At 44.7% G+C, this 140,267-nt stretch overlaps 3 protein-coding genes across 3 annotated transcripts in view; all 3 read left to right on the top strand.

Moving 5' to 3' along the window:
• The window catches only part of LOC141070368 (aquaporin-8-like), a 12,947-nt gene extending 11,721 nt beyond the window's left edge, over window positions 1–1,226 (top strand). The window contains exon 6 of the mRNA XM_073559488.1: window positions 435–1,226. Within this exon, the coding sequence (XP_073415589.1) occupies window positions 435–477 (43 nt within the window). The 3' untranslated portion in view covers window positions 478–1,226. The remainder of the gene's footprint in view (window positions 1–434) is intronic.
• Window positions 1,227–20,457: 19,231 nt separating this feature from the next.
• Window positions 20,458–40,574, top strand: LOC141071705 (cytochrome P450 2C20-like). The gene is made up of 9 exons (XM_073559640.1): window positions 20,458–20,706; window positions 31,913–32,075; window positions 33,193–33,342; window positions 34,417–34,577; window positions 35,059–35,235; window positions 36,174–36,315; window positions 36,401–36,588; window positions 37,915–38,056; window positions 39,084–40,574. Exons 1-9 carry the CDS (start codon window positions 20,545–20,547, stop codon window positions 39,260–39,262), a joined length of 1,464 nt encoding a protein of 487 aa, XP_073415741.1. The 5' UTR covers window positions 20,458–20,544; the 3' UTR covers window positions 39,263–40,574.
• A 48,193-nt stretch (window positions 40,575–88,767) lies between these two features.
• Window positions 88,768–137,643, top strand: LOC141071689 (cytochrome P450 2C20-like). Its single transcript, XM_073559639.1, has 9 exons — window positions 88,768–89,062; window positions 113,935–114,097; window positions 115,087–115,236; window positions 124,025–124,185; window positions 125,509–125,685; window positions 126,589–126,730; window positions 126,815–127,002; window positions 133,291–133,432; window positions 134,141–137,643. The coding sequence occupies exons 1-9, from the start codon at window positions 88,901–88,903 to the stop codon at window positions 134,317–134,319; spliced, it is 1,464 nt and encodes a 487-aa protein (XP_073415740.1). The 5' UTR covers window positions 88,768–88,900; the 3' UTR covers window positions 134,320–137,643.
• Window positions 137,644–140,267: the final 2,624 nt, after the last annotated feature.

Here is a 140,267-nt window from a genome sequence, read left to right as displayed (position 1 = left end):
GCTTCCCTCTCTCCCCATTATTGTTTTTGCGAAGGTAGAGTACAACAAGATGGTACATTTATTTTGTCTCCAAGCAATCACATGGACATCTCTACACCATAGCTGGCACTGGCAGGACACTCTTTGCCTATACGCCCTCAATAGAGATCTTGTCTCTCAATTCTTGTCCATAAGCCTTCAGTAGTGATCTCCTCTCTGTTAAAGTGCAAATCTGCAGCTTCCCTCTCTTCCCTCTGGTTTTTGTTAATGTTGATCACAACAATCAGGTTCATTAAATTTGTCTCCAAGCAATTACAAGCTTCCTTCTATGTCACGACTGGCCCTGGTGTGACAACCCCTGTCCGTACAGGACCCCCTCTCTTCTAAATAAAATACAAAGCAGATGCAAACAAAACCACTTTTTAACTAGGGATGTCTCCATTTGTCTATTATAGGCTTCTTCTTGCAGGAAAGTCCCATCGATTACTCTTGAAATGACGGAGAAAAAAAGACTGACAGCAATCATCTCAATCTCCCAGCTGGCAAAAAAATCATTGAACGGAGATGGCCACATGAGCAAATGTGGGGACCACAGGCATTTAGTAAAGCAACCGGTCACATCCTACGACCCAGTATTAAAATATATCAGACGCTCATTTCTATTGTTGTCACATGACAAAATTGCTGATATCTTTTTTTTTACATTTCAATAATATGAAAGTAACATAATAAAATATGGGAATGACAGAAATGATGACTATATAAGAAAAAAATATATGTTTCACTGCATAGAAAGAATACATAAATAGAAACATCATTCCTGTTGGGTCAGTGGGCAAAAAGAAAAAGTCTTGCCACATGCATCATAGCTACAGTACTTTGAGAACATTACCCCTATTTGGCCCTGACCAAATAAAGATTTCACATACAACACTGCCACCTGCTGGCAAACTGTTTTATTACACCAATGGAGAAAACTGGTTGAAGTTTTTGACAAAAAAAAGGAACTTTAAGCAAAAACATGAACTAAGAAACAGAAAATGTTAAAGATATGGGTTTACAGGAAAAAAAATAATGAATCCTCATAATTCTGGATAAAAGTAATTTAACTCATTATAAATAATAAATCTGTATGCAATTAGCTCACCCTAGTGGCAGATTATCTTATTACATCCAGTCCTCAACTGCATGATTTTCACATGTCAAACTTCACTTATAAACTTTTTAATAAACTTTGCCCCTGGTCATTTGCATGTTTTTTTTGTTCTTTGCTAGATTTTTTTTCGCTACTTTTTGTAGTGCAAAAGTAGCATGCTACACTAAGAGTTTCCACGTTCAGGAACACATCCGGATTAGCTGCGGGTTGAACACTGCGTACAGCCGCAGCGCTCAATCCGCAGCGTACAGATGTTACAGCATAGTGGAGGGGATTTTATGAAATCCCGTCTCCACTATGCGTCCTAATACGTGGGTGACACACCCGCGAAACCGGACATGCGGCGCGTCTTTTTAGACCGCAGCATGTCTGTTTACCTTGCGGAGAAGCTCAGTCTCCGCAAGGTAAATAGCCTACTTTATGTATACGCTGCGGCGATTCCGGATATGTTCAATGAGCACATCCGGAATCACCACGCGTACAGATGGGGGCGGTGCTTTGGGCGGAGCGGGGTTTCCGCTCCATTCAAAGCGCCGACAATCCGGACCGTGGAGACTCACCTTTAGGGCGTTTCACACGTCCAGATAATTCCGGTACGAAAATCCGGTACCGGAGCTATCCGTGTCCGTGTGGACACTTTATATCTCCGTGTGGCAACCGTGTGCTGCATCAGGACCACACGGACTCCGCCGGGAAGAAGCAGCTACAGTAAGTGCTGTTCCTGGTGGCTGGTGCTGACCGCGGCTGTAATTCTGCTCTCTTGCTCTGCCGGCAGGAGAGCAGAATAAATGAAAACCCGACGTGGGTTTTCCCTCATTTTACTAACCAACCAGATGAAACTTACAGCTGGGGGCTGCATCCCTCAGCTGTCAGCTCCAGCCAGGTTGGTTGTGAAGAATAGAGGGATCCCCACACTGTTTTAATTATTTAAATAAATAATTTTAAAAAACGGCGTGGGGTCCCCCCTATTTTTGACAACCAACCTGACTAAACCTGACAGCTGAGCGCACTCAGTGATGAGCGGTGACGTCACCGCTAGTTACTGAGCATGCGCCGGCTGCTCCATTCATTCACCAGTCAGTTACAGGCGGCAGATGTTGTATTAGCAGCGCTCCCACTGTAAATATATTCACCCCCCCACCAGATGGATTTACGCCGTGAGACGTGACTGAGCGCCAGACAGGTAATGTATAAAGTTGGTTTATTATGTTCACCTTTTTTTCAGAAGAACGATGGCTTCGCAATGGAAATACCAGTATAATAAAGGTAATAAAAATGTGTGTGTTGTATTTTTTCATTAAAATTTATTCTTATTGTGTGATTGTGTTTCTTTAACCCTTTCTTTACTGTAGGATTAGTAATGGATCGGTGTCTTATTGACACCTCTTCATCTGGGTTTAATGGCACCTTACAATCGAAAGGTGCCATTAACCCCTTATTACCCCACTTGCCACCGCTGCAGGGCAAGTGGGAAGAACCGGGCAAAGATCCAGATTAGGCGCATCTAATAGATGCGCCTTTTCTGGGCAGCTGGGGGCTGCTGTTTTTAGGCTGGGGGGGCAAAGATCAATGGCCCCTTACCAGCCTGAGAATATCAGCCCTCAGCTGTCAGCTTTAGTCAGGTTGGTTGTCAAAAATAGGGGGCACCCCACGCCGTTTTTTAAAATTATTTATTTAATTAAAAAAACAGCGTGGGGACCCCTCTATTCTGCACAATGGCTGAAGCTGACAGCTGAGGGATGCAGCCCCCAGCTGTAAGTTTTGTCTGGTTGGTTATTAAAATGAGGGAAAGCCCACGTCGGGTTTTCATTCATACTTCTCTCCTGCCGGCAGAGTAGGAAAGAAGAATTACAGCCGCGGTCAGCACCAGCTGCCGGGAACAGCGCTTATAGTAGCCGCTTTATCTCGGCGGCCGTCCGTGAGCACGGAGGACTGTGTGAACAGTTCTCCGTGTGCACGTGAGCAGCACGTGTTGAGGGCCGTGTGTCCGTGTTAAAACGGACATGTCTCCGTGTTTTGCACACGGTCCGTGAAACACCGCTGACATCTGCATAGATCAATTCATTAGAATGGGTCTACGTGTGTCAGTGTCTCCGGTACATGAGAAAACTGTCACTACACGTACCGGAGCCACTGACGTGTGAAACTGCCCTTAGGGTATGTGCGCACGTTGAGTATGTACTTGCAGAAATGTCTGCAAGGTTTCTGCATTTCTTGGCAGCAAAAATGTTGCTGAAAAAAATGCATGATTTGCCGCGTTTTTGCAAGCATTTTTCTACAGCAAGGAAGGCATTTTTCAGCTAAATAAAGATAATTTAAAAATAAAAAATCTTGTGATGTAATTTCTTGGTTCAACACCAACCTTTTCATTTTCTGGAACATTATGAATTATTACCTTCTCGGCGGACAGGTGAAAAATATTGTGGTTTACCATTTTATTTTTTGTTGCAGGAGACGTTGGTATCAGTGGATTAGGCGTTCGGTAAGTATGGTTTAATTTAGATTCAGGAGTTCGTGTAATTATTTAAAATAAAGGACTTTATTCTGGATGTCTGTATTTTTATACACTATGACTACGGGGTTACTAATGGATAAGTGTCTTATAGATGCCTCTCCATTACCAACCTGGGGGCTTGATGTCATCTGACAATACAAAGGTGACATCAACCCCACAAATATGAACCCCACTTGCAACTGCTGCAGGGCAAGTGGGAAGAGCGACGTTAAGTGCCAAATTTGGCGCATCTTATAGATGTGCCTTTTCTGGGGCAGTTGTGATCTGATGTTTTTAGTCTGGGAAAGGGCCAATATCTATTGCTCCTTCCAAGGCTATTAATATTAGCCCACAGCTGTTTACCTAGCCTTTGCTGGTTAGTTTTTAGAGGGGGACTGTCAATTTTTTTTTGGGGTCCCCCTATAAACTACCGGTATAGGCTAAGCAAACAGCTGTGAGCCGATATGAAAAGCCTGGAAATCTTTATGGCTAATGGCTCCTTCCCAGATTATTAACATCAGCCCTAAGCTGTTGGCTTTCCCTTTGCTGGTTATTAAAATTATGTGGGAGCTCACGCAATGTTTTTCTTCATTTTTTGGTAAAAATTAACAGTTGCTGTTTGGTTACAGCCTATGTAGGTTAATTCTGTTAACGATCCTACATAGGCTGGTGACAATGTGTGTGTTTGTGTGTTTACTTATCTGCTTAGTAATGAGTGTATCGGTCTGACACCTTTTCATTACTAAACTTAGGGCTTCGTGACAATGACAGCTGTTGACACCAAGCCCTAATCACATTGCTCCTATACTAATTCATCAGATTGAAAAAGAAGGTGTTGAACCAAGAAACTACAATTTTTTTTTTTTAAATATCTTTATTTAGCTCAAAAAAGCCTTCATAGCTGTACAAAAACGCATGCAAAACCGCGGCAAACCACGCGTTTTTGCTGTAGCATTTTTGCTGTAAAGAGATGCAGAAACCTTGCATAAATTTCTGCAAGCAAACACTCAACCTTTCCTTGTAGCCTTGAAGTTTTAGGCTGTGTGCACACGCTGGGGATTAGGTGCGGATTCATCCGCGCGGATTTTGTAAAATCCGCAGGTGAAACCGCAGGTCAAAATACCTGCAGTTTTACCTGCGGATTGCTCTGCGGTTTTTCATCTCCTCAATGGAGGAGATGGCAAACCGCAGGGGAATCCGCAGAAAGAATTGACATGTCAATTCTTTCTGCGGATAGAAAACCGCAGATAATCCGCGCGGAAAATTCCGCACCATCTGCACTGCGGTTTTTGATTCCCATAGGGAATCATGGTACTGTACACCGCAGCAAAAACTGGCTAATAAATTGCTCAGTAACACAGATGAACCATCAGAGCACGCTAGGGTTGTAAATCCAAAAGTTAGGAAAGAAAAATTAAAAGAGGTAGGAAGTAACCGACTTTAACGACCTTCTGACAAAAGATGAAGAACAAAAGCAATATGTCCTGCAAGTTGTAAGCAAATGCCGAGCATTATATTCTGACGTTTGAAAAATTACTTTAACAAAAGCTCTAGAATAGATTAGATAACTATGTAAAATTATCAACTCATGTAGGTTAGCGTGCTCTGATGGTTCATCTGTGCTACTGAGCAATTTATTAGCCATTAACAACTTTTCATTGTCTGTAATGGTGGGATCAAAAAACGATAATCCCACCAACTCTGCATTCAAATACCACAAATGGTTCGAAAATTTGGTCAGGGCTATTTCTGCAATGTTGTTGTCACATTCTTTATAGTCTAACAGACTATGCAAAATACCTAAATCTTAAAATACCTCAATTTGGATTTTTTCAAACTTTGAGCGACGAGCGGCACGGGTTAACGTCGTTTGATCGAGCTCAAATTTTGGCTATCTCAATATCTGGAAAGGGGAATCGTTTTGTGGGGTCCAGACGAACAAGATTCTGACATTTTTTCCCCCCATATGAGATCCGGTCACCCTAGTGTGCACACAGCCTTAGGGTATGTTCACAGTGGGCATTTTTGTGGCTTTTTTTATGCTAATTTTACAGTACCAGCAAAGCCTATGAGATTTCAGAAATCTCATGTACACACATTGTTTTTTTTTGTGTCATCACGTTTTTGTGCTTTGCTGCTTTTTTGGACATAGAGCATGTCAATTCTTTCAGGTTTTTGGCAGCGTTTTTCACCCATTGGCTTAAATGGGTTTTGAAAAAAATGCAGGTATCAGTATTTGCAACGTTTTTTCTGCAGAAAAGTCATGCAAAAGAGACTCAAGTTAGGCCAAAAAATGCACCAAAACCGCACCTAAACCTGCGTTTTTGCCACAGCTTCTTTCCTGCCAAGAAATCAGGTTCTGCTGCAAGAAAAAAAAAAAAAAAAAAATCCGCAAATACGCCTAGTGTGAACTTACCCTTACAGGTGTATGTAAATCCCCTGTAATAGGAGGCAGGGGAAGGAAGGGGGCTGGAGTACATTTGCAAAAAAAAAAAAAAAAAAAAGACCAACTTTTTTCTTAAAAAAGTCGCAATAGATAAATAGGCCAAAAAAAATATCTAAAACTCTCAAATCCTGACCGCAACGGCAAAAGCATATCAAATAGACAAAAAAGGACACAAATGAAAAACATCAAAACCTAGACAAAAAGATGTAAACTCAATAATGAATTGGGCCCTTTGAGTTTCAATTTCTTTCTATTTTCAAGATCTCTGTTTGTGGTCAGTGAATGGTAAATTTCTCATTTACTTAACACTTCTCACAGCTGAGGGTTTGTTACATTTGCAGCCTGTCTAGACAATCTTTTGGGATTTGATCATTCTGGATTTTGGATCTCATGCGGATGGGGGCATGTGTGGAGGTCATCAGTCAGACACCCCATTTTTACACATTGGTTATGTTTCAGCTCTGTTACTTGAAGTGTTCAGGGTGCGGGTTCTGTTCCGCACAGACATCTGCTTGCTCTTATGTTTGTGTGGGAGAAACCACAAACATTCAAAACACACTCAGGTTACCCGACCGCCCAGCAAGCGCTGGTTTGGATCTGAAGATCTCAGTTGTCCAACCTTTGCAGCAAAATGTACTGATGTGCTCAAAACATTAAATGAACAGCAACGCAGAGGATGTCAGCAAAACATACAATAAGTAGTGGGTAAAGAAGCCCAGCTATCTCATGGAATGCTCCTGTCGTGGGTAACCCTGTGTTAGGTTTTCCTCAAGTCACATGCACATCCCTACTTTGGTTCACCCTGCAGCACAGAGTGTTTAAGGAGAGAACGGCGCTGATCTTTGCATAGATGAGGCTGTCAGTTTCAGGTGAGGAGAACCATGGCCGGTCCGCAAATCACATTCTGTGCACCAACAGTGAAAACTGGGCGAGTGGCTTCAGGCTGGGGTCAGACAATCGTATGAAAAATCAGCCATCTCTCATCCGAAAAAAGTGCTGCACGCTGTGATTTTTTACATGCAGACCATCAGGAGGGGTGGAAAAACCTCAAGCTGATTCACACTGGTCCTTGTGCTGTCCGCACGCTATCGGTTTTGTACACGGACGGTTAATATGTTTCCACAGAGTGTATAAAAAGCTGGATCCACCAGCAGCACTGAGTATTTCAGGAAAAATATGTGCTGCCCTAAGGGGGAGGTCACAGATCAAGTGTTACCTAGAGGAAGGAAAAGTGTGGTGTCGATGATCGTGTGGGGCATTCGGACTGAAAGTTGCATGATGGATGTGTCCTCAGCAGCACAGAGCATTTCAGGAGTGGGGCATTCTGGTCTTGTGAGAGGTGACAGACTGAAAGTTACATGGTGGGAGAAGACCCCCACCCCCCTCAGCAGAGCAGGGGTACGGAGACTTAAAAGTCAAGAAGCAGGGTCCTCAGCAGCACACAGGCTCGGACTTAGAATCATAGAGTTGGAAGGGACCTCCTGGGCCATCTGGTCCAACCCCCTGCTCAAAGCAGGATTCGCTAAATCATCCCAGTCAGATGTCTGTCCAGCCTCTGTTTGAAGACTTCCATTGAAGGAGAACTCACCACTTCTCGTGGCAGCCTGTTCCACTCATCGATCACTCTGTCAAAAAGTTTTTTCTAATATCTAATCTGTGTCTCCTCCCATTCAGTTTCATCCAATTGCTTCTAGTCTTTCCTTGTGCAAATGAGAATAAAGTTGATCCTTCTACAATGTGACAGCCCTTTAGATATTTGTAGACAGCTATTAAGTCTTCTCTTTTGCAAACTAAACATTCCCAAATCCTGCAACCTTTCCTCATAAGACAGGGTTTGCAGACCGGTCACCATTCTGGTCGCTCTTTTCTGAACTTGCTCCAGTTTGTTGATGTCTTTTTTAAAATGTGGTGCCCAAAACTGGACACAATATTCCAGATGAGGTCTGACCAAAGAGGAGTAGAGGGAAATAATGACTTCACGTGATCTAGACTGTATGCTTCTGTTAATACATCCTAGAATTGCATTTGCCTTTTTTGCTGCTGCATCACACTATTGACTCATATTCAGTCTGTGATCTATTAGTATACCCAAGTCTTTTTCACATGTGCTGTCACTTAGCCCTATTCCTCCCATTCTGTATATGCTTTTTTCATTTTTATTGCCCAGATGTAGTACTTTGCATTTCTCCCTGTTAAAAACCATTCTGTTAGTTGCTGCCCACTTCTCCAGTTTATTTATATCTTTTTGAATCCTCTCTCTCTTCTCTAGTATTAGCTATCCCTCCTAGCTTTGTGTCATCAGCAAATTTAATCAGTTTACCCTCAATTCCTTCATCTAAATCGTTGATAAAGATGTTGAACAATACAGGGCCCAGGACAGAGCCCTGTGGTACCCCACTTGAGACATTCTTCCAACTGGATGTGCAGCCATTTACGACCAAAGGGGTCCGATCACTAAGCCAGTTATGAATCCACCTAACAGTTGCCTTGTCCATTCCATACTTAGTCATTTTTTCAATAAGGATTGTATGAGAGACTTTGTCAAATGCTTTGCTGAAGTCAAGATATACTATATCTACAGCATTTCCTTGATCCACCCAATCAGTGATACCATCATAGAAGGAAATTAAGTTAGTGTGACATGACTTATTAGTTACAAACTCATGCTGACTCTGTTTAATCACTTCATTCTTATCCAGGTACTGACATACATGTTGTTTAATAATTTGTTCAAAGATCTTTCCTGGTATAGAAGTCAGACTCACCGGCCTATAGTTGCCTGGGTCCACCTTCCTCCCCTTTTTGAAGATAGGAACAACATTTGCTCTTCTCCAGTCTTCTGGCACCGGGTAATCCCCCGGTGGGCCCCTGTGCACTGTGGGCCCCCAACCCCCCTGTATGGGCAGTACTTGGCATTATTCAGTTGATTCTCTCTGTATAAAAATATGCAGCATCTCATCATTCATTAAACAAACTACCCAGTTTATTATTATATATAGTTAAATTTGTGAATGGGGTTAGTGTTTGTATGCAGGTGAAAAGTGGCCCCCCCAGTCAATGTTACTGGTGGGCTCTTGGCATCCCAGTCAGACACTGGCAGCACAGAGTCTTTTAGGAGACAAAGGTACTAATCTTGTGGGAGACCCCAGACTGCTATTGCTGAGAGCCCTGCTTCTTCCACTATACAAGTCAGTCTGTCACCACCCACAAGAGCAAGCACATTCATCTCCTGAAACACTCTGTGCTGCTGAGAGTACCGCTTCTTCTACTATGTCATTTTTAGACTGGGCCTCCCACATAAGCAGCACACTCCTCTCCTGAAACACTCTGTGCTTCTGAGAACCCAGCTACTTGTTTCAAGAGAGAAGTGTCTTATGGGGGGGCCATATGTTACATAATGGAAAAGGCAGGATCCTCAGCAGCACAGAGTATGCTGTTCTTGTGGGAAGTCTTGGACCAAAATTTACATAGTAGAAGAAGCCAGGTCTACAGCAGCACAAAATGTTTCAGGACAGGAACACATGCTGATCATAGAGGAGGTCAAGATGACAGTTAAAAAAAAAAAAAAAAAAAAAGAAGGGGAAAAAATATTTACGGAGAAAAGTAAACTGAACTTAGGCTAGGTTCACATTTGCGGTTGAGTACACAGTGTATGGTCTGCAACCGCATGCGTTTACGGATGATTGGCAAATGCTATTTTCCTGGCGAATTTTTGAATTACACAAGCCACGCCCAATGGGCATGTCTTATGGAAATTCTTGCGTATGCAAATGCAAAGCGTACGCATGCATTCCCATAGACTGTAATGCGTTGTTTAGATGCATTCCGTCCGTATGCGTTTGGAGGCAGCAATTTGCCGCCTCCAAAATTGCAACATGTTGCGTTAGCTGCGCCCCGCCGCACAACTCTAAACGACGGATGCGTAAGCAAACGCGGTCTAACGCATACAAGCGCATGTACCTGCGTCGACAATGTTAGAGATAGGAAAACATGACGCATGCGGATGCATGTAACGCTGCAGACACAACCGCAAATGTGAACCCAGCCTTCTAGAAGATCACAGACAGAATTGCATAACGAGGAAGGAGCAGGTTTCCCAGCAGCACAGAGTATTTCAGGAAACACAAGCTAATCTTGTGGCTGTTAGCAGAGTGATGATGGCACAGGGCCTCTTGCAGCACAGAGTATTTCAGGAGTGAGGATGTGTGAGATTAGAGTTACTGACTTTGCAGTTGATGATCAGTGTATGGTCGGTGTACAAATCATCACCTCGATTAATGCTGGTTATTGTAGTCCCATTTCACACCCTACCTCATGGAATGACCATTTTTATCATTCTCTATCTCCTCTTACTTCAGAGTTGCATCATTTGGTGCAGAGAAGCGTAGGAGCATGGCTGGAGATCCGCTGTCCGTCACACCCAGAGGAGTTACCTCTGCCCTGATAATCAGTAACACACCTCGCTCGCTGACTAGACTGACACCTGTAGGGGAAGGTGTACTTCTGGAGATGGTCACATTGCAGATGTGTTATCCAGCCAGCAGCGACCACAAATGGCTGTGATCAGAGCTAGCTCCGATCTCTGCTGTTTAACCATTTAGATACCACAGCCGAGCGTGGACACTGGCATTTAACCCATTTTGTCAGGACATCACAGGCTGTTGATGGTTTACTAATAGTGCCAGTCGCCAACATCTTTTTACTTTACATTAATTTGGTTAATTTCAGAAAGATGATTTCAACCAAGTACTGCAATTGTATAATAATGCGGTGTACAGTATGGTACAGTGGATCAAACATTCGTTGGTTCAAGTCCCCCTGAAGAAATTAAAAACAATTACAAAAGATAGGTTTTCAAAATATATAAAAGAAATAAAATTAAAACATCCTCGTTTCCCAAATAAAAAAAAAAAGCATTTTGTATCATAGAATTTTCTTTTTATAAAGTTGAGTATTTTTTAACAGCTAAAATATAAATAAATGTGGCTATGCCGTAGTCGTACTGACATGGCAAATCACGTTATCAGGTCAAGGTTACCGCACAAATAAAGATGGAAAAATAAGCCCTCTCCCCAGAAAAACAATGGAGGGAATGAGCTATTTTTTTCAATTTCACTGCACTTGGAATTTTTCCCCAGTTTTTCAGTATTTTATTTGGTAAAATGAATGGCGTCATTCCAAAATGCAAAAAAAAAAAAGCTCTCGTGCTGATGGAAAAATAAAAAAAAATTATGGCCCTAGGTAAAAAAGAAAAAAGGGCTCAGTCATGAATGTAAACCATTGTAGTGCAGTGTGACAGACAGGCAGTGACCCAGGAAAGTTCAAAACAAAGTCTCTTTTAATAGTCAGCGTACTCACAAACAGAAAAGTAAATAGTATCTCCCGGATCGCAGCAAGGAAACATAGCCTCCAGATTGCAGCCAATAAACATGCCAGTCCACCTCCGAGATCGGTTGCCGTGAGTGACTGCACCGCACTGTATGCTGTGGGGTGCCAGACCTTTCAGCTCCCTTGGCTGTTTGGCTCCTCTTGTCTATGTTGCCTCGCACAGGTGGAACTCTGCAAAGCCTTCTGCTCTGCACTCTTGCAAAAACTAAACTGACACTGATCCTGACACACCCAAACAATTTACTGCAGAGTTTTTAACTGAAATCTGTGGCCATGGACCACATGGAAAACATGGGCTGGGGGAGGAAGTGGACTGTCCCACTACCATCCTGTAGTCCGTTTCAAAAGTAAAAGCCCAGCAGGTATTCTTAAATCTGGCTTGTCCAAGACCTATACTCATCTTTATTCTGCACTAAAACACAAGAGAACACAAAATGACAAATTTGCAAAAATACTCTGCAGTAAAAAACATGACAGTAATCAGCAAGTGCTGTATAACAAATACAGGGTATTTAGTCGATATGTTTTTTGCAAAAAATGTATACCAAGCCGCTTCACCACGTCACGGTAACCCTTCACAAAGCAGTCCCTAGCTAATGTATTTAAAACCTGAACTTGTGAACAGTGTCTAAATGAACAGGATACAGACAGGCGTCTCCTAGTATATGGGCTTGTGGTGTAAGACAGCTCATTTATGTGCATGTCACACAGGAGAGGGGTGGGGTCTCCCAAACCATGCTGATCAAGGAAAAACGGATTAAAAACATATGTGACATGCACAAGTGTGAACAAGTCAGTAAGACAATGCTCACACCACCCAATGGCTGAAACACAAGAGAACACAAAATGACAAATTTGCAAAAATACTCTGCAGTAACAACAGTAATCAGCAAGTGCTGGATAACAAATACATTCTGCACTAGCGGAAGAGCCCGGCATTGCTCAGGCATAGTAACTAACTGTGGTTAGTTATAACAAATTATAATGATTATATCTATATATATATAAAGCTGAGTGTATAGCCCCGCCCACTCCGCATAGCCACATTCACTATAATATTCCACATCATCCCGTCAGCCAGAGCCACCGGCAGGGCCGTATTTAGAGTTTATGCTGCTCTAGGCACTTTTAGTGCTGCCTCCCCCATTGGTGAGTATGACTAATGCTGACACTCTGGACTGACCGGAGGGAAAAAAAAAAACATTGCTGAGGTGCCACCCCTCCGCAGAGTCCCGCCCCAGGCACAGGCCTACGAGTGCCTAATGGGAAATACGGCCCTGGCCACCGGACTACCTCTAATATCCCACACCATCCCATCAGCCAGAGCCACCGGAATACTACCACTAATATCCCACATCATCTCGTCAGGGCCTCCACAACCACTACACCTAATATCCCACATCATCCCGTCAGAGCCACCGGACTACTACCCCTAATATCCCATATCATCCCCTCAGCCAAAGCCACCAGACTACTACCCCTAATATTTCACATCATCCCATCAGCCAAAGCCACCGGACTACTACCACTAATATCCCACATCATCCTGTCAGAGCCACCGGACTACTACCACTAATATATCACATCATCCCGTCAGTCAGAGCTACCGGACTACTACCCCTAATTGTCATGATCTCAGTGCGGGTTTGACTCGCACACGTGGGGTTAATGTCTGGAACCAGTGCTGATGACTGGTATTTCTGGGGTTAAAGGTTGTGATTCCAGTGCAGGCTTACATGCACACCTCGGGCTATGATTGTAGCCTCTCCCTGGTTCTGGGAGAGGCTTCTTATAGCCTCAGGACGCTCCCATCCCCGTCAGTTATATTTTCGCCCTTGGCAGTGTGGTGACCCCTGAGTGTGTTTGTGCTGTGTTCTTGGTTATCTGATACTCTGTGTACGACTCGGTCTGTTCTCTGGATACTGCTTGTTGGATTCTGCTTGGTACCTTCTATGTCTGTTTGGCTTTGACCACTGCCTGGCCCCAATTCTCCGTTCTGTCTCATCCCTGGTACTTTACTGTTATCTCTTGTGTATGACCCGGTTTGTCTGACTTTGAGAATTCCTGTATTAGTGTTCTGCCTATCTCTGACAGCAGGACGCTAAGCCCCGCCCCCTTGTGGTCACATGACCGTAGGTCCTTCACTGACTTTAGCTTTTCCAGGTCCTGTTTGCTTGAACTATCCAGCCGTGTCTGACCCCGGGCCCCTCTGCAGTGTGGGTGAGTCCTTGCTCAGCGGTGGCTGCACGCCGACCTTAACAGGACCATAACACTAATATCCCGCATCATCCTGTCAGCCAGAGCTACCGGACTACTACCCCTAATATCTCACATCATCCTGTCAGCCAAAGCCACCGGACTATTACCCCTAATATCCCACATCATCCCATCAGCCAGAGCCACCTGACTACAACCCCTAATATCCCACATCATCCCGTCAGCCAGAGCCACCGGAATACTACCCCTAATATCCCACATCATCCCGTCAGAGCCACCGGACTACTAACCCTAATATCCAACATCATCCCGTCAGCCAGAGCCACCAGACTACTACCCCTAATATCCCACATCAACCCGTCAGCCAGAGCCACCGGACTACTACTCCTAATATCCCACATCATCCTGTCAAAACCACCGGACTACTACCCCTAATATCCCACATCATCCTGTCAAAACCACCGGACTACTACCCCTAATATCTCACATCATCCCGTCAGCCAGAGCCACCGGACTAGTACCACTAATATCCCACATCAATCTGTCAGAGCCACCGTACTACTAGCACTGCCCCGTATCTCCATTCTGCCCCGTGTATCCAATCATGCCCCGCATCTCTATTCTGCCCCGTGTCTCCAATCATGCCCCGCATCTCCATTCTGCCCCGTATCTCCAATCATGCCCCGTGTCTCCATTCTCACCCCGGGTCTCCAATCATGCCCCGTGTCTCTATTCTGCCCCGCATCTCTATTCTGCCCCGTGTCTCCAATCATGCCCCGCATCTCCATTCTGCTCCGTGTCTCCAATCATGCCCTGTGTCTCCATTCTCACCCCGGGTCTCCAATCATGCCCCGTGTCTCCATTCTGCCCCGCATCTCCATTCTGCCCCGTGTCTCTAATTATGCCCCGCATCTCCATTCTGCCCCGTGTCTCTAATTATGCCCCGCATCTCTATTCTGCCCCATGTCTCTAATTATGCCCCGCATCTCCAATCATGCCCCGCATCTCCATTCTGCCCCATGTCTCTAATTATGCCCCGAATCTCCATTCTGCCCCGTGTCTCTAATTATGCCCCGCATCTCCATTCTGCCCCGTGTCTCTAATTATGCCCCGCATCTCTATTCTGCCCCATGTCTCTAATTATGCCCCGCATCTCCAATCATGCCCCGCATCTCCATTCTGCCCCATGTCTCTAATTATGCCCCGAATCTCCATTCTGCCCCGTGTCTCTAATTATGCCCCGCATCTCCAATCATGCCCCGCATCTCCAATCATGCCCCGTGTCTCCATTCTGAACCGTGTCTCCAATCATACCCCGCATCTCCATTCTGCCCCGTGTCTCTAATTATGCCCCGCATCTCCAATCATGCCCCGCATCTCCAATCATACCCCATGTCTCTAATTATGCCCCGCATCTCCATTCTGCCCCGTGTCTCTAATTATGCCCCGCATCTCCAATCATGCCCCACATCTCCATTCTTGCCCCATGTCTCCAATCATGCCCCGCATCTCCTTTCTGTCCCTTGTCTCTAATTATGCCCCGCATCTCCATTCTGAACCGTGTCTCCAATCATACCCCGCATCTCCATTCTGCCCCATGTCTCTAATTATGCCCCGCATCTCCAATCATGCCCCGCATCTCCAATCATGCCCCGCATCTCCATTCTGCCCCGTGTCTCTAATTATGCCCCGCATTTCCATTCTGCCCCGTGTCTCTAATTATGCCCTGCATCTCCAATCATGCCCCGCATCTCCATTCTGCCCCATGTCTCTAATTATGCCCCGAATCTCCATTCTGCCCCGTGTCTCTAATTATGCCCCGCATCTCCAATCATGCCCCGCATCTCCAATCATGCCCCGTATCTCCATTCTGCCCCATGTCTCTAATTATGCCCCGAATCTCCATTCTGCCCCATGTCTCCAATCATGCCCCGCATCTCCATTCTGCCCCGTGTCTCTAATTATGCCCCGAATCTCCATTCTGCCCCATGTCTCCAATCATGCCCCGCATCTCCATTCTGCCGTGTCTCCAATCATGCCCCGCATCTCCATTCTGCCCCGTGTCTCTAATTATGCCCCGCATCTCCATTCTGAACCGTGTCTCCAATCATGCCCCATGTCTCCATTCTGCCCCGTATCTCCATTCTGCCCCGTATCTCCATTCTTCCCTGTGTCTCCAATCATGCCCTGTTTCCATCCTGCCCCCAGTGTCACACTCCAATCTGCCCGTGTGCCTTCAATCTGCCCTGGCAGGATGAAGACACATGGTCCATTTGTATTGGACGCTTTCAATAATTAAATTGAAAAAAAAAAAAAAAACTTCATTCCTGGCCCTCGCTCTCCTGCAGTGAAGATGCAGCTGCTGCTGTGAGCTGAAGGACCTGTGGTGACGTCATCGTCATGTGATCAGGGGGCGGAGCTGATGATGTCACCACAGGTCCTTCACCTCTTCCACTTCTGCGCAGCTCTCATCTGATGTCGGCCACTGTTGCGGCTCTTCTGATGTGTGCGCGGTGCGCCGTAGGCTCGGCAGCAGCGCGCAGCACTTGGGGCCCGATGACTAGAAGCACAGGAGCGGGGCCCCTGACATGCGGGCCCCCCCTTCTGTACTGCTGTTCACCGGGCCCCATACAGCAGTAAGGGCTGTCATGCCCTAATGGCGGCCCTGCTTGATACACACACATATATACAGTGCCTTGCGAAAGTATTCACCCCCTGGAACTTTTCAACCTTTTCCCACATATCATGCTTCAAACATAAAGATACCAAATGTAAATTTTTGGTGAAGAATCAACAACAAGTGGAACACAATTGTGAAGTTGAATGAAATGTATTGGTTATTTTAAATTTTTGTGGAAATGCAAAAACTGAAAAGTGGGGCGTGCAATATTATTCGGCCCCTTTACTTTCAGTGCAGCAAACTCACTCCAGAAGTTCATTGTGGATCTCTGAATGATCCAATGTTGTCCTAAATGACTAATGATGATAAATATAATCCATCTGTGTGTAATCAAGTCTCCGTATAAATGCACCTGCTCTGTGATAGTCTCAGGGTTCTGTTTGATGCACAGAGAGCGTCATGAAGACCAAGAAACACAACAGGCAGGTCCGTAATACTGTTGTGGAGAAGTTTAAAGCCAGATTAGGATACAAAATGATTTCCAAATTCCAAAACTTTAAACATCCCAAGGAGCACTGTGCAAGCGATCATATTGAAATGGAAGGAGTATTATACCACTGCAAATCTACCAAGACCCGGCCGTCCCTCTAAACTTTCATCTCAAACAAGGAGAAGACTGATCAGAGATGCAGCCAAGAGGCCCATGATCACTCTGGATGAACTGCAGAGATCTACAGCTGAGGTGGGACAGTCTGTCCATAGGACAACAATCAGTCGTACACTGCACAAATCTGGCCTTTATGCAAGAAGAAAGCCATTTCTCAAATATCCATAAAAAGTGTTGTTTAAAGTTTGCAACAAGCCACCTGGGAGCCACACCAAACATGTGAAAGAAGGTGCTCTGGTCAGATGAAACCAAAATCGAACTTTTTGGCAACAATGACCAATGCTCATCACCCTGAACCCACCATCCCCACTGTCAAACATGGTGGTGGCAACATCATGGTTTGGGCCTGCTTTTCTTCAGCAGGGACATGGAAGATGGTTAAAATTGATGGGAAGATGGATGGAGCCAAATACAGGACCATTCTTGAAGAAAACCTTTTGGAGTCTGCAAAAGACCTGAGACTTGGATGGAGATTTGCCTTCCAACAAGACAATGATCCCAAACATAAAGCAAAATCTACAATGGAATGGTTCACAAATAAATGTATCCAGGTGTTAAAATGGCCAAGTCAAAGTCCAGACTTGAATCCAATCGAGAATCTGTGGAAGAGCTGAAAACTACTGTTCACAAACGATCTTCATCAAACCACACTGAGCTCGAGCTGTTTCCCAAGGAAGAATGGGCAAGAATTTCAGTGTCTCGATGTACAAAACTGATAGAGACATACCCCAAGCGGCTTGCAGCTGTAATCGCAGCAAAAGGTGGTGCAACAAAGTATTAAGTTAAAGGGGCCGAATAATATTGCACGCCCCACTTTTCAGTTTTTGAATTTCCACAAAAATTTAAATAACCAATAAATGTTGTTCAACTTCACAATTGTGTCCCACTTGTTGTTCACCAAAAATTTACATTTGGTATCTTTATGTTTGAAGCATGATATGTGGGAAAAGGTTGAAAATTTCCAGGGGGCCGAATACTTCTGCAAGGCACTGTGTATATATACACTCACTGGCCACTTTATTAGGTACACCTGTCCAACTGTGTGTTAAGACTTAATTTCTAATCAGCCAATCACATGGCGGCAACTCAGTGCATTTAGGCATGTAGACATGGTCAAGACAATCTCCTGCAGTTCAAACCGAGCATCAGTATGGGGAAGAAAGGTGATTTGAGTGCCTTTGAACGTGGCATGATTGTTGGTGCCAGAAGGGCTGGTCTGAGAATTTCAGAAACTGCTGATCTACTGGGATATTCACGCACAACCATCTCTAGGGTTTACAGAGAATGGTCCGAAAAAGAAAAAAAAACCAGTGAGCGGCAGTTCTGTGGCCGGAAATGCCATGTTGATGCCAGAGGTCAGAGGAGAATGGGCAGACTGGTTCGAGCTGATAGAAAGGCAACAGTGACTCAAATTGCCACCCGTTACAACCAAGGTAGGCAGAAGAGCATCTCTGAACGCACAGTGCGTCGAACTTTGAGGCAGATGGGCTACAGCAGCAGAAGACCACACTGGGTACCACTCCTCTCAGCTAAGAACAGGAAACTGAGGCTACAATTTGCACAAGCTCATCGAAATTGGACAGTAGAAGATTGGAAAAACGTTGCCTGGTCTGATGAGTCTCGATTTCTGCTGCGACATTCGGATGGTAGGGTCAGAATTTGGCATAAACAACATGAAAGCATGGATCCATCCTGCTTTGTATCAACGGTTCAGGCTGGTGGTGGTGGTGTCATGGTGTGGGGAATTTTTTCTGGGCACTCTTTGGGCCCCTTGGTACCAATTGAGCATCGTTGCAACGCCACAGCCTACCTGAGTATTGTTGCTGACCATGTCCATCCCTTTATGACCACAATGTACCCAACATCTGATGGCTACTTTCAGCAGGATAATGCGCCATGTCATAAAGCTCGAATCATCTCAGATTGGTTTCTTGAACATGACAATGAGTTTACTGTACTCAAATGGCCTCCTCAGTCACCAGATCTCAATCCAATAGAGCATCTTTGGGATGTGGTGGAACGGGAGATTCGCATCAGGGATGTGCAGCCGACAAATCTGCGCCAACTGTGTGATGCCATCATGTCAATATGGTCCAAAATCTCTGAGGAATGCTTCCAGCACCTTGTTGAATCTCTGCCACGAAGAATTGAGGCAGTTCTGAAGGCAAAAGGGGGTCCAACCCCTTACTAGCATGGTGTACCTAATAAAGTGGCCAGTGAGTGTATATATGAGTGTATAATATATTTAGCAGCATCCCAAGGGGGCACGTGTGTGGGGTCTGGCACGTGTCTTTGCCACACACTTCAAAAATAAGATCGATCAAACAAGGCAAGTCTTCATTGTTCAACCACCACAACCCCTTTGTATACCAGACCAATGCCCAAATCCCATAACCTCCCTCTCCAACATCACTGAAGGGGAGCTTAATCGACTCTTCTCCGAATCACACCTCAAAACCTGTGCACTTGACCCCATCCCATCTCACCACCTCCCCAACCTCACCACCACTTATCCCATCCCTAATCCACCTCTTCAACCTATCACTAATGTCCGGTACCTCCCCTTCTGCTATCAAACATGCCACAATCACTCCTATCCTTAAAAAGCCAACCCTTGACTCAACCGCTATGTCCAGCTATCGCCCAATATAACTGCTCCCATTCGCTTCCAAACTCCTGGAGCTGCACGTCCACGCTGAACTTTCCTCCCACCTCTCATCTAACTTGCTCTTTGACAATTCGGATCCTTCAGACGGAACCTGAAAACCCACCTCTTCAAGAAAGCCTACAGCCTGCAATGAGCCCGCTACCTCCTCATCACTACCGGAGATATCACCTCAACCAACACTGGAACTGCTGCAACCCCCCATCCTGTAGCATGTAAGCCCACAAGGACAGGGTCCTCTCCCCTCTGTATCAGTCTGTCATTGTAAGTTTGATTACTGTAAGTGATTTCTGTAATTTGTATGTAACCCCTTCTTATGTACAGCACCAGGGAATCAATGGTGGTATATAAATAAATAATAATAATATATATATTGCAATAACTGCTACGCCTGCGACTGCAATGCACTCCCATGACCTCAATACGCCTCCGTGCGCATTCTGGGGGGGAACACACAGCGACCCTTACATGTGACACCGGTCACTGCCTCACACCATTGATAGGCGCCATGACCATCAGGACAGCTCACACCTCGACCGACTGCACTGTGCCCTCCGTGACCGACTCAAGTGCTCGAGATTTCTGATACACTGTAACGAACCATGCACCGATGTCAGTTGAATATATAGGGGTTTTTTCAGTATCTGGTGGTGAATAAGAATGTTTTGACTAACAGCAAGCAGAGATCTTGAAAGTGGTAAATAATATGTTACAAGTGCAAAACTTGAAACCGGAAAGCAGTGAAGCTTTACGAGGAGTCAGTAATGTGTACACAGCACCCGCGCTGCTCGATTGCATTCTCTTACATCAGTAGAGGAAAGTTCAGAGGAGGAGTCACTCGACAGTCAAGTATTAAACACTGAGCCCCAGGGCGGCTGCATGACATAGTGTGACAGACAGGAATAGAGGAACATGCTGTCCGTCCTGCTCATCGGACTCTTCACAGTCCTGATCTATCTCTTCATATCCGCAAGGAGGAAAAGGCAAAATTTACCTCCCGGGCCGACTCCCTGGCCAGTTATCGGTAACCTGCACCAGATAGATAAATCCGCACCCTACAACACTCTCACCGAGGTAAGTCACTTAGAGGGAATTTCTACTGTGCTTGTGTTTGCAGGAGGTTTTTGTTTTCTGCAGCTTGCAGCTTGAGTGATTGGTCATGTCTGTTCTGTATGGACAGACCCATAGCAGGCATTGGCCAATCAATCCCATATACAACAGAGGCAGCCCAAAGCAGCTGCTATGCTGAGATGTCAACCTGGGAGCGACCGGCTTAGGCCATGTGTTGCATGCACAACACTCAATATATGAAGGCGATACAAAGGAAACATGAGTTCTTTTTGGAATCCTGGGGAAATCTTACTACGCGACACCATTAATTATACTTCTTCACAGTGGAGGCAATGTACAGGCACAGAGCTATGACACAGTTCTGAGCTGAAATTGATCACAGGGGTTTTATTGATGCTTCTTTTCATAACACAGAATCACTTCTCTTCATTCAATGCTCCATCAATGTATATGAAAGTCTCTTTACAGTTAACTTTTCTTCACACCCGGTGTCTTAACGTTGGCAGAACTGGACCTTGCTCATGCAGTGAGGTGGGGGGAGGGGATGAGTCCTGTGCTGTAGCCCTCTCACTTCCATCTTGAGGTAATATTCTCCTTGCTGTCCTTACTACTTCTTTGATTACAGCAATCACTTCTGTGGAAGAACTCGTCTATACAGCTTGCCTGACAGGAGACTCTCTAACACACCTTGCTCTTGGATCTCCCGGACACTATCGACTTTCCCAGTATCCCCTGAGGCCGAGCAAACCACTCCCTGTCAACTATAACCATTTTTTACATATATGGAGGGAAGGGGGGAAATGGGATTGTCAGCTCACTGTTTGAAGTCTCTTCAACGAAGTAGAATCCTCGCTCCTAGGCGTGTGCAGAAAGCAATAAGGAAAAGAATTCTCCAGCATGATGAAATAAAACTTCACACTTATTAGAAATGCATTAAAAGTACATGTTGTGGACAGACAAAGGAATCCCAGGGTATTAACCGACGCGTTTCGACTGTGAGGTCTTAATCATGGTCCACGATTAAGAACTCACAGCCGAAATGCTTCAGTGTTGATACTGTGTAAATCTATTTGGCACGTGACTCCAAGTATGGCCATTCAATCAATGTAATGGAAGCCTGACAGTCTGTGTAATGCATGCATTTGGGATTCACCAATCTGTAGTCATGTCACAGAGTGACTACAGAAATGTCTCTGTAGACAATCGTGAGCAGCATGGTGGCTCAGTAGTTAACACTGTTGCTTTGCAGCGCTGGGGTCCTGGGTTCAAATCCCAACAAGGACAACATCTAGAAGGAATTTGTATGTTCTCCTGTTGTTTTCTTGGGTTTCCTCCTGGTTCTCTGGCTTCCTCCCACATTCTAAAGACATACTGATAAGGATTTAAGATTATGAGCCCCAATGGGGACAGTGCCAATAATGTCTGTAGAAAAAGGTAAGAGATCGCTGATTTTGTGACTCCACAGCGATCTCGCCAGCAAGATCACTGTGTGTGAAATAGATCAGCGACCGGCCCCCCTGCCGGGTATCGCTGATCGCGCTCCATCGTCCTGGGCCGTTTTTTGATCGTTGGTCTCCCGCTGGCCGGCACACATCGCTGCGTGTGGCAGCGAAAGACCAGCGATCAGCGACGCTGGTTTCCAATGTAAACAGCGGGTATCTAAGAGCGGATCGTTGGTGATATCGCTGGGACATCGTTATGTGTATGTGTGGCGCCCCTGAGGCTCAGTCACCACAGAGGTACTGCACCTTCTCCTAAGGTGTGGTGCCCCACCATCCAGGTAAGATGGGGGCTCCTGACCATGCTCCAACACTCGTAACCCACACAATAGAGTAGTTCAGCAAAGCCACATTGCGGCTTCTTGCCTAGAGAGAGAGGCAGAGCACCTTTGGTGGCTCCCTGCTTGGAACACGAAATGTGCTGGGAGGTGGGTGGAGTTTAGAACACATAAAGAGCGGGATGGTTTAGGATTACAGGTCAGTCGTGGAGAGAGTAGGAGAGAGGAAGCCACTCGGAGAGGAGTGGGGATCCCTGGAAGAGGGATGGAGGAAGGAGTGCTGCAGCTGCCTCAGTGATCTGAGCCAGCTGGCACGGGAAATGAAAGAAGGAGAAAGACATTGAACTGAAGCCTGAGCTTCCATAGGAGAGAAAGACAAGTACGGAATGTAGGAGTAAAAGGGAACACAGAGGACGTGGGTTAGAGGAAGAACCCTGCCTAGAAGTTCTAAGTGCAAGGCCGGGGCGCGGTCCCCGAAGTTGTATGGACACTAATGGTTCTGCAGCAGACACCGGTGGAGTAGTAGGCTGCAAATGCACGACTCCCATCTAAGACTTGAGGGCACAACAGCAACACGGATAGAGAGCCGGGACTTAGGAGTAGAGAGTCCCCGAAGCAGGCTACAGCTGTCTGCCGTACAAGTAGAGTTCTTGGGAACATCTGTCAGGAGGAACTCCAGTGTAACTCAGTACTAGGAGATCTTCACACTTAAAGGCGCTATAGAGGAGATGTTCAGAAAAGGCACATAAGTTGGCAGAGAGTGGAAGGGAGAATTCCATCTTGCCTGGAGGTTGACTGAGTCCCTGACCCGGAGGACACGGCACAAAAGCGGGCTGTTATGAGCTCATTTTCTGCTCCACCAGCTGGGAGTTTTCCTTCCGTTCTCCCTCTGGTGGTGACAGGAGGTGGTGAGGTTAGTTTAATTGGTAATGGTCTGCCACCTGACGAAGAGGATAATGATTGGATCTCTGGAGTATCAGACTGGATATAAGACAGCCGACGCCCTATCCTGTTGCTGGTGATTCAGTCTGCTTCTCAGGTCTTGGACTTCAGCTCTGCTCCATTCTTCTCAAGTTAAGTTTGTTTTTTGCTAATGTTCACATTTGCTCTTGTTGGTCAGCTCAGTTTTTGTGTGGTCAGCCAGCCCGGCTGGGCTGTGCTGAATCTCCACTCTTATTTATCTGTATTTGCCAATTTGCCTTTTATTAGATTGGCCTCTTTTTTGCTCTGTCTCAGAATATTTCAGAGTGCTGATATAGTGGGAGAAGTCTAGTGACTTCAGGGTTAATTTTGTTATCAGAAGTGTTGGACATTATTTTGGGTAGGGTTTTTTGGCAGATTGCAGACAGTATCTTTCCTTTCCTGTCCTTTCAAGTTAGTTTGGCCCCATCGTTTGCTCAGCCTATTTTTCTGCCTTTGTTTGTGTTTTCATCTTGCTTCACCGTCAATACATGTGGGGGGCTGTTTTTCCTTTGGGGTCTGCTCTGGGGGACTTAGTTTTCCCTTTTCTTACTTTAGGCTTATTTAGTTCTCCGGTTGTGATGAGGTGTCCAGGACCATCTTAGGCACGCTCCACGACTGCTGCTAGTTGTGTGTTAAGATCAGGGGATCTGCAATCTGCATAGTTACCAACCTCTCTGGTTTTCTGAGAGACTTAGCATGTGTTGTTTTTCTCCTCGGTTACCCATTCATAACAGTGGGCACTACAGACTGTGAGTAAAGCTTTGGAACTACATACCCTGGTGTCCTCCATTCCTTCCTGCATCCGTCCGCCTGGCACTGCTACATCCCCTGCGCCGGACACTACATCATCTAAGTGTCTCCACATCTACACTGCCCTGGGACAACAGCCCTGCCTGTGGAGGGCTATAACATCATTGCTGCACCACACCATCTGTCCCAGAGGATCTGTCTGCAGCGTCGACTTAACACCTGCCTTGCCGAACACAACAGGTGGCGTCACAAACTATTCATATAACTACATTCCACCATTCACTCATCTTCCCCTATTACTTGGGTGCCCAGGGCCACGGTCCGAGTCACCGCTGCTGTGACACATCCCACTGATACCGGCCCAGTACAGAGTACCCCACGGCCCTGGGAGGGTGAGCCAACTTGGCGTCACGAACAGGATGACGAGACCCGATGCCCTCGGGTTCTGTGTGCCTAAGATTTGTTGGACTTAAAACTTTTGAGAATGTGCAGAAGACCCAATTTAATAGACTGTAAAATGAACATTAAAAATGGCCGTTGGCGTGGAGAAGAAGGGCGTGACGAGATGGGAGTTCCTAGGAAAAGACCACGAACAGTCTTGGGCCTCCCCTGCCTGAATTACTATGTGACAGCAACATGGCCCACCACCTAAGGGGTTCGTATACTGGCTTGGTATGGAGGCGCTGGAAGAAGACGCCACCCCAAGAAGGAGGCGCAGAAGCCAGTGGCGGGAAAGGGGCCGAGAGAGGAGGGAGAAGAACGCAAGAACGCCATCTTGGAGGGAGACGGGAGGAGGCCTGCGGAGCGCGGGGAAGTGGATCTCCCTGGTGCCATGGCTGAAGGCTCCAACCCAGTAGCTGAGATGAACTGCCAGCAGTTGGAGGACGAAATTGCCCAGCTGACGCACCGCCTGCAACTGAGGCAGGAAGCGCTATGGACATTGAATCTGCAGCGCGCCCAGGAGGGGCCTACACCTGCGGTACACGCGACACCGGTACCCGCCGCTGCTGCACCGGACCTCTACCAGGCAGACACTGTGGAGCCTGAAACCGCTGCCCTGCCATCGGCAGCGTACCTTGTTCCCTCCCTGCCGCTACTACCGGAGGAGTTGTACACAGCCGAGGGAGCTGAAGCGGAGGAAGAGATGCCCCCGTCCGGACCTGACGCGGCTGCGCAGGTCCCTACGGTGACCCCCGCGGACCCGGAGCCGCCGTTAGCTCCACCGCCGTCCCGGTGTCCCACCAGGCAGCGCCCACTGCCACTACGCCTGCACCGGAGCAGAGACCGCACCGCCGGGAGGCACCAGGTATACACCCCGGCCCTCCTAATGGGTTGCCCCCCGAATTCACGCTGTCAGAGGCTGGCTTGCGGGAGCTCGAAATGGGTCAATTGGAAGAGTCAGCTGGGGGCAGTAGACTGTCGGAAATGGGGAGGTGGAAGAGGTCCCTACTGAGAAGGGTACGGCTGGAACAGGCGCGCCCGATTTGGCATCTTCGGGGATTGGAGGAGTCTAGGTCGCTTTGGGATATTGACCTCGGGATCCCTTGGCTGCCGAGTCCCCATGTAGTCGCCTATCAGCGCCTACAAGCTGCGGCATCCCTCGGTGCGAGGCCACGCACCAGAGCACCGGAACTAGCAAGCAACCAGCAACAGGATGCAGACACACAAAGTATTACATCTGGTAGCAGTTCCCAGTCCCCAGCTTCCAGAACCCCAGGAGGGGACCATCACTAGTAACCTGCAGTAAACTAACTCTCGTTACCCAGGAGGGTATTTGCACAGTTGTGCTTTGTTTTTCCATTATGTTTTAGTTTTGTTTTTCCAGTGTTGCCCTGTTTCATTGGCAGCCTTCCCATTGAACTAAGGAGATCATGAACGCTGAATGGTCCATAACTGTGTTTGTAAATAGTTTGCACCTCTTTAGGTGCCCTCTCCTGGTTTTACATAGGACACTTTGCAAAGATAATGTCTACCTCATTTGGAGCATGACTCCAATAAAAGGACACTGCAAGAGATCCCAGCTGGGAGTGGTGTCCAGCACTTACAAGGATTGTTGAAAGTTTTAATGTGAAGTATTTGATAATGATATGTCTTATGAGAGTAAATGGCTTTTATATAGAATTAAGAATGTTTTGATAAAGAGATAAGAGATTTGGTTAGAGAGATTTGAATAAAGATTTGAAAATGTAGATGATGAACCAGGCACTACGGTTGTCATTCAGAGTTAAAAGAAAGTAGAAAATGTGCACTAAAAAGAAAAAAAGAGAAATGTGTTGATGAAGAATACTGAAATGGTAGTGAGTAACAGACAATAGCACTTTGAATTGAGTATTGTATGGAAAATTGCACTTTTGACTTAGGATTTTAGGTAGTAATTAAGCATTGTTTGCAATGTCCAAGAATGAGTGCCTCTCACATTGGGAAGTTTAGTATAAGAAATGTTTATTCAGCATTGCAAAAATGTGTATGTTCCTGTGTTGTCAACTTTGTTTACCTTGCAGCCCGCGGACGTGCTGTGCTTAACGGGGGGTATGTGGCACCCCTGAGGCTCAGTCGCCACAGAGGTACTGCACCTTCTCCTAAGGTGTTGTGCCCCACCATCCAGGTAAGTTTGGGGCTCCTGACCATGCTCCAACACTCGCACCCCACACAATAGTGTAGTTCAGCAAAGCCACATTGCGGCTTCTTGCCTAGAGAGAGAGGCAGAGCACCTTTGGTGGTTCTCTGCTTGGAACACTAAACGTGCTGGGAGGTGGGTGGAGTTTAGAACACATAAAAGAGTGGGATGGTTTAGGATTACAGGTCAGTCGTGGAGAGAGTAGGAGAGAGGAAGCCACTCGGAGAGGAGTGGGGATCCATGGAAGAGGGATGGAGGAAGGAGTGCTGCAGCTGCCTCAGTGATCTGAGCCAGCTGGCACGGGAAAGGAAAGAAGGAGAAAGACATTGAACTGAAGCCTGAGCTTCCATAGGAGAGAAAGACAAGTACGGAACGTAGCAGTAAAAGGGAACACAGAGGACGTGGGTTAGAGGAAGAACCCTGCCTAGAAGTTGTAAGCGCAAGGCCAGGGCCCGGTCCCCGAGGTTGTATGGACATTAATGGTTCTGCAGTAGACACCGGTGAAGTAGTAGGCTGTAAATGCACTACTCCCATCTAAGACTTGAGGGCACAACAGCAACACGGATAGAGAGCCGGGACTTAGGAGTAGAGAGTCCCCGAAGCTTGCTACAGCTGTCTGCCATACAAGTAGAGTTCTTGGGAACATCTGTCAGGAGGAACTCCAGTGAAACTCAGTACTAGGCGATCTTGAAACTCAGTACTAGGCGATCTTCACACTTAAAGGCGCTATAGAGGAGACGTTCAGAAAAGGCACATAAGTTGGCGGAGCGTGGAAGGGAGCATTCCATCTTGCCTGGAGGTTGACTGAGTCCCTGACCCGGAGGACACGGCACAAAAGCGGGCACTACTGTGAGTAAAGCTTTGGAACTACATGTCCTGGTGTCCTCCATTCCTTCCTGCGTCCGTCCACCTGGCACTGCTACATCCCCTGCGCTGGACACTACACCATCTAAGTGTCTCCACATCAACACTGCCCTGGGACAACAGCCCTGCCTGTGGAGGGCTATAAATAACATCATTGCTGCACCACACCATCTGTCCCAGAGGATCTGTCTGCAGCGTTGGCTTAATACCTCCCTTGCCGAACACCATAGGTGGCGTCACAAACTATTCATCTAACTACATTACTCCATTCACTCATCTTCCCCTATTACTTGGGCGCCCAGGGCCACATCCCACTGATACCGGCCCGGTACCGAGTACCCCACGGCCCTGGGAGGGCGACCCATATGAAATCTCGCCTACAACGCTAGTACTGTGATACACACGCAGCAGATTTTCTGACGAGAAAACTCAGACAGAATATCCACAGCATATCTGATCCGATGACATACTGCTCAGCTCAATGGACCGCTGCAACCAATCACAGTCCACAGCGATCATACCGCTGGGTAAAGCCCCTGAAGAACTTTTCTCTTTGTTCATGGCCAAACATGTGAACTTACCCAGAAATCTCAAGAATTTCCTGTTTTTCAGGTTCCCTTACTCAATCACGCTAAGAACAAGGCTTTTCACCGGGCTCCCAGACATCTTTATTTTTATTTTTTCTGGGCGTTTTTTAACTTATCAATGAGGAAGCGTATTGCTTTTGTGCCACCACATTCTGAGAACCACAAGTTTTACTTTTTTTTTTTTTTTGCTCGACAATGTAGTTTTCATTGGTTTCATTTTGGATTAACTACGACTTTTAATCATTTTTTGTTACACCTTTTGGGAGATGAACACAAAAGTGACAAGTCAGTTCTTACACCGGTCATCATTTAGTACTTTGGCTGATTAATTTTATTATGTTGTTCAGTACTATACAGACAATACCAATTTTATATACACTCACTGGCCACTTTATTAGGTACACCATGCTAGTAACGGGTTGGACCCCCTTTTGCCTTCAGAACTGCCTCAATTCTTTGTGGCAGAGATTCAACAAGGTGCTGGAAGCATTCCTCAGAGATTTTGGACCATATTGACATGATGGCATCACACAGTTGGCGCAGATTTGTCGGCTGCACATCCCTGATGCGAATCTCCCGTTCCACCACATCCCAAAGATGCTCTATTGGATTGAGATCTGGTGACTGAGGAGGCCATTTGAGTACAGTGAACTCATTGTCATGTTCAAGAAACCAATCTGAGATGATTCGAGCTTTATGACATGGCGCATTATCCTGCTGAAAGTAGCCATCAGATGCCTGTTCTTAGCTGAGAGGAGTGGTACCCAGTGTGGTCTTCTGCTGCTGTAGCCCATCTGCCTCAAAGTTCGACGCACTGTGCGTTCAGAGATGCTCTTCTGCCTACCTTGGTTGTAACGGGTGGCAATTTGAGTCACTGTTGCCTTTCTATCAGCTCGAACCAGTCTGCCCATTCTCCTCTGACCTCTGGCATCAACAAGGCATTTCCGCCCACAGAACTGCCGCTCACTGGATTTTTTTTCTTTTTCGGACCATTCTCTGTAAACCCTAGAGATGGTTGTGCGTGAAAATCCCAGTAGATCAGCAGTTTCTGAAATACTCAGACCAGCCCTTCTGGCACCAACAATCATGCCACGTTCAAAGGCACTCAAATCACCTTTCTTCCCCATACTGATGCTCGGTTTGAACTGCAGGAGATTGTCTTGACCATGTCTACATGCCTAAATGCACTGAGTTGCCGCCATGTGATTGGCTGATTAGAAATTAAGTCTTAACACACAGTTGGACAGGTGTACCTAATAAAGTGGCCAGTGAGTGTATATATATTTTTTTAAATATTTTGCTATTTTTGCCCTGTGTCCACACCACTGAAAATTAAAATCCCTTTTTTGTCACCATATTCTTACCTTTGACATCTTCAAAGGTTTCATTTCTGCTGATTTTATCTTTTCTAGTGCAGATGCTCAAATCTGCAGTATATCTGCGGAGAAAACTGAAGTGATATTGCCACACCAAATTTGCAGCAGTGTAAATTCCATACCAAATGTGTTCTCCCATGTAAATGTAACCTAGGGGTACGTTCACATGGGTCTAATATGCAGCCAAGCTCCAATATGCAAATGTTCTCTTAAAGGCAAATCTGTGGTTAATTTTGTAGCATTTCTGCACCATCTGGATTTTTACACAGCAGATAAATCATTGAAAATTAATTTTATTGATAAAAAAAAAATCCCACTGCAGAGGAATGCAGGGCCGCAAGACCATGGCCCTACCTGTAATGCAAGAATCCTGTTTGATCTGTAGACAACTTCTAGCTCTGTATACCTATGCATGAATATATGTCTGTCTGCACAGGATCTTACACATATAGTGCAGCTTAAACCCATATGTCCTCTAGGCCCCTCACACCAAGGCAACCTCTGCAAAATGGTCGGGTCCAGTCTTCCTAATCAGTTACTTTTTTTGCAGGGCGGCACACTAATAAATTTGGGTGACTCCATACCAACATACGTGCTGTACCTCTGAATATTCTTGTGCATATCTGAGGATTTGTAGCACAAGACTACGGCTTCTCAAACTTTAGTTTTTTTGTGTGGTGCCATACCATCAAGAATAGGCGATGCCTTTGCCCTACCCTTTGTGGTCAAGGTCTGTGCCAAAAGGAATCCATGACGTTGCTAAATCAGAGCTTGGTGCCAACAGATTCTGCAAGCCCAACCCTGTGATGTGCTGATGCCTCACCCTTGGAGATGGGGACCACCTCATAGTTTGAAAAGTACTACAGACCCCCCAAAATTTAAGCCGCAATGAGGAAAGAAGACGGCATTTTCTAAAGAACGACTCTCACAATTGTGACTTGAGAACACAGACGTGGGCCGGTGCAGCGGGTGGGAACCTGTCAGATAAAGCGAGCTGCACAAGGCGATGAAAGAGACGGATAAAAATGCTGTCATTATCCTTAGTAGGGACAAAAGAGATATAGAACCCCCGTGCAGGGATTTATAGAGTCTATCAGACCAACACTATCGCTGCCATAATTTGTCACAAACACCACTCGATCGCGACACACATGCCTCGGATGCTACTGTAAAGCGAGACTCCGCTTGTCAATCAGTCACCTATCTCTATAGGCTGACAGTGTGCTAGGCTCACCCCACAACCAAAAGGATGAAATATAGATATGTCTTACAAATTGGATCCATGAGAGCTCCTGGTGGAGGAAAACGCCACAAGAAATAGTGACAGATCCTGCTTCTCCTGGGGTCTGACAAAGATATTCAGTAGATGACATAATATAAAGGGTCTTAGCAGACTGTCCTCACTCTTTTCTCCACTGAGAAAAGACTGGGACGACTGATTAGATGTGATTCTAATCCAGTTTAAGCTCTCATTTCTGCTCTGGTTTATATGTTCCCTCAGGAACCTTCTAAAGAAACGCTATGGCCGTCACCTTACCGAACACTCTTCAAGCATTCCATACACAACACACATGAATATGATATATCCAAAATTCAGGGAGATATTGCGATCCTATAGGTTGCCAGCTACCAACACTTTTGCGATTTTACCAACAGATGCCAATATGTTCCCTAATCATTGATATATCCATGGAATGTGTCAATCTCAGATTTTTATACATATGGCATAGAAAATACTGTACTTACATTGCTATACGAGGTTTCTGATATGGAGCTGTTCAGTCTGCCTTAGGGCAGGTATCTTCACCTTGCACTGATTAGCACTTCTTTAGCAATAAGGATGTACACCAGTCATAGTTTGCCCTTCCAACAACTGTCAGTTACTTGTTAATTACTCTGCATACACACTCCATGTCTGCTGTCCATCAGATAGCCTGCTTCAATTGCCTGTTCAAAGTGAGGTGTGCAGACAGTGATCCAATGCCCCCAGCCTATGATCTGTATAACTCATAACTCTATTTGACACCCCCAATTGGGTTCTCAAGTTGTGGCCCCTACTGTGTGATGTCCATATGTCTTAACAGAGGGACAGAGGTCGACCTGTTTCACGTAGATAAAAATTTGTGCAATAAGAAGTTTTTTGAAATATTACCACCTACTACTTCTTATACCCTGTTTACAGAGTCGGGTGTCTCCACTGAGAGTAGTAGTCAATCAGTAACTGGCCAGCTGGCAGCGACCATCACCTTATGTTATTATTCTGGTGTCGTTGCAGCTAGGGGAGAAGTACGGAAGCGTCTACACCATCTTCTTTGGTTGGAAGCCGACTGTGGTTCTGTATGGCTACGATACACTGAAGGAGGCCCTGGTGGGACAGGCAGATGATTTCAGTGGGAGAGCGATTTTGCCAGTTTTTGAAAGAATTGCCCGGAAAAAAGGTGAAAACTCTTTTACATTGGTCATTTGTGAAAATAATGTCTTGAAAATTTATCAACAAGGTTCAAAATGATGGCAGAAACCTATGATCTAGGCAGCAAATTGTTTCATCATTCATAGTGATCGCATACTGAGAATCTTATGGCTCTATTCATCATTTGCTTTTTTTTGTTGTTAAAGCATTTTTTTTTTGCCATATGGTTTTAGTTGCCTCAAGGGGTATAATGAATTTTGCCCAAAAGAAAACATGTTCTTTTATTTCCTTTGTGTGTTTTACACTTTTTGTGCCAATTTTTAGGCAAAAGTTACATAATCCTTTAAAATGTTACAAGTTTAGTCTTCGACTGCGCAAAAATAGAAAAATCTGCCGTAACCTTTACTGCGGAAAGGGACTTGCGTTAGATGCAACAAAAACAAATGCGACATATTAAAAAGTCTCATGACATGAATCTAAGTTTTTGTTCACATGTGACGTCTTTGTATTTATTTTTCTCTGTGTGGAAAAAAAGCAGTGTTTTACAGTAGTGGTAAAATGAATAAGATTTTTAAAATATCATTCACACGTCATGTTTTTTTTCTTACGGTTTTTGAGCTCTAGTGTTCTTTTAAACCACACTTTTCTTAATCTTTTATTGAAAAAATAAATAATTGAATTAATTTAATTAATATTTCAATTGAATGCATAAAAAGGCATTGAAAAAACAAATGAAAAAGGCATACAAAGGAATAATGTATGCAGCATTTTTGCTGCAAACATTTGGCGTTTTTCATGCAGAAAAAAAAAATCGGCAAAAAAGCACAGTGTGAACATAACTCAAATATCTGGATAAGCAAAGTTGTTGACGTAAAATAAAAAAATTAAGACTAGGAAAGATGAAATAATAGCACAAAACATTTATAAAGAATAATGTGCAAATTCTGATATCACTAATATAGAACAAATTACCCCAGAAAACTGGAGAAACCATAATGATGAATCAAGGCCTTAGTGTTGATCTTATTAGGTTGTGCCATTGGTTAGGTGAAATGTCGGCCATTTTGACTGCCAACCTTTCCAGAAACTGATATTTGTCCTTTAATCCTAATATTGCATTTTTTTTTTTTTTGCTTGCCTTTTAGGTGTGGTCTTTTCCAATGGGCCACACTGGTTCCACCAGAGAAGGTTCTCCTTGGCCACCTTGAAGAATTTTGGGATGGGCAAGAGGAGTATTGAAGAAAGAGTGATCGAGGAGGCCAAGTTTTTAGTTGAATTCTTCAAGGAACGCAACGGTAAAGTATTTTCTGCTTTTTCATTGCAACATAAGGCTTTTTAAGGCTTTTTTTATGCACTTTTGCTGGCCATTCATGCGGGTTCATTACTATCTACTACAGGACTATGTGATATAAGATATAATTATTATTTCAGTATTTTTATTGGACCCATTCTTTTATGGTCCTATATACTGTATATGTTTACAATAGCGGTGTTATTGCCTTACACACTAATATTATATTTTATATGTATTATTGTATGTTGTTGAGCCATAATCTTTTAATAAAGGCTTTTTATTAAGCAAATAGATTTTTTCACTCTCTTTTATTTATTCATATATACGGCTCATATCAGAATTCTTCTCACCATCACTAGTCGGTATTTCTAATTCCTATTATCTCTAAGAGGTTCGTTTGTTGCACCTGGGACCGGGTTGCGGGTAGCTAAGAGAGATGGGCGGGTCTGGCTACCCATGTACCTCACTTCTGGGTGTGGTTACACCCTATTTAATGGAGGCTGTTTGTCACATGATCTGTGGGTTGGGAGAGAGAAGACCTCCTGTGTGTTTGGCTCCAGACCGAGCCGGAGTACTGTACACTACCCCAGCCTGTGTGCCCACAGGACTGGCGGAGCAGAGCCCTGCTATGGACATTTGTATTTTCTTTGCCTGATCTAAAGGCTGTTTGTTTTCTGTTTTTGCTTCTGGCGTTCATGAAAAAATAAACCCACATGAACTTTCAAAGGAATGAGCCTCCTGTTTTCCTCCCGTTGCACCCAAGTGATTGAAACCCCTACACCACATTGACGAAGAAATCGGGAAATTAACTAACCCACAAAACTTTAATAAAAGGCGCATATGGTTTGATTAATTTGATGCAAAAAGTCACTAACTGAAAGATATTCACACCAAAAATTTGCGGAAATTTAATTTTAAGCAATTTAGGCTACTATTGCTAAGCAATATGCATCAAAAACCAAATTGTCAAAACATGAATGTTCATGTGGTCATCCGCCCACGTTACCCTGACCATTCATTTAATATTTGTATGTGTGTTTGCTTTAATCCCAATATTTTGGCCTTCATCCTCCAGGGAAACCTTTTAATCCAAGTCCTGAGGTGACAGCTGCTGTTTCCAATGCGATCTGCTCCATCGTGTTTGGAGATCGGTTCGACACACAAGACAAAACCTTCCAGACCTTGCACAAAATGATCAACGAGAACCTCACCTTCCTGGGAAAGCGGGGTTTCCAGGTAAGAACAGCAAATCGATTCATCTGTATGAATTAACTCCATGCCATGAACCTGCAGGGGGTGGAAACTGATAGAAGACAGTCTTTGTGCAATAATAGCATGTGGCTCTTTCTAGTCAATTAGCTTGTCATATTGAACCCACTAATGTGTCTGTGCGGATATGGGCTCCTTTACCCCTTGGGCCCCTTTGTGGTTGCACCAATATGTCCACCCCTGGGTACAGATTCTCTCTGTGGATGTCCAAAATGTTGAATGAAAGATGGGTTCTCCAGCTTCAAATAGGTGAGGCAGCCTATCCCCAATCATTGCTGTTTGACTGGACGGTCCAGGAAAGGTTTGCTGGGGGACTTTCTCCTTTGGAGCGGGTTTGTGATGGACCTCATCCTAGTGCACTTTGTTAGCACTCCACGTAGCAGACTATTTTGCACTTGGGTGGAGACAGCATAACTTTGACTTACTTTGGTGTGTCCATATTGTACAGCTTTACAATGCCTTTCCTCAAATTCTGAGTTGGCTCCCCGGAGAACACAACAAGATCTTTCAGAATGCCGCCATGCTGCAGACGTTTCTCAGAGGTCTCATTGACAATCACGTACTGACACGTGACGCTAACTGTCCCCGAGATTACGTGGACTGTTTCCTAAATAAAATAGATGAGGTACGTAAAACACATTTTCTTCAGTTGTAGATATCCTCAGTTCTAACAGATGACTTACTAAAGTCAGAACATCACGTCAGAAGATCCGGTCTTACCAATTTTGAGGAAATTTTATTGACTACCGTTTTGGGTTCAAGAGAGCCTTTAGGCTCTCAGGGTCTGAGTGTGACTTCAAACCCACTTCATGTAGTTACACCACCAAAACTTTTGCTTAATTGTTGACACTCCAAAAATGCTGGATGTTTGAATTACACCTGCAATGTTACTCATGGACACTGGATGCCAATGTGGGTCTACAGGCTATAAAATGAGCTGTGACCAGGTAGATAGTAGGTGTGTGGCTGTAACCATATGAAGTGCTAGGGGAGTCTGTGTAGCCCAGATGACAAACTGTAGGCCCTAAGGAGATAGCTTGAGTAGTTGCCGGCCAGAGTAGAAGTTGGGTGAGGTCTGAGCCATTCCAAGGAAAGTTGCTAATAATGTGTCGAAGCCTAGCCTGAGATAGAGATGTTTGAGGGCAGTCTTGACAGTGAGATTTAGGACTTGGATGAGAAGCAGCAGAAAGGAGGCAAATGGAGAGATGCTGAGAAGTTAGATTGAGCAGAGAGGGATAGGAGAACAGAGACAGTCAAACATTGGGGCCATCAGAGGAGAGGTAGGCCCAAAAGGGGACAGTAGAAGGTTTATGATTAGCTGCAATACAGTACTTCTAAAGTATGGATGTCCATAGACCTAGCAAGGGACAATGAAGGCATCTCCTTGCTGGAGAGTGATCCCGAAACCAAGCAATTGCGGTCGTTACGAGGCTGACCCAGTTAGCTGCGGTAACAGCAGTGAGCTATAATTTCCCCTGCAGTAAACTTGCATCACCCTGGCATCTATAGTGTTACACTCATATCACACTTGTTCTTACATTTTGCCATGTTTATCTTCCTTAGGAAGCCAATAACCCAAGTTCACACTTCACAATGGAGAGCTTGACCATGACGACCTTCAACCTGTTTATTGCTGGGACTGGAACGACTTCTTCCACCATCCGCTGGGCCATTAAATTCATGTTGGAATATCCAGAGATTCAGAGTATGTAATAGCAGTAGCATCATTGCTATCTTTAATCTTCCTTTTTATGGTGTTTAAACTGATGATTTTCTTTTTTTTAATGCAGAAAAGGTACAGGCTGAAATAGATCATGTTCTTGGCTCAGAGAAATGGCCTTCCTTCGAGCATCGCATGTCTCTGCCATATACTGACGCCGTGATCCACGAGGTGCAGCGATACGCCAGCATCATTCCCAATGGTCTTCCCCATTCTGCCTTGCATGATATAAAATTTAAAGGATACACAATACCAAAGGTAAAGATAATCCATGTAAATTATACATGGATGTGATCGGGACAGCTATCAGCTCACCTAAGAAACAATAATAATTTGCATTGTAGTCTGTAATAAAACTCTGCTATTGTATTCGGATTATAGCTCCGATGCAGACTAGTGTATCTCCATAGTGCAAAATATTATCCTGCAGATGTAATGTTTCCAACTTTTTGCTAATCTACATCAAGCAAATTACCAGGAGGTAAGAGACTATTGGAGCAATATATGACTGCAGGATCAGACTACAAAGAGTTTGTTTGTTGTCTGTTACCATGGAGATGCATAAGTCTCCATAGGAGCTGTATAAACAAAATGGTAGAACATTTTTATTCAACTCCTATAGTAAATTTACCTTTTTTTTTTACATGCTATGAGACAAAAAAAAATGGCTGCAAAGGCCAAAGGATGGGTTATCAATATGAGATCGATGGTGGTCCGACACCTTGCACCGCCAACAATCGGCTCGTTGCAATTTCCATTGCTGTCAGATTATCACACACAGTGTACTAAAGACTAAGTGCAACATGAAGGGATGAAGACCCCTAGGCCGATCCAAAGTCCCCTGTCTCCCTTAAAGTCCCTATATAGGTTCTGCACCTATCGCCGAGCAGGAACCTAATCACTGCCTGACCCTGTAGATAAGCTCTACTTACAGAATGATGGGTGGCACTAGTCGATCCCCACTACCACTAAAGACAGCTAAGATAGAGGAACAAGAGGAACACTTATCTTGAGTAGCCTCAGAGATGAAACACAGATGTCCTCCAGCAACACCAAAGAGGAAGTTAGCCGACTGCTATAGTTCCAAGCCTCAAAAGGGGGAAATGGAAATATCACCGGCAACTCCTAGCAGCAGGCTGGGAGTCTATAAAAACCCTTGTCCAGGTGTGTCAATTAGAGCCGGAGAAAAGTTGCCACTGGGTCAAAGAGTCAGAAGGGTTAAGAAGGTGTCTGCAAGACCAAACGCAGTGATGCAGTGTGACTGTTTGCAGCCTCTGACACACCAGTGATACAGATGTCCACAGTGTATGGAGCCAATCATTATGTAGTGGTTGATCTTGGCTCCTATAGATCTGAGCTGTAGTAACAGAGAACAGCCACAAGTTGGTGCAAAGATCTGAGCTACTCAAGATCCCACATCCTCGGCTACAAACAGCTGATCGGTGGGGGGTAATGGGTGTCAGATAAACGAATGGTCTGATATTCATGGTAAAATAGGTCTTTAACCCCTTTCATTCAGTTAAAGCCCCTTTGTTTGTAAACAGGTTTTTTTTTGGCATTTTTCCCCTTTTTTTTCTCTTGTAGGACGCCCAAATTATCACATTTTTACACTCTGCTCTGTACGACAAAAAATACTGGGATAAACCTGAAGTGTTCAACCCTGATCGTTTCCTAGATGAGAACGGGAAATTTGTGAATAATGAGGCTCTCATACCATTTGGAGCAGGTAAAGTAACTAATTTGCACTTTAAAGGGAAATTCACCTATAATGCGTGTGCATCAAGTTAGTCGTTACCATTTCTGTGCTGCTAAGAGATTATCCTTACTTTATAGACCCTAAAGGGCCTGTCACACTAAGCGATATCGCTAGCAATATCGCTATAACTTGTGACGTTATAGCGATATTGCTAGCGACATCGCTATGTGTGATACTTACCTACGACCCGCTCCCCCGCTGGTTATCGCTGATCGCGCGAGAACGTCCTGGGCTGTTTCTCGTCGTCAGCTTCCTGCTGGGGCTTCCTGCTGTGACGACGAGCGACGCGTGGAGCCGGGCGGGAGGACGCAGGATCGCCTAGTGTGACAGGTAAGTAGCAACCCCCGACCCCAGTGATGTCGCTGGTGAGATCTGCCTGTGTGGCAGCTCACTAGCGACCACTTAGCGATGTACCAGCGATCCTGACCGCGTCATATCGCTGGTCGGGATCGCTGGTACATCGCTAAGTGTGACAGTACAGTAACACACATTAGGGTTAACTCAGCAGAATAACCTGATTATCCCCAGGAGATAAAAGCTCAGGCATACTGAATTTAAATGCCACATCCACTTTGTACCAGAGGTGTTTGGCAGCACCTTTTTCCCTGTGAAAACAGATGAATGCTCAACAGAGGTGAGCACTCATATGTATGGGAGAGTAGTAAAATACAGGACCTTATTATGTATCTTTGCGTGCAGGGAGCTTCCCCTAGTGGTGGCTGCAGACAAAATCTGATCATGTATCTCTGTATACAGGGAGCTCCCTCTAGTGGTGGCTGCAGACAAAATCTGATCATGTATCTCTGTAAACAGGGAGCTTCCCTTAGTGGTGACCGCAGACAAAATGTGATCTTGTATCTCTGTATACATGGAGCTACCCCACCTAGTGGTGGCTACAGACAGAGTATGATCATGTATATCTGTATGCCAACTAAAAACAATCCCTATAAAAAAGTTCTAATTCGTGTTGGATTCTAACAAAGTACATTTCTTGCAGGTAAAAGGTCATGCATTGGCGAATCTTTAGCAAAGACAGAGATTTTCATCTATTTCGTCAGTTTTCTGCAAAAATTCAACTTGAAATTTCCACCAGGGGAACGAGGACCGATTGGTTTAATTCAGGGAGGGACCCGTGATCCAGAGGCCTTTAACATCTGTGCTGAATGGCGCCATTAAGCCATGAAATGTTTTTAAAGCTGTGTGAAGTCTGATGCCAAATAATACTGTAAAAAGTGAAGGAATGATTAGAAAGGGACATTTTTGATATATATCATTCCATGTTGATTTTAATCATCTGATCATTTCTTATTTACAAACTGCCTTTGAGTAGAGATGTCCTCTTTTAGAAAACTTTTCCCTGTAGGTGGGTAGATGGACCCGGGGAGGGTAAATAAAGTTTGTGGATAGACAGACTTCTGGCTAAGGTCGTGCAAAAGTAGGATTCAAATCCATCAACACTTGTGTAAAGAATGTGGCACTCATTTGGTATGATAAACACAGATGCAATTTTTATTTAGTAGAAATATCCAGACAAAAATTAGATGGTTGGTTCAAAACTCGACCTTCATCAGTCGGCTGGATAAAGGAGAAACTGCAAAAAACAGCGCAGGGTGAGGCTGTGCAATATCTCACGCAGAGCAGGAAGGCACTTTCCTGCACAGCGGTGGATATCGCACAACCGCTCCGTGGGCTGTATTTTACAGTAAATAAGAATGATTTCTGAAATGGGACAACCCCTTTTTAAGGTTTTACATGACATGAATATTTTTTATATTTTTTTAATTGTAATTCTTTTCCTACACATTTGAACTTTTATGGTATATGTATTTAAATGAGTTATTTTTTTAGTGATTTGTTGTTATACCTTTTTGCACAATGATTGGTGGGGGCACACAGACTCATCCCATGATGCTTTGCTCTATATAAGTACACAAATCACTTTCCCACAATGAAAAACATATATTATTTGTGACTCCTTCAAGTGAACGTAGCAACCCCTGAAGCCACACCCTATGACAAGTCATGCTACACAACATTGGTTTTAGTTTGACTTTTCGGCCATATCAAGTTTAGTGTCTTTTCTTATGGACAGCTTTGGCATGGGCTGCTGGTACGGAAGGTGGCACATGAATGCACAAGTTGCAAACGTTTGTTGACCTATGCAGGTGGGCTCACACGTCACCTCGCTGTAGGTTGACCAAGACGCTCCCGATTGAAGCCACAGGGCTGGGTTGTGTGATAGTCTTAAGTGCAGAAGAGCTGTAGTAATGTAGTCAGTGGTCCTGGGCTGGCTGATCTCGCTACTTGTGGGGGTTCGAAAGAGTGATGCATTTTTTCAGATACTGAGTAATTTTTTAGGGTAATCCAGAAATGACGCTTGTGAAAAGCTTTGACCAAACATCTGCTTCCTACGCATTCATCACAACCTGTATTTTCATGTATTTCATCATAATTATTGGTTTTCTATTAAAAAAGCATATTAATAACACTGATTGTGTCATTTATAGAAAAAAAAGTAGCCAGAAAATGGACAACAATGACTTGTATGAATGGGAACGAGAAAGATAGGGGGTAGGGTAAACAAAGGCTCATTTACAGAAGTGCCTATTTAGCAATGCCATATGTCAACAATGCATCCAACAATGTAATATTTACATATAATAATAATAATACATTTTATTTCTATAGCGCCGACATATTCCGCAGCACTTTACATTTCAGAGGGGACTTGTACAGACAATAGGCATAACAATAATCACATAGATTATAGCAAATACCAAGAGGAATGAGGGCCCTGCTCGCAAGCTTACAGTCTATGAGGAAAGAGGTAGACACGAAAGGTGGGTGGTAACAGTTGCCTTGATTGTATGGACCAGCCATAATGTTAAGTGTGTAACAGTACAGACATATTAAAAGGTGTGCTGAAATTATAAATCAGATGATTAATGATTGTGTTTTCGATAAGATTCATTTATCTGCTTCACTTATAAAAGTAAGTGATTGTTGAGCTTGACCAACTTTGATTTTTTTTGTTCTTACTAAATGTAAAATTATGTACATTTTGAGATAGTGTTCCATAAAGTTTTTTTTTACTATTTAACTGCTGCAATAAGTCAAAGAGAAAAGAAAAAAATTAAAACGAAGGGCAGGGTGTACAGAAATTCAAAGTGTAATTAAGAGAGAACGGGGCACAGATACTACAGGCAGGGCAGGGTAGGTCGCTACCCCGTGACCTACCCGAGGATGGGAGCAGTTTGAAAAAATAATAATTGCTGAATGCCTGCAGCCACCCCGTACGTTCCTTCGGCCGCAGATATTCTGCACAGTGGCAGCCAGGGAGCAGGCACACAGGAGAGCAGTGTCAGTGACTGACACCACTCAACCATCTCTGCCTGTGCCCTGGCTGTTCCTCTTTCCCTGCACTCAATTGTATTTGTGTCTGTCGGACGCGAATACAACTGGTGTCAGCGCCGCCCTAGAAGAAGCTGTAATCTCCCCTGCTCCGCCTGCGCCTTGTTGGAGAAGGTGCACACAAGGGACGTTGGATGGACAAAGTGGTTGGGGAGCCAGTGTAAGCAGGAGAATGAATGCAATGCACAGAAGGCATGAGGCGGGAACAGTCAGTGAACGATTTATTTCCATCACACAGTGGTCAGGAAACAGTTAATAATATGAAACCATGTAAGCAACAATAAACCATACAACAGTAAATATACAATGGATTTTAGAATACTATTTTAATCCCTTAACGACCGCTGATACGCCTTTTAGCGTCCGCAGTTAAGGGTACTTATTCCTCAGCTCCGCTTTTTAACGGCGCTGAGAAATAAGGTTATAGCGCCCTCCCCCCAGCGTCGGAAAATCTCTGGGGTCTTGGCTACCGGGGGTAGACCACAGAGAACATGATTTAGGTCGGTTTTTACTGTCCCCAGTGTTGCGATTGCTGTTATTTACCGAATAACGGCGACCGATAAAAAAAAACAAAAACAAGTCAGATTTCCTATTTATTTCTCTCTCTCCTCTCATATGATCTAGCACATCAGAGGAGAGAGAAATGGGGTCCCCCGAGCCCCCCAGGTACCTCCAGTGTACTCCGGTGCCTCCAGCTCTGTCTCCGGGCATCTTCTTCCGGGAAGAAACTAGCGGGATCTGTCGGCCGGCATCCGGCAGCAATAGAAGATTTTTCCTATTGGTTCATTTTGATCACTGTGCTAGACCCTATCACAGTGATCAAAATTAAAAAAACTAAAGCAAACCCCCCCTTTTTCACCCCTTAGGTAAAAATAATAAAATAAAAAAATGTATTTTTTTCCCATTAGGGTTAGGGGCTAGGGTTGGGGTTAGAGCTAGGGTTAGGATTGGGGCTAGGTTTAGGGTTGGAGCTAGGGTTATGGTTGGGCTAGGGTTGAGGCAAGGGTTAGGGTTGGTACTCGGGTTACGGTTGGGCTAGGGTTAGGGTTGGCGTTAGGGTTGGATTAGGGATATGTTGGGGTTAGGGTTGTGGTGTTGGGGTTAGAGTTAGGGGTGTGTTGGGGTTATACTTAGAATTGGGGGGGTCTCCACTGTTTAGGTACATCAGGGGGTCTCCAAACACGACATGGCATCCGCCATTGATTCCAGACAATTTTGCATTCAAAAAAGTCAAACGGTGCTCCCTCCCTTCTGAGCCCTGCCATGATGCGCCCAAGCATTGGCTTTCCCCCACATACGGGGTATCGGTGTACTCAGGATAAATTGCATAACAAATTTTGTGGTTCATTTTCCCCTGATACCTTTGCGAAGATAAAAAAGTTTTGTTCCAAAGTAATTTTTTTGTGAAAAAAGTAAAATGTTAATTTTTTCCTTCCACATTGCTTTAGTTCTTGTGGAGCACCTGAAGTGTTAAAAAACTTCTTGAATGTGGTTTTGCGCACCTTGCGAGGTGCAGTTTTTAGAATGGTGTCACTTTTGGGTATTTTCTGTCATATTGACCCCCCAAACTGACATCAAATGTGAGGTGGTCCCTAAAAAAAATGGTTTTGCAAATTTTGTTGGAAAAATGAGAAATCAATGGTCAAATTTAACCCTTATGACTTCCTAACAAAAAAAAAATTATGTTTCCAAAATTGTGCTGATGTAAAGTAGACATGTGGGAAATGTTATTTGCTAACTATTTTGTGCAATATGACTCTCTGATTTAAGGGCACAAAAAATAAGTTTAAAAATGGCAAAATATTCAAAATTTTTGCCAAATTTCCATTTTTTTCATATATAAATGCAAGTCATATCGAATAAATTTTACCACTAACATGAAGTACAATATGTCACAAAAAACAGTCTCAGAATCAGTTGGATACATTGAAGCGATCCTGATCTATAACTTCATAAAGTGGCTGTGGTCAGAATTGTAAAATTTGGCTTGATCATTAAGTACAAAATTGGCTCTATCACTAAGGGGTTAATAACGGAAAAGTCTCTCAGGGATTATACTTGTGTCCTTCCTACAAGGATGGCACCCTGTTCCTGAGGAGCTCCTACATTAGCTCTTCCTGCAACAATGACCTTAGCGTGAGTCACTGGGTTTTCCCGCTAGGCCGCAAGTCTTTCTAACAAAGTCAGAGAATGTTGAGCTTCCTGTGTACCAACCGGACTCCACTCCACCTATTGTCCTAACCCAGGCAGGCCCCTGTACTGTACATTATTGCTGGAAGTGACGGCTCGGCTCACCAGTGTCATACTTTTGTAACCGCAGGCGTCCTCCTCTGGTCAATGTCTCCTCACAACTCTTCGGTGCTTGACCAACGTCAGGTGTCTCCTACGTCTGAGGAAGAGAGGGCTGAGTCCCGGCTTTCAAAGGGCATCACCTTGGCTCTGGTTCTTGACCAATGCAGGATGGAGGTTCTGATCTTGCAGGTCGTGTCTTTGGGTCTTGAACGACGTAGTCAGGTCTTTGGATTTCACTGGGCAACATTGAGGCCATGTCTGAAGGTGGCAAGCACCCTGCTGACGCACGCTCTCTGCTGAGGCCTGTCACACTAGCTTCAGCATTGTCTCTGGCTGACATCTGCACCACTCCTCTCCTTAGCTCCAAATCCCAGCGCAGGTTGTCACACATGATTTTTATATCTGTGAACTCTGTCACCCAAGGCAAGTGACTGGGACCAGCACAAGAACTTACTCCCCCTGCAACTCTACTGGTGCCGGTTGGTTCCGCATGGTTTTGTCCAGCCTGTAGAACAGAGCCTTTCCTCACTAATGCCGCATCACGCAGGAGTTCTTCAGGGGTATCATCCTCTTACATTCCTTCCCTCTTTTAACTAGCCGGTCCTTGGACGAGTGCAATCCTTGATGGTTTGAAGTCTCCCCAAGGGTAGTCCAATAACAATTCAGACAATAATTGGATGCACATTCGGGTTTTCTGCTGTATCTGTGTTCCGACAAATTCGTCTTGTGCATACCGGTTGGGGAGGAATACCAGCGTTGGCACACTCGGTCCTGTGAGGTTCTTCCAGTGTGGGCACTTCTGGAATACTTGGAGACCTAGTCACAGAGGATCCTAGATCAACCCATGATTCATGCTCTTTCCCACTTGAGAGCGTCATCGGCAACTCTGCTGATCCCAACGACACCTTAATCGAGTCTTCCTCATCTCCTAGGACTTCTCTTTGGGGGGCCTCTGCCAATCCTGTTGGGGACATCGTCACAGTGGGTTCTTCTATGTCAGAGGAACAGGGCCGCAGCATATTCCGGTGTAATACACAGAGTGGTGCTCCCTTGTCGGCCTCGGGTATGACCGCATAGACTAGATTATCCGAATAAATCTTCCTCACTACTCGGTAGGGTACTGCTTCCTGGCGGTAATCCAGCTTATTCTTGGGTCGATCGGCCCACACCAGCATATGGTCTCCTGACTGAAGCTGTTCACCTGTCGTCGGCGGCAGACCTGAGTGTTGCACATCCCAAAACTACTGCTTGCTCAACCACCTTACTGTCTGGAATCGGTGCCGATATTCTCAGATCCAGGAACTTTGACTACTGCAAGTGCAGGGGTTTCCCGAGTCAAGCTCCAGTTCAGTAATCTCCCATCCGTTCCACCCCAAACCACAGCATGTAGGGGGTGTAACTAGTAGACTCAGGGACTCGATTGTTCTAGACCCACACCAAATCAGAAATTAGTTTGGGCTACTTCATCTTCTTGTCCTCTTCCAAGGACCGCAATATTTGTAACAAGGTCCGATTGAAGCGTTCACAGGCCCTGTTCCCCTGTGGGTAATATGGTATGGATTGAGAATTATCAATCCAATAGAGACGATGCAGCTCGTCCATTACTCATCCCTGGAAGCAGGCCCCTTGGTAATAATGAATCCTCTTCGGACACCCATATATGCGAATGAAGTCCTGACAGATGGCCTTGGCTGCAGCTTCTGCTGTTTGGTCCTGGGGTGGGGACACCACCATGAAATTGGTGATATGGTGGGTGATAGCTGTTGTGAGATGTCCCAATCCACATATCTCTTTGGGTCTGCTTGAGTGACTTGGGACAGTATTTGGACATTCTCGCGATTTACCTCTGTTCCAGTGCGCCCAACTTTACACTTTCCAGGTGAGCCAGCGGATTGTTATCCATCCGCATATGTATTTCTGACCCTGGACAAGTACTCTGCGAATCTATCCATCAATGCCCACATCAACACCAGCAACTCTAGCTTAAATAAACTATAGTTGTCAGGATTATTATTATTATTATGCATTTATATAGCGCCATTTATTCCATGGCGCTTTACATGTGAAAAGGGGAAATATAGACAAGTATAGTAAACATGTGTAAGACAAGGGACACACAAGTACATAAGGAGAAGGGACCCTGCCCGCGAGGGCTTACAGTCTACAGGGATGGGTGAGGATACAGTAGGAGAGGGTAGAGCAGGTCATGCTGTGGTTCAGTAGACCGAGGATCATTGCAGGCTGTAGGCTTGTCGGATTCTTCTCAGTCTCCCTCAGCAACCAGCTGGCATAAGCGATCACCCTTTCTCTTCCTTCCTTCTGCTCCCAGTCCATACAGGCTTCTGTCAGTGTACCGCCCAAAGGGCTGAGAGAAGTCAGTGTATGTGTGTCAGGATCCTAGGATTTTCCGGTCTGTTTTGAATGAACTTTGCCCTTGGTTAAGATGGAGTTTTCGGTCCTGTCGCATCACTTCCTCTTAGCTGCCCTTAGTTAAGATGGAGTTTTCGTTTACATCACTTCCTCCCCAGCTGCATAAAAACCCGCCCCTAAGCACAAGCAAATCGCTTGAGTATATTGATTCCTGGTTTGCTCCTGCCCTGCCACTCTCCCAGATCTTGTGACTCTGGAACAACCCTGCTTCCTGCTTGAAACTTCACCTCTCTGGACCTCTGGATACCGCTGGACTTCTGGCTACCGTACCCGGTTAGTGTTTGTGCCCACTGAAGGTCCCCTTACTGGATCTCCACCGGACTCATCATACCAGAGGCTCGCTACAACTGGACTTCTGTTTGCTATACTGGTTAGTAGCTGTTACCCGGTGCCCGCTGAACATTATCCTGCTGGACATTTGTTATACTCTGGACTTTGCCTGCAATACCCAGTTATATTCCGTACTCAGTGACTCTTAATAACTCACCATCCTTGCTGAACCTTTTTGCTATGTGCTGCTGTATGTCTGTGCTCTGAACCCGTTATGTATTTCCACGTTTGTTGTGCACAAATGTATATAAATCACTTGCTTCACTAAGCGTGTCTCTGCCGTCATTGCCCTACGCCATTGAAGTCCTTATACCATACATAAGTATTATATTATACTCAAGCCCTTTTTAGAGGACTTCGCTGGGGCAATGTCAGAGGCACGATTAGATCAGCTATACTCCATGATCCACTCCTTACAGCAGGACATGGATGCTGTGCACGCCAGGCTTGGAGATATCGAGGGACGGCTGAATCATAACCACCAGTTCCTGGGTACAGCTATGCAGGAGCTACAAGGCAAGGTGGAGGCTCAGGTGGCCGACCGTACCTCGCCCGGATTTGCTCCCAGTATGCCTAAATTACCTCCCTTCCGCTTTAATGGTGAGCGCAGTCAGTTCCGTGGCTTCATTAATCAGTGCATGCTATTCTTTGATGTGAATACTGACTATTACCGATCGGATCGATCTAATGTATTATGCATAATCATGATGCTGACTTCACGTGCCCTGGCCTGGGCTAACCCGATGATTGAGACCAGGGACGTGCGGTTGAACTGCTTAGAGGATTTTCTAACAGCTATGGCACTGATGTTTGACGATCCGAACCGCCGTAATACTGCTGAAACGGCTCTCCTTTCTTTACGGCAAGGCAAGCGGCCTGTGATTGAATATGTCACCGACTTCAAAAGACTGGTGGTGGACACTGACTGGGGTAACAATGCGTTGTTGTCGGTATTTAAAAAGGGACTGTCCGGTGCCATCAAGGACGAGTTAGCCCGTGCCGAATCGCCCGATGATCTTGACCTGTTCCTTCAACACTGTGTGCGCATTGATACCCGTTTAACAGAGCGCAGACAGGAAAGATGGGCAGCACTTAACCGGGTACCTGACTTCCCGTCACCTACCAGGGAACCTGTTCCTAAGACACCACGAGAGCCTGCGGAGGTTCCCATGCAAGTGGACTCTGTACAAAACCGAGAGAACCAGGAACGCCGCGAACATCGGCTCCGTGAACGGCTATGTTTTTATTGCGGCAAATCAGACCATTTCCTTATTGACTGTCCAAGGCGTCCTAATCGTTCCAATAAGATCTTGGCGGCTGTAGCCGAATATGATAATACCGACATAGAATCCGAAGCCTCCGAAGCTAGTTCCCACCTGGATGCGGTATTTCCCTCCACCGTACTATCCACTGCAGCTAAGGACTCTGAAGGGAGATCCACCCATTGCTCGCTCCCTATACAAATAAAATGGAAGAAACAGCTAATTCCTACGGCTGCAATGATTGACTCTGGGGCTGGGGGGAATTTCATGGATCTCTCTTTTGCTAGGAAACACGGTATCCCGTCTCAACAGAGAGCATCACCACTTACCATGGAAACCGTGGACGGGTCCCCATTGACTTCCGGACCCGTGGATAAAGAGACTGTACCCCTCGAATGTATGATCAAACCAGGTCAGCAGCAGACCCTTGTCTTTATGTTAATTTCGTCTCCACATTTTGCAGTCATTTTAGGAATCCCCTGGCTTCGGGCTACCAGTCCAGTCATCAACTGGGAGACAAAAGAGATTTCCTTCCCATCCCAGACTGCTCCTGCCGTAAAACCAACTGAACCGGCTCCAACAACGCATGCTATGGAGGACAATGTACAGGTACCCGTTCTGCCTCCGGTCTATCATGACTTTCTTGACATCTGCAATAAACAGAATGCTGATCAGCTCCCCCCACATAGACCTTACGATTGTCCTATAGACTTATTACCCGGAGTGGAGATACCGTTTGGACATGTGTACCCGTTGGCGGCCCCTGAACTACACGCCCTAAAAGAATATATTGATGAGAATCTTGCCAAGGGTTTCATTCGTCCCTCTACCTCACCCGCAGGGGCACCCATCTTCTTTGTAAAGAAGAAGGAAGGAACTCTGCGCCCTTGCATAGATTACCGGGAGCTCAACAAGATCACCATCCGGAACCGGTACCCATTGCCCCTGATCCCCGAATTATTAGAAAGGGTCCAACAGGCTACAATTTTCACCAAGTTAGATCTCCGAGGGGCGTATAACCTGCTCCGTATCCGTCCAGGGGACGAATGGAAGACAGCATTCAGGTGTAGATACGGACATTTTGAGTATTTAGTCATGCCCTTCGGCCTTTGCAACGCCCCCGCAACATTCCAACACTTGGTGAACGATATATTCAGGGACATTATGGACCAGTTCATGGTCATCTACCTGGACGATATTTTGATTTATTCTAATTCTTTACAGGAACATCAAGAGCATGTCAAGACGGTCCTTGCTCGCCTACGTGATAACTGCCTGTACATCAAGCTTGAGAAATGTGAATTTCATTGTACTAATATTCAATTTCTAGGGTATGTCATTTCTCCACAGGGTCTAAATATGGAAACCAGCAAGATAAAAGTAATACTGGAATGGCCGGTACCGGGTACCATCAAAGAGGTGCAACGATTCGTCGGATTTGCCAACTTCTACAGGCGTTTCATCCGTAATTTCTCAGAAATTGTCCGCCCTATTACCGCATTAACCAAGAAGGGTCAGAGGTTTGTGTGGTCCGTCCAGGCTCAGGAGGCTTTTGACCATCTCAAGGTTTGTTTTACATCAGCACCAATTCTGATTCACCCAGACCGCTCACTTCCTTTCCTTGTAGAAGTCGATGCCTCTGATTATGCTCTGGGAGCAGTTCTGTCCCAGAGAACTGGGGACAAAGCTTTACTGCACCCATGTGCTTTCTTTTCTCGACGGTTGTCCCCTGCGGAGAGGAATTATGATGTTGCAGACAAGGAGTTGCTGGCGATCGTGTCTGCTTTCAAAGAATGGCGGCACCACTTACAGGGAGCGGCACAACAAGTGGTGGTACTCACAGATCACCGCAACCTGGAATTTCTGAAATCTGCCAGATGTCTGTCCCCACGGCAAGCCAGGTGGAGCCTTTTTCTTAATCAATTTAATTTTGTTGTCACATATCGACCAGCTTCCCGCAACGGAAAGGCTGATGCCTTATCCCGTCTCCACACCTCGGACCCTGTGCCTTCATCATCATCTCAAACCGTGTTGTCTGATTCCAACTTCATCGGAGTGATCCAGGACCAGGACTTATGGAAGGACATCAAGCAGGCCTATGATGATGATGTATTCCTTGCTGCCCCCCCGAGCGACGTGGCACTTGTTCTTCGGAATGGTGTGTGGTTACGAGAACGTCGCCTGTATGTCCCAGAGGCTGTAAGACTTCGAGTCCTTAAATTGGTTCATGACTCCACGGTGGCAGGACATAGGGGGGTACAAAAAACTCAGGAATTCTTGACCCGGTTCTTCTGGTGGCCTACCTGTATGAAAGACGTGAAAGACTACGTCACATCATGTGTGATCTGTGCCCGGTGCAAGGTCCCTCGTATGGCTCCTACAGGCCTCCTCCAGCCTTTACCCGTGCCATCTCGCCCCTGGGGGTCCATCTCCATGGATTTTATTGTGGATCTGCCTCCATCAAGTGTCAGCACTACTATCCTTGTAGTGGTAGACCGGTTGACCAAAGCCGCCCATTTCATCCCCTGTACTGGCCTCCCCTCGGCCGCAGAGACTGTTGACCTGGTAGTACGGAACGTATTTCGTTTACACGGGGTCCCGGATCAGATCATCTCTGACCGAGGTGTTCAATTCACCTCTAGGTTCTGGAAGGGGTTTTGTTCTGCACTCCAAATTAATGTGTGTCTATCTTCTGCCTACCATCCCCAGACAAATGGACAGACGGAACGGACCAACCAGACCCTGGAACAATACCTGAGATGTTACGTGAGCCATCTACAGGACGATTGGGTGAAGCTCCTTCCTCTGGCAGAATTCTCCTACAACAACACCCAGAGTAGTTCCACGAAGGTAACACCCTTTTTTGCAAACCTGGGTTACCATCCAAGTATTCTGCCTAGGTCACCGGTCGCAGTCCCTGTACCCGCGGTTGGAGACAGGGTGATGGAGTTGCAACGAGTTCAGGAGGTCCTGAAAGACACCTTGACAACTGCTCAGCGACGTTACAAGGACTCGGCAGATGCTCACAGGCGACCGGCACCCTCGTACCAGGTAGGGGACTCTGTTTGGTTGTCCACCAAAAACCTGAAGCTTGGTGTCCCTTCACAGAAGCTGGGGCAAAAATACATCGGCCCATTCAGGATCTCCGGGATTGTGAACTCCGTGGCCTGTCGGCTGAAGTTACCACGGACTATGAAGGTACACCCGGTCTTTCATGTTTCTCTGCTCAAACTGGTAACTCCTAACACCTTTCAGGGACGTGTTGTACCACCTCCTCCCCCGGTGATGGTAGATGGCCAAGAAGAATTCGTCGTTGAGGCCATTCTCGACTCCCGTCTCCATCGGCGACGACTGCAATACCTGGTTCGCTGGCAAGGCTATTCACCCGAGGACGACTCCTGGGAACCCGTTGACAACATCAACGCATCTAGGAAGATTGCTCAGTTCCATCGGAGGTACCCGGACAAGCCCGGTCCTGTTCCGTCCTGAGGCCGTTTTTTTGGGGGGATGTACTGTCAGGATCCTAGGATTTTCCGGTCTGTTTTGAATGAACTTTGCCCTTGGTTAAGATGGAGTTTTCGGTCCTGTCGCATCACTTCCTCTTAGCTGCCCTTAGTTAAGATGGAGTTTTCGTTTACATCACTTCCTCCCCAGCTGCATAAAAACCCGCCCCTAAGCATAAGCAAATCGCTTGAGTATATTGATTCCTGGTTTGCTCCTGCCCTGCCACTCTCCCAGATCTTGTGACTCTGGAACAACCCTGCTTCCTGCTTGAAACTTCACCTCTCTGGACCTCTGGATACCGCTGGACTTCTGGCTACCGTACCCGGTTAGTGTTTGTGCCCACTGAAGGTCCCCTTACTGGATCTCCACCGGACTCATCATACCAGAGGCTCGCTACAACTGGACTTCTGTTTGCTATACTGGTTAGTAGCTGTTACCCGGTGCCCGCTGAACATTATCCTGCTGGACATTTGTTATACTCTGGACTTTGCCTGCAATACCCAGTTATATTCCGTACTCAGTGACTCTTAATAACTCACCATCCTTGCTGAACCTTTTTGCTATGTGCTGCTGTATGTCTGTGCTCTGAACCCATTACGTATTTCCACGTTTGTTGTGCACAAATGTATATAAATCACTTGCTTCACTAAGCGTGTCTCTGCCGTCATTGCCCTACGCCATTGAAGTCCTTATACCATACATAAGTATTATATTGTGCTAAGATATTGCTATGCCATATCCAATGCCTGGAAAGCTTCCTTGTGCCTAGAACCCCACTGGATTGGCTGCCACTTGGTTTTGTGGCGCCTCTGAGGGTTCAGTCGCCACAGAGGTACTGCACCTCCTCCTGAGGTGTGGTACCCCACTATCCAGGTAAGGTGGCACTCCAACACCTGCACCCCACACCACAAAGGAGTGTAGCAAAGCACCTTCGGCGGCTCCCTACTTGGAGTGTAGCATAGCACCCCTTGGTGGCTCCCTGCTTGGAACACGAAACGTGCTGGGAGGTGGGTGCAGTTTAGTTTACATAAAAGAGCGGGAAGAGTTGAGTCAGTCGTTCACTCATTCATTCTTGTCAGTGAGTGAGGATGTAGAAGGACAGAGAGTGAGACAGAGAAGATCCCCGGGAGAGGGATGGAAGAAGGAAGTGCTGCAGCAGGCCACAGTGATCTGGGTCTGCTGGCACAGGAAAGAGACAGAGAAAGGAAGCATGATTCTCCATTGGGAAGAAGGATTAGCACGGAACGTGAGGAGAATAAGAGAAAAAGGACTAGGGTTAGAGGAGAACCCTTCTCAAGTTCTAAGCGCAAGGCCGGGGTCCGGTCCCCGAGGTTGTACGGATACTAATGGTCCTGCAGCAGACAGCGGAGGAATAGAAGTTGTCATTACTTTATTCCCACACAAGACTTGGGGGCACAACAGCAACATAAGAGAGAGCCGGGACTTAGTAGCAAGGAGTGGGTCGTCCTCCCAGGGCTGTGGGGTACTCGGTACCGGGCCGGTATCAGTGGGATGTGTCACAGCAGCGGTGACCCGGACCGTGGCCCTGGGCGCCCAAGTAATAGGAAGATATGAATGGTGGAATGTAGTTAGATGAATAGTTCGTGATGCCACCTGTGGTGTTCGGCAAGGGAGGTATTAAGCCGACGCTGCATGCAGATCCTCCGGGACAGATGGTGTGGTGCAGCAATGGTGTTATAGCCCTCCACAGGCAGGGCTGCTGTACCAGGGCAGTGTAGTGGTAGAGACACAGAGATGGTGTAGTGTCTGGCGCAGGGGATGTAGCAGTGCCAGGCGGACGGACGCAGGAAGGAACATGTAGTTCCAAAGCTTTACTCACAGTCTGTAGTGCCCGCTTTTGTGCCGTGTCCTCCGGGTCAGGGACTCAGTCAACCTCCAGGCAAGATGGAATGATTCCTTCCACGCTTCGCCAACTTATGTGCCTTTCTGAACGTCTCCTCTATAGCGCCTTTAAGTGTGAAGATCTTCTAGTACTGAGTTACACTGGAGTTCCTCCTGACAGATGTTCCCAAGAACTCTACTTGTACGGCAGACAGCTGTAGCCTGCTTCGGGGACTTTCTACTCCTGAGTCCCGGCTCTCTATCCGTGTTGCTGTTGTGCCCCCAAGTCTTAGATGGGAGTAGTGCATTTACAGCCCACTACTCCACCGGTGTCTGCTGCAGAACCATTAGTGTCCATACAACCTCGGGAACCGGGCCCCGGCCTTGCGCTTAGAACTTCTAGGCAGGGTTCTTCCTCTAACCCACGTCCTCTGTGTTCCCTTTTACTCCTACGTTCCGTACTTGTCTTTCCCTTCTATGGAAGCTCAGGCTTCGGTTCAATGTCTTTCTCCTTCTTTCCTCTCCCGTGCAAGCTGGCTCAGGTCACTGAGGCAGCTGCAGCACTCCTTCCTCCATCCCTCTTCCAGGGATCCCCACTCCTCTCCAAGTGGCCTCCTCTCTCAGACTGAACTCCAACTGAACCTCCCAATCCTGGAACTGTCCCGCTCTATTATATCTAGTCTAAACTCCACCCACCTCCCAGCATGGCTAGTATTCCAAGCAGGGAACCACCAAAGGTGCTCTGCTTCTCTCTAAGCAAGGAGCCGCAATGTGGCTTTGCTGAACTACTCTATTGTGTGGGATGCGAGTGTTGGAGCGCGGTCAGGAGCCCCCAACTTACCTGGATGGTGGGGCACCACACCTTAGGAGAAGGTGCAGTACCTCTGTGGCGACTGAGCCTCAGGGGCGCCACAGGAGTCCCCGAAGCAGGCTACAGCTGTCTGCCGTACAAGTAGAGTTCATAGGAACATCTGATAGGAGGAACTCCAGTGTAACTCAGTACTGGGAGTACTTCACTCAAAGGCGCTAAGAGGGAGACGTTCAGAAAAGGCACATATGTTGGCGGAGTGTTGGAAAGGAGTACTTCATCTTGCCTGGAGGTTGGCTGGGCTCCTGACCCAGAGGACACAGCATGGATGCGGGCACCTGTACCTGCAACAGACTGTGAGTAAAGCTTTGGAACTACATACCCTGGTGTCCTCCACTTATTCCTGCGCCAACCCGCCCAGCACGGCTACATCCCTTGCGCCCGACACTACACCATCTGAGTGTCATTTCACCTACTCTGCCCTGAGACTACAGCCCTGCCTGTGAAGGGCTATAGCATCATTGCTGCACTACACTATCTGTAGCAGAGGATATGTCTGCAGTGTCGGCTTACATCTTCATTGCCGAACACCACAGGTGGCGTCACGAATCACTTATAAACTTTCATCACCCTAAGCACACTGCAACAACCCCTTTTACAATGGGCGCCCAGGGCCACGGGCCGGGTCCCAGCTGCCGTGACATCTCCCATTGAAGATCATCGGGCCCAGTACCGAGTACCCCCACAGCCTTGGGAGGGCGACCCAGTTTCTCCTGCTGTTCCTTGAAGCAACTTGTTAAGCGGTGCCGCAATACTGGCAAAGTTTTTTATGGATCTGTGGTAGTATCCAGGAAGTCCCATGAACTCTCTCAACTCTCTCAGGTTGGTAAGAGTGGAGTACTTCTGCACTACAACCACTTTCTCCGTGGTGGGGTATAGTCCGGCACTGGAAACAGTGTGTCCCAGATATTCAATTTCCCGCTTAAAAAAGTGACAGTTTCTGGGTTTGACTTTTAACCCATGTCTTTGAAGCCGCTCTAACACTTGTTTTAGGCAGATAAAGTGATCTTCGAACGTGAAGAAGAAAATGATTATGTCATCAAGCTATATAAGGGTCAATTCAAAGTTTAGAAACTCCAAGCATCTCTCCATCAGATGTTAGAATGTAACCGATGCATTTATCAGCCCGAAAGGCATGTGGCTAAATTCGAGTAGGCCCATGCGGAGGAGGAAGGCCATCTTCAGGCGACCTTCAATGGCCACTGGGACTTGCCGGTAGCCACTGGCTAGGTCGAGGGAGGAGAAGTACTTGCGGATAGGGATCCAGAGCGGACAGGGATCCTTCGACCCTGGGTAGGGGGATAGGAATCCTGCACAGTGCAAGAATTCAGCTGTCGGTAGTCCACACAGAACCTCAGCGTACCTTTTTTTTTTAACTAACACAATATGTGCTGCCCAGGGATTCTGGATTTCGCGGATCACTCCATTGCGCAGCATGTGCAACAACAGTTCTTTAACCTCTTGGTATATCTGAGGCGGAATTTGCCGATACTTTTCTTGAATGGGAGCAGCGCAGTCCCGTGGGGATTTAGTGCAGTATAGCTGGGTACACTCAAAGTCATCTTCGTGTTGTGAAAACACTCCTTAGTATCGCTGCAGTAGCTGTTCAACTTGTCTAACTTCTTTTGATGAGAATTCTGTGAGATTAGTCTCCATTTTTTGCAAGAGGTGGCGACTGGCTACTGGCTCGCCTCTGTCCTTTTGACCATTGCGTGACACCGCCAAGGTCCACGGGTCTTCTTCTACAGGCTTTAATTCCATGTCTTCGGTTCTGGTGAGATTTTATGGCATTTCGCAAACTTGGGCTACTTCTTGTCAGGGCGTCAACTTCGACCTTGCTCCATTTAAATTTATACAACACATGTGCACAAGTCAAATGGTGACCAAGGTGCGAGCAACCAATAGTTTGGAGATCACTTCTTCCCCCCCTACACGTACAGTAATAATGTACTAAGGCTACTTTCAGACTAGCGTACTGAGGCGCAGTGCAGGGCCGCCACTAAGCCCCGCCCCCGGCCGCACCTCCTCCGGTCAGCTCCTCCTATGATCGCATGACGCTGCATGCGATTAGCGTACCCTATATTTAGCGTTGGGTACGCTGGCCGTGCGCTGGTATGATTTTGCCGGCGCTTGCGCCATTTTGGCGCTGCGCCGAGCGCACAAAAATGCACTCTGCATGATTATAGGAGGAGCTGACCGGAGGAGGCGCAGCCGGGGGCAGAACTTAGCGCTGGCCCTGCGCTGCGCCTCAGTACGCTAGTCTGAAAGTAGCCTAAGTTCCCAAAATGTACTGTAAAGTAATATTGTTCACTGAGTTTCCCTTTATGTACAGCTACCTTATACACAGTATGATAGGCCCACTGCTCTCCTATGCAAAATAAAGTGCCCCCACAGCTTCACTATAAACAGTATGATGCATCCAAAGCTCCCCTATGCATAGTGTGATTGGCCCACAACTCCCCTTGACAAAGTGGATGGCCCCAATACTGTATGGTGGTACCCACACTGTATGAAGGCCTCCACAGTAGTCACCATACTGTATAAAGACTTTTACAATAGTCCCCACACTGTATGATGGCCTACACAGTAAGTTCCACAATTTGTGATTGCCAATATAGTAGTCCCCACACACTATATGATGACCTTCACAGTTGTCCCCATGCTATATTATGACTTCCCAGTAGCCTCAAAAGCAGTCCCCACACTGCATAATAGCCCCGATAGTACTCACTGTATTATGGACCTCACAGTAGTATATACGCTATACTATGGCATCCACAGGAGTTCCCACACTGTATGACTACTTACAGTAGTCACAACAAATTAACATTGTCCCATAGTAATCTCCACACTGTATTATGGCCCCAAACCTATATGATGGTCTTTAAAGTGGTCCTCACACTGTATGATTGCCCCCACAGTGGTCTCCACATTGTATGATGACCTCACAATTGTCCCTAAACTATATTATGAACTCCACAGTAGTCCACACACTGTACTATGGCCCCCACAATAGTCCCCACACTATGTGATGGCCCCCAGTAGTCTCCACACTATATGATGGCTCCCACACTACATGATAGCCTCCATGATAGTCCCCACACTGTATGATGGCCCCACAGTCCGCCTACAAGTATTAAAATAAAAAAAAATCATATACTCACCTAACCCAAGATACTTGTAAGTCCACTGGCAGACAGCGGCAAACGCAGTAATGTCATCGCATCGGGGCAAGCACAGGATGTCAGAGTCCTGGCATGCTGAGGTAATCTAGTTGTTCCTCACCGTGTGTGTCACCCTACTGTTCTGGAGGCCGCAGAATAGACAGCGGTAGTGCAGGGAGAATACGTCTCCTGCGCTACTATTTAATATAATAATTGCCAATTGGGACTTCCGGCCGCTGTCCCCGAATCCCGTAAGGAGCTGCGCCTGCACAAGTGACATTCACGTCACCGCTGTTCCCACGCATGTGTAGTAACAACCACAACTGTGTGCTCTACCCGTGCATGCACGGTAACGACGCGGCTGTTACTGCGCGTGCCTGGGGAATAGCGGTGACGTCTAAATTTCACTGCACTCCCGATGCAATAGCATCGTGCCTATTTCTAGTAGAATATATAACTGTCAGAGTGCTGTAGCCTGTACCTCTCCAGTAGCTATGCTATTGACTAGATAGAAATGATCATATCTATATCTATCTCTCAATACATAGTTACATAGGTTGAAAAAAGACATAATGTAGGTCCATCAACTTCAGTATTTCGCAATCAAATATACAGCTCTGGCAAAAATTAAGAGACCACTGAAAAATTTTCAGTTTGTCTGATTTTTCTCTTTATAGGTATATTTTTGAGTAAAATGTAAATTGCTCTTTTATTCTATAAACTACTGACATGTCTCCGAATTTCCAAGCACTAAATTTTGTATTTATTTTCAGAAAATGAGAAATGGTCAAAATAATTAAAAAAAATGCAGTGCTTGCAGACTTCAAATAATGCTAAGAAAACAAGTTCATTATCATTTAGAAACAACAATACTAATGTTTTAACTCAGGAAGAGTTCAGAAATCAATATTTTGTGGAATAACCATGATTTTTAATCACAGCTTTCATGCGTCTTGGCATGCTTTCCACCAGTGTTTCACACTGTTTTTGGGTGACCTTATGCCACTCCTGGTACAAAAATTTAAGCAGTTCTTCTTTGTTTGATGGTTTTTGACTATCCAGCTTCCTCTTGATTACATTCCAGAGGTTTTCAATGGGGTTCAGGTCTGGAGATTGGGCTGGCCATGACAGTGAATTGATGTGGTGGTCCTTGATCCACACATTGATTGACCTAGCTGTGTGGCATGGCGCATTGTCCTGCTGGAAAAAACAGTCCTCAGAGCTAGGGAACATTGCCTGAGCAGAAGTAATCAACTGTTTTTCTAGGATAACCTTGTTTGCGGCTTGATTCATACGTCCTTCACAAAGATTAACCTGCCCAATTTCAGCCATGCTGAAGCATCCCCAGATCATCACCGATCCTCCACCAAATTTTACAGTGGGTGCAAGACATTGTGGCTTGTACGCCTCTCCAGGTCTCCGTCTAACCATTACACGACCGGGTGTTGGGCAAAGCTGAAAATTAGACTCATCAGAGAAGATTACCTTACTCCAGTCCTCTATGGTCCAATCCTTATGGTCTTTGGCAAACTTCAGTTTGGCTCTCCTTTGCTTCTCATTGATGAAAGACTTTTTTCTAGCTTTACATGACTTGAGCCCTGCCTCTAGGAGCCTGTTACAAACTGTTCTTGTCGTGCACTCACTTCACCGCAGTTGGCAATTGCTATTCCTTTTGTAGGTCACTTGATGTCATCCTGTGGTTGCTGAGTGACATTCGAATAAGATGACGGTCATCCCGGTTAGTGGAGAGTCGTTTTCGCCCTCTGCCGGTCTGTAGCTTTATTGTCCCCAATGTGTGCTGCTTGACCTTGGTAAAGGACTGCCGTCTTAGAAACTTTAAGGGTGGAGGCATCATGACGCTCACTATATCACTCTGCTAGTAAAGCCAGAATTGAGCCCTTCTTTTCGTCAATCAAGACTTTTCTTTTCAACTCCTTTGGCATGGATAAAAATGATTTTTTCATTCCTATTACTTTTGGGATATTACTAGCACTTGTTTTGCCATCCAGCTTGTCCTATTGCAAGAGGATTGTGAACACCACAGCAGGGTTTTTTTTTAGACTTTCCTTCGTCAAATAAGATTCGGTTCAGGTGATCACCTAATCAGAAGCACATTAAGTAGAATGAGGTGTAGTCTGGTTGGAATTAAACTGACATTGGAATGGAATGGCTCTCAGACATGTAGAGAAGTTGATTTTTATAAAACTGTGCAGTGGTCTCTTAATTTCTGCCAGAGCTGTATATATATATATATATATATATATATATATATATAAAATATATAAAGCTCAATGTGTGTGTGTGTATGTTTGTATGTGTGTATGTCCGGGATTGGCATCTGCACCGTTGCAGCTACAGCCACAAAATTTTGCACAGTCACACGTCTGGACCCCGAGAGCATCATAGGCTATGTTGTGAGGCGAAATTTTGACCCCGCGCGTTCCAATTCACCAATTTTGCCCCTAGATACATAATGGGGAAAAAGTGTTTGTATGTATGCGTGTATGTCCAGGATTAGCATCTGCACCGTCGTAGCTACAGCCACAAAATTTTGCACAGTCACACGTCTGGACCCCGAGAGCGTTATAGGCTATGTTGTGAGGTGAAATTTTAACCCTGCACGTTCCAATTCACCAAACAATTTTGCCCCTATCTACATAATGGGGAAAAAGTGAAAGGAAAAGTGTTGGAGGCAAATTGACAGCTGCCAGATGTGAACAAGGGGGACTTAAAGAATGAGAGTGATGGCGCCAAAGAGTATATACCGTACAGTTGCTAAGGTGGGGCCCTGACATGGGATACTCACCACACACGGGGATATGAACACACACACAAAATGCACCACACACTACCACGTGCTTCAACACATATACCACCCTCAGCACACATTTCACCACACATACCCCAACCTCACCACATAAAAATCGAAACACAAAAGTCGCTCCTCAAAACTCACCACGCTGTCCCAGAGCTGTTTAAAAGATGATAAATGAGCTGTGATTGGTTGCTATCAGCAACGGTTTTCTTTGTAGACAGTTGTGGTAACTGAGGCCTATTATTCTTATCATTTCTATGCTGTTATCGTCCTTCTGTAAAGCTGGAAATAACACAATTTATTACCGTGCCAACACAGACCACACTCTGACACAGACTGCAGGGGGAGCCCAGTATCACACAGGATAGGATTAGATACACAGCTCAGCAGTCAGTATCACACAGGATAGGATTAGATACATAGCTCAGCACACAGTATCACACATGATATGATTAGATACACGGCTCAGCAGACAGTATCACACAGAAATAAGATTAGATACACGGCTCAGCAGTCAGTATCACACAGGATAGGATTAGATTCAAGGAAAAGAACTTTTATGGATTAAGCGTGCGCTGCCACTCTGATTGAGTGTGACTGCGGGAAACAATATGTGGGTAGGACAGTCCGGCCACTACATTTAAGAATTAATTCCCACAGATATAATAAAGCATGGTCTTTCTAGACATTGTACGGTTGAACATAATAAAAATCCAAATAATTTGAAAATCAGTCCCATTGAACATATTCCGGACAATATTACTGATAGAATAGGGTCATTAAATAGGAAGGAGGTCTTCTGGATCTACAGGTTGAATACCTTAAGACCTAATGGTCTTAACGAAATTACTGAGGTTTTTCTGTGAAGTCAAACTAATATTTTTTCTCCCGGTTGGAATAATTATTGTGGACTGATATCCTATCTAGTAATGCTGATTTTTATTCATCTTTTATCTATAATGCATTTTTATTACTGCGACTTTATGGTTAATTCTGGCCGCTGTCCCCTGTACTTGTTATGTGTCTAAACCCCTTTATGTTGTGCTATGTGCAGCCAAACTAATATTTTTTCTCCCGGTTGGAATAATTATTGTGAACTGATATCCTATCTAGTAATGCTGATTTTTATTCATCTTTTATCTATAATGCATTTTTATTACTGCGACTTTATGGTTAATTCTGGCCGCTGTCCCCTGTACTTGTTATGTGTCTAAACCCCTTTAAGTTGTGCTATGTGCAGCTTTGTTACTTAAAAATCATTTCTCTGTTACATCAATTTATTAGTCTCCCACATTCAGGGATTTATACTTCGCGCTGTCAATTTATGGGACTCCTCCGCTCTTCACTCTTTTCTCTCTCTGGATGCGATCCTTTTCCTTTGAACGATCTGGGTGTCTTTCCTTCTCGGATTCGGTTCCCTCTCCTACGTGCCACTGACCTTGTGTCTGTAGAAATATATTCCTTTTCTCAAGCTTTGCCTCCTTCTTTTAACAACCTGGTCCCAGACATGGTTTTTCTCCTGTACCTTTTTCTACGTGTACCTGATTTTTATTCTTGTTCTTATTTTTATAAACTAGCAATTTTTTTATATTGCGTCCCATTTCTCACCGCGTCTTTTTAATTGATTAGACACACCTCTTCATTTCCATTTTTATTATAATTAATAAAGTTTTTGTTTTTAATAGATAAATTCGTTTTTACCAGGTTTCAAAATCGGATTGTTATATATCTTTATTTTTAGATTCTTATAAATTTTTATATATTTTACACAAAGAATTATCTATATATATATATATTCTTTTCCTCATTTATATATTCTCTTCCTCATTCCTTTTCCTTTTTCTTTCTTTTCTTCTCTCCTTCTCTTCTTCTCGTCGTCTTCTTTATTTCTTTTCTTTCCCCTTTTTTCTTTGTGATATCTAAATCTGCTCATTTAGAGTGGTGGTCTGGGTACTGGCTACTGCTCTCTTTCGACTCTGGTTCTGTCCAAGTTCTCCCCATTTTTATTTCTCCTTTTTCTTCCCCCTTTTTCTTCTTTTTTCATTTTTTCTTCCTTTAATTACCTGGAATTATTTCAAAAGTATTAATTTCGTTGGAAGTAACAAGTTTTTAATCACTTTTAACATCGCAATACTGATGAACTTTGACTCTTGTCTTCCTTGCAACATTTGACCCTTGGCGCCAATTTTTGAACTGTGTATATATAAAACCGGTGATGTCTATACCTGTTTATACATGTCATCCCCTGAGGAAGAAGTTTTTAACTTTGAAACGCGTTGGGAATTAAATGTATAAAGCACACTACTTGTGAGGAGTGATGGTCTGGCAGCGCACGCTTAATCCATAAAAGTTCTTTTCCTTGAATCTGATGATTTATGGCCACGGCGTGGTCATTTGGATGTGCAGCAAGCTGACCTTGTTCCTTTATGTCTGATACCCTCCTACATAGGGTGAGTATAACGAATTGTTTTACATTCTTATTTTCTCGGGTAAGACCCTATTGCGCTCTTTTTCTTGCAGTTTTTACTACAGGATAGGATTAGACACATGGCTCAGCAGTCAGTATCACACAGGATAGGATTAGATACACAGCTCAGCAGTCAGTATCACACAGGATAGGAATAGATTCACGGCTCAGCAGACAGTATCACACAGGATAGGATTAGATACACAGCTCAGCACACAGTATCACACAGAATAGTATTATATACACGGCTCAGCAGACAGTATCACACAGAGTATTATTAGATACACAGCTCAGCAGTCAGTATCACACAGGATAGGAATAGATTCACGGCTCAGCAGACAGTATCACACAGGATAGGATTAGATACACAGCACAGTATTATTATTATTATTATTATTTATTGTTATAGCGCCATTTATTCCATGGCGCTTTACATGTAAGGAGGGGTATACATAAAAACAAGTACAATAATCTTAAACAATACAAGTCATAACTGGTACAGGAGGAGAGAGGACCCTGCCCGCGAGGGCTCACAATCTACAAGGGATGGGTGATAATACAGTAGGCGAGGGTAGAGCTGGTGGTGCAGCGGTTTGGTCGATCGGTGGTTACTGCAGGTTGTAGGCTTGTCGGAAGAGGGGGGTCTTCAGGCTCTTTTTGAAGGTTTCAATGGTAGGTGAGAGTCTGATATGTTGTGGTAGAGAGTTCCAGAGTAGGGGTGATGCGCGAGAGAAATCTTGTATGCGATTGTGGGAAGAGGAGATAAGAGGGGAGTAGAGAAGGAGATCTTGTGAGGATCGGAGGTTGCGTGCGGGAAAGTACCGGGAGACGAGGTCACAGATGTATGGAGGAGACAGGTTGTGGATGGCTTTGTATGTCATGGTTAGGGTTTTGTAATTGAGTCTCTGGGCAATTGGGAGCCAGTGAAGGGATTGACAAAGGGGAGAAGCTGGGGAATAGCGGGGGGACAGGTGGATTAGTCGGGCAGCAGAGTTTAGAATAGATTGGAGGGGTGCGAGAGTGTTTGAGGGGAGGCCACAGAGCAGGAGGTTGCAGTAGTCAAGGCGAGAGATGATGAGGGCATGGACTAGGGTTTTTGCAGATTCTTGGGTGAGGAATGAACGGATTCGTGAAATATTTTTGAGTTGAAGTCGGCAGGAAGTGGAAAGGGCTTGGATATGTGGTTTGAAGGAGAGATCAGCGTCAAGGATTACTCCGAGACAGCGAGCTTGTGGGACTGGGGAGAGTGGGCAGTCATTTACTGTAATTGATAGGTTCGTAGGGGGGGCCACATGAGATGGGGGAAAGATGATGAATTCTGTTTTGTCCATGTTGAGTTTCAGAAATCTAGTATCACACAGAATAGTATTATATACACGGCTCAGCAGACAGTATCACACAGGATAGGATTAGATACACGGCTCAGCAGTCAGTATCACACAGGATAGGATTAGATACACGGCTGAGCAGTCAGTAACACACATGATAGGATTAGGTACATGGCTCAGCAGTCAGTATCACACAGGATAGGGTTAGATACACGGCTCAGCAGACAGTATCACACAGGATAGGATTAGATATACGGCTGAGCAGTTGGTAACACACATGATAGGATTAGATACACTGCTCAGCAGTCAGTATCACACATGATAGGATTAGATACACAGCTCAGCAGAAAGTATCACACAGTAGAGGATTAGGTACACAGCTCAGCAGACATTATCACACAGGATAGGGTTAGATACACAGCTCAGAAACAGGATGTGCCAAAGGAGAGGACATTTTCATTCCAAGAATTCCACTCATTCCATCTGATTTGTTTTTTTATTTTAAACGCCTCCAGTTTCCAGTTCAACTGCTATTTGCAATGTCCATTAACAATGCTCAGGGACAGTCCTTGAAAGTAGTAGGGATCGATTTACGTAGTAGGGATCAATTTGCAATCTCCATGCTTGTCTCATTGTCAACTTTACGTGATCTGTTCAAGACCTGGAACTGCCAAAAATCTGTTCATCTTTGCACCAAAAGGAAAAACCAAACATGTTGTTTATCAAAAGGCTCTTGAATGAGTTGAAAATAAAATACTATCAATACTTGGGCAATCGTTTAAATAATTTGTGTTGGAAATCTGTAGTGTCGAATATATGATGTGAAATGTTTTTATGTGCAATATAACAATATAATCATTATAATTTGTTATGACTCACCACAGTTGGTTACTATGCCCAGGCAACGCCGTGCTCTTCAGCTAGTGTGTGTATATATATATATATTATTATATATATATATACATATACACATACATACATACACAGTGGGGACAGAAAGTATTCAGACCCATTTAAATTATTCACTATTTTTTTCAATGCAGCCATTTGGTAAATTCAAAAAAAAGTTTTTTTTTTCTCATTTCAGTTTTTTTAATATATTTGCAAAAAAGTTCTACATTTCTGTTTTCTTTTAGTCAAGATGGGGTGCAGATTACATTAATGAGAAAAAAATGAACTTTTTTTTAATATACCAAATGGCTGTAATGAAACAAAGAGTGAAAAATTTAAAGGGGTCTAAATACTTTCTGTACCCACTGTGTGTATATATATATATATATATATATATATATATACACAGTTGTGTGAAAAGGTATTTTCCCTCTTCCTGATTTCCTATTCTGTTGTGTAAGGGGGTGGCGTTGCTATGGACTGTAGAGACAATAATAAACAAAAACAGCTGAGTGTAAATCCAATAAAATGCAAATTTTATTAAGTATTCAATATACAAAAGTTCATATAGATGTACATAAAAACATAAAAGGGTTCACATACGGGGAAGGAACAGACAAGTAAATGTATAGAGACCGGGCCTTAGATAAACATAAAGAGGGGGGAAGAAGGTTCAAAGTCATATAAGTTATATATTTGTACCATAATGCACGGCTTTAAAGTGCATGTGCCAGAATGTAAACCGTAAAAGAGAGTAAATTCAATAGCCATGCCGTGTGCAGGGTCTCCTGTGAGATCCCTAGTAATTTCTAATATATAAAAATATAAATTATAGCAAATGCCACTCTTACCCATAATTCCTCACTAAGGGTTCCCGGAGCACGCAGCCCCAACTCGCGTTTCACGTTGGCTTCCTCGGGGCCCCCGAGGAAACGAAACATGCTTTGGGACTGCGTGCTATGGAGGTTTCTCTGCCAGCTTTATGTGGTCTCCAATGCATTTGTGCCCTGCAGAGAGTGACGGCGATAACTTGTGGTGCTGCCAGGTAGGTGCACTGGCACCTGTATGGTCAGCACTGCAATGCCATGCATGCTCTCCTGTAAATGCAATTATCTCAGTGCTCGGCTGGGTCCTCCTGTACGGTGGATGTATACGCTTAAAACACATGAAAACGTGCACCACATCCACATATACTGTTATACATAAAAAACAAATCTGAACTGAGAAAGTAAGTTAATGTGTATGCACAATGTAAGTGCATATTAACACATGACCATTAACCAGAGAAAACAAAAAGCAAAAAACACAAATATCCTGAACTAAAAAGTAAAAAATATACTGCAAATAATGCATAAAGGTCATGTGTTAATATGCACTTACATTGTGCATACACATTAACTTACTTTCTCAGTTCAGATTTGTTTTTTATTCATTTCATTGTGCATTCAGTGCATATATGGGTGTGACCGCCCTTTTTCTGAGCTGGGAAAGTCATCCAGTCTGGCCTAAGCTGTTACTAGTGGTTCAGCCGCTCGATCCTTATTCACATTTACGTCACTTGGCAAGTGAAAAGGTTTTAAATACTAGAGTAGGGACTGTCCCACAAGGGTTGCCGTGACGTGGCGGGATGGCTTGTGCATTATTTTGATCAAAATTATGTTTACTAAATACCCTTATTATTACTACCTTTATGCATTATTTGCAGTATATTTTTTACTTTTTCGTTCAGGATATTTGTGTTTTTTGCTTTTTATATACCGTTATACGGCTACATCTGTATTTTATAGATTTATTTATTTTTTTCTTAATTTTTTTCCCACACTTTGTTTTTCTTGAACCATCCACCCCCTCGGATTACGCTGCAACTCTTTGGGGAAGTGTAGAGGGTGTAAACCTTACTTTCCAACTAAATTCAATAAGACACGCAGACGATATAGACAAAGATATGGCTCACTTTGAGAACATATATGGAAGAAAAAAATATGCTATACTTTCATTTTGGGGGGGCAAGGCAAAAAAAAATGTGACTATGCTTCTTAATTTAGGTTTATATGTAATTGTATGTCTTTAAATGTTCTCATCATGTAGGTAAAAGCATTTTGCTACGTCTTGTACAATGTAGTCTATGGGTACGCTGCCAAAAATATACAAATATAGGTTTTTTGCTATTCTGGCGTATGTGTTCAGCGGAGTGCACTTTACTGTATATATGTGAGCCTAGTGCGGCCAGAGAGGTACATAAAGTGCCACTCTGTCACTGTCTTGATAAAGGAGGGTTTGATTCTCATGGGGGTCCTTTGTCAGTCAGTTCACACTGCTCTTTAGTATATCGAATGACACTGGTAGAATATGGTGCACTGTGTGATGTCACTATGTGATGCTAGTAATGGAGCATCACCCTTTGTGATGTCACTATGATGCTCTATATGGCACATAACCCTGTGTGATGTCACTATGATGCTATATATGGCACATAATGCTGTGTGATGTCACTATGATACTATAAATGGCACATAACGCAGGGTGATTTTACTATGATGCTATATATGGCACATAACGCTGTGTGATGTCACTATACAATACTGTAAATTGGCACATAACACTGTGTGATGTCACTATGATGCTATATAAGGCACATAACGCTGTGTGATGTGACTATCATGCTATATATGGCACATAATGCTGTGTGATGTCCCCATCGATGCTATATATGGCACATAATGCTGTGTGTTGTCACCATATGATGCTCTATATGGCACATAACCCTGTGTGATGTCACTATGATGCTATAAATGGCACATAATGCTGTGTGATGTCACTATGATACTATATATGGCACAAAATGCTGTGTGATGTTACTAAGAAGCTATATATGGCACATAGCGCTGTGTGATGTCATTATGAAGCTACATATTGTTAGGCGTCGGATTCTGGCACTGCACAGCGGGAGTCCAGAGCCAGACATCCTGCGGTCTCCCATTCTTCCTCGACAGCTCCAGGTGTTGCTCAGCAAACACGGCGAGCCAGGCTTGCTGCTCAGACTCGCTCTGACAGCCTGGATGTTGCTGCCACCTCTGGTGCAGCAATAGCAGCGCAACCTGCTCTGTAGGGAACTGCTCCTGAGGCTAAGTCCTCATGCCGTGCTACTGGGCATGCCCGCAACTTGACCTCTCACTGGAGAGCAGGGGTCACATGCTCAGGTCCTACGTCGGATCTGATTGGTCCTTCCCAAGCTAATGGAAGGTCCCGGAAGCGCATCGCTATAAAAAGCCCGCATGGCGGCTCGGCGATGCGCTAGGGTAGCATATTATGCTGTGTGTGTATGGTGACGGATGTGTGGACTGGTGACTGACGCATTATGAAACCCCTTCCCTCGGATATTACGAATGGTGACAGAGAGTTGGATAGTCAGTCTCAGCCTGTGGCAAGCTACACGCCACGTGATCCTCGCCTACACTAGCGTCCGTCGGCGCCCGTGTCTCAGCGCCGACGTCTGCGACTTTACCTGCCGCTGCGCTGCACTAACCGCAGCTACTCTTGGTCGCTGTTGCGACGCCACACGCAGGACTCTGTGACATTAACAGAGCCGCGTCTCGGCATCACATTGCCTCTTACGACTCTGTGCCAGAACAGAGTCGTCCTTAGCGTTCGGGTGACGTTAACCCGAGCGCAGTACCTCATTGATTAGGTGCATCTGCCATTGTTCAGCAGCGGTCTTGTCACCTACCGCACGGTGGACTCCGGGCGGCGAACGCACCTCCTGTTATTTTATATTTGGTGCCTTCCGCCGTCCTAAGATTACACTAGCGCCAGGGTCTGGCTGACAATGGCAGACGTGCAGCAGCTGCAGCGCTACATTCGGCAGCTGGAGAGCAGGTTGGCGGCTATCGAGAGCACCAACTCAGCTGCGAATGCTGCGCTAGCTGCCGCCCAGACGGTCGCTGAAGCCGTCTCACGTGTGCCCACACTTTTGCCCTCGCCAACAATCTCTTCCCTCCCGCTCCCCGATAAGTTTTCGGGTGAGAGCGCCACCTGTAGGGGATTCGTCAGTCAGTGCTCCATTCACCTGGAGTTGCTGGCTGCACGGTTTCCTACAGAGCGGGCCAAGGTGGGCTTTATTGTCTCCTTGTTAGCTGGCTGGGCATTGCAGTGGGCCACACCGTTGTGGGAACGTGATGATCCCGTGGTTCAGAGGCCTGCTCAGTTCCTCGCGGCGCTGAAGCAGGTCTTCGAGAGTTTTACGACCGTGGCTCCTATCGCTCTTGAGTCGGTACCGCCAGGCAAGACCTTGGTGCCCCCTCGGCTACGGCCGGAGGTTCTTGCCTGGGCACATGCCTCCAGGCTAGGTGGCCATTTTGGTAATAAACGGACCACCGAACTCCTGGCAAGGTCATATTGGTGGCCACATATGGCTCGAGACGTCAAGGCATACGTGAAAGCATGCGTCTCGTGTGCCCGGAACAGGCCCTCTAGACAGAGGCCGGCGGGGCTCTTGTTTCCCTTGCCAGTAGCGGATAGACCATGGGAAATGGTGGGCATGGACTTTCTAGTTGGCCTGCCCAAGTCCAGTGGCAGTACGGTCATCTGGGTGGTTACCGACCATTTCTCCAAAATGGTACATCTGGTGCCACTCGCACGCCTACCTTCCGCCCGAGGTCTGGCCGTCCTATTCATTAAGCATGTATTCCGTTTACATGGTATGCCGGACAAAATCGTAAGTGACCGAGGTCCCCAGTTTGCGTCTCGTTTTTGGAGGGAGCTCTGCAGCTTACTCAGCATCGAGCTAAATCTGTCCTCCGCCTACCATCCCGAGACGAATGGCTTGGTCGAAAGGGCCAATCAGACCTTGGTCACCTACCTACGACATTTTGTCTCTGCCAGGCAGGATGACTGGGCATCCTTGCTGCCTTGGGCTGAATTTGCCCTAAACAATGCGGTGGCCGATTCCACTGGTCAGACGCCTTTTCTCCTAAATTATGGTCACCACCCACGCGTCCCTGTCTCAATGCCGGTGTCCTCCACTGACTCCAGGGTGGCAGACTGGGCAGTGGAGGCCCGGGACATTTGGGATCACACTCAGGATGCTATCCGGGCATCTAAAGAAAGGATGAGGGCGTCCGCCGACACGCACCGGCGACCCGCGCCAAGCTTCTCCTCTGGCGACATGGTGTGGCTCTTCACCCGGAACATTAAATTGCGGGTCGAGTCTCCCAAGTTCGCACCACGATACATTGGACCGTTCAAGGTTCTCGAGCGACTTAGCTAAGTGGTCTATCGCCTGGCTCCTCCTCCACATTTGGCCATATCGGACGTGTTTCATGTGTCCCTCCTCAAACCAGTTCACATTGTCCGGTTTTCTGAGCCATCCACCGGGTCATCAGACATATCGTCTGACAAGTATAAGGTTAAAGCCATCGTGGGGCGCAGGTTTGTCCGTGGCAAAAAGTTCTATTTGGTGGACTGGAAGGGTCATGGTCCCGAGGCTCGGACCTGGGAGCCGGTGGAGAATATTCATGCACCGCTCCGGGTAGCGGCTTTTGAGCGCAGTGAGGAGGGGACCCTGGGAACTGCTCCTGAGGCTAAGTCCTCATGCCGTGCTACTGGGCATGCCCGCAACTTGACCTCTCACTGGAGAGCAGGGGTCACATGCTCAGGTCCTACGTCGGATCTGATTGGTCCTTCCCAAGCTAATGGAAGGTCCCGGAAGCACATGGCTATAAAAAGCCCGCATGGCGGCTCGGCCATGCGCTAGTGTAGCATATTATGCTGTGTGTGAATGGTGATGGATGTGTGGACTGGTGACTGACGCATTATGAAACCCCTTCCCTCGGATATTACGAAAGGTGACAGAGAGTTGGATAGTCATTCTCAGCCTGTGACAAGCTACACGCCACGTGATCCGCGCCTACACTAGCGCCCGTGTCTCAGCGCTGACGTCTGCGGCTTTACCTGCCGCTGCGCTGCACTAACCGCAGCTACTCTTGGTCGCTGTTGCGACGCCACATGCAGGACTCTGTGACATTAACAGAGCCGCGTATCGACATCACATTGCCTCTTGCGACTCTGTGCCAGAACAGAGCCGTCCTTAGCGTTCGGGTGACGTTAACCCGAGCGCAGTACCTCATTGATTAGGTGCATCTGCCATTGTTCAGCAGCGGTCTTGTCACTACCACACGGTGGACTCCGGGCGGCGAACGCACATCCTGTTATTTTATATTTGGTGCGTTCCGCCGTCTTAACATATGACACATAACGCTGTGTGATGTTACTATGATGCTATATATGGCACAACACGCTGTGTGATGTCACTATACGATACTCTAAATTGGCACATAACGCTGTGTGATGTCACTATGATGCTATATATGGCACATAACACTGTGTGATGTGACTATCATGCTATATATGGCACATAACGCAGTGTGATGTCACTATGATGCTATATATGGCGCGCAGTGCTGTGTGTTGTCACCATATGATGCTATATATGGCACACAATGCTGTGTGATGTCACTATATGGTGCTATATATGCAACATAATGCTGTGTGATGTCACTATATGATGCTATAAATGGCACATAATGCTGTGTGATGTCACTATGATGCTATACATGGCACATAGCGCTGTGTGATGTCATTATGATGCTAGATATGACACATAACGCTGTGTGATGTCACTATGATGCTATATATGGCACATAAGGCTGTGTGATGTCAATATGATGCTATATATGGCACATAATGCTGTGTGATGTCACTATGTGATGCTATATATGGCACAACACGCTGTATGATGTCACTATACGATACTCTAAATTGGCACATAACGCTGTGTGATGTCACTATGATGCTATATATGGCACATAACGCTGTGTGATGTCACTATGATGCTATATATGGCACATAATGCTGTGTGATGTCACTATGATGCTATATATGGCACATAATGCTGTGTGATGTCACTATGATGCTATATATGGCGCGCAGTGCTGTGTGTTTTCACCATATGATGCTATATATGGCACATAATGCTGTGTGATGTCATTATATGGTGCTATAAATGGCACATAATGCTATGTGACGTCACTATATGATGCTATAAATGGCACATAATGCTGTGTGATGTCACTATGATGCTATATATGGCACAACACGCTGTGTGATGTCACTATGATGCTATATATGGCTCAACACGCTGTGTGATGTCACTATGATGCTATATATGGCACAACAAGCTGTGTGATGTCACTATGCGATACTCTAAATTGGCACATAACGCTGTGTGATGTCACTATGATGTTATATATGGCACGCAGTGCTGTGTGTTGTCACCATATGATGCTATATATGGCACATAATGCTGTGTGATGTCACTATATGGTGATATAAATGGCACATAATGCTGTGATGTCACTAAGATCCTATATATGGTGCATAACGCTGTGCGATGTTACTATGATGCTATATATGGCACAACACGCTGTGTGATGTCACTATATGATACTCTAAATTGGCACATAACGCTGTGTGATGTCACTATGATGCTATATATGGCACATAACGCTGTGTGATGTGACTATCATGCTATATGTGGCACATAATGCTGTGTGATGTCACCATATGATGCTATATATTGCACATAACGCTGTGTGATGTCACTATGATGCTATATATGGCACGCAGTGCTGTGTGTTGTCACCATATGATGCTATATATGGCACATAACGCTGTGTGATGTCACTATGATGCTATATATGGCACATAACGCTGTGTGATGTGACTATCATGCTATATGTGGCACATAATGCTGTGTGATGTCACCATATGATGCTATATACTGCACATAACGCTGTGTGATGTCACTATGATGCTATATATGGCAGATAACGCTGTGTGATGTCACCATATGATGCTATATATGGCACATAATGCTGTGTGATGTCAATATATGATGTTATATATGGCACATAACGCTGTGTGATGTCACTATGATGCTATATATGGCAGATAACGCTGTGTGATGTCACCATATGATGCTATATATGGCACATAATGCTGTGTAATGTCACTATAAGGTGCTATAAATGGCACAAAATGCTGTGTGATGTCACTATATGATGCTATATATGGCACATAACGCTGTGTAATGTTACTATGATGCTATATATGGCACATAATGCTGTGTGATGTCACTATGATGCTATATATGGCACATAATGCTGTGTGATGTCACTATGTGATGCTATAAATGGCACATAATGCAGTGTGATGTCACTATGTGATGGTATAAATGGCACATAACGCTGTGTGATGTCACCATGATGCTATATATGGCACATAACGCTGTCCAATGTTACTATGATGCAATATATGGCACATAATGCTGTGTGATGTCACTATGTGATGGTATAAATGGCACATAACGCTGTGTAATGTCACTATGATGCTATATATGGCACATAACGCTGTCCAATGTTACTATCATGCTATATATGGCACATAATGCTGTGTGATGTCAATATGATGCTATATATGGCACATAATGCTGTGCGATGTCACAATATGGTGCTCTAAATGGCACATAATGCTGTGTGATGTCACTATGATGCTATATATGGCGCGCAGTGCTGTGTGTTTTCACCATATGATGCTGTAAATGGCACATAATGCTGTGTGACATCACTATATGGTGCTCTAAATGGCACATAATGCTGTGTGACATCACTATATGGTGCTCTAAATGGCACATAACGCTGTGTGATGTCACTATGATCCTATATATGGCACATAACGCTGTGTGATGTTACTATGATGCTATATATGGCACAACACGCTGTGTGATGTCACTATATGATACTCTAAATTGGCACATAACGCTGTGTGATGTCACTATGATGCTATATATGACACATAACGCTGTGTGATGTCACTATGTGATGGTATAAATGGCACATAACGCTGTGCGATGTCACTACGTGATGGTATAAATGGCACATAACGCTGTGCGATGTCACTACGTGATGGTATAAATGGCATATAACGCTGTGTGATGTCACTATGATGCTATATATGGCACATAACGCTGTGTAATGTTACTACGATGCTATATATGGCACATAACGCTGTGTGATGTCACTATGTGATGGTGTAAATGGCACATAACGCTGTGTGATGTCACTATGATGCTATATATGGCACATAACGCTGTGTAATGTTATTATGATGCTATATATGGCACATAATGCTGTGTGATGTCACTATGTGATGGTATAAATGGCACATAACGCTGTGTGATGTCACTATGATGCTATATATGGCACATAACCCTGTCCAATGTTACTATGATGCAATATATGGCACATAATGCTGTGTGATGTCATTATGTGATGGTATAAATGGCACATAATGCTGTGCGATGTCGCAATATGGTGCTCTAAAAGGCACATAATGCTGTGTGACATCACTATATGGTGCTCTAAATGGCACATAATGCTGTGTGATGTCACTATGATGCTATATATGGCACATAATGCTGTGTGATGTCAATATGATGCTATATATGGCACATAATGCTGTGTGATGTCACTATGTGTTGGTATAAATGGCACATAACGCTGTGTGATGTCACTATGATGCTATATATGGCACATAACGCTGTCCAATGTTACTATGATGCAATATATGGCACATAATGCTGTGTGATGTCACTATGTGATGGTATAAATGGCACATAACGCTGTGTAATGTCACTATGATGCTATATATGGCACATAACGCTGTCCAATGTTACTATCATGCTATATATGGCACATAATGCTGTGTGATGTCAATATGATGCTATATATGGCACATAATGCTGTGCGATGTCACAATATGGTGCTCTAAATGGCACATAATGCTGTGTGATGTCACTATGATGCTATATATGGCACATAATACTGTGTGATGTCAATATGATGCTATATATGGCACATAATGATGTGCAATGTCACTATGTGATGCTATATATGGCACATAATGCTGTGCGATGTCACAATATGGTGCTCTAAAAGGCACATAATGCTGTGTGACATCACTATATGGTGCTCTAAATGGCACATAATGCTGTGTGATGTCACTATGATGCTATATATGGCACATAATGCTGTGTGATGTCAATATGATGCTATATATGGCACATAATGCTGTGTGATGTCACTATGTGATGCTAAATATGGCACATAATGCTGTGCGATGTCACTATGTGATGCTATATATGGCACATAATGCTGTGCGATGTCACAATATGGTGCTCTAAAAGGCACATAATGCTGTGTGACATCACTATATGGTGCTCTAAATGGCACATAATGCTGTGTGATGTCACTATGATGCTATATATGGCACATAATGCTGTGTGATGTCAATATGATGCTATATATGGCACATAATGCTGTGTGATGTCACTATGTGATGCTATATATGGCACATAATGCTGTGCGATGTCACTATGTGATGCTATATATGGCACATAATGCTGTGCGATGTCACAATATGGTGCTCTAAATGGCACATAATGCTGTGTGACATCACTATATGGTGCTCTAAATGGCACATAATGCTGTGTGACATCACTATATGGTGCTCTAAATGGCACATAACGCTGTGTAATGTCACTATGATCCTATATATGGCACATAACGCTGTGTGATGTTACTATGATGCTATATATGTCACAACACGCTGTGTGAGGTCACTATATGATACTCTAAATTGGCACATAACGCTGTGTGATGTCACTATGATGCTATATATGACACATAACGCTGTGTGATGTCACTATGTGATGGTATAAATGGCACATAACGCTGTGCGATGTCACTACGTGATGGTATAAATGGCACATAATGCTGTGTGATGTCACTATGATGCTATATATTGGACATAACGGTGTGTAATGTTACTACGATGCTATAAATGGCACATAACGCTGTGTGATGTTACCATGATGCTATATATGGCACATAATGCTGTGTGATGTCACTATGATGCTATATACGGCACATAACGCTGTGTAATGTTACTACGATGCTATATATGGCACATAATGCTGTGTGATGTCACTATGATGCTATATATGGCACAAAATGCTGTGTAATGTCACTATGATGCTATATATGGCACATAACGCTGTCCAATGTTACTATGATGGCATATATGGCACATAATGCTGTGTGATGTCAATATGATGCTATATATGGCCCATAATGCTGTGCGATGTCACAATATGGTGCTCTAATGGCACATAATGCTGTGTGATGTCACTATGATGCTATATATGGCACATAATGCTGTGTGATGTCAATATGATGCTATATATGGCACATAATGCTGTGTGATGTCACTATGTGATGCTATATATGGCACATAATGCTGTGCGATGTCACTATGTGATGCTATATATGGCACATAATGCTGTGCGATGTCACAATATGGTGCTCTAAATGGCACATAATGCTGTGTGACATCACTATATGGTGCTCTAAATGGCACATAATGCTGTGTGACATCACTATATGGTGCTCTAAATGGCACATAACGCTGTGTGATGTCACTATGATCCTATATATGGCACATAACGCTGTGTGATGTTACTATGATGCTATATATGTCACAACACACTGTGTGATGTCACTATATGATACTCTAAATTGGCACATAACGCCGTGTGATGTCACTATGTGATGGTATAAATGGCATATAACGCTGTGCGATGTCACTACGTGATGGTATAAATGGCACATAACGCTGTGTGATGTCACTATGATGCTATATATTGGACATAACGGTGTGTAATGTTACTACGATGCTATAAATGGCACATAACGCTGTGTGATGTCACTATGTGATGCTATATATGGCACATAATGCTGTGTGATGTCACTATGATGCTATATATGGCAAAAAATGCTGTGTAATGTTACTACGATGCTATATATGGCACATAACGCTGTGTGATGTCACTATGTGATGCTATATATGGCACATAATGCTGTGTGATGTCACTATGATGCTATATATGGCACAAAATGCTGTGTAATGTCACTATGATGCCATATATGGCACATAACGCTGTCCAATGTTACTATGATGGTATATATGGCACATAATACTGTGTGATGTCAATATGATGCTATATATGGCACATAATGCTGTGCGATGTCACAATATGGTGCTCTAAATGGCTCATAATGCTGTGTGATGTCACTATGATGCTATATATGGCACATAATGCTGTGTGATGTCACTATGTGATGCTATATATGGCACATAATGCTGTGCGATGTCACTATGTGATGCTATATATGGCACATAATGCTGTGCGATGTCACAATATGGTGCTCTAAATGGCACATAATGCTGTGTGACATCACTATATGGTGCTCTAAATGGCACATAATGCTATGTGACATCACTATATGGTGCTCTAAATGGCACATAACGCTGTGTGATGTCACTATGATCCTATATATGGCACATAACGCTGTGTGATGTTACTATGATGCTATATATGGCACAACACGCTGTGTGATGTCACTATATGATACTCAAAATTGGCACATAACGCTGTGTGATGTCACTATGATGCTATATATGACACATAACGCTGTGTGATGTCACTATGTGATGGTATAAATGGCACATAATGCTGTGCGATGTCACTACGTGATGGTATAAATGGCACATAACGCTGTGCGATGTCACTACGTGATGGTATAAATGGCATATAACGCTGTGTGATGTCACTATGATGCTATATATGGCACATAACGCTGTGTAATGTTACTACGATGCTATATATGGCACATAACGCTGTGTGATGTCACTATGTGATGGTGTAAATGGCACATAACGCTGTGTGATGTCACTATGATGCTATATATGGCACATAACGCTGTGTAATGTTATTATGATGCTATATATGGCACATAATGCTGTGTGATGTCACTATGTGATGGTATAAATGGCACATAACGCTGTGTGATGTCACTATGATGCTATATATGGCACATAACGCTGTCCAATGTTACTATGATGCAATATATGGCACATAATGCTGTGTGATGTCACTATGTGATGGTATAAATGGCACATAACGCTGTGTAATGTCACTATGATGCTATATATGGCACATAACGCTGTCCAATGTTACTATCATGCTATATATGGCACATAATGCTGTGTGATGTCAATATGATGCTATATATGGCACATAATGCTGTGCGATGTCACAATATGGTGCTCTAAATGGCACATAATGCTGTGTGATGTCACTATGATGCTATATATGGCACATAATACTGTGTGATGTCAATATGATGCTATATATGGCACATAATGCTGTGTGATGTCACTATGTGATGCTATATATGGCACATAATCCTGTGCGATGTCACTATGTGATGCTATATATGGCACATAATGCTGTGTGATGTCACAATATGGTGCTCTAAATGGCACATAATGCTGTGTGACATCACTATATGGTGCTCTAAATGGCACATAATGCTGTGTGACATCACTATATGGTGCTCTAAATGGCACATAATGCTGTGTGACATCACTATATGGTGCTCTAAATGGCACATAATGCTGTGTGATGTCACTATGATGCTATATATGGCACATAATGCTGTGTGATGTCAATATGATGCTATATATGGCACATAATGCTGTGTGATGTCACTATGTGATGCTATATATGGCACATAATGCTGTGCGATGTCACTATGTGATGCTATATATGGCATATAATGCTGTGCGATGTCACAATATGGTGCTCTAAAAGGCACATAATGCTGTGTGACATGACTATATGCTGCTCTAAATGGCACATAATGCTGTGTGATGTCACTATGATGCTATATATGGCACATAATGCTGTGTGATGTCAATATGATGCTATATATGGCACATAATGCTGTGTGATGTCACTATGTGATGCTATATATGGCACATAATGCTGTGCGATGTCACTATGTGATGCTATATATGGCACATAATGCTGTGCGATGTCACAATATGGTGCTCTAAATGGCACATAATGCTGTGTGACATCACTATATGGTGCTCTAAATGGCACATAATGCTGTGTGACATCACTATATGGTGCTCTAAATGGCACATAACGCTATGTGATGTCACTATGATGCTATATATGGCACATAACGCTGTGTGATGTTACTATGATGCTATATATGGCACAACACGCTGTGTGATGTCACTATATGATACTCTAAATTGGCACATAACGCTGTGTGATGTCACTATGATGCTATATATGACACATAACGCTGTGTGATGTCACTATGTGATGGTATAAATGGCACATAACGCTGTGCGATGTCACTACGTGATGGTATAAATGGCACATAACGCTGTGCGATGTCACTACGTGATGGTATAAATGGCACATAACGCTGTGTGATGTCACTATGATGCTATATATGGCACATAACGCTGTGTAATGTTACTACGATGCTATATATGGCACATAACGCTGTGTGATGTCACTATGTGATGGTGTAAATGGCACATAACGCTGTGTGATGTCACTATGATGCTATATATGGCACATAACGCTGTGTAATGTTATTATGATGCTATATATGGCACATAATGCTGTGTGATGTCACTATGTGATGGTATAAATGGCACATAACGCTGTGTGATGTCACTATGATGCTATATATGGCACATAACGCTGTCCAATGTTACTATGATGCAATATATGGCACATAATGCTGTGTGATGTCACTATGTGATGGTATAAATGGCACATAACGCTGTGTAATGTCACGATGATGCTATATATGGCACATAACACTGTCCAATGTTACTATCATGCTATATATGGCACATAATGCTGTGTGATGTCAATATGATGCTATATATGGCACATAATGCTGTGCGATGTCACAATATGGTGCTCTAAATGGCACATAATGCTGTGTGATGTCACTATGATGCTATATATGGCACATAATGCTGTGTGATGTCAATATGATGATACAGTTGTGGCCAAAAGTATTGACACCCCTGGAATTCTGTCAGATAATACTCAGTTTCTTCCTGAAAATGATTGCAAACACAAATTTTTTGGTATTATTATCTTCATTTAATTTGTCTTAAATGAAAAAACACAAAAGAGAATGAAGCAAAAAGTAAAACATTGATCATTTCACACAAAATTCCAAAAATGGGCCAGACAAAAATATTGGCACCCTCAGCCTAATACTTGGTTGCACAGCCTTTAGCCAAAATAACTGCGACCAACCACTTCCGGTAACCATCAATGAGTTTCTTACAATGCTCTGCTGGAATTTTAGACCATTCTTCTTTGGCAAACTGCTCCAGGTCCCTGATATTTGAAGAGTGCCTTCTCCAAACTGCCATTTTTAAATCTCTCCACAGGTGTTCTATGGGATTCAGGTCTAGACTCATTGCTGGCCACCTTAGAAGTCTCCAGTGCTTTCTCTCAAACCATTTTCTAGCCATTTTTGAAGTGTGTTTTGAGTCATTGTCCTGCTGGAAGACCCATGACCTCTCAGGGAGACCCAGCTTTCTCACAATGGGCCCTACATTATGCTGCAAAATTTGTTGGTAGTCTTCAGACTTCATAATGCCATGCACACGGTTAAGCAGTCCAGTGCCAGAGGCAGCAAAGCAACCCCAAAACATCAGGGAACCTCCGCCATGTTTGACTGTAGGGACCGTGTTTTTTTTCTTTGAATGCCTCTTTTTTCTCCTGTAAACTCTATGTTGATGCCTTTGCCCAAAAAGCTCTACTTTTGTCTCATCTGACCAGAGAACATTCTTCCAAAACATTTTAGGCTTTTTCAGGTAAGTTTTGGCAAACTCCAGCCTGGCTTTTTTATGTCTCGGGGTAAAAAGTGGGGTCTTCCTGGGTCTCCTACTATACAGTCCCTTTTCATTCAGACACCGACAGATAGTACAGGTTGACACTGTTGCTACACTTGTAAGGAGAGCTTTAAACTAGAACAACATGGGAAGGGAAGCAAAAGACCAGAAAAAGCCATACACCTGACAAATGCTATTGAGAACTCTGCTATTAGAAGTGGAAAGGAAGAACAAAGACAAAAGTATCTAATTAATAAAAATATTGGAGAAAGAGAAACCAATCACAAACTAAAATGTTTCTATACTAATGCACAAAGCATGGGCAACAAACAAGGAGAATTGGAACTACTAACACAGGAAAAGAAATATGATGTCATTGGAATCACTGAAACTTGGTGGGACAATACACATGATTGGAATACAAGACTAGAAGGATACAACTTATTTGCAAGAAACAGACTTGATAAACGAGGAGGGGGTGTCGCATTGTATGTTAGAAACGCGTATATCTGCACAGAGATTGAAGCTTCAGAGACTGGAAGTTCTGTGGAAACTGTTTGGGTAAGAATACAAGGACAGAACAATGGAAAGGACACCATTGTAGGTATTTACTACAGGCCGCCAGTGCAAGCTGAAGATATGGATGAACTCTTTATGCATCTAATGGCCAAGTTCTCCAAAAAATATGACATAGTTGTCATGGGAGATTTCAACTATCCAGACATTTGTTGGGAATCTCTCTCAGGCAAAACTAACAGGTCAAGGAAATTCTTATCCTCTCTTGCTGACAACTTTATCTTGCAAAAGGTAGGGGAGAAAACAAGGGGAACTGCTACCTTGGATCTAATCCTTATAAACAGGGAGGAAATGGTTGAGGAGGTAAAAGTGGCTGGGACCCTAGGAGGTAGCGACCATGCTATTTTAGAATTTTGGATAACTAGAGGCGGAAGACCTGTGAAGACTCAGACGTCAAGGTTAGATTTCAGAAAGGCAGATTTTAAGGGATTCAGAAAGAGAATTGGAGGGATCCAATGGCTGGATATCCTTAAAGACAAAAATGTCCAGGAAGGATGGGAAATCTTGAAAAATGAAATTCTCAAAGCACAGTTGTTAACAATTCCGAAAAGAGGGAAGAATAGGAAGCATTTAAGGAAACCAGGATGGATGAACACAGAACTTAAGCACATGCTAAAAAGGAAGAAAAAAATGTTTATAAAATGGAAAGAGGGAGGCATATCTAAAGAAGAATATAATGCTGTCTGCAGAACCTGCAGGGCACAAATTAGATTAGCTAAAGCTGAAAATGATTTGAGGCTTGCAAGAGATGTCAAAAGCAATAATAAAGGATTTTGGGGATATGTCAAAAGTAAAAGAAAAGTCAAAGATGCTATAGGATTTTTACAGGATGAAAATGATGAAATGGTAAGACAGGATGTTGAGAAGGCTGAACTTTTAAATTCCTATTTTGCATCTGTTTTCTCTCAGAAAGGAAATGCAACATCAACTGTTCTTCACTGTCCTATTAAGGGAATAGAAGAATCCAGGATATCTATAAACAGAAAGATAGTGAGGAAACACTTAGCTAACCTAAATGAATTCAAGTCTCCAGGTCCAGATGAATTACACCCCAGAGTACTGAAGGAGATAGCAGAAGAAATTTTTGAACCCCTCTCCATAATCTTTGAAAATTCTTGGAGAACAGGAGAAGTGCCAGAAGACTGGAGAAGAGCAAATGTTGTTCCTATCTTCAAAAAGGGGAAGAAGGTGGACCCAGGCAACTATAGGCCGGTGAGTCTGACTTCTATAACAGGAAAGATCTTTGAACAAATTATTAAACAACATGTATGTCAATACCTGGATAAGAATGAAGTGATTAAACAGAGTCAGCATGGGTTTGTAACTAATAAGTCATGTCAGACTAACTTAATTTCCTTCTATGACGGTATCACTGATTGGGTGGATCAAGGAAATGCTGTAGATACAGTATATCTTGACTTCAGCAAAGCATTTGACAAAGTCTCTCATACAATCCTTATTGAAAAAATGACTAAGTATGGAATGGACAAGGCAACTGTTAGGTGGATTCATAACTGGCTTAGTGATCGGACCCAAAGAGTGGGCGTAAATGGCTGCACATCCAGTTGGAAGAATGTCTCAAGTGGGGTACCACAGGGCTCTGTCCTGGGCCCTGTATTGTTCAACATCTTTATCAACGATTTAGATGAAGGAATTGAGGGTAAACTGATTAAATTTGCTGATGACACAAAGCTAGGAGGGATAGCTAATACTAGAGAAGAGAGAGAGAGGATTCAAAAAGATTTAAATAAACTGGAGAAGTGGGCAGCAACTAACAGAATGGTTTTTAACAGGGAGAAATGCAAAGTACTACATCTGGGCAATAAAAATGAAAAAAGCATATACAGAATGGGAGGAATAGGGCTTAGTGACAGCACATGTGAAAAAGACTTGGGTATACTAATAGATCACAGACTGAATATGAGTCAACAATGTGATGCAGCAGCAAAAAAGGCAAATGCAATTCTAGGATGTATTAACAGAAGCATACAGTCTAGATCACGTGAAGTCATTATTTCCCTCTACTCCTCTTTGGTCAGACCTCATCTGGAATATTGTGTCCAGTTTTGGGCACCACATTTTAAAAAAGACATCAACAAACTGGAGCAAGTTCAGAAAAGAGCGACCAGAATGGTGACCGGTCTGCAAACCCTGTCTTATGAGGAAAGGTTGCAGGATTTGGGATTGTTTAGTTTGCAAAAGAGAAGACTGAGAGGAGACTTAATAGCTGTCTACAAGTATCTAAAGGGCTGTCACATTGTAGAAGGATCAACTTTATTCTCATTTGCACAAGGAAAGACTAGAAGCAATGGGATGAAACTGAATGGGAGGAGACACAGATTAGATATTAGAAAAAACTTTTTGACAGTTAGAGTGATCAATGAGTGGAACAGGCTGCCACGAGAAGTGGTGAGTTCTCCTTCAATGGAAGTCTTCAAACAGAGGCTGGACAGACATCTGACTGGGATGATTTAGCGAATCCTGCTTTGAGCAGGGGGTTGGACCAGATGGCCCAGGAGGTCCCTTCCAACTCTACGATTCTATGATTCTATGATTCTACCCTCGGACTGCAGGGCAGCTTGAACTTATTTGGATGTTAGTTGAGGTTCTTTATCCAACATCTGCACAATCTTGCGTTGAAATCTCTTGTCAATTTTTCTTTTCCGTCCACATCTAGGGAGGTTAGCCACAGTGCCATGGGCTTTAAACTTCTTGATGACACTGCGCACGGTAGACACAGGAACATTCAGGTCTTTGGAGATGGACTTGTAGCCTTGAGATTGCTCATGCTTCCTCACAATTTGGTTTCTCAAGGCCTCAGACAGTTCTTTGGTCTTCTTTCTTTTCTCCATGCTCAATGTGGTACACACAAGGACACAGGACAGAGGTTGAGTCAACTTTAATCCATGTCAACTGGCTGCAAGTGTGATTTAGTTATTGCCAACACCTGTTAGGTGCCACAGGTAAGTTACAGGTGCTGTTAATTACACAAATAAGAGAAGCATCACATGATTTTTCAAACAGTGCCAATACTTTTGTCCACCCTCTTTTTTATGTTTGGTGTGAAATTATATCCAATTTGGCTTTAGGGCAATTCTTTTTGTGTTTTTTCATTTAAGACAAATTAAATGAAGATAATAATACCAAAGAATTTGTGTTTGCAATCATTTTCAGGAAGAAACTGAGTATTATCTGACAGAATTGCAGGGGTGTCAATACTTTTGGCCACAACTGTATATGTGGCACATAATGCTGTGCGATGTCACTATGTGATGCTATATATGGCACATAATGCTGTGCGATGTCACTATGTGATGCTATATAAGGCACATAATGCTGTGCGATGTCACAATATGGTGCTCTAAATGGCACATAATGCTGTTTGACATCACTATATGGTGCTCTAAATGGCACATAACGCTGTGTGATGTCACTATGATCCTATATATGGCACATAATGCTGTGCGATGTCACTATGTGATGCTATATATGGAACATAATGCTGTGCAATGTCACAATATGGTGCTCTAAATGGCACATAATGCTGTGTGACATCACTATATGGTGCTCTAAATGGCACATAAGGCTGTGTGATGTCACTATGATCCTATATATGGCACATAACGCTGTGTGATGTTACTATGATGCTATATATGGCACAACACGCTGTGTGATGTCACTATATGATACTCTAAATTGGCACATAACACTGTGTGATGTCACTATGATGCTATATATGACACACAACGCTGTGTGATGTCACTATGTGATGGTATAAATTGCACATAACGCTGTGTGATGTCTCTATGATGCTATCTATTGGACATAACGCTGTGTAATGTTACTATGATGCTATAAATGGCACATAACGCTGTGCGATGTCACTACGTGATGGTATAAATGGCACATAACGCTGTGCGATGTCACTACGTGATGGTATAAATGGCACATAACGCTGTGATGTCACTATGATGCTATCTATTGGACATAACGCTGTGTAATGTTACTATGATGCTATAAATGGCACATAACGCTGTGTGATGTTACTATGATGCTATATATGGCACATAATGCTGTGTGATGTCACTATGATGCTATATACGGCACATAACGCTGTGTAATGTTACTACGATGCTATATATGGCACATAACGCTGTGTGATGTCACTATGTGATGGTGTAAATGGCACATAACGCTGTGTGATGTTACTATGATGCTATATATGGCACATAACGCTGTCCAATGTTACTATGATGCAATATATGGCACATAATGCTGTGTGATGTCACTATGATGCTATATATGGCACATAACGCTGTCCAATGTTACTATGATGCAATATATGGCACATAATACTGTGTGATGTCACTGTGTGATGCTATAAATGGTACATAACTGCACAGCCTGGCCAGCCGGTCAATCAAGTGAGACAGCTGCATAGAAATATATGCAGCTGTCACACTCGGGTCAGGAGAGCCGCTGGCCAGAATGTGCACTGTTCTGATCTCATTCCAATTTATTTTTTTTTTCAACTGTTTGAGTGCGCCCCCTACTTGCATATGTTTGAGGAAAAGGTGTGTGTTAATGGGTGTGACTTAAAAAATAGATATGGCTTAAAAATGGGGGTGGTTTTCCTACACACAAACACAGAACCTGTTGTTAAAAATTTGAATCCCACCCCTGTGCACAGCCCCATTCACTTGAATGGGTCTACCTGTACAAGTGTCTGACTTGTGAAAGAGGACTAAGTTGGTGTGGGAGGCAACCACAAACATTCAAAACACACTCAAGTTACCCGACCATCCAGTGCACGGGTTTGGATCAGAGGATCTTATTTGTACTGAGCTCTGCAGCAAAATAGACTTATGTGCGTAAAACATTAAATGAACAGCAGCGCAGACATGACAGCAAAACATACAATAAGTAGTGGGTAAAGAAGCCCAGCTATCTCATGGGATTCTCCTGTCATGAGTAACCCTGGTTAGGTTTTCCTCAAGTCACATGCACATCCCTACTTTGGTTCACCCTGCAGCACAGAGTGTTTAAGGAGAGAACGGCGCTGATCTTTGCATAGATGAGGCTGTCAGTTTCAGGTGAGGAGAACCATGGCCGGTCCGCAAATTACATTCTGTGCACCAACAGTGAAAACTGGGCGAGTGGCTTTAGGCTGGGGTCAGACAATTGTATGAAAAATCAGCCATCTCTCATCCGAAAAAAGTACTGCACGCTGTGATTTTTTACATGCAGACCATCAGGAGGGGTGGAAAAACCTCACTCTGACTCACACTGGTCCTTGTGCTGTCCGCACGCTATCGGTTTTGTACACGGACGGTTAATATGTTTCCACAGAATGGATAAAAAGCTGGATCCACCAGCAGCACTGAGTATTTCAGGAAAAATATGTGCTGCCCTAAGGGGGAGGTCACAGATCAAGTGTTACCTAGAGGAAGGAAAAGTGTGGTGTCGATGATCGTGTGGGGCATTCGGACTGAAAGTTGCATGATGGATGTGTCCTCAGCAGCACAGAGCATTTCAGGAGTGGGGCATTCTGGTCTTGTGAGAGGTGACAGACTGAAAGTTACATGGTGGGAGAAGACCCCCACCCCTCTCAGCAGAGCAGGGGTACGGAGACTTAAAAGTCAAGAAGCAGGGTACTCAGCAGAACAGAGTGTTATAGGAGACAAAAGTTCTAATCTTGTGGGAGACCCCAGACGGCTATTGCTGAGGACTCTGCTTCTTCCACTATACAAGTCAGTCTGTCACCACCCACAAGAGCAAGCACATTCATCTCCTGAAACACTCTGTGCTGCTGAGAGTACCGCTTCTACTATGTCATTTTTAGACTGGGCCTCCCACATGAGCAGCACACTCCTCCTCTCCTGAAACACTCTGTGCTGCTGAGAGCCCCACTTCTTGTTTGTCTTGTTTGTTCTTGTGGCTGTTAGCAGAGTGATGGATGGCACAGGTATTTCAGGAGTGAGGTCAGTGAGGATGTGTAAGATTAGAGTTACTGACTTTGCAGTTGATGATCAGTGTATGGCCGGTGTGCAAATCATCACCTCGATTAATGCTGATTATTGTAGCCCCATTTCACGCCCTACCTCACGGAATGAACATTTTTATCATTCTCTGTCTCTTCTTACTTCAGAGTTGCATCATTTGGCGCAGAGAAGCGTAGGAGTATGGCTGGAGATCCGGTGTCCATCACACCCAGAGGAGCTCCGATCTCTGCTGTTTAATAACCATTTAGATGCCGCAGTTGAACGCTGATACCGGCATTTAACCAGTTTAGTCAGGGCATCACGGGATGTCAATATTTTAATAATGGTGCCGGTCGCCGACATCTTTTCACTTTACATTAATCTTGTTAATTTCAGAGAGATTAATTCAACCAAATACTGCAATCGTGTATAATAATGCGGTGTATGGTACAAGGGATCAAACGATCGCAGGTTCAAGTCCCCCTGAAGAAATTAATGAAAAGCATTTCCAAAAAAATACATTTTTCAAAATATATATAAAAAAAAATTATAAATCACTCCACATTTCCAAAAAAAAAACAAAACACATTTTTATTACTGCATCCGTAAATATTCAACCTTTGAAAATATAACATTTAATTAATCCTTACAGTAAAACATTTACAAGAAAAAGGAACACCAGAATTGCCATTTTTTGGTCACCTCATTTTTTTCCTCAAAAAAAAGCAATAAAAATTAGAAAACCAACGAATACACCCCAGAATGGTACCAAAAAAAAAAAACATCCGCTAGCCAGGCAAAAAAAAAAAAGCCGTGACATAGCTCCGGAAAAAAAAAAAGTTATAGTTCACTTTTTTTTTATAAAGTTCATTATTTTTTTTACAGCAAAAATATAAATCCTCCTATAAATCCACATAATTCTGTAGAATGTAAGCCCACAAGGACAGGGTCCTCTCCCCTCTGTACCACTCTGTGATTGTAAGTTTCTTTACTGTAAGTGATTTCTGTAATCTGTATGTAACCCCTTCTCATGTACAGCACCAGGGAATCAATGGTGCTACATAAATAAATAATAATAATAAAAAATGTGGCTATGCTGTGCTCGTACTGACCTAGCAAATCACGTTATCAGGTCATTTTTACCGCACAATGAAAGCCGGAAAAATAAACCCTCTTCCCAAAAAAACATTGGCGGAACTGAGCGTTTTTTTTCCCATTTCACTGTTCTTGGAATTTTTTTCCCCGTTTTTCAGTATTTTATATGGTAAAATGAATGGTGTCATTCCAAAACACAAAAACTAAGCTCTCGTGCTGATGGAAAAAAAGAATGGCCCAAGAAAAAAAAAAAGGCTCATGAATGTAAACCACTGACAGCTGCCGTGACCATTGGGACGGCTCGCACCTTGGCTGACTGCTCCGTGGCAGACTCAAGTGCTCGAGAGTTCTGATACACTGTAACGAACCATGCACCGATGTCAGTCGGATATATAGGTTTTTCAGTATCTGGTGGTGAATAAGAATGTTTTGACTAACAGCAAGCAGAGATCTTGAAAGTGGTAAATAATATGTTATAACTGCAAAACTTGAAGCAGTGAAACTTTACGAGGAGTCAGTAATGTGTACACAGCACCCGCGCAGCTCGATTGCATTCGTTTACATCAGCAGGGGAAAGTTCAGAGGAGGAGTCACTCAACAGGCGAGTATTAAACACAGTGGCTGCATGACATAGTGTGACAGACAGGAATAGAGGAACATGCTGTCCGTCCTGCTCATCGGACTCTTCACAGTCCTGATCTATCTCTTCATATCCGCAAGGAGGAAAAGGCAAAATTTACCTCCCGGGCCGACTCCCTGGCCAGTTATCGGTAACCTGCACCAGATAGATAAATCCGCACCCTACAACACTCTCACCGAGGTAAGTCACTTAGAGGGAATTTCTATTGTGCCCAGGTAAGGCTAGTTTCACACTAGCATTAGGAGGCGCAGCGCAGGGCCGCCGCTAAGCTCCGCTCCCGGCCGCGCCTCCTCCGGTCAGGTCCTCTTATGGGCGCATGACGCTGCATGTGACCGGCGTACCCTATATTTAGCGTTGGGTACGCTGGCCGTGCGCTGGTAAGTTTTTGCCGGCGCATGCACCCTTTTTGCACTGTGCCGACGTGCGCCAAACGCACCATGTTGCATTTTTGCGTGCTCGGGTACGCCGGTCACATGCAGCGTCATGTGACCATAGGAGGAGCTGACCGGAGGAGGTGCAGCCAGGGGCAGAGCTTAGCAGCGGCCCTGCGCCTCCTAACGCTAGTGTGAAACTAGCCTAACCCTATAACTAACTAATATGTGTTAGATCTGGACCCCTGCGCTTGTGTTTGCAGGAGGTTTTTGTTTTCTGTAGCTTGCAGCTTAAATGATTGATTGGTCATGTCTGTTCTGTATGAACAGACCCATAGCAGGCACGGCCAATCAATCCCTCATAGAACAGAGGCAGCCCAAAGCAGCTGCTATGTCATTCGGTGAGCGACAGGCTTAGGCCATGTGTTGCACGTAGGACACTCAATACATGAAGGTGATACAAAGGAAACATGAGTTCTTTTTGGAATCTTGGGGAAATCTTACTCAGGGTGACCATCTAATATATAAAGCTCAATGTGTGTATGTCCGGGATTGGCATCTGCACCGTCGCAGCTACAGCCACAAAATTTTACACAGTCACACGTCTGGACCCCGAGAGTGTCCTAGGCTATGTTGTGAGGTGAAATTTTAACCCCAATTCACCAAACAATTTTGCCTATTATTATCATTTCTATGGTGTTATCGTCCTTCTGTAAAGCTGGAAATAGCACAATTTATTACCGTGCCCACACAGACCACCCTCTGACACAGACTGCAGGGGGAGCCCAGTATCACACAGGATAGGATTAGATACACAGCTCAGCAGACTGTATCACACAGGATAGGATTAGATACACAGCTCAGCAGTCAGTATCACACAGGATAGGATTAGATACACAGCTCAGCAGTCAGTATCACACAGGATAGGATTAGATACACGGCTCAGCAGTCAGAATCACACAGGATAGGATTAGATACACAGCTCAGCAGTCAGTATCCCACAGGATAGGATTAGATACACAGCTCAGCAGTCAGTATCACACAGGATAGGAATAGATACACGGCTCAGCAGACAGTATCACACGGGATAGGGTTAGATACACGGCTCAGCAGACAGTATCACACGGGATAGGGTTAGATACACGGCTCAGCAGACGGTATCACACAGGATAGGATTAGATACGCGGCTCAGCAGTCAGTATCACACAGCATAGGATTAGATACACAGCTCAGCAGTCAGTATCACACAGGAGAGGATTAGACACATGGCTCAGCAGTCAGTATCACACACAGGATAGGATTAGATACACAGCTCAGCAGTCAGTATCACACAGGATAGGATTAGATACACAGCTCAGCAGTCAGTATTACACAGGATAGGAATAGATACATGGCTCAGCAGACAGTATAACACAGGATAGGATTAGATGCACAGCTCAGCACACAGTATCACACAGAATAGTATTAGATACACGGCTAAGCAGACAGTATCACACAGAATAGGATTAGATACACGGCTCTGCAGTCAGTATCACACAAGATAGGATTAGATACAAAACTCAACAGACGGTATCACACAGGATAGGATTAGATACACTGCTCAGCAGTCAGTATCACACAGGATAGGATTAGGTACACGGCTGAGCAGTCAGTAACACACGATAGGATTAGATACACAGCTCAGCAGAAAGTATCAAACAGGAGAGGATTAGGTACTCAGCTCAGCAGACATTATCACACAGGATAGGGTTAGATACACAGATACACATGTTGAAAGGCTCTTGAATGAGTTGAAAATAAAATACTATCAATACTTGGGTAATCGTTTAGTTAATTTGTGTTGCAAATTTGTAGTGTTGAATATATGATGTGAAAATTTTTTTATGTGCAATATAATCATTATAATTTGTTATAACTAACCACAGTTGGTTACTATGCGCAGGCAACGCCGGGCTCTTCAGCTAGTTAATTAGAATTCTTCACAGTAGAGTGGACGGGATGTACAGGCACACAGCTATGACACAGTTCTGAGCTGAAATTGATCACAGTGGATTTTATTCAAGCTTATTTTCATAACACAGAATCACTTATCTTCATTCAATGCTCCATCAACGTACTGTATATGAAAATGTCTCTACAGGCAACTTCTATTCACACACAGTGTCTTAACCTAAGCATAAGGCCGGGGTCACACTGGCGAGGAAGACGGGAGAGTGAGAGGCGCAAAAAGCACGCATTAGACACGGACAAATTATTTTCTATGGGGTCACTCGCACCAGGCGTATATTTCTCCTCAGTATCCTACGCTCCGTGCCACTCGCAGCATGCTGCGATTGTCAACGTACTACGCCCGTAGTACGCCAATGCAAGTCTATGGGTGCGCAAAAAATACGGATTACACACGGAACACACGTGTGACCTGTGAGCAATACGCAGGTCTTTTGGCTGGTGAACAGGAAATGGGCCAATTCATCATCAGGAAGCGTAGACATGCAAATGAGCTAAAAAACCGCTCCAGACATCCAGGAAGTACGCCTCCACGGAGTACAGCAGCAGCATGGCGTCCACATACACTAATGTAGAGATGCTCATTGTGCTGGTGCAGGAGCGTCCAGAAATATGGGACCCAGGCGACGCAAACTATGCAAACCGCACAAGAAAGGAGGCGTCATGGAGGCGCATCTGTCGCCAGATGTACCATGACTTTGGTGACAGACCACGTGATGAGCAGCAGAAAATTCGTAAGTGCAACCATAAAAATATCATTAACCTTAGCGCACGCTATAAAAGGAATCTAGAATCAGCACCCCCCCCTTCCTGTGCATGTACTTTTATTAGCCTCATGAGGCCGTTACATTAGGATGTGACACGTGGCTTCACACAGCCATAATTAGGGGTTAGGCCACAAGCTCCTCATCCTCCTAGCCAATAAAATTAGTTTCAGTGGAGCTAATGAGACCCTGGGTATCGGCCCAATTACATATGCCACCATGGGTAGAAAGCACACCCCAGAAGGCCCCATGCCTAGACTACTGGTAGAAAATGTGACCTCTCAAATATGTGATTTTGACATTCTTTCCTGTCACATTGCAGTGGAAGATGTGATGAAACGGTGGAGAAGCATCCGGGACCAGTACCGCCGGGAACGCCAGCAGCGGTCCAGGAGTGGGGATGCTGGGCATGTAAAGCGCAAATATATACACTCACTGGCCACTTTATTAGGTACACCTGTCCAACTGTGTGTTAAGACTTAATTTCTAATCAGCCAATCACATGGCGGCAACTCAGTGCATTTAGGCATGTAGACATGGTCAAGACAATCTCCTGCAGTTCAAACCGAGCATCAGTATGGGGAAGAAAGGTGATTTGAGTGCCTTTGAACGTGGCATGATTGTTGGTGCCAGAAGGGCTGGTCTGAGAATTTCAGAAACTGCTGATCTACTGGGATTTTCACGCACAACCATCTCTAGGGTTTACAGAGAATGGTCCGAAAAAGAAAAAAAATCCAGTGAGCGGCAGTTCTGTGGCCGGAAATGCCATGTTGATGCCAGAGGTCAGAGGAGAATGGGCAGACTGGTTCGAGCTGATAGAAAGGCAACAGTGACTCAAATTGCCACCCGTTACAACCAAGGTAGGCAGAAGAGCATCTCTGAACGCACAGTGCGTCGAACTTTGAGGCAGATGGGCTACAGCAGCAGAAGACCACACTGGGTACCACTCCTCTCAGCTAAGAACAGGAAACTGAGGCTACAATTTGCACAAGCTCATCGAAATTGGACAGTAGAAGATTGGAAAAACGTTGCCTGGTCTGATGAGTCTCGATTTCTGCTGCGACATTCGGATGGTAGGGTCAGAATTTGGCGTAAACAACATGAAAGCATGGATCCATCCTGCCTTGTATCAACGGTTCAGGCTGGTGGTGGTGGTGTCATGGTGTGGGGAATTTTTTCTGGGCACTCTTTGGGCCCCTTGGTACCAATTGAGCATCGTTGCAACGCCACAGCCTACCTGAGTATTGTTGCTGACCATGTCCATCCCTTTATGACCACAATGTACCCAACATCTGATGGCTACTTTCAGCAGGATAATGCGCCATGTCATAAAGCTCGAATCATCTCAGATTGGTTTCTTGAACATGACAATGAGTTTACTGTACTCAAATGGCCTCCTCAGTCACCAGATCTCAATCCAATAGAGCATCTTTGGGATGTGGTGGAACGGGAGATTCGCATCAGGGATGTGCAGCCGACAAATCTGCGCCAACTGTGTGATGCCATCATGTCAATATGGTCCAAAATCTCTGAGGAATGCTTCCAGCACCTTGTTGAATCTCTGCCACGAAGAATTGAGGCAGTTCTGAAGGCAAAAGGGGGTCCAACCCCTTACTAGCATGGTGTACCTAATAAAGTGGCCAGTGAGTGTATACTATGACCGGCTGAACTTCCTCGCCCCAATTCTGGCTCTGAGACCGTAAGTACATACCTCACACCACATGACTAGTGTTGAGCGATACCGTTCGATACCCAAAAATATAGTATCGGATGGTATCGCCCGATACGAAAAAAATATCGGGTATCGCCGATTCCGATACCGGAAGTCCCATTCAAGTCAATGGGACTTCCGGTATCGGAATTAAAAAAAGCCCTTTATTTCCTTGTTGGCTAATTCTACATAATTGAAAACAAATAAGAATCATGTAGAATGTATTGTGGGAGGTGGAGGAGACATTAAAAGCATAGTGGTTTATTCAAATCACATGGCATAGCATTAATTCCAATTTTTATTTTCAATACGTTCGGAGTTAAAAAGATATTGACTATGTTAACCTTTTTTATATTTTGTCAGATATGTACTGTATATTTCACAACTTCCATGCTCTTCACCTTCTTTTGTACTTCTCCCACACTTTCTCCTTCATGATCCGCAGCAGTAGCATTTTTTTCATCAACTTTTTCTTCACCTTATTCATCTTCTTCTTCTTCATCTTCTTCCCATTAATTTTTTTTTCCATTCTTCATATTCTTCTTATTCAGCTATTATTAATTTTAATATGCTATTTCTTCATCTTCTTCCTATTCTTCTTTGTCTTCATTTTCTTATGGTGACAGGCATTCCTGTAGTACTTATCTATAAAAGTTATAAGATTACACGTTACGTTCTGCCTGTCACAAAAGATTTACAACAGGATTTGTCCGCGTTCAGTTTGGCCTGCAGCAGCAGGCATTTTCCAGGGGCACCACGAGGAGGAACGGACTCACCCCCATTTACTGCTTAGTCTTCTTCTGCTTATAATTTTGATTTCTTCTATGCTGATTTTTAGTCTTATGCTTAATGTTCTTCTGCTTTCTGTTCTTCTGCTTTTGCTTCTTCTGCTTCTTGTTCTTCTGTCTTTTGTTCTGTATCTTGGTGGTTGTCTTCATGTTCTTTGTCCTCTTGGTCTTATTATTTAGGGTCATATTTCTGGTCTTCTTTGGTGTGGTCTTCAGGGTCGTCATCATCAGGGTCGTCGTCATGGAGATCAATAAGGATTACCAAAGACAATTTCAAAAAGCTTGATCTTGGAAATGTAGCAGAAGGTACAAGAAGGCTGAGAAACTGGCGAGAACCAGCAGACAGTGCTGGCACCCGGATGGGTAGCAGAAAGAACAAGAGCCAATGGCACTACCGATGACCAACTGACGGTGCTGGACCACGGTTACTAAGCAGAAGGTACCTGTGCTAAAAAGCACTACCAAGGACCAGCTGACGGTGCTGGACCTCGGATACCGAGATGGAGGCACCTAGGCCAAAGGCTGTGGCGAGAACCAGCAGACAGTGCTGGCACCCGGATGGGTAGCAGAAGGAACAAGAGCCAATGGCACTACCGAGGACCAACTGACGGTGCTGGACCACGGTTACTAAGCAGAAGGTACCTGTGCTAAAAAGCACTACCAAGGACCAGCTGATGGTGCTGGACCTCGGATACCGAGATGGAGGCACCTAGGCCAAAGGCTGTGGCGGGAACCAGCAGACAGTGCTGGCACCCGGATGGGTAGCAGAAGGAACAAGAGCCAATGGCACTACCGAGGACCAACTGACGGTGCTGGACCACGGTTACTAAGCAGAAGGTACCTGTGCTAAAAAGCACTACCAAGGACCAGCTGACGGTGCTGGACCTCGGATACCGAGATGGAGGCACCTAGGCCAAAGGCTGTGGCGAGAACCAGCAGACAGTGCTGGCACCCGGATGGGTAGCAGAAGGAACAAGAGCCAATGGCACTACCGAGGACCAACTGACGGTGCTGGACCACGGTTACTAGGCAGAAGGTACCTGTGCAAAAAAGCACTACCAAGGACCAGCTGACGGTGCTGGACTTCGGATACCGAGATGGAGGCACCTAGGCCAAAGGCTCTGGCGAGAACCAGCAGACAGTGCTGGAACCCGGGTGGGTAGCAGAAGGTACCCATTCAAAGCAAAGTAGCCAGGCCGCAAGCCGGCCGCAGTTACCGAAACCTACAGTCCTACAGGGGGTCCATGTCCCGTTGGCACTACGGATCCAGCCTTCAGTGCCAGTTCCCGCAGCCCACATAGGAGTCACCTAAACTGCAGGCACCGTAGAGTCGGCTAACCCGGCCGCAAGACGACAGGACAACGGATTGGTGGCATAGTGACCTTGACACTACCCGGAAACAGCAGGCGTGCTGAAAACAGGCTGGGCAACAGGGAGTACCCGGGCCAAAGACACTGCCGAGAACCAGCTGACGGTGCTGGAACCCAGATGGGTAGCAAAAGCTACAAGAGCCAATGGCACTACCGAGGAACAGCTGACGGTGCTGGACCACGGTTACTAGGCAGAAGGTACCTGTGCTAAAAAGCACTACCAAGGACCAGCTGACGGTGCTGGACTTCGGATACCGAGATGGAGGCACCTAGGCCAAAGGCTCTGGCGAGAACCAGCAGACAGTGCTGGAACCCGGGTAGGTAGCAGAAGGTACCCATTCAAAGCAAAGTAGCCAGGCCGCAAGCCGGCCGCAGTTACCGAAACCCACAGTCCTACAGGGGGTCCATGTCCCATTGGCACTATGGATCCAGCCTTCAGTGCCAGTTCCCGCAGCCCACATAGGAGTCACCTAAACTGCAGGCACCGTAGAGTCGGCTAACCCGGCCGCAAGACGACAAGACAACGGATTGGTGGCATAGTGACCTTGACACTACCCGGAAACAGCAGGCGTGCTGAAAACAGGCTGGGCAACAGGGAGTACCCGTGCCAAAGACACTGCCGAGAACCAGCTGACGGTGCTGGAACCCAGATGGGTAGCAAAAGCTACAAGAGCCAATGGCACTACCGAGGAACAGCTGACGGTGCTGGACCACGGTTACTAGGCAGAAGGTACCTGTGCTAAAAAGCACTACCAAGGACCAGCTGATGGTGCTGGACTTCGGATACCGAGATGGAGGCACCTAGGCCGAAGGCTCTGGCGAGAACCAGCAGACAGTGCTGGAACCCGGGTGGGTAGCAGAAGGTACCCATTCAAAGCAAAGTAGCCAGGCCGCAAGCCGGCCGCAGTTACCGAAACCCACAGTCCTACAGGGGTCCCATTGGCACTACGGATCCAGCCTTCAGTGCCAGTTCCCGCAGCCCACATAGGAGTCACCTAAACTGCAGGCACCGTAGAGTCGGCTAACCCGGCCGCAAGACGACAGGACAACGGATTGGTGGCATAGTGACCTTGACACTACCCGGAAACAGCAGGTGTGCTGAAAACAGGCTGGGCAACAGGGAGTACCCGTGCCAAAGACACTGCCGAGCACCAACTGGCGTTGTTGGAGCCCAGGGACAATCAGGGTGCAGGCCGAGGCCTACTTGGTGGTAGTTTTAGATTGTTTGTAGGCTACAACAGACTGTCAACGTGCTCCAATTAGGCATCTGTCTCCACTCTGTTTCCAGGATTTCACGTGACCACCAACACCGCCAGTTTATGCGTACAGTAGCCGTCTGCCCAATCCACACGTGTTCCTGTGTTACTGGTGTTCTGTAATGTCAGCAGATCCCCTGATGTTTGTCTGCCAATGTCTCCTGCTCTGTCCACATTCCCACCACTTGCAGTGGGAAGGTGGACAGCGCAGGAGACAGTGCCGGACACACATTGGGGGATCTGCTGACGTTACAGAACACCAGGAACACAGGAACAAGTGTGGAATGCGTGGACGGCAACTGTGAGCAGGAACTGGCGGTGTTGGAGGTCAGGGGAAATACTAGAGACAGAGTGGAGACAGAGGCCAAATCAGAGAATGTTTAAATCTGAAGTAGTTACAATTTGGAGGCAGCAGCAGTTTGCCCTCCACACAGCAGGGGATCAGCTGACGTTACCGAACCCCACTTTCACATGAACGAGTGTGTTTTTCTGTGTGGACAGCACTTCCGAGCACCAACTAGCGTTGTTGGAACCCAGGGACAATCAGGGTGCAGGCTGAGGCCTACTAGGAGCCAAGTGTAAAGCTGAGGTATTTTGAATTTGGAGGCAGCAGCAGTTTGCCGTACACACAGCAGGGGATCAGCTGACGTTACCGAACCCCACTTACACATGAGCGAGTGTTTTGTCTGTGCGGACAGCACTTCTGAGCCCAACTGGCGGTGTCGGAGCCCAGGGAAAATCAGGTAGTAGGCCGAGGCCTACTTGGTGGCAGTTTGCGATTGTTTCTAGACTACTACTAACTGTCAACGTACTCCAATTAGGCCTCTGTCTTCACTCTGTTTCGAGTATTTCCTCTGGCTTCCAACCACGCCAGTTGCTGCTCTGAAATGCCGTCTGCACAACCCACACTTGTTCCTGTGTTACTGGGGTTCTGTAACACCAGTTTCTCCCTAGAGGTGAGTCAGGCAATGTCTCCTGCTCTGTCCACATTTCCACTACAAGTAGTGGGAACGTAGACAAAGCAGGAGACATTGCCGTGCTCACCTCTGGAGATGAGCAGATGTTACAGGACCCAGGTAACACAGGAACAAGTGTGGATTGTGCAGACGGCACTTAAGAGCAGAAACAGGCGGTGTTGTAGGCCGGAGGAAATACTCAAAACAGAGTGGAGACAGAGGGCAAATCAGAGAACATATTAAATCAGAGGTAGTCAGAAGTTGTAGGCAGCAGGAGAGTTTGCCGTACACACAGCAGGGGATCAGCTGACGTTACCGAACCCCACTTACACATGAGCGAGTGTTTTGTCTGTGCGCACAGCACTTCTGAGCACCAACTGGCGGTGTCGGAGCCCAGGGAAAATCAGGTAGTAGGCCGAGGCCTACTTGGAGCCAGGTGTAAATCTGAGGTTGTTTGACTGTGGAGGGAGCAGGACACTTTGCCATACACACAGCAGGGGATCAGCTGACGTTACCGAACCCCACTTACACATGAGCGAGTGTTTTGTCTGTGCGGACAGCACTTCTGAGCAACAACGGGCGTTGCTGTAGCCCAGGAAATAAAGTTCAGGTCATAGAAACATGAACACAACAGGAGACCTGGATCCTGTTGCCAGCCAATTATTTATTCTGGAAGAGGACTGGCAAATTCAGGTGAGATCCAGGCCTTGTTCATTTTCACAAAAGTAAGCCGGTCAACATTATCGGCGGATAGTCGCGTGCGACGGTCTGTTACCACACCACCTGCAGCACTAAAGACACGTTCCGATAATACACTGGCAGCAGGGCAAGCCAGCACCTCCATTGCATACTGGCTAAGCTCTGGCCATGTAACCAGCTTACAGACCCAATACTTGAACGGGGAAGAGCCGTCTGGGAGAACACTAACAGGGCACGACAAGTAGTCTGTCACCATCTGACGGAAACGTTGCCTCCTGCTGACTGGAGCCGTCTGTGATGGTGTAGCCGTTTGTGGCAGTCCCACAAAACTTTTCCACATTTGGGCCATACTGGCCTTGCCTTGTCCTGCGGCACTGCCTCGGCTACCTCTTTGTGCAGAGCTTCCTCCACTGCCTCTACCCGCATGGCTGCTTTGAAAAGCACTACCAGCAACACTTGCGGGGGGAATGGAGAACATGATGGCCTGCACAAGTGTTTCTTGGTACTCCCGCATTTTTCGCTCCCGGTTCAACTGTGGTATGAGGCTTTGTAAGTTGTCCCGGTAGCGAGGATCTAGGAGGGTGTACACCCAATAATCAGCCGTGTGGAGAATGTTGGCGATGCGGCGGTCATTTAACAAGCACTGCAGCATGAAATCAACCATGTGCTGCAGACTGCCAACTGCACCGGAAACGCTGTCCCCAGCTTGAGGCAGCATCTCTGCCTGCTCAGCATCACCCCACCCTCGCTGTACACACTGACTACTAGAGCCTTGTGTACCTCCCTCCTCTGGAGAGATGTGTTCCTCCTCCTCCATTGACTCCTCGTCATCCTCCTCACTAAGTGTCCCCTGCCTGGGCCTTTGTGTGGAAGCACGTTGCGCAGACTTGCCAGAAGCAGATGGCATTTCTGACTGCTCTTCCTCGACCTCTTCAAAAACCTCCTCACTTAGTGCTTGTAAGGTTTTTTGAAGCAGACAGATGAGGGGGACAGTCATGCTGATTAGTGCATCATCTGCACTGGCCATCCGCGTGGAGTCATCGAAGGCACGCAAAACTTGGCAGATGTCCCTCATAGTGGCCCACTCAGTGGTGGTGAAGTGTGTCCGGCGCACAGTGCGACTTGTTTGCGCCTGATGCAGCTGGTACTCCATTACTGCTGCCTGCTGCTCACACAACTGCTCCAACATATGTAACGGTGAATTCCACCTGGTGGGGAGGTCACATATGATGCGATGTTCTGGCAGGCGGAATCGTCGTTGCAGAGATGCAATGCGCGATCTTGCCATGCTGGAACGCCGCAAGTGAGCACACTCTAGGCGAACCTTGTGCAGCAGTGCATCAAGATCCGGATAGTCCCTCAGAAAGCTCTGCACGACCAAATTGAGCACGTGTGCCAGACATGGTATGTGAGTGAGGTTGCCTAGGCCCAGAGCTGCCACTAGATTTCGGCCATTGTCACTCACTACCAAACCTGGCTGGAGATTCGCTGGCACAAACCACACATCGCTCTCCTGCTTGATGGCATTCCAGAGCTCCTGTGCTGTGTGGCTCCGATTCCCCAAAGAAATTAATTTAAGGATGGCCTGTTGACGTTTGGCCACACCTGTGCTCATATCTGGCCTAACAGGCTCACGCAGTGCTGATTCCGAGGAACTAGAGTAGGAGGAGGACTCAATATGTACAGACTGCATTCCTGCAATCCTTGGAGTTGGCAGAATACGTACAGAGCCACTCTCCAGATCTGTACCCGGCTCCACAACATTGACCCAATGGGCAGTGAGGGAAAGGTATCGTCCCTGTCCATGGCTACTGGTCCACGCATCGGTGGTCAGGTGGACCTTGCTACTGACAGCATTTAGTAGCGCATTTTTAATTTTTCCCTCCACATGCTTTTGCAGGGCAGGGACGGCTTGCCTGCTGAAATAAAAGCGGCTGGGCACATTGTATTGTGGAACTGCCGATGACATAAAGTTCCGGAAGGTGTCAGTCTCCACCAGCCTGAATGACAGCATCTCAAGGGCCAGTAGTTTGGCAATGCCGGCATTCAGAGCCAGTGCTCGGGGATGGTTTGCCGAGTATGGCCGCTTTTTCTCCCATGCCTGTGCTACCGATTGCTCGTGAGTGGCCTGGGAGTGTGCTGATGACTGCGAACGTGGTTCAGTGGGTGGAATTTCACTGGGTCTCTGGACAACAGTGGCAGTGGTTCTTCCATGGCGTTCCAGTGAGGAAGCCGAACCAGCTGTGTGTGAGCTGGAGGAAGAGGCCCCAACACGAGCTGAAGAGGTGGTAGGTGCTGCTGAAGGTTGGCCTACATCTTCAGTGTGTCTGTGTAACTCCACCTCGTGCTTGGTACGCACATGTTTCCACATATTTGTGGTATTGAGGTTGGTCACATTTTTCCCTCGTTTCACTTTCTGATGACACAGCTTGCATTTGACAAAGCAAATGTCATCTGCAACTGTGTCAAAAAAAGACCACGCACTGCAAGTCCTGGGAGCGCCCGTTTTGTGTTTTGGAAGAGGATTGCTCCTCACGGGTGCCAAAGTGGAGGCTACAGGCAACCAAGTCTGCCCCCGCCCTCTCCCTCCTCTTTTGGCCGTTCGGGGAATCTCTTCCTCAGAGCTGCTCCCACCACCTTCCTGTGGCTGACGCCATGATGGGTCAAGGACCTCATCATCTCCACTCCCCTCTTCAAGCACCGGCTGGTCCTGGGTTGTCTCGCCAGCACTGTACGCACCAGAAATTGGCAACTGAGTCTCATCATCATCAGATGAGCAATGAGGTGTGCTGACAATAGGCACTGGCCCACCCGCCTCTTCAGATTCAGAGGGACAAAGCAGTTGCGCATCACTGCATACTCCCTCTTCTTCACGCTCTAGAATGCTGCTTGGCTGGCCACCTCTTTCCAAGCCAACAGATTCTGAGAACAGAAGTAAAGATTGAGATGGCTCCTGTCCAGGGCTCTCAGACTGCCTGGGCAATTTGGCAGGTGGTGAAGAGACAGATGGTTGCTCTTCAGTGCTCTGGCCTTGGGAGGATGCGGAAGTCATTGAAGTGGATGCGTTAGCTACCATCCATCCGACAACGGCTTCAATTTGTTCGTCACGCAGCAGTGGGGTACGGCGAGGTCCTACGAAGCTGCGCATGAAGGACTGTTGCCTGGTAAAAGTGGGGGATGCCGGGTCACTGGTGGCCGCAGCAGACACCGAATCCCCACGTCCTCTCCCTGCTGAATCCCCCCGTCCTCTCCCTGCTGAAACTCCACGGCCACGACCACGTGCCTTACTCCCTGCCTTCTTCATCTTGGTAGACTGATAAAGATAGGCAGAAAAGTAAAAAAGGGGTGGCTTAGTGTTCTTATTCCTGAACACCTGCTAACCAGTATAAGAAACACTAATTTGGCTAAGAGTGTGTGTACTACACTTTAATATGATCTAATGTGGCCTAGACAACTGTAAAGTGGAGTGTTTGGTGAACTTTATTTCCTTTTTTTTTGGGGGGGGGGGGGGGAAGAAAAGGATGTGACCAAAGTTTGAAAGCTATAGTATCACAAACTTTTTGGAGCGATTACAATGCAGGAAGCTAACCTACAATGCAATTGATGAGGCTCCAAAAAATAGGGTGATACTAGTCTGGCTGGCCCTGAAGGGCACAAGCCAGCAAAAAGGCTCCTCTATCTAATCCTATATAGTGTTTGCAACCAACCAATGACAATGGATGCGGTTGGAAGCACACTAATATAGGAGCAAAAATCTGGCTAAATTAGCTGCAAAAAAAGGACTATGTATGAGGCAGTGACGCACGCTGAGCGGACTACAGCTAGCGGTGGCTGTAGAACACACTGCAACGTGAGCTGCACTCACACACAGAGAGACCTATAAGACAGCCAAAAACAGTGCAGAGAAATGGGCTATAGCACTGAAAGGCTGCTGAAAGGCTCCGCTGTCCACTCCTTTAGTGTTTGCAACCAACGTATATGGATACGTATGGAAGAACACTATACAGGAGAAAAAAAAAGCAGCAATAAAAGAAAAATGTGTATGAGGCAGAGACACACGCTGGGCGGCCTACAAGCAGACGTGCCTGCAGGACACACTACACAGCGTGGGTCTGCACTCACACAGCCCTTGCAGACAGCTGTGAAAACAGCGCTGCTAGGGAAAAGCAAGCTACAGTGGTGGTTTATGTAGCCTGGGTTAAGCACTATATGTGTTTTGAGAATCGCTATTTCTAACTGTCCCTCACAGTCTTCAACAGCAGCCTGTCCCTAACTGAATTCACAGCAGAGTAACCAGAAATGGCGGCTGCAGCGGTTTTTATAGTGCATCATGACATCATTTCAGCAGCCAATCACAGCCATGCCAGTAGTTAACATGCCTACATGCCTAACAGGATGTGCCCACACTTCTGAGGATCCCCATTGGCTGAATCAAATCGAGCGGGCTCCTAGCATTATGGGAACTTCCGATTCCGGTATTCGATATGAAAAAAGTATCGGAACTAAGTATCGGAATTCCGATACAGCTAATATCGGCCGATACCCGATACTTGCGGTATCGGAATGCTCAACACTAAACATGACACAAAAACATTACACAAATACTTTACAGGGACAAAAATATTGATGTATTTTTGCCTCTGTTCTATTTCATAACAGAACTCAATCCAACCTTACGGATCGAGGAACGGCCTCAGAGGCAGAGCCCATTATAGATCCTGTAGGGGATGAGGTGGCTGGCCCATCTTCTCCCCCTACAAGAAGGATGGCTGAAGAGGAGGCATCACCAGAACACACAATGGCTGCCCTACACAACACACCACCAGGACGGTCTGCTGCTGCAAACTCACCCATCCTGGAAGAGCCGGGCAACTTGAGCAGCAGCCCAACTGCCCAGATCAGGCCCTCCCCACAGGCTGCTCTAGCATCACGGTGAATAAGAAGAAGGCGCCAGGTCACCATTCAAGAGAGCAGGACCAATGTGGACACAGGGGTGCTGAATTACTTGTCCAGAGTCACTACAGATGATGGTGAGGAGGCCTATGCACGTAGCCTCACCCTTTATCTCCGTGCCCTTACCCGTGAGGTCAGGCTCCGTATTAGGGGATGTATTCAGATCCTGCTTGATGCAAGCACCCCCCCAATACCCCATATGAGGTGTTTGAATTTCTGGAGAGGTGGCAGCTCTCACCAAGAAATTTAATGCGCATGAGGCCATCAACACAGATGCTTGGTCAAGCAGGGTCTGAACAGCCCCTAATACGTGGGCCAACACCTCAACCCCTTCCCCCCCCTACCCATCCTTCTATTCCGCAGCCCCAAATGTCTTCCTCAAGCCAACCCCACCAATATGGCCACTTGTACCCACCCAGTGTTGGAGGCTGGTCCCAACCTGGTTGGGGACGATCTGGCTATCTTGGTGGGTATGAGCCACGGGCCTACCAGAGCCAACAAGAAGCCCCTCACCATCATCATTACTCTGGCCAGTATGCCCAACAGGCCCAGGAGGCTGGACAACTACAGCATCATGGGCAACAGTATGGCCCCACACAGGGCGATGTTGCTCACAATGTCCAGCAGCACCCACAGGCTGGTCCTCCACGTTCCCCTTCCCCTACATATGAGGATTTATGATTCAAAAGTTTGGAGATGTCCAGTGACATGTAACTGGTGCTTCTAATCTAGACCAAAAAACAGGTGTTCTCCATCACCAACATTTAGAACATAATTTAACACTCACATCTTTAAACAATGTTTTCCAAACATATGAAACAATCCATCATGACAGGCAACACTACCTCACGCCTTTCATACAGATATTACATGTGTGTATAAAAGACAATATTTAAATGCGCTATACTGTTACATGAAAGGATGAAAATACACTAGTCACTTGCTAACGCATAGGAAAGGCGTGCTTGCCTTTAGTTAAGTAGTCAACTTTGTTGTTAACAATCTCTAGTAAAACAATTTGAGGCGAACAGCATTCAGAATATCACGCTCTCTCTATGTCTTAACAAGTGATTTTTGTATTTTCATCCTTTCCAGTATAGCATGCTTAAATATTGTCTGTTCTACAGACAGGTAATATCTGTGTGAAAGATGTGAGGTAGCCTTGCCTGTCATGGTGGAATCTTTCTATGATTGGATAACATTATGAGGAAATGTGAGTGTTATCTTATTGACTTTATGTAGGTGATGGAGCTCACCCTTTGTTGCCTAATCAAGGTTAATGTAGGCATGCAGCAATGTTGTTATTGCATAATGTTTGTTGCAGTTTTTTTCTGTAATATTAATGTTACACCAAGTTAAAGAAGGCCCAAAGGGTCATTTTGGCCATTGCCAAATTTGTGTTTATGGCAAAATTATGTTTGCCTTTAAGCAAAACAAAAAAAAAAAAGGCAAAACTAAAAATTTGTCTACTCTAGTTAACGTCTCTGTGTGATTTTTCACAATCCCTCACAACATACTAACAGACACCAACCAATGCAATGAAACAGTCATAGAATCATAAAGGCTTGAGTAATATATATTTAGACACACTTTTAAAGAAACAAATTATAACATAGACACAGCATTCTCTTGCCAAGAAGTTGCCCCCTCAGGTGAGATAAAGTAATTCGTGAATATATCACGCACTTTGAGGCCAGAGAGCGGTCTACGTTGAGGGATGATAGGTGGTCTCACCCTGCGCACATTGTCCGGCCTACGCACAACACCATCAGAGGAGGAACAATCATGTATCCTGGTGAAGTTATGCAGAACAACACAGGCTTTGACAACTTCATTCACATTTTGCTCACTCAACTGAATGGCAGACTGGAGTACCCGCCATTTGGCACAAAGAATCCCAAAGGAACACTCCACCAGTCGCCTAGCACGTGATAGGCGCAAGTTAAAAATTCTGCGCCTGTGGTCAAGGTTGCGCCGGGGATATGGCCTCATGACATTGCGTGATAACTGAAAGGCCTCATCTGCCACAAGGACATAAGGGACTGATTTTTCGGGGGAGCCTGGTAGCTGGCGTGGTGGTGGTAGATCCAACTGGTTGGTGCGTAGCCGCCGACCCATTATGGAAGTATTGAAGACTCTAGAGTCTCCCGTCCTTCCATAGGCCCCAATGTCAACAATTATAAACTTGTATTGAGGGTCTACCAGAGCCAACAATACAACAGAAAAGTATTGTTTATAATTGAAGAATTGGGAGCCTGAGTTCGGCGGCTTACGCACCCTGATATGTTTGCCATCCAGGGCCCCAATACAATTTGGAAACTGGCAGTCCTCCTCAAAGTCCCTTGAAATCCTTAACCAGTCTTCCATTCTGGGCTCGGGTAGGACCACCTGATGGAGTCTTGTCCAGATTTGTGCACATGTAGACCTCACTATGCCTGAAATGGTTGACTTTCCAATGAGAAACTCATGGTGGAGGGCGGCATAAGACAGGCCAGTGGACAGGAAGCTGTAGAACAACAGAAATAGTACATTTTAGAATGGCTAAAGTAAAAAAAAATCAGTTACATGCCGACCAAACTTGTTAGGAAATGAGAGAGAACAACACACACATATTTGGTGGCACAATGACTAAGTGATATGCAGGACATATTATATGTAACATTCTGCTGTGTCAGGTGAAACATATTTTGAGTAAGTTGAGGGTATTAAACTTTGTCCAAGAAGGCCAAAAAACAAAAATTAACACACACATTATGAACATAGAGAATGTGGTTGTGTAGTACATACCGTATTGTGAGTAGAAGTCGCTCCTCTGCAGATATGGCTTTGCGCATCATAGTGTCCTGAAAGGTGATCCCAGGGCGCACTGTCTCCAAGAGGCGATCAAATGTGGAAATGCTCATTCGACAATACTGGTAAAATTTCTCCGGATGCTCCCGCAGAGACGAATAGAGGCGGTCAAAATTACCTCTTGTGAGTCGTTGCCTCAAAAGTGGATGTACCCACATGCGTCTCCACCTCCGCGGATCCACTATCACAGGATATGGTTGGCCAAAGCGCAGTGACAAAAGCCAGGTAAAGAGAACCTGCTCTGTTGTATTGAATGTCAGACCCTCTGCCATGCTGCACAAAGAACACCAACACACCTCGTGAAAGCAAGGTGACAAATGTACAGAATGTAGGCAGCCACCTGTCTCTGAGTGTCTAAATAGGGTGCAGGCTAATGATTTAAATTGTTTGCAGGCCAGAAAACCGTTAAATGTCCATTTTGCAAGGCTGCGAGAAAATCTCGCCATACAGATTGCATACGGATGCCACACGGATTACATACGGATGCACACATGCGCAAAATACGCGACCACACCTTGCTTACGGATGACCTACGGAGCACTGTTTAGGGGTCATTCATCCGTATTACGCATGTAAAATACGGAGCGTTTTTTGCGCAGGTTAGTGTGACTCCGGCCTAACTGTTTCTTGCTCATGCAGTGGGTGGATGGAGGGGGATGAGTCCGGTGCTGTAGCTCTCACTTATATCTTGAGGTAATAAAGATGCTCCTGGCTGTCCAGACTGTTCCTTTGACTACAGCAATCGCGTCTGTGGAAGAATTGGTTTATTCAGCTTGTCTGATTTCAGTCTGTCAGGAGACTCTCTACTACACATGTTAGGGTGTGTGCACACGCTGCGGATTCTGCTGCGAATCCGCAGCGGTTTTGGTCCTGTGGATCCGCAGCAGGTTTTGCTGCCGTGTACAGTACCATTGTAACCTATGTAAAATGAAAACCGCAGTGCAGACACTGCGGATTTTTCCGCGTGGATTTGCTGCGGTTTCAAAACCACAGCATGTCAATTCTTTGTGCGGATTCTGCAGCGGTTTGGCACCTACAGGTGTCAAACCGCAGGGGAAAACCGTAGGCTAAACCGGAGAAAAACTGCAGATAAACCGCAGGTCTTTTGACCTGCGGATTTACCTGCGGTTTTCATCAAATCCGAGCGGAAAATTCCGCAGAGCAATCCGCAGCGTGTGCACACAGCCTAACTCTTGCATGTCTTGGACACAATAGTGACTTTCCCAGTATCCCTGCAGGATGAAAAACCTTGTTCTTATGATTGAGTAAGGGGATCTGAAAAATGGGAGACTTGAGATTTCCGGATGATTTGACATGTTTGGCCAAGGGGCCAACGAGAAGCCTTTAAAGGGGTTGTCTGGACAAAAAGAAAAGTTCTCCAGGATCTTGGAGCTGCAAAAAAAAAAAAAAAACTAAGAGAAGCCACTCGGATTCAATGCAGGGAGCTCCATGGTCACCAGCCGCAGGTCCGCTGAGGCCTGTGATTGGTTACAGCGGTCAGTTGAGCTGAGCAGTATGTCATCGGATATGCTGTGGATATTCTGCCTGAGTTTTCTCGTTGGAAAATCTGCCGCGTACCACAATACTAGTGTTGTAGGTGACATTTCATTAAAACCATGAACCTAGGGGTACGTTCACATGGGTCTGATTTGCAGCCAGATTTTGTAGCATCTCTGCACCATTTGGATTTTTACGCAGCGGATAGGTCATTGAAAATTCACTTTATTGATTAAAAAAAAAAAAAAATATCCCACTGCAGAGGAATACAGGGCCGCAAGGCCAGACAAGACCATGGCCCTATCTGTAATGTAAGAATCCTGTCTGATCTTATGTATGTGTCTGCACAGGGTCTTACACATAAAGTGCAGCTTAAACCCAAACATTCGGTACGGAAAGTAATCCGACCCCTTTAAATGTTTCACTCTGTTTCATTGCAGCCATTTGGTAAATTAAAAAAAAAATCATTTTTTTCTTATTAATCTACCCTCTGTATCCTTAACTGGAAAAAACAGAAATGAAGAAATGTTTGCAAATTTATTTAAAAAGAAAAACTCAAATATCACATGGTCATGAAATGAAACAAAGTGAAAAATTTAAAGTGGTCTGAATAATTTTCCATACCCACTGGATGTCCTCTAGGCCCCTCACTCCAAGGCAACCAATGTATAATGGTTGGGTCCAGTCTTCCTAATCAGACATTTTTTTGCAGGGCAACACAATAATAAATTTGAGTGACTCCCTACCAACATATGTGCTGCAACTCTAAATATTCTTGTGCATATCTGAGGATTTGGTGGTCGTCCAATGCACTTCATAAATGTTTTTTAACACAAGACCACGGCTTCTCAAACTTTAGTTTTTTTGTATAGTGCCATACTATCCAGAATAGGCGATGCCTGTGCCCTACCCTTTTTGGTCAAGGAATCCATGATGTTGCTAAACCAGAGCTTGGTGCCAACAGATTTTGCAGCCTATCCCTGTGATTCGCTGATGCCTCACCCTTGGTGATAGGGACCACCTTATAGTTTGAGAAGTACTGCAGGTCCCCGAAGAAGTTTAGGCTACATGGGGAAGAAAGATGACATTTTCTAAAAACCGACTCTCTCAATTGTAACTTGAGAGCACAGACGTGGGCTGGTGTAGCGGGTGGGAACCTGTCAGATAAAGCGAGCTGCACAAGGTGATGAAAGAGCTGGATAAACGTGCTGTCATTACTCTTAGTAGGGAAAAAGGGCAAAAAAGATATAGAACCACCGTGCAGGTATTTATAGAGTCTATCAGACCAACATTACTGCTGCCATAATTTGTCACGAACACCACTCGATCGCAACTCGCGTGCCTCGGATGCTACTGTAAAGGGAGACTTCGCTTTTCACTCACTCAGTCACTCACCTATCTCTATAGGCCGACAGTGAGCTCAGCTCACCCCAAAACCAAAAGGATAAAATACAGATATGTCTTAAGAATTGGATCCATGAGAGCTCCTGGTGGAGGAAAACACCACGGGAAATGGGGACAGATCCTTGCTTCTCCTGGGGACTGACACTGATATTCGGTAAATGACATATTATAAAGGGTCTTAGCAGACTCCTCACTCCTTCCGCCACAGAGGTAAGAGAGGGACAGCTTATATTAGATTAGATGTGATTCTAATCCAGTTTTTTAGTCCTCAATTCTGCTTTGGGTGATATGTTCCCTCAGGAACCTCCTAAAGAAACGATATGGCGGTCACCTTGCTGAACACTCTTCAAGCATTCCATACACAATACACATGAATATGATATATCCATAATTCAGGGAGACATTGTGTTCCTGTGGGTTGCCAACTACCAACATATTTGTGATTTTACCCAAAAATGTCAATACAGCGTTGAACTGAGATATCCGGGGCCTACAGGGAGAATTGACCCTAGCGGTCCACCATACAGCTATATTCAAATACCTGTAAGCCGTTATCCCCGTTATAGTGTATTGTATTTCGACTGTAAAACACAAGTGGTTCCTGCACATCTACTGTGCTCCACCATAACTAAAATATGAAGTTACGGTAGTTTGCATTAAAGGGCTTATTTGGTTAAAACACACTGATCCATGGGTTACACAGGATAGGTATAACTTTTTGATTGTTTGGGTCCGCCATTGGAAACTGCACAAATCGGAAGAATTGGAAAGTTTTATCCCTAACAGGACACTTTTATCCCCATTTTAAAATGGAGCGGCAGGTGAGATGTCTGACCGCTGCTCCATTGATTGTCTGTGGGGCTTCAAGAAAAAATAAGAGCAGCGCTCACAGCCACTGAGGGAATGAATGGATCAGTGGTAAAGTTGTACATGCCACTACAGTCTAATGGGGATAAAAGCTCTACATTCAGCCAATTGGTGCGAAACCCAGCAGTCATACCTGTTATGACTAGGTCACCGGGGAGGACAGCCGGGGAATAAGCTAGACAACCAGAAAACCAGAAAGGTTGGTAACTAAGCGGATTGCAGACCTAAAACTAACAACACAACTAGAATTAGCCGTGGGACGTACCTACGATGCCCTAGATGAATGGGCACAGCCAAAGAGTTAACTAAGCCTGAAGTAAGAAAGGGGAAAGCTAAACTGCCCCGGAGTAGAACCCCAAAGGGATAGCCCCAAAACATATATTGCCAGTGAGACAAAATGAGGCACAAACACATGCAGAAAATAGATTAAGCAAATGATGGGGCCCAAACTGTCTAGATAGAACAGGACAGGAAAGGATACTGTCTGCAATCATGCAAAAAACCCTAAGAAAAATCTAACACGTCTGATATGCAAAAATACTAAGGCCACACACCTCTCCCCCACTAGATCGGCATTCTGGTGTGAACTGGAAGCAAAGCAAAAGATACTGATACAACAGGGGACTAGCAATGTTGAACAGACTGACATAAGCTGTGGCATATGGAACGGGGTCCATCACTGGTCCCAGCAGGGAACAATGCTGAACCTACACAGCAAAGCTGAAAGCAGAGAAAGGAAAAAAACTGGATCAAATGCAAAAAGATTCCAGCAAACAAATAACTTATCTGAATGATGCAGGACCAAGCAGGGGGCAAGCGGACTTCAAAATGCACAGGAAGAAAACCAAATCACCAGCAACAACTGAAGGAAGCTTGCTGACTTAAGTCTTCTCAGTCTGTAACACCTGGCTTCCAATCATCATCTTCAGGTGATTGACTTCTGTCAACCCGACCAACTCCATTACCCGCAGCAACCGCCAGAGGGAGCCCAAACTCAGAAGTCAGGTCTAAAGTGTTCACAACACAGACCCCCACCAATCAATAAGTTCTCACTTGTCCTGTAGAGAGGTGATTACTTGTTTTCACAAGAGAACCCCTGTAAGTGCATCTTGTTTCGAGCACTTTATATATTTTTTTCTACTGGCTAACACGGTACCAAACCACTTTTTTTTGTTCCACGTATTTAATCACAAATGGAAAGAAAGAATCGTCTCCTCATTAATATCAGAAAGAACAAATGACAGCCATACACAACACCATTCCCTATACAAAAATTAATAACATCACATACAGGGAAGAAATATCACCACACCGTGACCAAACCACATAGTGACTGAATACATTGGGGAAAAAAAGTATTTAGTTAGCCACCAACTGTGCAAGTTCTCCCACTTAAAAAGATGAGAGAGGCCTGTAATTGACATCATAGGTAGAACACAACTATGAGAGTCAAAATGTGAAAACAAATCCAGAAAATCACCTTGTCTGATTTGGCAAGATTTATTTTGCAAATAATGGTGGAAAATAAGTATTTGTACCGCCGGAGAGTCATCGCTCCGGAGGCAGAAGGAGAAGCTGAGCGGTGCGAAACTGGACCTAGGTGTGGTGGGGTTTTTGTTTTGTTTTTTTCATGTGTATGATTATGGCGATGAACATGGGGATACTATGGGGGTGAACATGGGAATTGTATGGGGGTGGACATGGAGATTCTATGGGGGTGGACATGGAGATTTTATGGGGGTGGACATGGAGATTCTATGGGGGTGAACATGGGGATTCTATGGGGGTGAACATAGGGTTTCTATGGAAGTGAACATGGGGATTCTATGGAAGTGAACATGGGGATTCTATGGGGGTGAATATTGGGATTCTATGGGGGTGAACATGGGGATTCTATGGGGTTTTTTTTACAGCACATGGAGATTCTATGGGGGTGACATGCAGCACATGGGCATTCTATGGGGGTGACATGCAGCATATGGGGAGGCTATGGGGTGACATGCAGCACATGGGGAGGCTATGGGGTGACATGCTGCACATGGGGAGGCTATGGGAAGGTTGTATGCTGTCGTGCAGTATATGGGAAGGCTGTGTGGGGCTCATGCAGTATATAGGGAGGCCATGTGGGGCTCATGCAATATATGGGGAGGCTGTGTGGGGCTCAATGAGTATATGGGGGGCTGTGGGGGCCTCATGCAGTATATGGGAGGCTGTGTGGGGCCTCATTCAGTATGTGGAGAGACTGTAGGGCTCATGATGTATATAAGAAGGCTGTGTGGGGCTCATACAGTATATGGGGAGGCTGTGTGGGACCTCATGCTGTACAAGGGGAGGCTGTGTGGGGCTAATGCTGTACATGCTCTCAAGCTGTACATGGGGAGGCTGTGGGGGCTCATGCTGTATATAGGGAGGCTGTGTGGGGCTCATGCCGCATATGGGGGAGGCTGTGTGGGGCTTATGCCGCATATGTAGTAGGCTATGTGAGGCTCATGCTGTATATAAGGGGCTGTGGGGGGTTTAAAGATATATAGGGGGTGTCAGCATACTTAATTCTGCTCAATATTAAGTGATACAATTAATATTAATAAATTAATATTGAGTAGAATTAATTTCAAGCTATTGGTTCGGCCCTCCACAACAGTCATGGTCTTTCATGTGGCCCCTCGGGAAAATGAATTGCCCACCCCTGATATATACTATATATAGTGTACAGGTAACATAGTGATCATTAGCGTCATTATATACAGGAGCTCAGTATATGCTATATACAGTATAGTGTACAGGTAATACAGTGATCACCAGTGACATTATACACAGGAGCTCTGTACCTAGTATATAGTTTCAGTGTACATGTAATACAATGACTTACCAGTGGGTCTCTAGTTGAAGTCCTTCATCCAGTACAGACTGACATCACTTCTTCCAGCCAGGACTCGTCTCTGCAGAAAATAAGACAGGGTTATCAACAGCTGATCACTTCTAGAGCACATTCCCCAACTTATACACGGTGAATACAAAAAAAACAACATAGTGCCGCCCTGCACAGTAACAGGGACCCTCTTTAGTTCCCCCTATAGAAAACTGTATTTTAAAAAGTAAATTATAGTACAGTAATCTAGCACCCTGACCCTCCATCCAGCAGCCTGATCCTCCATCCAGCAGCCTGACAATCCAGCTGAGCCCCCCTATGTCTCTGGTCCAATATCAAGCCACATGCATAAAAGAAGAGAAAAAAAGAAATATTCTTCTAAGTTCTTCTCTGCCTGTGATCTCGGCGTCCACTTCCTTCAGGTCCGGTGAGGTCACTATGCCTGATGTTAGTGCGCCCAACGCAGGCGGCTCATGACAGTGACGTCATACACCGGCGATGGGCGCACTGATGTCAGCTCCCAGCCTCTCGTAAAAACTTGTGTGATCAGAAGTTCGGAAATATTACTACCCACTATTACTTGTACCCTGTTTACAGAGTCGGGTGTCTCCATTGAGAGTTGTAGTAGTCAATCCGTAATTGGCGAGCTGGCAGCGACCATCACCTTTTGTTATTTTGGTGTCGTTTCAGCTCGGAGAGAAGTATGGGAGCGTCTACACCATCTTCTTTGGTTGGAAGCCGATTGTGGTTCTGTATGGCTACGATACACTGAAGGAGGCCCTGGTGGGTCAGGCGGATGATTTTAGTGGGAGAGCGATTTTGCCAGTTTTAGAAAGAATTGCTCGGAAAAAAGGTGAAAACTCTTTAGCATTGATCATTTGTGAAAATCACGTCTTGAAAACATATCAAGGTGGTTCAAAATGATGGTAGAAGATCTTATGATGGTGAAACCTCTGACCTAGGCAGCAAATTGTTTCATCATTCATAGTGATCGTATACTGAGAAACTTATGGCCCTATTCATCATTTGCTTTTTTCTTTTTTTTTTGGTCTAGGCACTTTTTTCGTCATGTGGTTTTAGTTGCCGCAAGGGGTATAATGAATTTTGCCCAAAAGAAAAAATGTTCTTTTTTTTTTCTGTTTTTCACACTTTTTCTGGCAACTGACGTGACATGCGCCAAAAACAAATGCGATATTAAAAAGTCTCATATCATAAATCTATCTAAATTCTTGCTCACATGTGGCATCTTTGTGTTTTTTTTTTCCATACGTGGAAAAAAGCATTGTTTTACAGTAGTGGCAAATTTAATACAACTTTTAAAATATCATTCACACGTTTTGTTTTTTTTTACTTACGGTTTTTGAGCTCTATTGTTTTTTTCTTTTTTTAAACCACGTTTAATTAAAAAATAAATTGAAGTAATTTAGTCAGTATTGTAACTGAATGCACAAAAAGGCATTAAAAACACATGGAAAAAGCATAAAACTGCATAATGTATGCTGCCAACATTTGGCGTTTTTCATGCACAAAAATAAAATCTGCAAAAAAGTGCAGTGCAAACATAACTCAAATATTTGGATAAGCAAAGTTGTTTAGGTAACATAAAAAATGTAAGAGGAAAACTGAAAAAATAGCACAAATCATTTATAAAGAATGAAGTGCAAATACTGAAGTCACTAATATAGAACAAATTAAAAATTGTAAACTACAATAATGAATCGGGGCCTTAGAGTCGGTCTCGCTAGGTGAAATGTCGGCGATATTGACTGCAAACCATTCCAGAAACTGATAATTGTCCTTTAATCCTAATTTTGTATTATTATTTTTTTGCGTACCTTTTAGGTTTGGTATTTTCCAATGGGCCGCACTGGTTCCACCAAAGAAGGTTCTCCATGGCCACCTTGAAGAATTTTGGGATGGGCAAGAAGAGCATTGAAGAAAGAATGATCGAGGAGGCCAAGTTTTTGGTTGAATTCTTCAAGGAACACAACGGTAAAGTATTTTCTACTTTTTCATGGCAACATCAAGCTTTTTCCAGAAAGACTAGAATGTTGTGAGAGGGTCAAAACCCCTGATACAATTCACTGGATACCATGCAAGGCAGGGGGTCAAGCGTAGAAACCGCCAGGCAGTGGCATGACCACAACAACCTTTAGACTCCTATTATCTCGGAGGTTCTGCCTTCCAAACAAAATAGTGTCAGTCTCTTGATTTCAAAAGAAGATAGGCTCCCCAAAAAAGGGTCATGAAATGTGTTCTTTACCCACTTTTGAGTGCTAAAATGCTTTTGTAGTTGCCCCCAACAGTCCTAAATGGACACTGGCTCAATGACTATGTCGAGCCTACTTCTTACTAGTATTTGATTTGATCCATGGCAAAGTGGTGGAATAACTAATGGCCTTATGATCTAATATAGAGAACTAAAATGTGGCTCGTTGGCTATCTCCCCCAACTTACAGTTTAAAGGTCTTTTCAGAAAACCCTTGAAATTTGCAATTCTTTATTTACCATGCCCAGGTCCAACATCGAGTCTCAGACAATGCTCCCAGTGCCTGCTATTGTTGGAAGCACTTACGTACCGTCACGTCGACATCACTGGAGCTAATAACTGAGCTTGTTGGCTCTGCCTAAGTTGATGGAACGAGCTGCTTAATTTTGCAGGTTGGCTGCAGTGCTGTTGTTTTGATGTCAGCATTGCCAAAAAGCAGGGAGCAGCAGAGATTAAAACAAATGGCAGCTTGGGGAAAGAAGTTTTCCAAGACCAGAAAACCCCTTTAACCCCTTCACCCCCAAGGGTGGTTTGCACGTTCATGACCGGGCCAATTTTTACAATTCTGACCACTGTCCCTTTATGAGGTCATAACTCTGGAACGCTTCCATGGATCCCGGTGATTCTGACATTGTTTTCTCGTGACATATTGTACTTCATGATAGTGGTAAAATTTCATTCAAATAACTTGCGTTTATTTGTGAAAAAAACCAGAAATTTGGCGAAAATTTTTAAAATTTCGCAATTTTCCAACTTTGAATTTTTATGCCCTTAAATCACAGAGATACGGCACACAAAAAACTTGATAACTAACATTTCCCACATGTTTACTTTACATCAGCACAATTTTGGAACCAAAATTTTTTTTTGTTAGGAAGTTATAAGGGTTAAAAATTGACCAGCGATTTCTCATTTTTGCAACACCATTTTATTTTTACGGACCAGATCACATTTGAAGCCACTTTGCAGGGTGTCTATATGATAGAAAATACCCAAAAGTGACACTATTCTAAAAACTGCACCCCTTAAGGTGCTCAAAACCACATTCAAGAAGTTTATTAACCCTTTAGGTGCGTCACAGGAATTTTTTGAATATTTAAAAAAAAAATGAACATCTAACTTTTTTTCACAAAAAAAATACTTCAGGTTCAATTTTTTTTATTTTACCAAGGGTAACAGGAGAAATTGGACTGCAAAAGCTATTGTGCAATTTGTCCTAAGGACGCTGATACCTGATATGTGGGGGGAACCACTGTTTCGGCACATGGCAGAGCTCAGAAGGGAAGGAGCGCCGTTTGACTTTTTCAATGCAAAATTGGCTGGAATTCAGATCGGACGCCATGTCACGTTTGGAGAGCCCCTGATGTACCGCAACAGTGGAAACCCCCCACAAGTGACCCCATTTTGGAAACTAGACCCCCCAAGGAACTTATCTAGATATGTGGTGAGAACTTTGAAACCACAAGGGCTTCAGAGAAGTTTATAACGTACAGCGGTACAATTAAAAAATCATATTTTTTCCACAAAAATGATCTTTTCACCCCCAATTTTTATTTTCCCAAGGGTAACAGGACCCTAAAAGTTATTGAGCAATTTGTCCTGAGTACGCTGATACCCCACATGGTAAACCACTATTTGGGTGCATGGCAGAGCTCGGAAGGGAAGCAGCGCCATTTGACGTTTTTGGCTGGAATTGAGATTGGACACCATGTTGCGATTGGAAAACCCCTGATGTACCAAAACAGTGGAAACCCCCCACAAATGACACCATTTTGGAAACTAGACCCCCCAAGGAACTTATCTAGATGTGTGGTGAGCACTTTGAACCCCCCAGTGCTTCACAGAAGTTTATAACGCCCGGGCGTGAAAATAAAAAATTCATATTTTTTCCACAAAAATGATCTTTTAGTCACCAATTTTTTTTATTTTCCCAAGGGTACCAGGAGAAATTGGACCCCAAAAGTTGTTGTCCAATTTGTCCTGAGTACAATGATACCCCATATGTGGGAAAAAACTACTGTATGGGCACATGTCGGGGCTCGGAAGGGAAGTAGTGACGTTTTGGAATGCAGACTTTGATGGAATGGTCTGCGGGTGTCATGTTGCCTTTGGAGAGCCTCTAATGTACCTAAACAGTGGAAACCCCCCCACAAATGACCCCATTTTGGAAATTAGACCCCCTAAGGAACTTATCTAGATGTGTGGTGAGCACTTTGAACCCTCAAGGGCTTTACAGAAGTTTATAATGCCCGGGCATGAAAATAAAAAAATTGTATTTTTTCCACAAACATGATCAATTAGTCCCCAATTTTTTTATTTTCCCAAGGGTAACAGGATAAATTGAACCCCAAAAGTTGTTGTCCAATTTGTCCTGAGTACGCTGACACCCCATATGTGGGAGAAAACTACTGTAGGGGCACACGTCGGGGCTCGGAAGGGAAGTAGTGATGTTTTGGAATGCAGACTTAGATGGAATGGTCTGCGGGTGTCATGTGCGTTTGGAGAGCCCCTGATGTACCTAAACTATTGAAACTCCCCACAAATGACCCCATTTTGGACACTAGACCCCCCACGGAACTTATCTAGATGTGTGGTGAGCACTTTGAACCCCCAAGGGCTTCACAGAAGTTTATATGCCCGGGCATGAAAATAAAAAAATTGTATTTTTTCCACAAACATGATCAATTAGTCCACAATTTTTTTATTTTCCCAAGGGTAACAGGAGAAATTGAACCCCCAAAGTTGTTATCCAATTTGTCCTGAGTATGCTGACACCCCATATGTGGGAGAAAACTACTGTATGGACACACGTCGGGGCTCGGATGGGAAGTAGTGACGTTTTGGAATGCAGACTTTGATGGAATGGTCTGCGGGTGTCATGTGCGTTTGGAGAGCCCCTGATGTACCTAAACTATTGAAACTCCCCACAAGTGTCCCCATTTTGGACACTAGACCCCCCACGGAACTTATCTAGATGTGTGGTGAGCACTCTGAACCCCCAAGTGCTTCACAGAAGTTTATAACACCCGGACGTGAAAATAAAAAAAATCATTTTTTTCCACAAAAATGATATTTTTGCCCCCAATTTTTTATTTTCCTAAGGGTAACAGGAGAAATTGGACCCCAAAAGTTGTTTTGCAATTTGTCCTGAGTAGGCTGATAACCTACATGTGGGGGAAAAACACTGTTTGGGCGCATGGCAGAGCTTGGAAGGAGCACCATTTGACTTTTTCAACTCAGAATTGGCTGGAATTGAGATCAGACGCCATGTTGCATTTGGAGAGCACCTGATGTGCCCAAACAGTGGAAACCCCCAATTATAACTCCAACCCTAACCCCAACACACACCTAACCCTAATCTCAGCCCTAACCCTAGCCTTAACCCTAGGCCTAGCCCTAGCCCTAACCCTAGTCCTAGCCCTAACCCTAGACCTAACCCTAATGGGAAAATGGAAATAAATACATTTTCTTTTAATTTTATTATTTTTCCCTAACTAAGGGGGTGATAACGGGGGGTTTGATTTACTATTTATAGCGGGTTTTTATGTTTGGCAGCTGTCATACGCTAAAAGACGCTTTTTATTGTAAAAATAGTTTTTGCATCACCATATATTGAGAGCTATAATTTTTCCGTATTTTGACCCACCGAGTCATGTGAAGTCTTATTTTTTGCGGGACGAGTTGACGTTTTTATTGGTACCATTTTTGGGCATGTTACATTTTTTGATCGCTTTTTATTCTGATTTTTGGGACGCAGAATGAACAAAAACCAGTGTTTCATGAATTTCTTTTGGGGGGGTGCGTTTCATGTTTGATCGCGGTGTGCAAGGGGTTAACGTGTCGGGGGCAGTCCGTAACCGCCCCTGACACATTGTGCCGGGTGTCAGCTGTGATAATCAGCTGACACCCGGCCGCGATCAGCGGCGCTCACCACGTGGGCGCCGCAGATCGCACTAGACGTACTATCCCGTCCATGGGCATAGGGGCCCGTGTCCCATGGACGGGATAGTACGTCTGATGTCAGAAAGGGGTTAACCTCTTTCCAGAGGAGTTAAATCTGCTTCATATAAAAAAAGGGGAGAAGCCAGCGCTGCTTGTGGTCAGAACGAAATACATAAAGTGCACATGCACATATTGATTTCTAATTGTATTTCAAAATGAGACATTTAGCAAAAAATGTATCAATTATTTGAGCCACCCCATGGAATTCTTATATGGGGCAGTCCTGCTCTACGTTTTTTATATTCGCTGTGCCATTATGGCCTCCTAAATGTATTAAAAGCAAGACCACATTAAATCCAAACTGTACCTGAAACGTTTCTGAATCACTCCCATGGAGCCAGAAAAGGCGAGCGCAGATAAAGGTTGACCAGGTCCGGATATAGACATTTCAGGCACCACAGATGAAGGATGATACAGGCCCAGACACAGGTGCATATGCAGTTTATGTACTGCGTTCTGACCACAAGCAGCGCTGGCTTCTCTCCCCTTTTTTTACTTGATGTTGGTTTGTGGCTGACCACCACGGTTGCCGTGCGCGCTGGGTTATGTTCGCCGTTTTTTCTGTATTCAATGTGATTGATTAGGCTGCTGTGCACACACAGCATCCCAGCCCTGCCCCAGAGTTCTATTTAATTGTGCACCTGTATCTGGGCCTGTATTGCCCTTCATCTGTGATTGCTGGTCAGGAGAGTGTGGAGGTTAAACCTGAAATGTCTGTCTGGACCTGGTTGGCCATTATCTGCGCTCACCTTTTCTGGCTTCATGGGAGTGATTCAGAAACGCTTCAGGTACAGTGTGCATTTAATATAGTCTTCTTTTTAATACATTTAGGAGGCCGCAATGGCACAAGCGAATATAAAAAACGTAGAGTAGGATTGCCCCATATGAGATTGCATTGGCGTGGCGGGGTGGCTCAAATGATTGATCAATTTTTTGCTAAATGTCTCATTTTGAAATACATTTAGAAATTAATTTGTGCATATGCACTTTATGTATTGCTGTTATGAATGGGTCACCGAGGAGGAGAGCAAGCCCAAGCTAAGCCACAGAAAACCAGAGAGGTTGGTAACTAAGCGGATTGCAGACCCCTGATCCTATCCACACAACTAGCAGTAGCCATGGAGAGTACCTATGATGATCCCAGACGCCTCGGCATAGCTGGAGAGCTAACTAAGCCTAAAGCAAGAAAGGGGAAATCTAAACTGCCCCAGAGCAGACCTCAAAGGAATAGATAGCCCCCAAACATATATTGTCAGTGAGACTAGGTGAAAACACAAATGCAGGCAGGAAAATAGACTGAGCAAATGATGGGGCCCACACTGACTAGACAGGACAAGAAAGGAAAGACGCTGTCTGCAATCACGCAAAAAACCCTGCAAAAAGTCCAACACGTCTGATGCAAAAAACACTGAAGTCGCACGACTTTGCCCACTATATCAACACTCTGGTATATTCTGAAAGCAGAGAAAACAGAGGCCAATCTAATCAGGGACAAAAACAAACTGGCACAAGCAGTAACATATGGATGGTTATTCAGCACAGCCCCAGCCGGAGCCGGCTGACCCACACAAAACTGAGATAGACAAAACCAGATCAAATGCAAACAGAATAGCAAATGAACACATAGCTGAACATGCAGGGTCTGAGCTGGAAACATCAGACCTCAGGAGGCAGAAGAAAATCACCAGCAGGGATAGAGGGAGTCGGCTGTCTTAAATCCCAATCTGAAACCCCAGATCTCCAATCGTCGTCCTCATTATCAAGGTGGCAAGCCTCTGTTAATCAGATCAGCTCCATTACCTCCAGTAACCACCAGAGGGAGCCCAGAAAGCGAACTTGCAACCCCTCTGTCAATCTGACCAGCTCCACTACCTTCAGCAATAACCAGAGGGAGGCCAGAAAGGGAATCACAACATATTGCGTTCTGACCACAAGCAGCGCTGGCTTCTCCCCCCTTTTTTTACTTGATGTTGGTTTGTGACTGACCACCACGGTTGCCGTGTGCGCTAGGTTATGTTCGCCGTTTTTTATGTATTCAAAGTGATTGATTAGGCTGCTGTGCACACACAGCAGCCCAGCCCTGCCCCAGGGCTCTATTTAATTGTGCACCTGTATCTGGGCCTGTATTGCCCTTCATCTGTGATTGATCAATTTTTTGCTAAATGTCTCATTTTGAAATACAGTAAGAAATTAATATGTGCATATGCACTTTATGTACTGCGTTCTGATCACAAACAGCGCTGGCTTCTCCCCCCATTTTTTACTAAATCTGCTTCATACCTGGCACAGATGAGGCTGTCCCAAATCTCAAAAATTAAACCCCCTAGTAGAGGTAAGGGATGCACAGATGATGCTTCAGTATTGCAGCATATTGAACAGCTGCAAATTCATGTCTCCTTGGAGTGGTGGAAGGGACTGGAGAACGCAAAATAGATTAGAAATATTTTCCAATAATTCTAATCCCCTTTTTTCCCTAAAAAATCTAAAATAAATAAATGGACAAGTGGATATTGCCACATTAATAAAAGTCCATACTATTAAAATATATCTTGCATGGTGAACGCTGTAAAAAGAAAAAGTACCAATAAAAGCTAAGGTACTAATTCATCTCAATCAACGGAAAAACAAACAAAAAAAAACTTAAGGCTCTGAGGAGGTGGCAACAAGGGCTCGCTTCATCAGTTGTAGGATTTTTCTTTACTTTTGACTTGTAGGCTTCCGCTGATTTTTTTTATGCTAAATTAAAACAAATGCTGCAGAGGATTCATGAATTTTTGAACAAAGCCCAAAATTGTCTTTTTGTTTTCTGTCTTTAATTGGTATTACGACTTTTAGCTGGACATTTTCACAAACTGTTGCCAAAAATGCACAACACATAAAATCACCCTGGAGGGGACTGGAGTTGCAACTTTTAAATAAAGTCTCATTTCGTGGATCTGTCTAAAACATTTGAAAAAGCCACATTGATGTAGTAATCAGGAAACTAACTAAAATACAAAACTTTAATAAAAGGCACAAATGATTTGATGAATTTGTTTCAAAAATTTACTAATTGAGAAATATTCACACCAAAAAACTCATGGAAATGAAATTTTAAGTGGGTCGCCCTCACACCCAGGGCAGCGGGGTACCCGGTACCGGGCCGGTGTCAGGGGTATGTGTCACAGCAGCAGTGACATAGTATAGTTTATATGGATAGTTCGTGACACTACCCGTGGTGTTTGGCAAATAAGATGTTGAGCCAACACTGCATGCAGATCCACTGGGACTGATGGTGTGGTGCAGCAAAGATGGTATAGCTCCCCACAGGTGGAGCTGTAGTCCCAGGGCAGTGTGGGTGCAATGGATGAGGAGAGGCGCAGAATGGTATAGATGCTGGTACCCAGAAGTAGCGGTGCTGAAGGTGTTAGCGGCGAATGAATGGAGGACACCAGGGCTTGCAGTTTCAAAGCTTTACTCACAGTTCGTGGTACCCACTGGTGCCTGCCTCCGTGCCGTGTCCTCCGGGGTAGAGACTCAATCAACCTCCCGGGCAAGTCAGGGTTCTCCTCTCCAACACTCCGCCAACATGTGCCTTTCTTGAACGACTCCTCTATTGCGCCTTTAGTGTGAAGAGCTCCAGTACCGTGGTACTCTGAAGTTCCTCCTGTCAGATGTTCCTAACAACTCTACTTGTATGACAGACAGCTGTATCCTCTATCGGGGACTCCCTTCTCAGAAGTCCTGGCTCTCTATCCAGTTGCTGCTGTGTCCCAAGTCTTTGATGGGAGTAGTGCATTTACAGCCAACTACTCCACCGATGTCTGCTGCAGAACCATAAGTGTCCATACTACCTCGGGGACCGGGTCCCGGCCTTGCGCTGAGAACCTATAGGCAGGGTTCCTCTTCCAACCCACAACTCCTCTCTGTTCTCCTACTCCTTCGTTCCGCGCTGTTCCTTTTCTCTCTTATGGAAGCTTAGGTTGCAGGTCTACGTCTTTCTCCTTCTCTTCTCTTTCTCGTGCCAGCTGGCTCAGATCACTGAGGCAGCTGCAGCACTCCTTCTAAACTGAACTCAAAACAAACTTCAGAACTGAACTCCTCTTTCTCTGGGACTAACCCCAGACTGACCTGCAATTCTAAACCTTCCCTCTCTTTTATACTAACTCCACCCACCTCCCAGCACATCTCGTGTTACGAAGCAGGGTTCCACGAAGGGTGCTCTGCTACCCCAGCCTGAAGCTGCTATGTGGACCTACTGAACTATCCTGTGTGTGGGATGCAGATGTTGGAGTGTGGAAAGGAGTTCCCAACTTACCTAGTTGGTGGGGCACTACACCTTAGGAGAAGGTGCAGCACCTCTGTGGCGACTGAGCCTCAGGGGCGCCACATAAGCAATTTTGGACACTATTGCTAAGCAATCAAAACATGAATGATCATGTGGTCATCCTCCCGCAATGTCCTGACCATTACATTTACTATTTGTATGTGTTTGCTTTAATCCCCAGATTTTTGTTCTTCATCCTCCAGGGAAACCTTTTAATCCAAGTCCTGAGGTGACTGCTGCTGTTTCCAATGCGATCTGCTCCATCGTGTTTGGAGATCGGTTTGACACACAAGATAAAACCTTCCAGACCTTGCATAAAATGATTAATGAGAACCTCACCTTCCTGGGAAAGCGGGGTTTCCTTGTAAGAAGAGCAAATTGAAACATCTGCATGAATGAACTCCCTGCCATGACCCTACAGTATTAAGAACTGACATGACAGTCTTTGTGCAATAATAGCATGTGGCTCTTTCCAGTCGATTAGCTCGTCATATTGTACCCCCGTAATGTACCTATGTGGATGTGGGCTTCTTTACCTCTTGGGCACCTTTGGGGTTGCACCAATGTGTCCGCGCCTGGGTGCAGGTTCTCTTTGTGGATGTCCAAAATGCTGGACGAAAGATGGGTTCTCCCAAAGCATCAATTAGGTGAGGCAACCTATCCACAATCATTCTATTATTTTTTTATTTAAATATATTTTTATTAACAAATTTTAACTATTTACAAAAAGGAGACATTAGGGTAAGTAGGGATTAGTATTAATGTACACATCTTGATACCCTTAAGGATAGTGTGGAGGGAAAAGCAAAGAAAGGAGAGGGGAAGGGAGAAGAGGAGGGACAAAGGAAAAAGGTAAAATAAGTATTTTTCCCAAGTGCTATTAACAATTGCTAATCTATGTTCGTAAGAATTGTGTAATGACAAGTTCTCTATTATATCTTGAAGTGTAGGAATGGTAGTTCTTTTCCAATTTAAAGCTATAGCATTTATAGTCACTGAGAAAATGTGTATTAGAATAAATCTATATTCTGAGTTGATATGCTCTATTTCTAGAGAAAGAAGAACTAATTGTGGGGTAATTATAATGTTGCTACTAGTAACTTTTTTATTATTAAAGTGGAAATTTCACTCCAAAACTCTGGATTTTAAAGCAATACCAGAAAATATGGATCAAGTCTCCTTTATTTCCGCACCCTCTCCAGCAAACAGGTGTAAGATTCATAAAGGCTTTAGCCAATCTATTGGGGGTTAAATACCACCTTGAAAACATCTTAAAAAAAATGTTTCATGAAGAGAGGCACAAAGATTAGATGAGTATGACAAGGAAATAGCTTTTCCCAGCTTTCAATCGGAAATTATTTCTTTAGATCTCTTTCCCATTTGCTTATCTGTGAACATTTTTGGAGACCATAATCCTGGTTGAATATTCTATAGCTCTTTTTGGTTTTCCACAAAGTGTCATTGTTGGGAATGCAAATTAAATTCTCAATATACTCAGGAAAAGGGTATTATTGCTGTTTGACTGGAGGGTCAAGGAAAGGTTTGTTAGGGGACTTTCTCCTTTGGAGCAGGTTTGTGAAGGACCTCAACCTTGTGCACTTTGTTAGCACTCCATGTTGCAGATTACTTTGCGCTTGGGGATAGAAAGCATAACTTTGACTTACTGTGGTGTGTCCACATTGTACAGCTTTACAATGCTTTTCCTCAAATTCTGAGATGGCTCCCCGGAGAACACAACAAGATCTTTCAGAATGCCGCCATGCTGCAGACGTTCCTCAGAGGTCTCATAGACAATCACATTCTGACACGTGACGCTAACTGTCCCCGAGATTTTGTGGACTGCTTCCTAAATAAAATAGATGAGGTATGTAAAACATTTTTTTCTTCAGCTGTAGATATCCACAATTCTTACAGATGTCTTACTAAAGTCAGAACATCAAAAGATCTGGTCTTACCAATTTTGTGGAAATATTATTGAATACCGTCTTGCATTCAGGGGAGTCTTTAGGCTCCCTCAGAGTCTGAGTGTGGCTTCAAACCCACTTAATATACCACCACCAAAACTTTTGTTTACTTCTTGACACTCCAAAAATGCTGAATATATGGATTAGACCTGCAATGTTACTCGTGAACACTGGATGTCAATGTGAGACTAAAGGCTATAAAATTAGATGTGACCAGGTAGATAATAGGTGTGTGGCTGTAACCACATGGAGTGCCTGGGGAGTCTGTGTAGCTCAGATGACAAACTGCAGACCCTAAGGAAATAGCAAGTTTGAGAAGTCTAGGTCATTGCAAGGAAAGTTGCTAGTAAAGTGTCAAAGCCTAGCCTGAGAGAGATGTTTGAGGACAGTCTTGACCGTGAGATTCAGGACTTGGATGAGATACAGTAGAAAGTGATAAATGGAGAGATGCTGAGAAATTAAATTTAGCAGAAACAGGTAGTAGAACAGACAGCCAAACATTGGGGCCATCAGAGAAGAGGTAGACCCAAAAGGCAACAGTAGAAGATTTGTGATTAGCTGCAATACCGTAGTTCTAAGATATGGATGTCCATACACCTAGCAAGGGACAATGAAGGTATCTCCTTGCTGAAGAGTGATCCTGAAACCAAGCAACTGCTGTTGTTACAAGGCTGACCCAGTTAGCTGCGGTAACAGCAGTGAGCTGTAATTTCCCCTGCAGTAAACTTGCTCTACTCCGACATCTATAGTGTTACACTCATACCCCACTTGTTCTTACATTTTGCCATGTTTCTTTTCCTAAGGAAGCCAATAACCCAAGTTCACACTTCACAATGGAGAGCTTGACAATGACGACCTTCAACCTGTTTATTGCTGGGACTGTAACGACTTCTTCCACCATCCGCTGGGCCATTAAATTCATGTTGGAATATCCAGAGATTCAGAGTATGTAATAGCAGTAGCATCATTGCTATCTTTAATCTTCCTTTTTATAGTGTTTAAACTGCTTATTTGCTTTTTTAATTGCAGAAAAGGTACAAGCTGAAATAGATCATGTTCTTGGCTCGGAGAAATGGCCTTCCTTGGAGCATCGCATGTCTCTGCCATATACTGACGCCGTGATCCACGAGGTGCAGCGATATGCCAGCATTATTCCCAATGGTCTTCCCCATTCTGCCTTGCATGATATAAAGTTTAAAGGATTCACGATACCAAAGGTAAAAATAATACATATAATTTATACATGGACGTGGTCGGGACAGCAATCTGCTCACCTAAGAAGCAATGATAATGTGCATTGTAATATGTAATAAAAATCTGTAATCGTTTTTGGATTGTAGCTCCGATGCAGACTAGTGTATCTCCATAGCGCAAAATATTATTTTACAGATGTAATGTTTCTATTTTTTGCTAACGTGCAACCAGCAAATTATGAAGACGTAGGAGACTACTGGAGCAATATACAGCTCTGGCAAACATTAGGAAACCACTGAAAAATTTTCAGTTTGTCTGATTTTTCTCTTTAAAGGTATATTTTTGAGTAAAATGTAAATTGCTTTTTTATTCTATAAACTACCGTATTTGTCGGACTATAAGGCTGTGTGCACACGCTGCGGATTAGGTGCGGATTCATCCGCGCGGATTTTGTAAAATCCGCAGGTGAAACCGCAGGTCAAAAGACCTGCGGTTTTACCTGCGGATTGCTCTGCGGTTTTGCCCTGCGGTTTTTCATCTCCTCAATGGAGGAGATGGCAAACCGCAGCGGAATCCGCAGAAAGAATTGACATGTCAATTCTTTCTGCGGATTGAAAACCGCAGATAATCCGCGCGGAAAATTCCGCACCGTCTGCATTGCGGTTTTTGATTCCCATAGGGAATCATTGTACTGTACACCGCAGCAAAAACTGCTGCGGCTCCGCAGCGGCCAAAACCGCTGCGGAACCACAGCAAAATCCGCAGCGTATGCACACAGCCTCAGACACACCCCAAATTTTGGGGTGGAAAATAGGGAAAAAAAATAATGTGTCAAATGGGGGCCCGTCTTACAGTCCGAATTCAGCTTATCAGCGAAGGGATCAGCACAGGTAGAGGAGTGGTCACAGGGGTCGTTCGGTGGTCCATGCTGGTGTGGTGGTGGTGCTCTGTGTTGCAGGGGTGCTCTGTGGGGTGTCTGTGCTCTGTGGGGTGGCTGTGCTCTGTGGGGTGGCTGTGCTCTGTGGGGTGGCTGTGCTCCGTGGGGTGGCTGTGCTCCGTGGGGTGGCTGTGCTCTGGTCACAATATACTTACAAATCTTGTTGCGGCGGTCCCGTGGCGGTAGTCCCAATGCAGTCTCTCTGTGCTCTGTGGTGCGGTGGTGTCGGGGCTCTGTAGTGTGGCTGCAGCGGGGCTCTGTGCTGCGTGGGGGGCTCCGCCAGCATTTCGTTAAAGCCAGAAAGCCCCCGCAGCTCCGTTGCTGCGACGCGGAGGCCTACGGACAGATGGCCGCTGCTCAGTTTCAGATCTCCGCAACGAGATCTTGTCCCGAGATCTCGTTGCCGAGATTTGAATTTGAGTATGCGCCGCTCCAGGCGGCCATCTTTCTGAAGACCACCGCGTTGTAGCAACGGAGCTGCGGGGGGCTTTCGGGCTTTAGCGAAATGCCGGCGGAGCCCCCCATGCAGCACAGAACCCCGCTGCAGCCACACTACAGAGCCCCGACACCACCGCACCACAGAGCACAGGGAGGCTGCATCGGGACCACTGCAACAGGATTTGTAAGTATATTGCGACCATAAGACGCACCCCCATTTTCCCCAAAAAAATTTTGGGAAAAAAGTGCGTCTTATGGTCCGAAATATACGGTACTGACAACATGTCTTCGAATTTCCAAGCACTAAATTTTGTATTTATTTTCAGAAAATGAGAAATGGTCAAAATAACAAAAAAATTCAGTGCTTGTAGACCTCAAATAATACTAAGAAAACAAGTTCATAATAATTTAGAAACAACAATACTAATGTTTTAACTCGGGAAGAGTTCAGAAATTAATATTTTGGGAATAACCATGATTTTTAGTCACAGCTTTCATGTGACTTGGCATGCTTTCCACCAGTTTTCACACTGCTTTTGGGTGACCTTATGCCACTCCTAGTACAAAAATTTAAGCAGTTCTTTGTTTGATAGCTTGTGGCTATCCATATTCCTCTTGTTTACATTCCAGAGGTTTTCAATGGGGTTCGGGTCTGGAGATTGGGCTGTCCATGACAGGGATTCGATGTGGTGGTCCTTCATCCACACATTGATTGACCTAGCTGTATGACATGGTGCATTGTCCTGCTGGAAAAACCAGTCCTCAGAGTTGGGGAACATTGCCTGAGCAGAAGGAATCAACTGTTTTTTCCAGGATAACCTTGTATGCGGTTTGATTCATACGTCCTTCGCAAAGATTAACCTGCCCAATTCCAGTCTTGATAAAGCATCCCCAGATCATCACCGATCTTCCACCAAATTTCACAGTGGGTGCAAGACACTCCAGGTCTCCGTCTAACCATTAGTCGACCAGGTGTTGGGCAAAGCTGAAAATTAGACTCATCAAAGAAGATTACCTTACTCCAGTCTTCTATGGTCCAATCATTATGGTCTTTGGCAAACTTCAGCCTGGCTCTCCTTTGCTTCTCATTGATGAAAGGCTTTTTTCTACCTTTACATGACTTGAGCCCTGCCTCTAGAAGCCTGTTATGAACTGTTCTTGCCGTGCACTTCACCCCAGCTGCCATTTGCCATTTCTTATGTAGGTCACTTTATGTCATCCTGCGGTTGCTGAGTGACATTCGAATAAGATGACGGTCATCCCGGTCAGTCGAGAGTCGTTTTTACCCTATGCCGGTCTGTAGCTTTGTTGTCCCCAATGTCTGCTGCTTCACCTTGTTGTAATGGACTGCCGTCTTAGCAATTTTAAGGATGAAGGCAACAAGATGCTTACTGTATCCCTCTGCTAGCAAAGCCAGCATTGAGTGTTGTGAGTTCATTTTCTCCTTCGTCACTGAGGTCTGGTGAACTCCCTATTCTGGTAAAGGAAGGTAATGAGCCTGATTATCAGGCACCTGAGTCTAATGATGATGACTGGCTGAGTGGAGTCATGGACTGGATATAAGGCTGCCGACGCCCTTCTGCCCTGCGGGTGATTTCTCTGTGGACTTCTAGGAGACCAGTCTGATTCCTGCTCCTCTAAAGCTAAGTTTTCTGCTTTGCCTGTTAGCATTTGTGTTTTGTTTTTGTTTGCCTTGCTTTTCTGGATTCTGCCATTCCCTGCTGGGGTGAGCTGAATTTCCTTTTGCCGGTTGCTCTGTCTTCAGAATATTCCTGAGTACTGACATAGCCTTTTTGAAGCCTAGCGTCTTCAGGACCTTTTTCACTGTCAGTTTGTTGGCTCTTATTTTCATAGGGTTTTTCACGGATTGCAGACAGCAGCCTTCCTGTCCTTTCCTACCTAGTTAGCTTGGGCCCCGTCTTTGCTCAGTCTATCTTTCTGTCTGTGTTAGTGTTCTTTCTTCTTGCTTCATCGTCATTATATGTTGGGGGCTGCCTTTTGCTTTGGGGTCTGCTCTGGGGCAGTTTAGATTTCCCTTTCTGTCTTTAGGCTATTTAGTCCTCCGGCTGTGATCGAGGGGTCTAGGGCATCGTAGGAACCCCCCACGGCTACTGCTAGTTTTGTTGATAGGTTCAGGGGTCTGCAATCCGATAGCTGCCAACTTCTCTGGTTTTCTGGACTTAGCTAGCATTTCTGTTTTTGCCTCCTACGGTGACTCATTCATAACAATTGAGCCCTTCTTTTTCTCACTCAAGACTTTTCTTTTCAACGCCTTTGGCATGGTTAAAAGTTATTTTTTTCATTCCTATTACCTTTGGGATATTACTAGCACTTGTTTTGCCATCCAGCTTGTCATATTGCAAGAGAATTGTGAAAATAACAGCAGGGTTTTTTATACTTTCCTTCGTTAAATAAGATTTGGTTCAGGTGATCACATAATCAGAAGCACATTAAGTAGAATGAGGTATACTCTGTTTGGAATTCAACTGACACTGGAATGGAATGGATGTCAGACATGTAGAGAAACTGATTTTTATAAAACTGTGCAGTGGTCTCTTAATTTTTGCCAGAGCTATATATATATATATATATATATATATATATATATATATATATGGAGGGTGTATATACGGGCCTCATCCTCACCCTGGGCTCCATCTTGTTATATACAGCTGTGGCAAAAATTAAGAGACAACCACGTCAAAACCCTGTCATGGGCAGCCCATTCTCCAGACCTGAACCCCATTGAAAACCTCTGCAATGTAATCAAGAGGAAGATGGATAGTCACAAGCCATCAAACAAAGATGAACTGATTAAATTTTTGTGCCAGGAGCAGTGTGAAAGACTGGTGGAAAGCATGCCAAGACACATGAAAGCTGTGATTAAAAATCATGATTATTCCACAAAATATTGATTTCTGAACTCTTCCTGAGTTAAAACATTAGTATTGTTGTTTCTAAATGATTATGAACTTGTTTTCTTTGCATTAGTTGAGGTCTGAAAGCACTGTTTGTTTTTATTTTGACCATTTCTCCTTTTCAGAAAAAAAAAACAAAAACAAAATTTATTGCTTGGAAATTCGGAGACATGTTGTCAGAAGTTTGTAGACTAAAAGATTAATTTACATTTTACTCAAAAATATACCTATAAGGCTGGAGTCACACACAACGATTAAAAAATCGGTTCGATTTTAACGGTCCGAAATCGCACAAAGGTTTCTTCACCATGGCTCTGTCTGTGATCCGATTTTCCAGCGTAGAACCGATTTTATTCGCATGTAAGCATCCGTTTTGACATCCATCTGGCGAGATTTTCTCGCAGATTTGCAAAATGGACATCTAATGGAGCCATATGACAGGTTTTCAAAAACAAAGGAAAGAATAGATATAGACACATAGAATACATATATATATAATACATATATATATATATAATTCACGCAGTTCTTCATAGCAGAATAGCCACTGTAACATTTGCCGGCTTCTGTAAATTCATTCCCCTACCCGACATGAAATGACACATGGTTTACATATAGTTAACCATTTCATTTCATGTTTTTTTTTTATGTCTATCACTAGTAATTAGATGAGGGTTTTTGTGTAAAATTTTGGAGTTGTAGGTGTTAATTTAAGGGGTTAATTCGTTGTAAAAAATTGCGGGGACTCCCTGCAGCCTCAGTGACGTCAGCGGAATTTCCCGCAATTTTTTACAACGAATTAACCCCTTAAATTAACACCTACAACTCCAAAATTTTACACAAAAACCCTCATCTAATTACTAGTGATAGACATAAAAAAAAACATGAAATGAAATGGTTAACTACATGTAAACCATGTGTCATTTCATGTCGGGTAGGGGAATGAATTTACAGAAGCCGGCAAATGTTACAGTGGCTATTCTGCTATGAAGAACTGCATGAATTATATATATATAGATAGATAGATAGATAGATAGATAGAATACATATATAATATATATATATATCTAGATCTATTCTTTCGTTGCTTTATTTAACCGGTCAGTGTGATTTTACTATATTGCTAAATGAATTGCTGGCTTTTTGTAAAGGACACCGGGTGCGATTTTATCGCAACTCACATATCTGGTCCGTTTGTAATCCGATTTTTTTCTCGCCCCCATAGACTTGCATTGGCGAGTCCGATCCGAAAATCGGTGACAATCGCAGCATGCTGCGATTGTCTCGGTCCGAGGAAACGTTCAGCAAAAAAATCGGATGATGGGAGCTGCCCCATAGAATAACATTGGGACGAATGCAATGCAATTTTTTATCGCATTGCATTCGTCCGATTTAATCGCTAGTGTGACTCCGGCCTAAAGAGAAAAATCAGACAAACTGAACATTTGAAAGTGGTCTCTTAATTTTTGTCAGAGCTGTATGACTGCAGGATCAGACTACAGAATTTCTTTATTGTCTGTTACCATGGAGATGCACAAGTTTCCACAGGAGCTGTATCAACAGAACAGTAAAACATTTTTATTCAACTCATATAGTAAATTTACCTTTTTTTAGATGCTGTGAGACAAAAAAAGAGATGGCTGCAAAGGCCAAGGGATGGGTTATCAATAGGAGATTTATTGTTTTTCAACACCTTGTACCTCCATCGATCAGTTACACAGATGTACACAGTGCATGGAGCCGATCATTGTGCAGTGGTCGACCTTGGCTCCTATTGATCTGAGCTGCAGTAACGGAGAACGACCACAAGTTGGCGCACAGATCTAACCTGCTCCAGATCCCACATCCGCAACTATAAACAGCTGATCTGTGGGGGGTGATGGGTGTGAGATCAACTAACGGTCTGATATTCATAATAAAATAGGTCATCAATTTATGTCAACCCCTTTCATTTAGTTAAAGCCCCTTTATCTGTAAACAATTTTTTTTTTGCATTTTCTCTTTTTCTTCTTTTGTAGGATGCTCTAATTATCACATTTTTACACTCTGCTCTGTACGACAAAAAATACTGGGATAAACCCGAAGTGTTCAACCCTGATCGTTTCCTAGATGAGAACGGGAAATTTGTGAATAATGAGGCTCTCATACCATTTGGAGCAGGTAAAGTAATTAATTTGTATTTTAAAGGGGAATTCACCTATAATGCGCTTGCATCAGGTTGGCCATTACCATTTATGTGCCACTAAGAGATTATCCTTACTTTATAGACCCTAATACACATTAGGGTAAACTCAGCAGAATACAATTATCTATAGCGTAGGAGATGTTCTTCAGGAGATAAAGCTCAGACATACTGAATTTAAATGCCACATCCACTTTGTACCAGAGATGTTTGGCCGCAGCTTTCTCCCCTTTCCCCTTTGAAAACAGATGAACACTCAACAGAAGTGAGCACTCGTATGTATGGGAGAGTAGATAAGTAGATACAGGACCTTATCATGTATCTTTGTATGCAGAGAGCTCCCCCTAGTGGTTGCTGCAGAGAGAATCTTATCATGTATCTCTGTATACAGGGAGCTCCTTCTAGAGGTGGCTGCAGACAGAATCTAATCAAATATCTCTTCATTCAGGGAGCTCCTTCTAGTTTTGACTGCAGACAGAATCTTATCATGTATTTCTGTATGCAGGGAGCTCCCCCTAGTGGTGACCGCAGAAAAAACCTTATCATGCATCTTTGTACGCAGGGTACTCCACCTAGTGGTGGCTACAGACAGAGTATCATCATATATATCTGTATGCCAACTAAAAACAATCCCTGTAAAAAAGTTCTAATTCGTAATGGATTCTAACAAAGTACATTTCTTGCAGGTAAAAGGTCATGTATTGGCGAATCTTTAGCAAAGACAGAGATTTTCATCTATTTGGTCAGTTTTCTGCAAAAATTCAACTTGAAATTTCCACCGGGGGAACGAGGACCGATTGATTTAATTCAGGGAGGGACCCGTGATCCGGAGGCCTTTAATATCTGTGCTGAATGGCGCCATTAAGCCCTGAAATGTCTTTAAAGCTGTGTGAAGTCTGATGCCAAATAATACTGCAAAAACTAAATGAATGATTGGAAAGGGATATTTTTGCTATATTTCATTCCATGTTGATGTTAATAATTAACATATCATAGTAACATAGTTAGCAAGGCTGAAAAAAGTCATTTGTCCATCCAGTTCAGCCTATATTCTGTCAGAATAAATCCCCAGCTCTACATCCTTCTAAAGAACCTAATAACTGTAAGATACAATATTGTTACGCTCCAGGAAGACATCCAGGTCTCTCTTGAACCCCTCGACTGAGTTCGCCAACACCACCTCCTCAAGCAAGGAATTCCAGATTCTCACTGCCCTAAAGCCTGTTTCACACTTACGTTTTTCCTGTGTGTTGGCAGCCGCTAAAAAGACGGAGAACGGATCCGTGGGCGATGAAACACCAACGGGAGCCACCGGACCGTTGGTGCTCCAGGATCCGCCGACATGTGAATTGCGCCTGGAAAAAAAAAAAAAGAAGACTGGCGATGTAGCGGTATCCGGAAGCCAGCATCTCGCGGGGATTGGAGGAGAAATCTCGCTGAGACTGGGCAATGTCGCAGGGTGGCTGGAGGTGAGATCTCGCGGTGACAGGGCAATGTCGTGGGGGGGCTGGAGGTGAGATCTCGCGGCGACAGGGCGATGTCGCGGGGACTGGAGGTGAGATCTCGCAGCGACAGGGCGATGTCGCGGGGACTGGAGGGAGAACTCGCGGGGATTGGAGGAGACGGGTAATGTCGCGGGGATATTTGTGGCCGCGGTAAGGAGAGAGAGAGAGAGAGATTCTGCAGCAGCCAGATTGGATTTAGGGTTAAATATGTAGCAAAAGGCGAAAATGCGGATCCGGCCACAAAAAAAAGTTGCATTGTCCGTCCGGTGATGTCAACGGACGCCAAAATTTTGGCGGATCCACAAAAATACGGATGCAATGGATGACCATCAGTCAAAATCCGCCAATAATGCAAGTCAATGGGGGAAAAAACGGATCCGCCAAGAAAAATGGCGGATCCGTTTTTTTTACAAAATGGTGGATTTTGACTGATGTTGACAAACGGATGTGTGAAACAGGCCTAAAGAGTAAAGAATCCTCTTCTATGTTGGTGGAAAAGCCTTCTCTCCAGATGCAGAGAATGCCCCCTTGTGACCGTCACCTTCCTTGGTATAAACAGATTCTCGGAGAGATATTTGCATTGTCCCCTTATATACTTATACATGGGTAATAGATCGCCCCTCAGTCATCTTTTCTAGACTAAATAATCCTAATTTTGCTAATCTCTCTGGTTATTGTAGTTGCCCCATCCCTTTTATTAATTTTATTGCCCTCCTTTGTACTCGCTCTAGTTCCATTATATCCTTCCTGAGCACTGGTGCCCAAAACTGTACACAGTACTCCATGTGCGGTCTAATCAGGGATTTGTACAGAGGCAGTATAATGCTCTCATCATGTGTATCCAGACCTCTTTTAACGCACCCCATGATCCTGTTTGCCTTGGCAGCTGCTGCCTAGCACTGGCTGCTCCAGGTAAGTTTATCATTAATTAGGATCCCCAAGTCCTTCTCTATTTCAGATTTACCCAGTGGTTTTCTGTTCAGTGTGTATTGGTGATTTTGATTTGTTCTTCCCATGTGTACAACCGTACATTTATCATTGTTTATCATTGTTAAACCACATCTGCCACCTTTCGGCCCAAGTTTCCAACCTATCCAGATCCATCTGTAGTAGAATACTATCTTCTCTTGTATTGACTGCTTTACATAGTTTTGTATCATCTGCAAATATCGATATTTTACTGTGTAAACCTTCTACCAGATTAATAAATATGTTGAAGAGAATAGGACCCAACACCGACCGCTGCGGTACCCCACTGGTCACAGCGACCCAGTTAGAGAATATACCATTTATAACCACCCTCTTCATTACAAATTGCCTTTGAGTAGTTGGAAAAAGTGTAGGGGTTGTCCTTTTTCACAGTAGAAAACTTTCACTTGTAAGCGGTTAAATGGGGTCAGGGAGGGTAAAAGCTTGTGGACAGGCAGACTTCTGGCTAAGGTGTTACACAAGTAGAATTCAAATCCGTCAGCAATTGTGTAAAGAATGTGGCATTCGTTCGGTATGATAACCTCGGATGCAATTTTTATTTAGAAGAAATATCCAGATAAAAATTTATGATATTTCAGTCAAAAGATGACCATCAGTCAGCTGAATAAATGAAAAATTGCAAAATACAGCGCAGGGTGAGGTTATGTGCACATGTTGCGGATTTTGATGCGGATCTGCAGCGTTTTTTGGACGCGCGGAATTCCATCAAATCCGCAGTGTAGTGCACAACCAATGTTAGTCAATGGGAAATTCAGAATTGGTGTGCATGTCAATTCTTTTTGCGGATCTGCAGCGTTTCTTCACCCATTGACTTCCATTGAGTCAGTCATATCCGCAGTAAAACCGCAGGTATAAAAAGATTTGCGGTTTTGCTGCGGAGTTGCGTGCGAAAAACTCTGCAGATCGGGAGGAGGAAGAGTGTGTGTGCGGGTGTCTGTATGTAGGCAGGCATCGTCAGATGGGACTACTAGTCCCATCCAGCTATGTCTTCTACAGTGACAGCATTAGCCGATGATGGGACAGTAGTAGCTAATCCCCGACGCCCTCGATTAAATAAAAAAATAATAAACCAACACAAATACTCCCTGTTCCGACGTAATCCATTTAATAATGATTGTCCCATGACGATCTCCCGTGTACAGCTGTCACATCAGGAGATTTGACCGCTTTACATGGGCTCCGGTGTACAGTGACCAGAGATAATCCTCCCACAGTGGAACACTCAGCCGCCTAGAGGTCACTGGAGATCATCCTGTCACTTGAAAATTCTCACAAAGCAGTGGTGCTGTAAAGAGAGAGCACGAACTCCGATGAAGTACACTGCAGGAATATTATCTCCGGTCAGTGTGTCATAGAAGCTGTTTGCATAGCCTTTTTTGGCTGTTAATTATAGGGGGACCCCACGTCATTTTTTGAGGTGGCTCCCCTATTTTAATAGCCAGTAAAGGCTAATTATACAGCTGTGAGCTGATAGTAATAGGCTGGGAAGATCCATCAGTATTACCCCTTCCCAGGCTATAAACATCGGCCCCCAGTCGCCGGCTTTCCCTGTTCTGGTTTTGAAAACTGCGCAGGAGCCCACACAATATTTTTTCCCTTTTTTTTTTAATTAAAGAGTTATTGCTTTGCAGATTTTGTGTGTATGTGTGTCTTTAACTCTTTATGTACCATTTTATTAAGTTCATTACTAAACATCGGCCTTGGTATTATATATCTGTCTGTAAAGAGATAGATCTATGGATAGATAGATCTATGGATAGATAGATCTATAGATAGATCTAAAGATAGTTATCTATCGATAGATATGTCTATAGATAGATTTATCTATCTATAGACATATCTATCTTTCTATAGATATTCACTTACCGTATATTTGTTTTGTGTACATTATATGTGAACATGGTATGTGATGATATGGTATTCAATGGAGTATGTAAAAGAAGAAGTTGGACAAAAATATGACATCACAATTCTTGTTTTTTTTGTTAAATAATAGATATTTATTTAGCTTACAAAAACGCATACAAATCCGCATGAAAACAACCGGATGAAAAACTGCATCAAAAAAGCACAGATTTTTAACTGTGTTTTCTGCCAAAAGAGGAAGAATCCGCGCAGAAAATTCCACAGGCAAATCCGCAACGTGTGCACATAGCCTGAGGCTATGTCGTATCCCACGCACAGCAGTCGATACCGCACAACCTCAACCTGCGCTGTATTTTATGGTAAACAAAGCTCGACAGTCAAATGGTTTCTGAAAAGGAACAACCCTCTTTGGTTTTAGATGACATATGTAAATTTTTTATATCTTTTTAATTGTTGTTATTTTTTTCCTATGCATTTGAACATTTACCGTAAATGCATTTAAATGAGGGTTTTTTTTAGTGATTTGTTGTTATACCTTTTTGCACAATGATTGGTGGGGGCACATAGACTCATCCCATGATGCTTTGCTCTATATAACTACACAAATCACTTTCCCACAAAAAAAAACAAAAATATATTATTTGTAACTCCTTCAAGTGGATGTAGCAACCCTAGAAGCCAGACCCTTTGCAAGCCATGCTGCACGACATTGGTTTTAGTTTAGCTTTTTCGGCCATATCAAGTTTAGTGTCTTTTCTTATGGACAGCTTTGGCATGAGCTGCTGGTACGGAAGGTGGCACATGAATGCACAAGTAGTAAAAGTTTGTTTAAAGGTTTGTTAATCTATGCAGGTGGGCTCAAACATCACCTGTAGGTTAACCCAAACGCTCCTGATTGAAGATATGGGACTGGGTTGATTGAAAGCCTGAAGTGCAGAAGAGTTGTAGTAATGGTGGTCCTGGGCTGGCTGGCTGGCTTTTATACTGTTTTAGAGTAATTTTTTAGAGTACTCCAGAAATGGTGCGTGTGAAAAGCCTTGACCAAACATTTGCTTCCTATGCATTCATCACAAACTGTATTTTCATGTACACTACCATTCAAAAGTTTAGGGTCACTTAGAAATTTCCTTATTTTTGAAAGAAAAGCACAGTTTTTTCCAATGAAGCTAACATTAAATGATTCAGAAATACACTCTATACATTGTTAATGTGGTAAATTACTATTATAGCTGCAAACGTCTGGTTTGTAATGCAACATCTTCATAGGTGTTGTGGTGTAGTGACCACTGTGGCCGCTAGGGGGCTCTGTATGGATGTCCCAGGAGAAGGGATGAATGGCAGAATACTGAATGACCGTTATGTATCTCAAGGTGGGTGGCCTTGAGATGGAGACTTATGTGTGTGTTGATCAGAAGTGATACTGCTGAGGTGCTGTTTCAATGTGTTGGGAAGTCTCTAGGTAGCTGGAGAGTCAGGTGGAACCAGTTACCTACAAATCCACCCAGGGGTGTGGTTAAGAAAGCTATTGTAAAGTATGTGTGAATGGTTCAAGGACCTGTGGTGAGGTCATAGCCGTGTGACCCGGTGGGTGTGGCTATGGACCATATAAGGTGGCCAGGTAGGTCACATGAGGTGAATGCAGGGACCTGGTTGGTCCATTTTGGAAGGCCCCGTCTGGGAGAGAGGGGGGCTGTCTTCCTGACAGCAAGGAACGCTGTGTTGAATGGCTGCTTGTGCCTGATGATTTCCTGGAGGGAACGGACGTCTGCAGCGTGATGAAGGAACTATGAGGAAACCCTGACGTGGGTGAGATAACTGAGGCTGAAGACCCTGTGTATGTATAACCTGTGTAACCACAGGGATTACAGAGCTGAACTCTGTCATGGACACTATGCTGATGTTATGAAGTTTATGTTGCTGCTGTGGGTTTATGATGCTAACTAAACCGCATGGACTATGATTGTTTATGGAAAACCCGTGCTGGAACTGGTTTTGTGGCTGCTAAGCGAGTGTCCCCTACTTGAATAACAGCGCTACCTTACAGTTGGTGGAGAATGCTATGGGCAATGTTGTAGCCTTGTTGCTAGGAGCAACGGAAGAGGACTGCAAAGTTTCGGTTGCTAAGAGCAACGGTTTCCAAAGGCACATGGTGCACTGCTGGCAACGCTGAGCCGGGAGAGCCGGTCAGTGGAAAAGACTTATAGGATACCTCTGCGGTAGAGGGGTCCGAGAACCTGCGCGGCCAGCAGGTGACGGTCGTGAAAGCCGTGTTGTACTGACCGGGGTCAGAGAAAGAGACTGGTGATTGCTAGGGTGCCTCTGCGGATATGAGGTACCCGAGGACCTGTGTGGCCGACACAGGTAATGGACAGGTGTTCGTGTTGTTCTGACCTGGGTCAGTGAGAAAGACTGTGTACCTGGAGGGTTCAGTGAGCAAAGGTCCTGGAGGGTC

The sequence above is a fragment of the Dendrobates tinctorius genome, unplaced genomic scaffold (genome assembly GCF_039654945.1).
Source record: "Dendrobates tinctorius isolate UK_male_01 unplaced genomic scaffold, ASM3965494v1 ptg000014l, whole genome shotgun sequence".
NCBI classification, from domain to species: domain Eukaryota; kingdom Metazoa; phylum Chordata; class Amphibia; order Anura; family Dendrobatidae; genus Dendrobates; species Dendrobates tinctorius.
Note: the sequence above shows the minus strand (reverse complement) of the source record. Positions and strands in the feature narration are given on the sequence as shown.

Bases quoted from the DNA above. Each gene is read 5' to 3' on its own strand.
- LOC141071705 (XM_073559640.1), top strand. From the start codon at position 20,545: ATGCTGTCCGTCCTGCTCATCGGACTCTTCACAGTCCTGATCTATCTC. The intron at 20,707-31,912 runs GTAAGTCACTTA...GTGTCGTTGCAG, and splicing joins CCTACAACACTCTCACCGAG to CTAGGGGAGAAGTACGGAAG. The intron at 36,589-37,914 runs GTAAAGATAATC...TTTCTCTTGTAG, and splicing joins AAGGATACACAATACCAAAG to GACGCCCAAATTATCACATT.
- LOC141071689 (XM_073559639.1), top strand. From the start codon at position 88,901: ATGCTGTCCGTCCTGCTCATCGGACTCTTCACAGTCCTGATCTATCTC. The intron at 89,063-113,934 runs GTAAGTCACTTA...GTGTCGTTTCAG, and splicing joins CCTACAACACTCTCACCGAG to CTCGGAGAGAAGTATGGGAG. The intron at 114,098-115,086 runs GTGAAAACTCTT...CGTACCTTTTAG, and splicing joins AAGAATTGCTCGGAAAAAAG to GTTTGGTATTTTCCAATGGG.